The following is a 142,335-nucleotide window of genomic DNA, read 5'->3' as shown; positions in this document are numbered from 1 at the left end:
AGGTTCATTCAGAAGAGCAAGGCTCTTGTGGCATGACGACGACTAACAAAGGAAATAAAGCCTTGAAGGTAAGCAGGTGCATGTTTCAATTTTATTTTAGTTATATAGGGTAAATGGCCTGCATTTGTATAGCGATTTACTTAGTCCCTAAGGACCCCAAAGCGCTTTACACTACATTCAGTCATCCACCCATTCACACACACATTCACACACTGGTGATGGCAAGCTACATTGTAGCCACAGCTGCCCTGGGGCGCACTGACAGAGGCGAGGCTGCCGGACACTGGTGCCACCGGGCCCTCTGACCAGCTGTTGGGTAAGCTAAAAACCCTACAATATTCTAGAGAAATCAAACGATCAGATGGTTCACTAACAGCAGGACGTGGCATCTTTGGGAAGAGAGAACTCTCTTTTAACGGGAGACCTCTAGTAGAACCAGGCCCAGAAAGGAGTAGACATCTGCCCTTAAAGGTCGGAGAATGAGGGGAAAGAGAAGAGAAAAAAGAAAATGACGCAGAGCCCATAACAACAAACAGGAAAAACACAAAGTAGTAGATTAAAGATAATGATATGCAGCAGTGGCATATAAATGCATGGCAGTGGGAAGAAGTGCTCAGGTCATGGGAAGTCCCCAGCAGCCTGAACCTATGACGGCATAACTAAGGGATGCTGATACACCAGTAAATACTCATTTCAATTTTATTCACAATGCCATTTATATTGTAAGGGAAAAACCCCAAGATATTAGAGAGACAATCCCATATGAGCTGGTGATGGCAGGGAGGAAGAACTCCTTTTAACAGGATGTTTACTGTGGCAGAACAAAGCTCAAGGAGGGGCCGTTATCTCCTGAGATTGGGTGAGGGGAAAGCAGAGAAAAAAGGAAAGCATAGAGAGACCACAATCAAAAATGATACCCCCTATCCCTAATGGACAATTTTGTCTTCTTATGCTTCTCCTTTAGTGATTACCTACCCCAAAATCAGTACAGTTTGAGGTCAAAGATCAAATGAGAAAAGAAAACTTTCTCAGAGGACCATGCAATTAAAAAAAAACAAAACACCCATCTGAAGCCAAAATGATGCTAGAAGGAAGGCACACCTCTGGGCCTTTTGAAATGCCTCTGGGCAGTCATTTTAAAGGAATATGTAAATGAACTTGAATTTAAATAAGCAGATGGGAAGGTGAGGAGGGAAAAGAAGAGTCAAAAAGAGAGCGCAGAGATATCACAGACAACAAGGAGAACAAAACACAAACTACAGGGTAGAGAAGAAAAACATCATTCACATGTTGTAGTGGGATAAACACACAAGGCATGAAAAGGATATGCTCAATGCTGGGAAGTCCCCCCAGCAGCCTGACTCTCACAGCATAACTAAGGGATGGTTCAGGGTCACCTGATCCAGTCCTGGGATCTGGGAGCTGGTTACATGGGAGAGGGACCTCCCACTCCACTTCTAAAACCTCTTCTTTGGATTTATCCAAAATAAAATTACTAAAATCATTGAACACAACCTGTGACAAAATAATTAAACATCTAAATGTAATTGAAAAAGGAGCTTGAAAAGAAACACACACACGTGTGGTATTCATATCTTGTGTGGACATCTAATTGACATATTGCTTTCCCTAGCCTCTTACCCTAACCCTAACCATCAAAAATTAATGCCTAACCCTAACCCTTACTAACTTTCACTAAAACCACATTTTGAGTCTGAAAAATGCCTTCAAACTTGTGGGGACCAGGATTTTGGTCCCCATAAGGGCTGTTGGTCCCACTAGTATAGTAAACCTCCAATTTTTGGTCCCCACAAAGATAGGAATACATGGACACACACACACACACACACACACACACACACACACACACACACACACACACACACACACACACACACACACAGTCCTCTGCTGCTTGTCCACGACATGGTGCAGAGGGTGATCCGGGTCCATTTATATCTGTTGCCATTCACCACAGTCATCTGCTGACCTTTGCATCATCATTATATCGAAGTTTAAACCTGAATTCATGCAGTAATGAAGTAATGAAGGGTTTTTTGTTTTTTAAATCTTTCCAGTGCTATATGTACTCATTTGTGTCTTTGTACAAGAAATATTTTCCCGTTTTAAAGCATGACAAAGTCTACATTTGCAGGCTTGAGGGTTTGGTGGTGGTGGTGGAGGGAATGACTTCACCTCTTAGCTCTCTGAGGCCTGAGTCATCATATGTGGTAACCCTAACCCAGTAGTTTGGAGAAAGCAAAACAGTGCATGGTAGGATGATTATTTTCTTTGTTCCCTGATTGTCAACACTTAGGATAACAATTTAATAAAAACTCCAAGGGCCTGAGTTTGTTGGGGTTAACCTTGGGTTCTTCAGGATTTAGAACTAGGTTAAACCACAAACCACTGTTTGAAATGTGGATGGTTAAATCATGTCACAGATTTAACACATGAATTAGTTTTTAATATGTTGTTAACCAAGCCACCTTTAATGGTAATTAAGTTTAGAGAACGGTCATGGTTTGGCCACTTCTTTTAAATCTCGGTTTTCTGGGTTGGCAGGGTGACACGTGACCACTAAAGAGTCTGACACAGGTCTGAATATTCAGGCCACATAAACATTTCCTGGCAGTAACAGATAATGAGGTCTTAAAGGTGTCAGTCGGGGCTTTTTACAGTCAACTCATTGCTGCTTTCTCTCTCTCGCTTCTTCTTTTTCCCGTGTCCTGCAGGTGAAGCGCGAGCCGGGCGAGAATGGCACCAGCCTCACAGACGAGGAGCTGGTGACCATGTCGGTGCGGGAGCTGAACCAGCACCTCCGAGGGCTCTCCAAAGAAGAGATCCTGCAACTGAAACAGCGGCGGCGCACCCTGAAGAATCGTGGCTACGCCGCCAGTTGCCGGGTGAAGCGTGTCACCCAGAAGGAGGAGTTGGAGAAGCAGAAGGCCCAGCTGCAGCAGGAGGTGGACAAACTGGCCAATGAGAATGCTTCGATGCGCGTTGAGCTGGACGCTCTGAGGTCTAAGTACGAGGCGTTACAGACCTTCGCCAGGACTGTGGCACGAAGCCCCACTGTCGGGGTCGGGGTCAGGGCTGGAGGGGGAGGGGGAGGGGTGGCGTCATCGGTCATCGGTCCGCTCATCCCAGGGAAGGTGGCGACGGCGACGAGCGTGATTACAATAGTGAAGTCAAAAACAGACGCACGGTCTTGAGGGAAGGGAAGGGAGATGAAGGTGCATCAGGATGGAGCTTAGCTGCATCTGAGTTGATCTTCCCGTCTGCCGGACTCCTCTTCTCCATCTGCACTGACGGACAAAAACCCGGGCGGCCTCGCTTGCATCGCCACGGCACGCTCCCGTCAAGTCATCACCTCTGATCAGTGCAGATGTAGGAAAGGATGGAAGCGGAGGAGGACTCTTGTACCAATGCAGGACAAATACACAGGGTTCTTATGGGCACTGAAGACCCGGAAATCCCAAATAATTTGAAAACTGTCTTATTCCTGATCAAGAAAATAATCTGACATTTGTAAATACTCAAAATGAGAAAATTCCAACAGTTTTTATTTGGTTTTCGGTGCTCAGTGCTGGTGAATCTCTTTTTAAGTAAGTACATAATAACCATGTCACGAATTTGCACACAGATTTGAAGAGGTGCCTGATCGAAATAAAATGTATAAAACGGAAATTTGGTACATCATCAAACAATCCTAAACACACATGAGAATCAGAGCATTTATTCTTGAATAGTTCTATGGAAATCATTGAATTTAATGTGACCTGCTGATTTGAGTGGCTGCAGAGAAGCCCCATCTTGTTCCACCTAGCCAAGAACTTTTTTCAGAAAAGTACTATAGAAGATATATATATTATACAATGGTGGTAACTGTATTTCTACTGTTTTGTACTGTGTTGTCATTCACATGAGGTCCAAGGTGTATTCTCTGTGTGTGAATTGTTATATATCAGGAATTCTGTGAAATTCTGTGGCGCGTGTTCGTTTTGGTATTGCTATATTTGGGTAGCTGTATTTTTAATTTTTTTTCTTATGGTCTTTTTACTTTCAAGTCAGACTCTCGCGTTCTCTTACCTACTCTTTTATCTGTCCTTCCATTTTTCAACTCCAACTGGCTTCCATTATTACATGCAGTACTTCCTGAGTTTTATGAAAGGAGGAGGGGAAAAGGAGGGGATAGGCAATTAATATTTACCAAAACATATTATAGGACAGGAGATGACGTTTTTTAATTCGCTGACCTTATTTTAGTGTGGGAATTTTCAGGGAAATGGTCATATGAAGATAAAAGCCTGTTTGAGTTTCGCTTCAAAGTTTATTATTCAAGACATTTGGAAGGGCAAGTGCCTTTTTCTCCTAATGATATGCATAGAGAAGAAGTCAAAAGGATAACTGATGAACAAATAACTTGTGGAAGGATGGTGGAGATTCAGTGTAGGTGTGTTGCGTATGCTTGTGCTTTATAGCATAAACTGACCAATCAGGAGTCAGCTAGTAACAGCATTTAACTCTCCCTGTACACTGTCATTTAAGCTGTGTAATAGCACGTAATGACGATGATGATTATTAACAGTTATGTACCTTGGCAAGTCATTTGTTTAAAGTGGACCTATTCTGCTTGTTTGCATCTCTATATTTTTATTCTTGGACTCTAGAGGAGCTTTGCATAATTCTCAGTGCAAAATGATATTTATTCAACACTAGTCCTTGATGCAGCCCTTCAGATCATTTCTGTGTCTGAAATGAGCTGCTTTAGCTCTTCACCCTTTTAAGGCAACCTTCTGGTAAGCAGAAGGATTGACAATAAGTTGAGAACATTCAAAACATGGTTTCATAGAGTGGCTTTGCATGATTCAAAGTTGTCTGTGAAGGTTCTCAGTCATCCAGGTCATCGTAGTCAAAGGAGTTTGCAAAGAAAAGCGTCTGGACTTCTTTAAGTTGCTTGAAGACGTTTCACCTCTCATCCGAGAAGCTTCTTCTCGGATGAGAGGTGAAACGTCTTCAAGCAACTTAAAGTCTTCAAGCAACTTAAAGAAGTCCAGACGCTTTTCTTTGCAAACTCCTTTGACCATGATTCAAAGTTGAAAATAATGCTTGTTTATCTGATACTGGTCCTTTATGCAGCCCCTCAGTTCAGTTATAGCTCCATTCCCTTTTCATTTAAGCTGTCTTCTGATTGGCTGCTCCTCCTAAATAGAAGATCTACATCTGTACTTACAGTCCAAACTATGTGCCTGACATGACCATTACCAGGGGGAATCTGCTGTCACTGACATCATACAGGGCCAGAAGTAGAAAAACTGAGCTTTCTCCCCTAAGCGTTTCACTCACAGGTTGTTTTTTTTCTATTTGTTTGTCCATGATAATGTATACATATTTAGAAAGTAAGGAAAAGCACAATAGGTCCTCTTTAAGTGAAATGAAAAAGGAAAATTAGCACAAAAAAACAAAAAAGAGCCTGAATTTTATTCTTGTTTTTGATTTGGGTTTTTTTTGCATAAAATACTTTTGTCTGTTATAAACAAAGTCTGCTGTAGGTTACAACACCTGCAGGAAAACCTTTGCCTCAAATCAGAGCAGTTTGGGTTGCACTTTTCTTTTCTTTTCTTGCTTTTACCCGCAAAACTTACAACTGCAAACTGCAACTGTGATTTCTGACAGTGCAGTCAGCGGGCATGGGTGACAAACATTTCTCTGAATTTCACATATTTCACGCGGGCTTTACCATAAAAAGTAGTCTTACGTGGTGTTCTATACTTAAAGAATCTTTGTCTATGTATGGTGGAGTCTGGATTTTTATAAAGACAATTATCTTTGCATCGTTTGTAATGACATGTATAAAAAAACAAAACAAAAAAAGGTATAACAAAATCTGTTTGATATACAGTATCTCTCTATTTTGCAATTGTACCAAAAGTGGCTTAACTACTGAATAGCTTTGTTTTTTCTCTAGCTACTAGGCACGTGTGTGTAGCCGTGAACTAGTGTGTGGTGTGCTGTGTAGGTATGTGACGAGGTAATATAACGTTCCCTATTTCATGGATATGACTTTGATACGTGTTTGATTTCAGGCTGAAGCGGGTGATGACACAGTGAGTAACTGCACTCTTTCTCAAATCGTAAAGTCTTTGTCCTCCCCGGCCCTCATTGTTCAGCTCCAGCCCTGCAGACGTCTTAGATCATTTGCTAAACTGCACTTTGGCAGAGTTCACGTTGGCGACGTATTTCTGAGCAGGCCTCTGTGTCTTTATTTTTGGTCTGTGCAGTCTGTTGCAGATAAAGTGACCAACGAGATGAGGAAGTTTTATGGTTAACCTCACACACTGCGTTGTGTTGTGTATTCAGGTCATCAGGCCGAAGTAGCAAATATGTGAAACTCTGCTGAAGGCCTTTGTGGCTGCATCACACCCACTCCTTCAATAACTTATTTTTATAGTCTGTGATTAAAAAAAATTTCGTTTTTGTTTTTTTGCTTCTGTATTTTACACGGTTATGTATATTTAACATCGTTCCAGTTGTATTTGTTTTTTGTTTTTTTTAAACTGTTCTTGAAGTGTCAGGGAAGTGAAATAACATTTGTTATATGGTGTTTTATGAAGTGAAAAAAAAATCTATTCTGCTATTTAATGGTTTGTCTGTCAAAGAGTGAGGTTTACCTTTGAGTACAATTGCCTCAAATATTTTTTAACCTGATTTTAAAGCTGAAAGAGAAGCAATTTACACAGATAAAAACATTACATACATGCAGCCTTTTACCTGAACCGCTACTTCTCCACTGTGAAGAAAAATGGGTTAGCTCGCCTACTGCTGTGCAGTTACTATGATAAGTAAGGAGTGTCTTCATCTGTACAGAAATAGAAGTCAAACTGGTGAACAGTGAAAAAGGCGCAGGAGGATAAATGGGTTTGTGATTGAAAATATTTTTCTCCGTAGTCTTTGAGCGGATAAACGGTCACACGTTCAGTCAGGTGTGAAACCAGAGAGCTTCAGATGTCAAATGAAAATCACTTATCACACCTAATGGTATTGAGCAACAAGCAAATTTCAGTATCTCATAGAGTATATTAACGTGTTTTCTCCATATTAAAGAAAATGCCCTGTTTTGTACGTCCTGAATGCCGTTATCTGAGTTTTTAAAATGTACTCTGTCCCTCTCCATCAGTCTGCTCCTTCCTGCCTGTCTCACTGATGTTTTTCACTGGCCAGCTGTGCGTGCGTGTGTGTGTGTGTGTGTGAGAGTGTATGAGACATCATATAAAACAAGAGGAAACTCAACTTGTGTTGAGACTGTAAGTTATGTCAAATTGTACGACTACGTGTGCTGCTGCTCTGTGTTTTTGTGCTCCTCTGGTTTCTTAAAAAAAAAAAAAAAAAAAGAAAAGGAAAGAAGCGTTCTGTGTAAACATTAACGTGTCAACATGTGGCTGCTGTTAAATAGACACATCTAATTATGCAAACTGGCAAAATCCAAACTCCTGCCTCACAGGAGCACTGACGCTATCGTAGTCGTTTGTCAAGTTGTCTGTTTTCCTGACTGTACAGTGTGATGTGACGAGGTTAAAGAGCTAATGTGCGGTGTTTAGCTTCTTCTTCTTCTTCTTCTTCTTCCTTTTTTTTTTTTTTTTTTTTTAAATATACCTGGTAAATTAAAATGTCAGCTTGCCTCTGTTTAAATCTGGCATATGTGGTGTGGCTTACCCACTTTCACTTAGCAGTTAACTGTGAAAACACAAAGTCTTCAAATTTATTTTATTTTAGATTTTTGTTTTTTGGGGGTTTTTTTTACAGGGATGCACCATTTTTATTGGCAGATATTGGCTTCAACTCCCGTCAGTTTATTCAGCAAATAAGACTGCATTCACAAACTGCAGCAGCTGATGTTTGTTGTGCCCCATCAGTTTGGTGTTCCTTTCTAGCTCAGAGTGGGTCTCTCACATCCAGTCAGGTGCATATGTGTCTGGACGACACTTGGATTACAATATTTTGTTTTCTGAAACTAATGATGGCTTCCTTCTCTTAGATTGACACGTCTGTTGACCTCATATTTAGATTTCAAGAGAACAGCAACCAAATCCAAATTCAACAAAACCACTTCAGACCTCAATGAGGCTTCATTACGAAAGAACTGGCCTCCCCTGGCCATGAAACTGTTCCTCGGTCGATAACAGTATTTGCCTGTTATTTTTGGCCATTTGATAAACAAAAGTATACTGTGTATTTTAGTAACTCAAACTCCTACTTTAGATGAGTAACGGACTTGTAAGCAGTTTATCTCTTATGTCATATGAAAAAGGTTGAAGTCTTTTACATCTGATATTCAGATATTTGTATTTGTAGAGAATTCACATTAACATTTCTTTTAAATTTTGTTTTGTTAATAAAAATATAAAGGACAGTAACTACAATGAGAGACAAACAAAAAAAAAAAAGAGTGAGAGGACTACAGAGTATAGTAGCGATGCAGTAATACAGTCACACACAAAAAAACAAAGCAAGATTTAATTAAATTCCATGAAGACCATCCAGCTCCTCTCAGGCTTGTAGAACTGCAGCAGCCTGTTCCTTTGATAAGCCCATAAAGTCCTCATACTGCTTCACCTTACTGGAACACGTTGTTGTTTAGAGCTTGTTAAAATGATTTCATTTGACTGTGCAATCATTTCAGAAGCAAAAATGTGTTTCAAAAACCTAATCTTAACCCTAGCTGAGTCACCAGTGAAGTTAAACATCAGTATCTGCTTAGAATTTCACAATTGGTGCATTCCTGTGTTTTTATTTATTTTATTTTTTTAAATCCATTTCTAACCGAGAATGATGTAGCCGTCATGCAAGGCCTCCTGCTGACCTGTAGAGTTCTTATTTTTGTCTTCCACACTTAAACTTTTTGTGGCGTTTCCAGTGAGAAACCATGTGCCAGATCTCTAAACAAACAAAAGGTTAAACATTACACAAGTTTAATCCAGATTTTCAATCAGCAGACACAGTCAGCTGACACCTCAGACCTCCTGTGATTATCAAGCAAGGCGGCGTGGTGCCATTTCATAGCAGAGTTTATGAGCTGTTTGACATGCTGACCTTATTTTCTGCAGGGGTCAAACCCTCGTCATAATGAAGCTTTTCATCACAAACCCTAAAACAACCACTCAGACTACATCTATAAATATTTTACAGAGAAAGAAAAGGAGTGGTGGAGATGCGTCTGATAAAGCTCTTAACCATTTACCACTCTACTTATTCTCTCCTGCTTTAGTTAACTCAGCAGCCTACCAATCCCTTCTTCAAAACCCACACTTCTTCCAGAAGATGCAAATCATTAACTCCTTATCTTGCTGCTTGGCCAATCAGTATGCAGGCATCCAGTGATTTTCCTGTCTAGTGAGTCACGCCACTGGACTCTAAAAGCCCTTTCACCCACCGCTGATCCTGATCGATAGGAGTAAATGAACCAAGGATTCCTTTGGTCATTTTGTTTGGTGTTTGCATCAATAATGTTGTTTGTTTTTTGCGTCCCAGGTTTATACCCAGCCTGCGTCAAATGTACAAATAAAAAAAATCGTACAGAGTTCAGGTATCAGTACATTTAAATTTGTATTTATTTATTTTTATTGTAGCAGTGTCCCCGTCAAATTTGACTCTTGATGCGAACATTCAGCCAGGTTCATCATTGGATTTTTTTAATTTATTTTTTTGTGAGTGTTTCTAAATCTTACACATGGAAACACAGTATAAATAATGGTCCGTTTAAAGCCTTTGAAAAGTAGTGAGTTTGTGTGAATATGGTGTAACCTAATCAGAAAAGCCCTTGTAATAGGAAATTATGTGTTTTGTAATATTTCTGTATGGGATGTAATAAATTATTCTACGGCAGTACTTTCTATGGGAAACTACTTAAAATGTGACAGTCTTTGTTAGTATTTATCTTCCAATTTAAATTATTGTCTTTTTTTTCTCTTTTTTTTTCGCAATTTGTAGATAGTGACGATGACAAGGTATGGGTAATCACGAAATTAACTGTTTCATCATCGGTCCGATGCATTGTTTAATTTATTGATGTATATAGTGTACGTTTGTTGATAAACAGCTTACTTTATTTTGTATATGACCAATAAACATGTTTTAAAATGGAACTGTCTGTGTGTTGGTCATTCATGAATCTTTAGTATTATTAGCAATTTTAAGCAAATATAGTGCATTTATTATATAAAAACACTGCGTACAGTGTCATCAGTTATGTTGAATATTGAATTATTCTGTTGCAATAGCTGCATTGATTAGTGAAAACAGTTATGTACAGGGTTTAATGAGATAAAGCAAGCTTCCTAGGCAAAGCCTTGTAGTACTGAAAAAATACAGTATAACCAATTAAAATAAAGTTTATACAAAAAAATTCCATATGTGGAAATACATAAATATATAAAAACATTTATGACATGTTTAACTATTTTCTGTACAGCAAATGAAGCAAAAAAGGAAGCAAAAAGTTTCATTTTTCACACTGTCTGTCTGTCTGTGTAAATGGGTCATGGTCAGGAATGGAATAATGAAGGAACAGCCCACTCCTGGCCATGAAACTGTGTGACAGTCAACTGTCCCATTACTTTTGAGCCTCTGTAAATGGATCACTGTACGAAAAAATGTTTGTAAACTTTAGTATCTAAAATAGAGCACCTGTTAACCTTCATGCACCTAAGCTGTGTACTTGATTACTTTATATATAAGATTATTTTACACTAGGACCATAACAAATATTTATTCTTTACTTCTTCTCAAATCATTGAGCACCACTGATATACAGGAAAACTGTTACACACATAAAATAATACTCAGTTAGTTTAACAGAACACACAGCTTTAATTATGTCCATCCATACACACTTGTTAATCCGATACTGCTGCTGCAGCTGTTTTGCTTTCAGTCTGCTGCTCTGCTGCCAGTAAACCCGTGTTTCTGTTTGGTCACATGCTGCTGACGCTGCTTTTTTCCCCCCAGGTGAACACCTGGATTGATATGGTTGAATTGCGGAGTTGATAACCACCTTCATGTTACAACTTAGCCTTATAAGAAAAGATAAACTTGCTTTTTAGGACAGGGCCCTGGAAGAACAACAAGTAAATTTAGATTTTTAAATTCTTTGGATTCCAATTTTAATCGTAAAAATATTTAACCAATAAATAAATAAATGTGAGCGTTGTATTCCCTTAATTCTCTTTCGTCTGACACCAAAGTATCTCCATACATTTCTGCATGTTTTTCTTTGGTCAGTCAGGCCTGTAGGGGGCAGTATCACGTTAGTCTGAGTTCAGTGAAAAGTAATTTCTTCTTATTATTTTTTTAAGTATTTCATTCACTTCTTATACTTTGTCCGACGTAATGTTGTAGCGGTTTTCTTCCTTTCCCGTGAAATGCTTTTGTGTTTTTAAAGGGGGTGTTTGTTGAACCCTGGTGTGAATCCACTCCGGGTTTTCGGCGCTCTGTAACCGTCACTGTCGTTCTTTACCCGGTTGTTGCCCCGGAGGAGAGGCGGTAAAAATGTAAACATTAATTCCCCCCCAGTCGACCTGGCCAGACTGTCTTTTGTGTTGCTTATAAGAGCACCAACAGTACAGCTGTAGCTTCTACCTTTGCTGAATTTAACCCCTTGTCTTAATTTTTTGGAAGTTTATGCGTCTACTTTTAAACGGTAACAAAAAGCAGCGAAAGCTAGCGTTATGTTAGCTAAGCTAGCTAGCAAACTAGCGTTAGCAAACGATAACTTGCTAGTAATTTTTTAGCAGTTAAACTGCCCAAAGTTACTCTCTACTGTGTTCCGATGAAGAGTAATGGAGAAATACGAAGAGTTTGTGCAGCATCTTCTTCCTCAGCTCAGGAGAAGAGAAGAGAAAGAGGAGGAAAACCACAGACCCTCATCTGCATCCTCTGTCATCCGCTTCTATGGACGATCCATCCTCCCTCCTCTGGTGCTGGATAAGTTTATGGCTGTCATCATGACTGATCATTTTAGCAAAAGGCTGAACTTCTTTGTTTTATAGATAGATGCACTCTTAGTTTGAAGGAAAAGGACGCATATTAATTCAGTCACTGAGACATGCTGCTTATCTCCCTTTAATGTAAATTATAGACATACATTAATAATGATAAAACAGAAGCAGACTTGTTTGAAATGAAACAGTATTAATTTCAGCCTGGTTGCGAGACATGCTTGATAACTCATGTCTGTTTTGTGATGACAACAGCTCTCAGAGAAACAGAGAGAGGAGATGCGTCGACTCAGAGATGAAGCTGCTGTCCACACAAAGTTCAGAGATGATCCCAGGATGGCCTACATCCAGACGATTCTGCACAGCGTTCAGGTAATTTAAGCTTTGTTTTGTTTGTAACCTATGCTGTTGGCTCCTTGTGTGAGAGCAGCTTCAGTTGAGAATGACAGAGTCCGGGCACAAAATACTGAAGGAATATTTTGATCTTCAATCGTTGTTTTCTTTTGTAGGGAGAGAGACATCTAACATATAAAAGTACATCAACATCACAGTTTGTATATATGATTTGTGGAGTCAAATGTAACAATACAGTTTAATATGACATAAGTAAATGTATAGCGCTTTCAAGTGCTATATGGCCAGCTGTGCCATTTAACGTGAGCATTTTATATGAAATGATTAAAAAACAAATTCTACTTGAATCTGGACTATCCACCTCCCAAGGCGCTGGTCACTTTATATAAATTTGTCCAATACAGATGGACACAAATACTGCAATTAATCAAGTATTCTTTGGCTGATAGCCTGTGCCAATACAAATAATTTGTTTTGTTTTAACTATCTTTATACATTTACCCAATCGACCGTTGATGCAGTAAAACACTTGCCTCAGCCATCAGTAAATGTCACTATACTGGCTCACAGGGTGGGCAATTAATTGGAATTAATGTAAGCTTTGGCTCTTGGCAGTTGTGCAAAAACTATCATTTTTATATTCAAACACGAGACAAATCTCTTATTTGTTTTGTGTTTTAAATCAATTGCACACCTTTCATTTAAATCTTTTTAAGCCCCTCTTTAAAAACCCAAATCACTAAAAGTTCAGCTTGAGTCAAGAACACAGAAAACATTTGAGAACTTTTGGGTAGCAAGGTCTGTCTGCTGCATTGCCCGTCTGTCACTGAGGGACTCCTACCTGGTTTGCTTTTAGTAGTGCATGACCGAGTTGAATATTAGGCTTTGGCTGTCCATGTCTCTTCCTGTAGATACTTTGCTGGTCTTCCAAGGCAGTCTGCTGCCACCTGGGCCGTTTTTAAGCTTCCATCTGCCAGTATGGACATCTTGCAGTGGAAGCTGTGATATATGAGATGTACATGGCCCTTGGCAGATGGACTTTATGGTCCAAAACACCCACTACTCTGGGCCTAGCTCTACCAGACAACGCACTGTACCCCACCTTGTACACCCTGCTTTTTAATAATTTATTTATTTGTTTTTCTGTTGAAATTATATTTAAAGTTCCAGGGTAATCCCCTGTAAAAAGATGTATTGAAAGTTCATTATATGCATAAGTGTTGAAAATTTAAATTACTGACTAAAATAGCTGTAATTACTTTTTTTGGCATAATCAGTGTTTAGCATTGTTGTATTGAACAGGGAAAAGCAAATTTTTAAAAATCTCATTGCATTATTTTTGTTTCTGCTCATGTTTTTCCAGCTGAGGAAGACACCAACACTCGAGGAGTTGCTTCAAGAGTCAGAAATTATCACACAATCTTCATATTTCCGTAAAACCACCGGTGGACTGGTGTGTCAGGATGATTTTTTTGTGGGAAGCAGTGATAATGTTTCGCTCCCAGCTGCAGCAAAAGGAAAAGTTAGTGTTTGTTCTCCTCCACTGACATCGACAACATATAGTGCCTTTTTCGCCTCTAACGTGACACCTCAGGAAAATTACCAGGAAGGACGCCTTACTGACCAAGTTAACAGCCAACAAGGATCGCAGCCAAATTTTTTACATAGTGCGAGCTGCCAGTCGCTCTCCTCAGGTTACGTCACGAACGAGAATGTAGAAAACTGTACTGCTATCTCTGAAAGGATTAATGCAGAAAACGAGAGCAATGGCTTCGACTGCTCAGAAGGATTTTATAACACAGTGGGCTTTTTTCTTCACAACACTTCAAATACAATCGCCAAGATGCCAGATATTATCAGCCACCCTCCCATAGATGGAGAGGAATTAGAGAGGAGTGGGCGGGAGTCATCTTTTTGTGATAACTTAACAGACTTGAGAGAAGTTTGTTGCACGTCATTTGAGGAGGATTCACTCTTGTGTGATCCTTTACCAACAGAAAAATCTAAAAATGGTCAACGAGACAGTGTGATGATTGATGATAACAATCCCTTTAGTTCAGTGCATGACCCTGACAAAGATGCACATTTAGACAAAAATGTGGAATCAGTTGCTTTTTTGGAAAAAAGCAGCTTTTCAGACAATCCGACACACACACAAAGCACTCGTCACCGTCTTACAGCAGAACTGTGTGTTCAGCGCAATCCCAGAGAGACTGAACTAGAGGACAACCAGGTAGATGAAGCAGACTCAAAGCTGTCTGAGGAGCCTTATCGTCTGAGCCTCCAGGCCTTGCTGAAGAAATCTCAGGAGTATCGACGGCGCCAGCGGATGCTTAGGAACCAAGCCAAAAACACTAAAATCCAAGAGAGAACCCAAGAACAGCCAAGAGCAAAGGCAGAGGAGCAGAGCAGCTCTGATAAGGAGAATGACGAGATCCCTTACAAGGACACTGTGACTGCAGAGGGGAAGAAGACTAAAGACAAGAGAAGCACTTTTATCTCGTCAGTGGAAACTTCGTTAAAGAAATCCTGTGAGAATGAGCGGATGATTGGAAGTGAACTCTCTGGGAAAAAGATGACACATTTAACAGGAGATGGAGATAATAAGGAAATGACTAGTGTTGATGAAGAAACAATCATCATAAGTAATAGGCTGAACAGTTCACAGGTCTTAATAAAGCCAAAACAATTCAGTGCCTTTATCCAGCAACAGCCATTAGAAACTTCCCTTGTTAAAGATCCTCCAGCTTTTTTTAAAGGACCAGGTAAATATCGCACAGTCCCAGCCCCTAACTTCTGCAGGAGCCCTGTTCACTACAAGAGAAAAAGTGGACAACAGGTTGATGCGGAGGAGACCTCGAAGGGGAAACTTGAGATTAGTACTGGTTTGAAAGACCATCACAATTCTGAAGAAGTTAATCCAGGTCATCAAAACAGTCATATAGTGGGTCCTCCCGCGGTGAATCTCGCAGTTGAAGGGGAAGTAACAAGCGTTTTAACCAAGAGTCCACAGCACATAGATCAGCTGGAGTCAGACCTGTCCAGTCTTAAGGTTCTGATCACAGATCTTGAGTCAACGGTGAAAGAAAACTTGAAAGAAGACAGTCACAGCCAAGCTGAGAGTAGCCCGCAAAGTGAGTTAAGTTTTAAAGGCATGACAAATGAGCAAATACAAAGTGATTATTGGGAGGACAGGCAGAGAGCTCATGGTGATAATAGCAGTGACGCAGAGTACAGGAAGTGGTCGAGCAGACAGTTATCTAACAATTACAGAAACATGCATGAAGACTCAGTTCCGGAAGCGACTGTCAGTGACACAGATGATGTTCCCCTCACAGTTAAGGAGAACAGGGATGAGCTCCGTGATTTTAGCGAGCGCAGATTGATCAAAACCTTATCTGCGGAGAGAGAAAGTAGGAAAAAAGTGAGCAAAGAAGCACTAACTGGGAGTTCTGCACAGCCTGGAGACTGCAGAAAGCAGCAGCCACCTGCTAAATGTATCTTTTCTGTGGATCAGCAGATGCGCATTCCTGATGTTTTCCGAAATGTTCCATCTGATCCTCCTTTTCGGAGTTACATCTCAGTGCCTTCAGATAACAGTAACCACCTTTTTGAAAGAATGAAAGAGCTGGCCCTAGAAGGTCACGACTCCACCCGCTCACCATCTCTAAATCAGTCATATGATGTGGACACACCGTCTGGCCTGTGGTTCACTGAAGGATCGGGGTCAAAAGGTCATCCTGAGCAAGAAAAGCATCTGACCCCACAGAATGGCAGTGACAATCAGGGAGGGGCGTCCAAGGTCAAACGGAGGCTGCTAATGCACACGATGGAGGAGACACAGGAAGGGAGTGCCAATATTAGTGGGGGAGCGGACTCCATCAGACCCAACTCCAGCACACCCAGAGGTAAGAGGAGAAAAGGAAGTGTTGTTTAAATAACCATATTAGGTATTAGATATTTATTCTCAGTGACATCATACAGAGCCAAGAGTAGAACAAACTGCCTGAAACACAGTGTTTAGAACAGTTTGAGGCGTGACAGTTTATACATGCACCAAAAATAGCCGGCGTCTTTGTGTTTTGTCTTGAGTTGGAGACACTTGATCTTTAATACAGGAGGGGATAATGTATCACGTGGAAATGATGAAGTAAAAAAACTTTTTGATCAAGTAGTGACACCTTTCTTTCCATCGTGCCTTGGGTGTCTCAACACTATAAATGGTAAGGTGTGCTGGTAATGTTGCAGCTCACCCAGACACTGACAGACACCTCGTTCATAATGATGTCTTTAGATTTTGGTTTAAGTGTAATATATGACAGAAAATAAAGGTAAAAAAAGATAACAGCTCTTCTTTAATCTTTGTACCACAAAAAGGGAAAAAGTAGAAAATATTTAGACTCAACCCCAGACTCTACATCACTAGAAAGCTAATTTTACAAATCGTATAAAGTGTAGTAACAGTTGTGCAAATGGCCTGTAGGCAAATGTAGTGGTCCAACAGTGATTTTCATATGTGACCACATGTTGTGTTTCCTGTCTGTAGCTGCAGGGCAGTGGTGTGAAGGTCTCGGCAGTCAGAAGGGTAAGCGAGAGGAGCTGAAAGAGATACACGCTGCTCAGGTCAGAGCGCTGCAAGAGGAGCACAGGAGACAGCAGGAGGAGTTACTACAGGTAAGACCTATATTATTATTTATTATATTGTACTATACATGTAACTGCTATTTTGTGTTTGGATTCATAAATTTCCTTTAGATGATAGATCTGAAACAATTTTTTTTTAAAGTGTGGAAATAGACAAATGTGAAGCAAAGAAAAAGAGTGGCAGAAGGTTTATTTGAGAGTCCAGCTATGTACAAATTACTCTGTATATTTCAGGTATTTCCTTCCCAAACTCAGTTGTTTAATACTTGCTCCACCTCTGATGGTTTATTGCCAATGTGGATCTAAATCTCCTGATAAAGTTTTAACTAATGGTACAGTGTAAGCACATATAACCCAAAGACTTTAGACTGATGTAAACACCCATTTTTCTGCTCTGTATGATGTCACTAAGAGTGGATATCCCTAATATGGTTACCTTCTGTTCAAACTGTTTGATAATGAGGGGCAGCCAATCAGAAGAAAGTTGGCTTAAATCATCTTGGTGGCGAGATAGGATGCTCTAAAGGGGCTACCCTACAGCCCAGTATGAAATAAATAAGGATTATTTTGAATTGTGACTCATACAAAAGTATTTTAGCAGAGTCCAAGAATAAATCTGTAGAACTGACAATGAGAATACTTTGGCACTTTAATAATAATGAGAATTATTTGCATATGTTTATTTGGTAATACCAGCTCATCGTTATTGTCTTAGTGAGGAGTGTTTGATGTACAGAAAAAAACTATCAAATTAACCAATAGTGCTAAAAAAGTAATGTTTTTGGATCTCAGGAAGTGCTATGGTTGGAAAAAGTTTAGGGACCACTGCTGCAGCTAATGGATTTAATCAGAACAGCTTTAAAATATCATGCATACAGAGCTGACATCAAAGATGTCGCCCAAGGTGTTTGCAGTTAAAGTATAAACACTCTTTTTATTTATTTATTTTTTGTGGTAATTTCACTCTACATCTCACTGAGATTTGTTTATTCACAAAAGATCTCAGAATATTAAGTTGTGCTAGATGATATTGATGATAATTACTTACAGTAAGTCACACAATAACAAACCAAAAATGCTAATAAAAAATGAAGAATGATAACAAAGAATTGAATTAAATGAAAAAAAAAATACAGGTGTAGGCTGGAGCTTATTACACCTGTCCTGTTTATTTATTAATTATTATTAATAATTTGTTCAAAATGAGTTGTAAGCTGGATAGCTTGATATAAAATAGATTGAAATAGACTGAAGACTTGAAATGTTATCCAGAAACTGCTGTATGCACAGAAATATTGCATTTTATACACTGAAAAAGATTTTTATACTTTTTTTTTTAGTCTGTTGCCAGAAATATTCACATGCACAAAGAAAGTTGAGAAGAAATACAGCATTTACTCATATCTGACTGGCATCTATTGAGTATAATATTTTAGCAGTTCTTTTAGCTTTTTTCTTCTTGTTTTTACACAGAGTATTCAGTCATGAGTTTAAATAAATAGGCCACAGATTAGAAAAGGAATTTGGATAGTTTGCTTCTGTTAATAGGTTTCTTCAACAATGATAGAGAAGAGATATAGAGCACTGTCAGGGTCATTCTGTCATTGTTTTATTTGATGCAATTTAAAGCTGTTTGTCAAATTACATCAAGAAAATGGAGAAAATAATCTGAAATTATATATTCCTGAGACCCCCGAACAACTGATCATTTATTCTAAGTCTAAATATGGTAAAAACGCAGTCAGTGATATTACCTCCCTCCCATTGGTCTGCTTCTTGCATTAGATTGCATCACGTATTGCTGTACAGATCTAGCACTGCGTAATTCCAGTACAGCAACCATAATTCACTCCGCCAAGGTTTCCGACTTCACCCAAAGTCACCTATGAGAAATAAAAACTGAGCTCCAGTTTTAATCTTTTAAAGAAGAGGAAAACAGGCTTTGTGAGTTTCTAGCCAATTTACTGAGCGGTAATACAACACTGACCCTAAATGTTTCTTTGAAACTAGAAGCAGGCATTTGAAAAAGACTCTGGCATTGCTCCACATGTGACCATGTGCACACAAACGCACACACACACTGTCACCCTACCTGTTAGAGTGAGCTTTTGGAGACCCGGGTCGTGGGCTGACTACAGACGTTTGCTCATTACAAGAGACCTTCAGACTCTCCCCAGTAAAAAAAAAAAAAAAAAAAAAAAATAGGGTTTCTACCATAAATGTTTCATTACATCCCTAAGAGGCGAGCTGGCACGGTCGCCTCTTTCTGTGTGTGTGTGTGTGTGTGTGTGTGTGTGTGTGTGTGTGTGTGTGTGTGTGTGTGTGTGTGTGTGTGTGTGTGTGTGTGTGTGTGTGTGTGTGTGTGTGTGTGTGTGTGTGTGTGTGTGTGTGTGTGTGTGTGTGTGCGCACATGCAAGACTTCAAGGACGCCTGCTGTTCTCTGGCAACCGGTTCCTGTTTCTTCAGCTTGTGTCTGTGTTTGTTCTTGGCCCGTGTCCTTGCCCTGTTAATCACAGGCTCTGTTTAATTTATGTATCCTTAACAACAATATAATTAACATAAGCTGTTTCATAAAAAGACTTCTTTTTGACTCCCCTCTGTCCTTCCATCATCTGCGCTGCGATGAGAGCGAGCTGTCTGCTGGACTCTCTGGTAGCGGGAGGAGGGGATCGAGGGAATTGACACAGAAAAGGAAAGGATAATTTGTTTAATTCATGAGCGTCTGTGGTTAAGTGCCAGATCGTCCCGCTGAGTGCCACCGCTAATGGTCCCTTTGCCTTCTCCTCCTCCTCCCTCCTTTTTTTTTTTTTTACCTCCTCTCTCCTCTGATCCCACTTTTTGTTTTGTTTTATACCTCCACCAACATTGTTTTACTCTCTGGCTGTATTAATTTCCTCCATCTCTCTCGTCTCATCATCCCGGTCATCCCTCTTCTCCTCTGCTCCGCTGCTCATCTCATCCCTCTTACCTCTGTGCCCCGTCTCTCCCCCTTCTGTCTCTTCCTCTCTACCCTCAATTAATTTCTTTCTCCTGCCTCATTTGCTGTCCTTTCCAATTCAATATTTTCCAACCTTGCCTGCTCCCAAATGTGCACACACATACACATGAACTTTTCCTCTTATTTCGTATGTGTCTCTCTGTCTCTCAGGCGCTGGCAGTCCGTTATCGTCTCCTTCAGAGCGTGTCCTTCCCCTGCTCCGTGTCAGGCTCACGTCTTGGGGACACGTTGACCTTTTCTACCCTCTCTCAGGTATTACCATAATATTTGTCCACTCATGTCAGTGATGCAGAAAGCTTGCCCTGCTCACCCTTTTATCTGCAGGATTTTTAGTCATCACCAGTTGGCTGACACGCTCATGTAAAACAGACACTCCACCCCCCACATGTCTTAATCCTCATCAGCATCCCTTTTTATCTGTTATTGTGCTTTTATACGTCTCCCAGCACAGCAGTTCAGCTTCAGTAGGACTGCATTTGTTCAACAAACATGTCTTTTTAATGCAACCGCTCTTGAATCAACAAGTGAGTGATGGCACATCAGCTGCTTATTATTCTGCTTATTATTCTCTATTATAATGATGAGCCACGAGTCCACTTGCGTTGATGCACTAAACAGATGCCAACCAAAAGACCTTGTGAAGCTGCGTGGGAAATTAATTGGTTGTCACTGATGGAATTAGCATTCTCCTCTCTCCTCCCCTCTGGTTCTCATTATTCACCCCTCTCTCATCACTCGTTCTCCCTTCTTTCTCCTCTTCCTCAGCCCTCCAGCTCGCAGCACTACCGCCCCCTGCTGGCAGCGGCTATGAAGGGTTTTCTAACTCGCAGGCTGCTGAGGACGGAGAGAGTGACACAGCTGGTGCGCACTGTCAGGGTGAGTGGAGACAGCAGCGACACGTCTGTTTCTTGCAGCACATGCTCTTATTGTCATTAAATGAGCTTTGCTTGTGTGCAGATGTGTACAGCTGTGCCTAATTTAATTTATTAGGATACCCTTTAGCTACAGCCATGCAGCTGCGATCCTTCCTGGAGTCCTTGACAGTGCAGCATACCGACTAAAACAGAGACTTCCTCAATCAGGGGTCCCAATAAACAAATATTTTCCATCACTGATTATGTTTTTGCGTTCGTTTGTTTTTTAACAGTGACAGAAGAATCTGATCATCTAGACAGGCTAAAACACTGATAGTGGGTTAAGCATAAGATTAAACAACACACATGAACACAGTGTTGCTGGCAACATCTTGTCTTTTATACCATAACAAAACGCGACCACCAGAAGTCCAGTCACAGCAACTGGATGGCTTTGAAAAGTGTGAATGTTGCAGTAAAGTCATCAATATCTTACATTTGTTTGTAAAAACAACCCTAAAATGACTGAGGGATTATTATACCATCCATGTTTTATATTTGAATAGAAGAAATTAAAATTTATCTTCAGCAGCTGAAGCAACTGTGTTCTTAATTTTGGTGAAATTTTACTTTTTACTAAGTAACATGTAAACCAGCAGCTGCTGGCAGCGTTTTTTGTTTTTGTTTTTTGTACTTTAATTTAATAGTAAATCCATGAATATTTTAAATATCTATTTGACAGATTTCACCATTCAGTTTGTCTCTGTGTAAAAATAATATTCATGATAAATATAACTAAATAACAGCGTAATGTTTGCTGTGTGTGTGCTTTTGCTCATTTAGGACACACAGCAGTTCCTGCAGGCCCTCCGGCAGCAGAGCACTCAGCTTTGCAACAAACAGGACCTCTTACTGCAGGAGAGAGTCACTCTGCAGGTATAAATGTTGTAAACACATCTGTTAACCTCTCTGCTCTCCTGCACACCGTCAACTCAACAATTACTCGCTCCATTAGCAGTTACCACAACAGTTACTGTGACTGCACGCATTCATTGAAGCCATCGTCAGCTCTGTAATTGTTTGCTCCTCCAGCTGCGCGCTGCACGTTATGAGGTCTACGACATATTCTTCAACCTGTCAGCCAGAGAGCGAATGCAGCTGATCAGCTGGGACAGAGAGCTCGCCAAGGAGAGAGAGCTCAGACGACAGGTAACCTTTTCAGGAGGATCATAAGCTGTGTTTACGCATGTGGTCAGTAGTCAGGTTTTCTTCTGGTTCTACAGTCAAGTGACCGTAAAGTGACCCTGGAGTACTTTAATGGCAGTCTTAATAAGAAATTTCACATTCTCTAAGTACTGTGGAAAAATGCTTCAGTGATTCCTTTATTACCACCTGTATTACTTCCTTTTGCAGAGGCTACACAGAATCTTTTGTAAAAGGAAAAGAGATAATGCACTCCTGCAATTCACAGAAACACCAAACAAACAGTCAACATGACTGAGGAGTGATGCAGGTCATTTAAATGTTAATTAACAGGATGTTTTCCATTTTGTGGCATAACCTTTATTATGGTTGAACCTTTAAACTGAAATGTGAACTCTGAATATACTACATTGCAATGGTAAAACTGAATGATATGATGTTGTTACATTGTTTGACAGACTTCGGGTGTGTGTGTATACATATTTATATATGTACACAAAATCATGAATTCATTTTAGTGCAGTCAGAGAAAGCTTTTACCAAATTAACACTGGATCATCTCTCCAGCAGGAAGAGAAAATATGAGTGGATGGGATGAGCAGCTAATCATATTTCACTTTATGTTCTCTATTCCTTTTACTTACCCAAAGTGTCCTTCATAACAGGTGATTAACCTTATGTTTAACTCCTGACATGCACAGGATATGCATATAGTTAGCTATAACTTATTACAATACAATACTACCCATGTTCCTGTGTACCACAGCAGAAGACTCATTAATTCATAAGTGTGTGATCATGTGACAGCAAGTCAAAAGGTTAAAGTAAGAAAGACACATACTGTTTTGGGTTTTTTACTCACTTTCACTGTAAAATTAGATCTCATGAGGATGTAAGAGTACACCAGCTGGGTCAAAAGAAGCATCACGCAAATGCAGTTGTGGTTAGAAGTTTGTATACACTCACTGTCGGCATGAATGTCACAGAAAGTTTGGTCTTTGTTTATTTTTAACTTCATTTTTCAGGGTGGAATGGTACATCGTACAGCATATACATCACACATCTTTAATGACTTTTAAAAAGTCACAAGATTTAATTTATTTTGGATTTTCTGCAACCCACACAGGGTCAAGTATACATACAAGCTCAAATATATCCATGCACCCCCACTAATAGTTGGTTAAATTTCTTGCAGCAAGTTCGACCTTGACCAGATCCTTTTTGTAGCCATTAACGAGCTTCTGGCATAGTTCTGGCAGGATATTTGACCATTCTTCTTTACAGAATTGATTCTGAGTTCATTTAAACTGGTTAGTTTCCTGTTATAGACCCAGCTGTATGGAGCCCCAGAGCATGATGATGCCACCACCATGCTTGACAGCTGGTCTAGTGTTTTTATATTTGAAAGTCTCACCTTTATTCCTCCAAACATAGCCCTTGTCATATTGGGCAAAGGGTTGAACCTCTGCCTCGTCTGACCATAAAACTGTTCTCCAGAAGGCAATTGGCTTGTCCATGTGGTTAGCTGCATATTTCAGTCTAGCTGGAGGTGTCGGTTTTGGAGCAAAGGCTTCTTTCTCTGCACCCTCTCAGTCCATTTTGAGTTTCAGCTCGCTTCACTGTGGATACTGATGCTGACATTCAGCAGTTTCCAGTTCATGGCAGTGTTGAGCCTTGGTGGTTGTTGTGTTGTTCCTGAACATCCAAACCAATTTTCTGTCATCTGAGTGTGACAGTTTGGGTCTTCTTTCAGACCCTGGCAAAGTGGTGACACATAAAAATAACATGTACTTTGATACAGTTGTTTGAACTGGAGATATTGGAATCTGTTTAGAAATAACTCCAAGAGACCTTCTTAACTCTGGTAAATCCACAGTTCTCCTTCTTAGATCTTCACTGAGTTCCTTGCACTTGACTTGACTTCATTGTTCTAATTATTGATCAATCCGATGAGTGCCATTAAACAAATTCTTCTAATGCTGGCAAAGAGAAATTATCAGCTGTAGTGTGTCTGTGTAGGTTCTCAGTCATCCAGGTCAGGAGCTTGGAAAGAAAAATTTCCTGACAACGTTTCACCTCTCATCCGAGGAGCTTTAGAGAAAATTCAAAATAAGTTCAAACGTATGTACCAAATTTTTGTTTGTTTGTTTTAAGATACATGCTGGTGACAATCATGTCACCGTGGAAAAAGAACTGTTTGAAGAAATCATTATAGGCCCAAAAATACCACGGCATTCATGCCCATGATGATTGTATGTAAACTGCTGGCCACAGCTGTATTTTTAATCATAGTGGTTATTTTATCACTTATATGTGATTCACATATAAATATGGTTGCTGTTATACTTAGAATACTTCCCGGTGATAACGCCAAACTATTTGAATTGTATTCATTCTCCTGTTCTGAGTTTCTAGGCTGAGAAGTAGAAATTCAAATATTACATGAACAGTGTATGGATTTGCTTTTGATACTGGTGGCTGCTGCAGAGACTGTGTTCTAAATATTGTGCATTTTTACGTGTGTGCGTGCTTGTGTGTGCGCGTGTGTGCGTGCTTGTGTGTGCGCGTGTGTGCGTGCTTGTGTGTTTAGGGTTCACAGACTGGCCGCCCGAGAGGAAAGAGCTTTCTGTCAGCTGCAACACAGAAGTCACTGGAGAGGAAAAGAGGAATGATGTGAGTTTTTCCTGCATCGTTGCTGTTTTTCTGTTTTCTTCACAAATGTGAACCGAACCCAGTCATTACAAGTTACATAAGAACCACTGGAGTGGGTTTTTATTGCAAGGTAAAAATGCAGCAGTTCCTTTAATTTTGTGATGATTTTCCTGCGCCACAGAAAGAAAAACTTTCTTCTTCATTTCTTTGTCAGCTCCTAAAACTTGTCTTGTCTTTGTTTCAGGATCCAAAGAAAGGCTGCAGGAAGGCACCGGGGGGTTATGACGAGGACAGCACAAAAGTCTGGATTCTCTGCTGAGCTCCTGCCAGAAACCAAACGAGGACATTTCAGAGCAAATCCTCAGAGGGTCCCCAAGAGCGCTTCCTCCTCTAGACCCCAATGACACCTTCCTAATTGGCCCCAGTGAGAACTCCTAACAAGCCCTCTAGTGATTACATGAATAGAGTATTACTAATCATCTGAGAGTTTCCAAATCCAAAAACCAAATTTGATTCAAATGGATGACTAATGTATATCATTGTATTTCATCTCGGGGGCTTTGAGAACATTTTTGACACCATGGTGTCTACAGAGGAGCGGCTATGTCACGTCTGCTTCCGGCATCTTTTAGTTATTTATTTATTTATCTTTTTTGCCATCTTCAGATTATTCATGTTGAAGATATTTGTGCGAAAATGTTGAGTTGACAGAAAAAATCGTTTGGCAGCAACTATAAAGGGTTGTTCACAGCACCTGAAAGATTTATAGACTCTCAGCAGATGTTCTGACAGCTACAGTGAACAGTATTGATCATCTCTCTGTTCATTTGGGTACTAGAGGAAGACAGCAGTTCATAAATTTGGGGTCAAATATTAGATTTGTGTTGGGAACAAATACTCTTTAGTAGGTTGTGCGTTGTAGTCTTCATATAGGCAATCGCTTTGTTTAAAGGTGACCTATTGTGCTTATTTCCAGCCTAATATTTTTATTCACGAACTCCACTAGAGTGGCTTTGCATGATTCATAGGTAACAGAAATCCTTATTTATCTTTTGCTGAGGCTTGGTGCAGCTTCTCAGTCCATCCACTGTCTGAAATAAGATACTTTAGCTCCTCTTTTGTTAACTTTGTGACCACTTTGACTGAAATTTCAGGACCACAGATCCTTAAACATAATCTTAAAGTGTGACTGTGGTCACATGCCTTAAAGTTGGCAAACTAATAGTTACACAGCACCTTGTTTCACGTTTGCTGACATTGGCAGGTCTTTGCCTGCATAAGCTTTATAAACATCTATGAAACAGAATAAAATATACTTAAATCTTACTCTCAGATTTGAAACATAGCTTGGAGCTTTGTTCTGCTTATTTCCAGCTCCATTTTTTGTTGTTTGACTCTACCAGCATGGCTTTGCATGATTAACAGTTAAAAGTTTTCCTTATTATCTGATACTACGCCTTGGCGTAGCACCTCGCTCCCGTTAACTAGCTGAAATGGGCTGTTTTAGTCAACTTTCTCCTGATTGGCTGCCCCTCATAAAACGGGTTTCAAGCAGGAAGTGGGTGGGACTTCTGTGCCTGATAAGACCATATTAGGGATATCCCCTTTCTTTTAAAGCCAAGCATAGATAAAACAGTTAGAGCAGTGTGAAGCCTTAACTTTTGTCTGTGCCACAGTATTTATGACAGAAAACAAGAAAAATTATTATAGATCCACTTGATGATGTTAGGAAGTAAACATGTGGTAGATAAGCCTTTTCAGAGCAGACACTTTGGAAAAGCACCCTTGTATGTGCTGTGCTGTATGGCTCACTGTTACATTTAATGGGAAATAAGCATTGCTTGTGTTTTTCCTGCTGCTGTTATAAATCTTTGTCTTTTGTGGAAAAAAACAGTATTTCCCCTTTTCCACAAACACATTGCTGGTGCCCAGTGTAGTGCAGACTAGTCCCAGGTGACAAAAGCTGAGGCCAGCACTACACTTCAGAGATCCCAGGCACGGTGATTTAGGCACTCAGGTCAGTGACCACGAGAAGAACTATCACAACAACCAGCAGAGGCAGTCCTCAGATTCTCTCTGTCATCATTTTTCTTGCCACAGTAGCTCTTAACTTCTCGCAACTCAGCATAATCACCACTAAAACCAGTTGAGGGGTGGGCCGGTTCTCTGGAAGCTCTCTGCGTGGGTGGAAAAGAGGTGCATTAGGACACCCAGCTGAAACACACCTGTTCATTCATCACCTTCATGATTCACCACCTCTTGTATTCACACATATTAAACCCTGCTTGTGTGATATGAGTAGTATTTTGTTCGTCTTCTGATACTTGACTTGAAGTGTTACTCTTCGTGTTGCCTTAAATATTTGTAGCTAAAACCTTTTGCAAATTTTGTATTGTTGTGGTTTTTTGATTTGTTTTAAATGTTATTTATTTGTTCGTGTTTGATAATAATAAACTTTTATTTACACTGAGTTGCTGATGTGACGTGTGAAACTGAGGGAAAATACAGACTCCCAGCAGCAGGGGGCGGTGTTCCCGGCTCTCACCCGGTTTCTTTTTTAACTTCCGCTTCCGGCTGTGTCTGGTGCTATGAGCTTTGTTTTGAATAGACGTCTTCTCGTCAGCTGATTGAAAACAGGATGGCGGAAGAGCAGGACGCCGGTGTTTCTTCCCGGGCGCAGAGGAAAGCTTTGAGCAAAGCTAAAATACTACAGCGAGAGAGCGAGAGGGAGGTCTTCAGACTGGTGAGAGGGGGAAAAACAGATGCACATTTACAGCTAGCAGGCTAGACTAGCTCATGTTTGCTGTGTGCATTGTGAGGCTTACCCGGTTCCTCTGTCCTCCTCCCGCAGGTCGGGCGGGTCCTGAAAAAACCGGAGTCTGAGCGGTCAGAGGAGGAGGCCGCTGCTCTGCTGCTCCACAGAGACACTGTGGAGGAGCTCTGCAAAAGACAAGTCCGCAGAAATGTGCTCAAGAGGAAGCAGGAAGAGGTGAGACTCCGGCCCAGAGAGGCTGGATCTGGCCTGCTAAGATTGGTTTGTCAGCTAGAGGGACAACTTGAGAACAGAAGTGGAGGCAGCAGGTTTCTGGGTTGATTGTGTGAAGACTCAGAGAGGTTGAATGGTAGTCCCTCTTTATGCACAAAGTCTAATAAATACAAAAGGACTAAACCCATTCTGTTAAATGCACTGGTACTTATACAGTGCTGTTCTGCTCTAAATGGGCACTAACAGCTTCATTCACCCAATCACACACATTCATTTCTTACACCTAAGCACCTTTTTAACATTCACACATGCACTCCCAGTCTGATGGATGCAGCAGGCTCAATTCGGGCTTCAGTGTCTTGCCTAAGGATAAGTCAAAATGCAGACTTGAGGAGCCAGAGTCAACCACTGGCCTCCTGAGCTACCAGTCCTCATGGACTGCTCATGGAGGAGCAGTATGAGGACTCAACATCTACCCATTTATTATCAATAAGAGTTAACACACCCACACATACAACCAGAAGCAGTATCTCTCAAAGAGCCCAGAATAAATGTTAGCTGCTGTTTTTGTTGGTTTTTAATCCTAGACTTAGCCAAAGTATGAACTGAGGAGCTGAACCAGGCGTGGTTTAACTCTTTTCCCCGTAAAGACGACATTTGACAAGCTCCCCTGTACCCTTAATGACATGTATTGACACCTCAGTACCAATATACTCTGATTTGAGTTTGATGACCACTAGAATAGTTTATGAAGGTCAGCTGCATAGAGAGACCACCCTCACGAATTTCTGATGGAAACCCAGTCATTTTGTTCTATAAGCAGGCCTAAAATATGGTAAAAACCACTCTGTTCAGAAAAGAGCTTCAAGGGTTATTCCTAGTAGGCTAAAACAGGGTGGGCGACATTACTTGTTAAAACATCCTGTGTTTTCTTCCTCTCTTAGAAGCATTTGTGGTGTTTAAAAAACTTTCATTAAAGATCATGGTTGGGTGACAGTGTCCTCCTGCTCTTTCTGCTGTGAGAGGGCAGCGAGGCTTCAGAGTGAAACGTACAGTAGTTTACTGCATGATTTTAAAAATTAAAACTGCTTCTTTTGCTTCGGACTTCCTCCCTTCAGTGATCATTTTACATTATTTTGTCATGGTTTAAAAAAATCAGATGCAAACCATCGTCACCGTCACTCCCTGACCCACCCTCCAGACAAACCCTCAATCTTTTTCTGATTATTTTTGAAGCTCTAATGGTCTTTAGTACATCCCTAATGTCTTTTTCAGGTATTTGATGGTGTTGATGAGCTGAAAAATAAAGTCAGGCAGCTCGCTGTGGCAGTCAAACAAGCCAGTCACCTGGTGGTTTACACTGGAGCTGGTATCAGCACGGTATGTTAAACTCTTCCTCTTCATTTTCGCCTTCCTTTTCCTTTTTAAACTTTCACAAAACTGACATCGTCTATAATTTCAGGCAGCTTCTATCCCTGACTACAGGGGCCCTAACGGGGTATGGACGCAGCTACAGAAGGGTCGGGCCATTAGGTGAGATACAGAGTGTTTACTGTGACATGAAATATATGTATTACTCTCCCCTAGTGCATTCTGTTTGATTTATCTCTGCGTTTCTTTACGAACAGCTCATCAGACCTGAGTAAAGCGGAGCCGACGCTCACGCACATGTGCATTAAGATGCTTCATAAGGAAAAGCTGGTATGTCACACCAAAGTCCTCCAGGAACATATTTTGAATTTGAATATTGAATATTTTCCATTTAAATGAGTGATTAGAGATTTGTAACTTCAGTTTCAATGGTTACTGCGACATTAAAAACAGCATCTAAAGACTCATCAGTTAAATCCAATAATTAAAAGAAAGCTTTAAGTTAAAAACGTTATTTACTTTTTCCAGTTATTCATTCAGACAGAAGCTTCATAATAACTTCCAAGATGTTCCAAAATCACAAGACTTACTTCTAGAAGGATTTTAATACGGTTAGCCAAGAAAAACAATAGCTACACTTACCAGAACTTTACTATGATAACAAGCATATGTGACACACACCTGAAACATGATTGGTTATTTGTGTTTCCTGCTCTGGCATTGATAAGGACAGGACAGCGTCCATCTTTAGCATTACAGAATATTACCTCGGTTTACCCCGGTGCTGCGTCTCCTCCTTGTAGCATCTGTGCTCACATCACATTTAAAGGCAGTGCTTCATGTTCTGTCTTTGTTTGCTCTGTGTAAAGGTTAAGCACGTTGTGTCTCAGAACTGCGATGGACTTCACCTGCGTAGCGGTCTGCCCAGACATGCCCTCTCTGAACTCCATGGAAACATGTTTATTGAGGTAAGAACCACGCATCCTCAGTCCTTAGACTTTGTAGAAAGCCTGGAAAGAATTTGCTGTGATGTTTCTAAAAACAGCATCTAAACCTAAACCCCTACAGATCCAGACGTGTTTGTTTCTCATCCAAAAATATTTCTCAGGTGCATCATGTCTTAAAAGCGCTGGAGGTTAATGTTGCTTTTTAACAGCCGTCACACACGCTGCTTAAATTGCTGCTCGACTCTGCACATAGGCCCGTTTAATGTCACTTGGGTGCTCCTATCACTGGCTGCCTCGTTATTTAGTGTCTGTGCAGTCCTGACCAAATATTTTTATGCAAATGGAGGGATTTGCGTGAGAATATTACAAGAGCTCAGGCTAAATGACTAACTGTTACAGGTGATCCAGATATTAAGTAAATATGTTTTTAAAAAGGATTGCAGACCAATGTGAGAGCGGCCAAAATTACTGTGAGATGTCGTCTTGATGTTATTGAGAAAGATATGGCAAACTAATCCCGATCCAGATATCTTTCCTGGATCCAGGGACTTGATTCATTCATGGTGTGGAGGGAATTTTCAGCCTCAGGCAAAGTTATGCAATCTCTGACTGCTCTTATCCTTTAAATTTTCCAGGCTTGGGATTAGTAAAGGTCTCTGAATTGAGTAATTGAATAAAGAAATTTGAAATGTAGAAGTGAATTGCATCAGCAGTGTAAGGCATGCATAGATGAGTGAACAGTGAAAGTTGAAATAGTAGAAGAAGAAGAAAGAGGTTGACATTATTACCTGCAGCCCTAACATTAGATGTGTGTGCAGCAGGATTAAATGTAAAACGTGATTTGGTAAACATTACAGTACATTCCTTACTGGCCTCAAACTCTTTATTCAGAGAATGTAAGCTGCTCTGAAACGCTGGGTTTCCTTTCTGTCGCTAGGTGTGCACGTCCTGCTCCCCGGTCAGGGAGTACGTGCGTTTATTTGATGTGACCGAGCGGACGTCACTACACCGCCATGGGACGGGACGGAAATGCAGCCACTGTGGCAGCGAACTGAGAGACACCATAGTGCACTTCGGGGAACGTGGGACCCTCGAGCAGCCTCTCAACTGGAGGGGAGCGACAGAAGCTGCCAAGATGGCGGATGTTATACTCTGTTTAGGCTCCAGTCTGAAGGTAGGATTTATAAAGCTGTCTGAGTCTGTACATGTAATCTGGGTTAGGTTGCATACATTGTACAGTTTTATACCAGTTAAACAGCATGTGCCCTCAAGAACAGACATCGAGATTGCGTAAAAACTGAGCTGTCCAAACACGATTTGAGCCCACAGTAAAGCGAAGACATACCCTAAGGCCTGATTTGGACTTCTGCAGGGAATCTTTGTAGAGCCTGCGACGTAACCTACGTATGCTGTGCCAGCCAATAGAAACAAATAAAATGCTGGGTCTATTTTCCCTCCTGGGTCTCCACTCTTTGTTGGTCAGTTTTTGTTGGACTAAAACAAAAAACTGTGGTGAAAAAAGGAGGGATTGACGGTAATGAACAGATCACAGTAGTTGCGAGCTGCATTGTCCAGACCTGTAGTTACATTTCGAGAAAGCTACATCATCAGGTTTACACTGTAGGGTTTCACAGGGGTTTGCAGTAATGGTGAATTGGTTCTTATATAGCGCTTTTCTACTCTATCACAGTACTCAAAGTGCTTTACACAACTTGTCATATTTACCCATTCACACCCATTCGCACAAGCAATTTTGTCTAAGCTTTTTCTCCGTAAGTGCTTTCTGTCTAACATTCACACGCATTCATACTCTGATGGATGCATCTTGCCAAAGGATACTTGGCATGCAGACTAGAGCAGAGCTGCGGTGTAGATTTCCCCAGTAACTCAGTCATGTGCACCTTTGGTGTCTCCTGGTTATTAATGATCCTAGAGCATTCAAAAGGTCACAGCCTCTGTTATTATTCAGTTAGTAGTTTTTTTTAATCATGTTATGATGCAAAGAAGGGTTCCCACACTCCCACAGGGCTCAAATCTGGGACTCTGAAGAAGCTTCTCGGATGAGAGGTGAAACGTCTTCAAGCAACTTAAAGAAGTCCAGATGCTTTTCTTTCCAAGCTCCTTAGACAAAGGGTTCCCCTTGTCCTGCCAACTCAATTTTCTTTTATTTCACTTGCAGGGTAATTCTTTACTTTATCCAACAGCTCTCATTAGCAGTTGTATTTCAGGTAAATGCAGATAAACCATATGAAGAACTTATCAGTTACCACGGCGAGTTAATTTAAACTACATTTGAGTTGTAATAATGGCAATATTGACTTCATGTTTAACAACACAGTACTTTAATTGTACTCTTTACATGGACAGCTAACTCCTGGTTCTGGTTTTCATGCAGTGGACCAGTAAATAAGTTAAAGTTTACCTTAAACATTATAATATCGTCTAAACATATGTACAATATAAAAAACCCAGATATTTATTGATGTAATTGCATTTGTGAAGAGGGATTCATTTTACTGTGTGAACGAAGCAGAAATCAAGTAGTAAGACAGTTAAATTCCAGCTATATGGCTTTAGTAACTTTTTAAAGGAACCTCTGTTTTGACAAGTGGTTTCCCTTTGTGCTCTGCGTCTCGTTTTTTCAGGTGCTGAAGAAATACACTAATCTGTGGTGCATGAACAGACCAGCAAGCAAAAGGCCCAAACTCTACATTGTCAACCTTCAGGTACATTTAATTTTTTCAGTATAGGTGAAGAACATGCAGATAAATAGATGAGTTGTGCGTAAAGTTCTGAATGCTCAGTGGCTCATTATGCGCTGGCGTTTTTGTTTCAGTGGACACCAAAAGATGATCTGGCTGTGCTGAAAATTCACGGCAAGTGTGACGACGTCATGAGACTCCTCATGGAGGAGCTGAACCTTCAGATTCCTGCATATAACAGGTAGGATGATAACGTCCATCCGACACAGATAATGTAAATAATATTGGCTTATTGATATAAAATCTGTAATTGAGATAGACAGATAGAAAATTACAAAGAAAACCATTTAGCCAAATTGTCCACTGCCCTGAGTTCCCCTCATTGTGTTTTATCAGGGGAGACGATCCCATCTTCGCTCTGGCTACCCCTCTGCAGCTTGAAGAGGTGCAAAGCCACTCTCGGGAGGTCATAGCGCCCCCCGATGATCAAAATGACGGCTCAGATGACCCCGAGGAGCAGAAACCCACATCTGTGCAGGGCGGCTGGTTCGGACGAGGGTACGGCAAAGGAAGGCAGAAGAAGAAGAAAAAAGTTGCGTGACTGACAGAAAATTGTGGACTTTTTGGTCACTGCCAGCGATTTATCCCATCAAGAGATTCAAGTTTCAGTCCTGTGATGATGGAAAGTTGGACTTGAAGCTTCTGAGGTGCTGTTTTGTAGGATTGTGTATTTGCCATTAGGAAAATGGCACATTGCACTGAACTGTCGTGTTGTACAGCGTACACTTAGAGTGATACCTGGGCTCACAGCAGGGTTTTGTTAAGCAGCTGCTGTTTGTTATGTTTCTGTGTTCATGGCAGCTAAGCCAGCTGGGTTAGATAGAGCCAAATTTTAGCTCAGTGTGGCTATGATGTAATTTTTTTTAATTTTTAATTTTTTTTTACAAAAACTGACAAGAAAGATCTTAAAATGTGTCAAAAAATGAGGTCCTGTAGGGGTTTGGTTTGCTTTGGTTTAGTTTTTTGTTTGGTTTTTTGGGAATAGATCACTTTTGACTCCATTTCAGGTGTTTTTACCAGACTGGTAACAGGTGCTTCTTAGAGCCTGACTGATATCACCAATATCAGTATCTGCATTTGCCACAAACACAGCCAGCTGATCTGGGTAAAGGTGGGGGGTAAACAAGTAATTCAAGGCTTACTGGAACAAAAAAGAATTATTTTTAAATATTATCCTAGTAAGACTTCATAAAGAATGGCAAATGTTAGGAAAGTCTTTGTTTTATGTGTCTGAAAGGGGAAATAATATCACCAAATATTGGTGTCGCTCGTATTCCTGTATCGGTTGGGCTCTACAGTGTCAAATTTACGCTCTGCTGGTGTAGTATGAGCATGATGTATTAAAACATGGATATCTGAGGGTAGAGTACTTCATAAATACTGTATCATCAGAAGAACATGAGTGGCAGATAACAACAGCAGCTTAAGCAAAAGTCCATTTTGAATTATGCTTTTCTACCTTTTACACATGTACTGATTATAGTAGAATATATTTTTGTAGTATTTGTTTTTCATATGTTCAGGACTTCCCTTTTTTTAAAAACATGGCATCTTTGTGTTGATGTTTATTTTAAAGGTTTATGTTGGCCTTACTTAATTATTGTGTGCTGCCCTTGACTTTGCTGTAATCCTTCCTCAGGAATGCAGGCTGGTTAGTACAGCCGCTACTGTATTACATTTGTTTACGTTTAAACTTTTGTGTGATTGTTTTTTGTTTTTTACAGCAGTGTAGGAAGGTAAGCTGAGTTTTGAGTTAAATTACTGTTTGCTTAAGTGATTGGAAACAGCAGCCAGAGTCATTGTGTCTGTTATTTTGTCTCAGGAAGGTCCTTTAGTGTCAAGTGTCTCATCATGTTTGGTATAGTGTTACACATTATTAAGGAAAAAAGTGCAGGCTGTCTTTGATAAGCTAGTATCGGCATTCCTAAAACTGAAACCAGTGCTAAACCTGAATGTGAAGCCTCATTGGTTTTTGCTGTATTTTTTTCTCTCTCACTCTCTCACACGCAAAGATGTATTTGTGAGAAAATAAATCACGATGCAATGAATTTTCTTTCTTCTACCATTTGTTTGATTAAAAACCAGATAATCAAGTTTTACTAACAGAGATTTCAGAAATACTCTGTTTTGTAGTTTTAAATTGATGGTATATGCTACCTCTTAGCTCAACACAACTTAGATAAGGCAAAACGAGAAGAATACAGTAATTGAAGTATGTTGAGTATATTCCAGCCAATATTTAAATGTATGTAATATAGCAGTTTACATTGAAATTTTGGATGGAATACATCATATCTGAGTTTTCCAACTAGAACACCATGTTAATTAAATGTGTATTATCACTTATCTAACGTGGGCGCCGTTGGCTTTTCACACAGCGGTACTTGTTACTGCCGACGGCAGAAAGGTATGCTGAACACGTGACCTGGCGCAATCAGCACGTCAGCGGTTCAATGTGACGTGGTGCTAGAGGCGTTGCCCGGCACCCGGTTCAGTGTGAGTCTGATTTAGAAAACTGGCGGCGCACAGGAGGACTTCATTTGAAGTGTTCTTTAACGATTCAGATACTCCTAAACTTAGGTCATCTCTCGTTTTTACTTGTTTGCCGCTGTGCTGTTTCCGCTGAGCCCACAGAGATGATCAGAAACGGTCACCACGCTACCAGCGAGCCCCGGGAAGAAGCCGACTGCACGAAACCGGGATCCTCGGCGTGCAGCCCGGAGAAAAGGAAGCGGGTGGTCCGGTTGTGGTGTGATGGCTGGTGAGTGTGTGTACCCGCTTCCATTTGTTATTCTTGGCGTCGACTCATTAAAATCTTCTCCACAGTTTATTGGTCTGATACGCCATTGTTATGCAATCAACAGCAGGGGAACAGGAGGCTTAGCATGCTATTGCTAACTAGCCGCTTAGCAGTTAGTAACTGAGCACCGGGGCTTATCTGTTACTACGATAACCAGCTTAAATAGCGTATTACTTATAGCCAACGTTACATGATGAAATGCGCAGTGTTTAAACTGCGCTAGAAGTTCAACAGAGGTGAATGTTGTGTTGTCAATAATGTTATTAAGCGTTTATTAAGGACCCCGTGTTTCACTGATAAGCTTGAGTTGTGTGGAGCTCCATTCAGCAAAGCTGGGCGGTGTTCGTGAGCGTTAGACCTTTGAGCCCACAGTTTTTCTTCTCCGGTGATAACACACATGCAGAATAGCTGTTAATCATTATGGAGATGTGGATTGTGTTGTAAAATGAAAAGTAGCCTCTATACTTAAAATATCTAACTTTAAAAAAAAAATAATAATTAGCAGTATTGTGTATAATTTAGTGTTGTTTCCTTCCTGTTGCTCTCCTCTGCTCGGACGGGATTTCTCGGTGCCTGTCTTTCTCATGATCTCCTTCTCTTCTTCTTTTCATAACACTACTGTATTTAACTCAACGCACGATTCTTTTATAGTAAAACTACATATTGCAATATACGTTCACATATATGATTCGGTCCTGGGAGTGTTGCTGGCGTATGCCTGCTGCTCTCTTACCTTTTCATAAGACACACATACCTTCATAAGTTTGGAACTCGAGCTGCGTTTAAGTTCACAGAAGAAGTATTTGTTTATGTATGGAAGTATAGGTAAAGTTTACAAGAGGGACACACACAATTTAAACACATAAATTTGTTGTACCCCAGTAAAAACGTACAAAGCCGATTGATTAATAAGTAAAAGCACTCAGAGCCTGTACAAAAGTTTAAAATGTTTCACCCAGTTTGAAACCTGAAAATCTTCTTCCTTCAATGACATCTCTGGTACTGATGTTGACTCGTGATTGTTACTAAAAGTTAATGACAGGATATCTTCCAAATCAAATGACGACAGTGGTTTTGTTTGATTGTTAATATTTAATCACAAGCAATTTATGATGATGTTAAACATGTTTATTTGCCCACCTGTAGTATATTCACTGACAATACTTTGATAATAACTGCACTAGGATATTATTTATTATGTCTTAGTTACAGCAGCAGTTATTGAGTTATTCTACTTTCTTTAAGTTGTCCTTTTAAAGGCATGTTTAATTGTTTGGATGCTGTGACACAGTGATTTCTCAACGTTTGGGATCAATAAAGCATCCATCCCATCCATATCTATCTGTCTGTCTGTCCTTCCTTCCTATATCTGGTTTTGGGTCATGGGGGAAGCAGCAGTCTCAGCAGAGATGTTCAGACCTCGCTCTCCCTGTCCATCTCCTCCAGCTCATCTGGGGACAAAGCGATGTACTACTGAGTCACCCGAGCGACATAATCTCTCCAGTGTGTCCCGGGACTGAGCTGGAGCTTTCCTTAGGCACGACATGCCCAGAGTACCCTGGATGTGTCCGGAAAGTATCCTGGTTAGATGCCTCAACCACCTGAACTTCTTTCACTGTGGATGATAAATAGTAATAAATAAGTATATCTTAGCTTATCTTAAATATGTAATGACTTAATTTAAAAAAGTCATTTTAAAAGCGGCTCAGTGTAACAGTGTAAAGTGTAGTGACCGAGGAAGCTTGAAATAAAGTGTTAAAAGTAGCAAACAGATGATTCTCTGCTCCACAGATGTGTTGCATTGTACAGAGATGTTGCACGAGGTGTGAAAGGTTTCCTGCATCTGTCCTTCTTGCAGCAGATCTGTATCTGTCTTAGAAAACGTTTCTTCACTGCCTTTCCAACAGTTTTTCATCACAGCTTCATTTGTGTCCAGTTTTCTGCCAGTCACAAAGTCCAGGGGTTTAAATAAAATAACTGGCTTTACCATTAGAATAAACAGGTGCCACGTTCATATTCAAAACCTACTGGTGCACACTTTCCTTACAGAAAATGTAAGTAAACCTACGCCCATATATTAAACTGCCTGGACAGAAGTGAAACTGATTATTTAAAGGTCAGAGGAACCTCAGACACAACACCTGTGAGGAGTTGTGTTGCCTGCACAGATGTTAAAATATCCCCTTTTTTTTCTTTTTTTTGCTGCTGTCCCAGTGAGCATTAGTCATCCTTCTTTTACACGTGCACCTTTATCCCATTAGGAATCCCGTCACGAGCACCTGCACGTCTGACAGAACTGTTTGTTCATTTTCTGATTCGATTGACTGAGTAACGGCGAGTGCTGCTTTGAACGTATATTTACTCAGGGACGCGTAGTTATTTACACTGCCGGCAACAGATGGGACTTATTTCTTAAAACAAACAAGCGTATCTCTGTCATTGTTGTGATTTCAAACTCTTCTGCCACAAGCGCATGCTGTGGGGAAAATGCCTGGATCCTTGCTGTGGCTGGACAGAGAGCTGAGTCCCCATTTGTGATGTGTAAATTCTCTCCTGGACTCACTCAGGCAGTCAGTCATGTGGTGGTTATAAATATCTAGTGTACACTTTGTTCGCTGTATTGCAAAAGAGGCGTGTTGGAGTGGTGTGCAGGGCCTGTGGATGTCCTGAGACACAAAAAATATGCAATGACAGGTGAAATATGAGAGAACAGGAGCTCAGGATTCAAATGTTGTCCATGTGTGTTGGCCCAGTGACGGACGGGCGGCCTGACCAGGGTTTACCCTGTCCTCTCACCTGATGACAGCTGGGTGGAGGCTCAGATTCAGTTGTCATTAAGTAAAAATGTTAGTTTAAATGGAAGCTGAAGAAGCATGCTGAGTAGCTTTTCCTTACAGTCTGTATTTTCATGTTAAAATGATAAAATGCCAACAGAAGTTCTTCATAAAACGCGTACTTTTAATACCTTTAGTCTTAGTTTTTAACTTTTAATCTTAGTCTGTACCTTAATGACGAGTTTTGACACCTCAGTATATATCAGTAAAGCTGTGTTTTGATGATCTCCATAGACACGATCTGATTCCACATCCACAGTCATTTTGTTCTATAAGCAGGCCAAAAATATGACATACAAAAGAGCGTCAAGGGTTACTCAAAGTATGCTTCTAAGGTGCAAAGAGTTAAAGGTGAAGCAAAGTGCTCTGTTGAAAGAGCTTCCATTCACCTGGAGTTTGTTTGCCACATTTAGGGCAAAACTGAATTAATAAGCAGCTGAAATGAAAGATCTCTGTGTGAAGACAATTTGTTTAGTTTGCCAGAATCCTACAACTGTCAAAATGATAAATCTGTCATATTTCTTGTAAACTTTGTAAAAAAGTTGACAGCAGCCACCCACCTCTTTTTTTTTCCCAGCAGTGATACCTGCAGCACGCAGGACTTTGTTTAAAAGCTTTAATGACCCTTTTTAGCCAGTTTAGTTTATTAATAAAGGGAGGAGGAAGAGAGGAAGATCACAGATGGATGTAGTGAAGAAAGACATGCTAAGAGTTGATGTGACTGAGGAGGATGCTGGGATAGGGTGAGATGGGGGCAAATGGACCACTTTGGAAAGATGAAATCTTTTTTTTGTGGGCCTGTTCAAGGTCATAAGTGGCATTTTGGGGAATACTGGAGTTTTAAAAATTTTTCAGCAGAGGATGAAAGAGTGTGACCTGGGGTTTTGATCTGTAGGGCAGCAGTCCCCAACCTTTTTTGCGCCACGGACCGGTTTATGTCCGACAATATTTGCACGGACCGGCCTTTAAGGTGTCGCGGATAAATACAACAAAATAAAACCAGTACCGGTATCAAAAAAAAAGAGGATTTATTCATAACACACGAGAAAAGACCCAGGGAAACCGAGTTAACGATAAAAACGCTAAAAAAAATAATGATTAAAACCCTGAAAACCATAAATTTCACAACCGAGCCTCAACTCTTGTGGACCGGGGGTTGGGGACCGCTGCTGTAGGGCATTAGAAGTCTGTGTACGTCCACTGAAACTGGACTGGTGTACTCTTTTAATGACAGCAGTGGCTGTTTTCATGATTTGTTTCATCAGTTTGAGTTATGATATACTGAGGATTTATTTATTTCTCCTGACCAAAAGTTAAAATATAACTACTAAAACATCATGGATGTTTGCTTTATAAACATAGTTATTGACTCTTTGTTTCACAATCTGGTTATGCCTTTCACTATCAGCAGAGACTTTGACTGTGGCGCAATAGAGAAAGAGGGCTCACATTTACTTCCTATTTAAAAGGCAAGTCTATACAGAACATTAACTGCACAAGTTGCCAAATAGTAGAAAGCAAATAAACACTGGAATATCGTAGACTTTGTGTCTGTAATCCTAACCTTTCTCCCGGTAACCTTTAGCATTTTTGCTCACCACGACTGTCCGTCAATTTGTTTTTAAATGGATATAGGCCATGTGATTTAAAGACACTGTCTGGACCCTGCTGTGCAAGGTCACCAAAATAAAACGAGAAGAAATGACAAGGTCGTGAAAGGTTGTTTTAAAAGACAATGATGCTGTGAGCCTGCAGGGCTTCAGGCGAAAAGCCTAAAGCTGCAGTGCGCTGGTTACCAAGGCCACACTTGCGCTTTTATTCATTTGTTTGAGCACTTAATGTATCCATTGTATTCCACTGTGATGACGTGTCGCCTCTTTCCATCTCCACAGTTATGACATGGTGCACTACGGTCACTCCAACCAGCTGCGGCAGGCCAAAGCCATGGGAGATTACCTCATAGTGGGCGTCCATACAGATGGTAAGACCACAAGTACAGACCCTTTTTTAACCCTGATACAGTGATTAAATATTAATTCCTGACTAAACGGTCGGTCATTCAATGGAAAAATTGTCATTCACTCAGCTGTATCATGGTTTGAATTGTTCGAATCTCATTTGATGTTATTATAATAATTTTAAAAAAAAGCAGAAGGAACCATGGCTGTAGGATGAGCCTGGTATCAAAATATATGTGAAAATTATATTACATGCTATTTTTATTATTTTGACCAGCCACCTATCCCACATGATCATATGACCCTTCAAACGTACCTAAAAGGCACTTTAAAAAATTTTTTGGATCTGGCAGTGAATTACCTGAAAACAGATCAAACATATGCCATGTCTCATGATAGTGATGCTCAAAGTTGATCACAGATATCATTTTTAACAAAAACAAGATTTTAGCTTTAGCTTACGACAGTTCGAGCTGGTGAAAAGGTATTTGAGCTTAAATATGTTTTCCAAGCCTGGAAATCTGATCCGGATAGCTCTACTGTTTAGGAAGTTATAAGGGATCTAAATGCTGGAAAAATAAGGCCGTTTTAAAGACTGTATAACTCGAATGATATTTGTATTTCAGAGCTTTGTCTAATAGCTGATTCTGAGGGCGTCAGGCGGGGCTGATTTTCTATGGAAAGACTTTAGTCTGTTCAGTCACATCCAGTAACACTTTATCTCTAAATTATAATCAATAAAATTTTATGGTAAAAGTAAATAAAAATGTTGCTCATTGATTAAACACTGAGCTAATCTTTGACAGATTTTTCCTGCTTTAGCTGTGAACATCAGAGGCAGACCTTTGATTAGTGGTAATCAGCTGTTTAATGTTGATGTTTAAGATTTCCTCACTGGAAAAGCGTTGGTTGAAATAAAATATAAATGTAACTTTGTGATCTACATTTTTCATTAATAACCATTTATTTACCTAAAACCCCATTTAAAGCTGAGATCTCCAAGCACAAGGGACCTCCAGTCTTCACTCAGGAGGAGCGCTACAAGATGGTGCGTGCAATCAAGTGGGTGGATGAGATAGTGGAAGGAGCACCATACGTCACCACCCTGGAGACTTTGGACAAATATAACTGTGACTTCTGTGTTCATGGAGGTGAGTCCGTTTAAATCTCACTGCCTAAAACTTTTGTTGTTACAAATTGTCGCTGGGAGTCCTCCTGAGTGACTGGGTCGTGCAGTGCAGGGTTAAGGCACTCGTGAAATCAGAGCTACACCATCTTTTATGTGCCATCTCCACCAGTTTGTTCATGTAGAGGCTGCAGGGCATCCTTAATGTGCTTGCTGCTTAAACTTTAGGTCGTCTTGCTGGTTTTGTCCATTTTTATCTCAAACAGATATGAGAACTGTTGCACTTTCACACCTCCACATATGTCGTTAGCTGATGGCTAATGGACTTATGATGGACATAAATTTTAGCATATCACTCAACCAGAGTACATGATGTGGGCAGGCTTCAGGATGTGATGTTTATGTTTATGTTTCCCAGATGACATCACGCTGACGGTAGACGGCAAGGACACATATGAAGAGGTGAAGCGAGCAGGCCGTTACCGGGAATGTAAGCGCACTCAGGGCGTCTCCACCACTGACCTTGTGGGTCGTATGCTTCTCATGACCAAAGCCCACCACAGCAACATAGTGAGTTTACGTTGTTCTCTTTGGTGTGTGGATAGCTGTTGTTTATTTTATTGTCAGCCTAATCTTTTCCTCTCTGCAGGATAACCCAGATTACCAGCAGCATACGGACAACTTTGGAAAGGTAAATGTCATTTACTTTTACTCTCAAGGGTTTGTGATATTTATTCAAAGGCTTAGCTCATCATCCTGACGATAGGAATGTGTCAGAGGAGTTCAGTGCTGTTTATATGTCATCTTTAAGGGTCCTAAAGGCCACAGTCCCTGGACAGGAGTTTCTCAGTTCCTGCAGACGTCCCAGAAAATCATCCAGTTCGCCTCAGGAAAGGAGCCTCAGCCCGAAGACACCATCATCTATGTGGCTGGAGCATTCGACCTCTTCCGTATCCTTATCACATGAAAAAACAAAAAAAACAAAACAGAGCTGAGTTATGAACAAAGAGATTTCTGTGGTGAACATGTTGTTGCAGCTATTACCTTGACAACAGCATCTCTGCAGACATTGGCCATGTTGACTTCTTAGAGATGGTCTATAAACAGGCAGAGCGGCCGTATGTCATCGTAGGTCTACACTTTGACCAGGTACATCTCAAGATTGAAAAATCCATTCCTCCCTGCTGCATCAGCAGCTTTCAGGAGAAACATTTGGAACAAGTTAAATTAAGAGCAGCTCACAATTAAATAGAAATAATGGAAACTAAAGTCCTTAATGACTGTAGTCAAACTTTTTGGGGGAATTGAAAGTGAAAATGAGCCTTGTAACTGTTGGCTGAGTCAGTTATATTAATAAGGGTTCTTATTTAAGACCAGGATTGACAAAAGTGCATTTTGATCCCTGGATTTTGGTAAAATTGGCGCAAAATAGAGGTGGCTGCTCATTTTCAGAGGGCCACTCTTTCCAAACATTTCATCCAATTTTGAAGAAATTGTGGTCGTATAAATAAATTGAATCATGAATAAATTTTTGCTGTAAAATTTCACATCTTATTATCTCTATTAGAACTTTTGACCTCTATTCTGACCTTGGATTTGACTTGTTTAGTAACTGGAAATCTGTAATCCTACAAAGTAAAGTCACTTTTTAAAAAGTATGCCACAAGTGATATTTTTCATTTTCCTACACAATATGTTGTTGACTGTGACCCATAGAAGTTGCACCAATGAAATGCATGTAACTTTGTATTTCACAGATTGGTGCCTTGCATTGTTGAATAAATTAATAAATGTTATGGAGACATCCACAGGCAGACAAGTATCAAGCAATGAAACTTGCATATCCACATGTCATAATATTCTCCAGATCACAATATCCCACCTCCCTGCTGGGCTTCAAATAGAATCAGTACAGTTTTTTTCTTTTTTTGTTTTGTTTTGTTGATCAAACTCGGGAACAGCAGTCAGCTCTTTTCATTGTTACATTTAGAGGCAGCATAAGAAATGTGTAAATGTGCAGTTTTGCTGGTATTGCTGCATTTCTAAGCTACTTGTCAAACTACTTTCACATCCGTATCTGAGATAAATATTTGAAAAGGAAGAACATCGAGGTAATCACTGATCTCGTCCTCTTCTTCAGGAAGTGAATCGCTACAAGGGGAAGAACTATCCGATCATGAACATCCACGAGAGGACCCTGAGCGTCCTCGCCTGCCGGGTGAGTTCACACAAGGGAAATGTTCATAACAGCGAGATGTTTTTTCTGCCCCGGATAATCACAGACTGAACTTGGCTAAGCGCTCTTCATTCCTCCTGATCAGCTATCAGTCAGGAACAATAAGTCTCTGTGCCCCTTCTGCATCATGTGTTTGTGTTACCTACGAGAACGTTACACAGTCTATAAAAGCATTAAGTCGCTCCGCTCTGTCATCAGTTTTTACCAGAGGTTGTTCACTGAGCTGTAGAAGCATGCTGACCTTTGAGGTCTCCTGTAAAAGGTCTTTGGTTAAACTGTGGCGTGTAAGCAGAAATGCACAGATGTGATACTGCCATTATAAGGTTAATAATTTAATAACTTTTCCTCTCCCTGGTCTCTGTGCGTCTGCAGTATGTGTCAGAGGTGGTGATTGGTGCTCCCTATGCAGTAGGCAAAGACCTGCTGGATCATTTTAAGGTGAGTTGTAAATGTGTGGCGCCCCCTGGTGGTCTGAGATGTGTTAAACATGCTGAAGTGGTTAACATTATCATTTCAAAAATGTGTATAGAAATCAGTTTGATAGCCTTGTATGTGATCACTGAGTTTCAGATAAATTTGATTTATATAGGAGCTGTTTATATACAAAAAAATAAGGAGGTAAAAGGATGTTTCTGTATTTTGTCATAGTTTAATCGAGTGTGTTTGAATGTGCAGGTGGACCTAGTGTGTCACGGGAAGACGGAGGTACTTCCAGACAAGGATGGGGTGGATCCCTACGCTGTGAGTACACTGTTAATAAACACTGTGGAGCTATTATGTCACAGATACACAAGGATTCACTGACAATCCAGTTACGTCCTTTTTTTAAGTGGTTTGGTGATAGCAGGCAGGCAGCCTGATGGGAAGTACTCTAGTTAAATCCAGAGTCTCCACAAAGCCTCCATCCCTTACGATTATTCTTTTTTCCTTTCTCACATTTTCTGGAAAAGCACATGTGGCAACAGACAGAAAAACAACAACAGAATTTGAGGTTAGTCATAGATAATCCTTGAGCAATATGGGCAGTGAGTATATCACAGAGACAAGCAGCAAAAATTCTTCTGCAGGGTGTCTCAGCTCTCCCTTAGAGCCAGGCTGAGTCACTCAGGAGGCACTTAGTAGAGCTGCTACCCCTCAACACTGAAAAGAGCTGAGATGGTTCAGACATCTGACCAGTAAGTGCTGGATACCTCTTAGGTGAGGTACACACCCAGAACATGATGGAGAGATTACAGTATGTCTCTCAGCTGAATTGGGAACACCTCTGTTCTCCCTGGAGAGCTGGAGGAAATGGCCGGGGAGAGGAAGGTCTTAGCACTTCTGCTTATACTGCTGCTGCCCAAATCCATTTAAGCAGGAGAAAGGGATTTGATCTATCCATCCATTAAGAGTTGTGTGCTCAAAGCTAAAGATGAGCATAAAAATCACTTTGTCTTGATCTGTTTTCACACGTCAACTACAGCCCTGGACTTTTATAGACGTCACCAAACAAAAGGTGCTTGTGGAAATGCAAATATCAGACACAGCCAGGTCAGACATTGAATGGACTTTAACCTTTGCAGCTATGAGCAAATACCACAGCAATTTGTGCGGTAGATTCCAGGCTTGTGAGTGTCATGTGCAGTGCACACCCTGCGCAGGCAGCTGCCTCATCTAAACCAAACACTTTTCCCATAAATCAATCTGAAGCTGGCTATTTCCTGCTGTGAGCTACATGTTAAGGAAGGAAAACTTTGGGAAAATATCCTGATCTGATTCACTTCTTCAAAGATGATCTATTCAGGACTTTCCATGGTCAAAGACACTCCCAGATCAAATCATGAGTCCGCCACAATCGTTAGATTCGATGAATGATAGGTGCTTCACTTTGGATTTAAACCATTAACTGGCCTGAAGTGGCCTTATGGAGCAAAATATCTGCTAGTTGCTTTATTCTGATCAGTTATGGGTTTTTTTTTTTCCCCTCAGGAACCAAAGAAGAGGGGGATATTCAGGGCTATTGATAGTGGGAACAATCTTACTACTGATGACATCGTCCAAAGGATCATTGAAAACAGGTCGGGGACTCGTTGCTTCTCTGAGTCTTCATTTTCTATATTTATAAATCTGTATCTTCATCCTTTGTTTACTAATCGGTCTTTTCTTGTTAACAGGCTGCAGTTTGAAGCCAGGAACCAGAAGAAAGAGGCCAAGGAGATGGCAGTGATTGAAGCAATGAAGAAGAGAGAGCAGAAGGAGCAGGGTGAAGCTCCAGCTCAGACTGCTCACTAATAAAACGGCAAACATGGCCCCAGAGTCTGTTTTACTCGTCCACGGACTCTCAGGTTTAAGAGCATGGACCCGGACAGAGTCCATACAGTTCTCAGCTGGGCCTGGCTCTTCGGTTTCTCTGCTAGTCCACTGAGTGCAAAATCCTGCTTTGAATATTTTGGTGAATCAGTGTGCTTATCAGTATGGACTGCTCCAGCTTAAAGGGTTTATTATAGATCCAAAAAGTCCAAAAACCCGCTAAGACCTTAATCTGCAGCATCCCTTTACTCTTCTTCCTCCACAGAGAACATTTATTTTCTGTTGTGCACTGTTTTTGTCCATGAGGTCACACACTACATGTCCCCGTATAGGTGTAGAAATGGTATGTTAATTTTGTAAGTATCCTTAACTTATTGACACAGTGTTGATGTCATTGTCGGTTATGTTTTTAGATTTTTAACCCGCTTAGTTTTAACGATCATTCTTAAAATTATCATCAGCACGGTTGAATGTACTTTGTTTTTAAGTAATTTTCATCCATTTAATTTGTAGAGCTCACTTTTTTAAAATCAGTCCTAAAAATATATCTTTTAAACGATCTGTGAAGTGGTCGAATAATTTTAACTACCTGAATTTGCACCAAGTGTGTGTGTGTGTGTGTGTCTGTGTGTGTCTGTGTGTGTGTCTGTGCGCGCGTGTGTGTGTGCATTGAGTGAGGTCACTGAAGGTGTGTTTGGTCTATACTAGAGTAGTGCCTCAAAAGCTATAACTAATGTAAGGGCTGTTAATTGTGTCAGTGTCTGATTCCACAAAGTCAAACTACAGCATATCTGCAGCTACTCCTGTTTCTGTTTATAAGGAATGTGTTGAAGGAGATGGGATTTTTTTTGTTTCCCTACTTCAGGAGACAATCCAAGAAGTCATGTGAACATAAAGTCCATTGCTTTTCCTGTCTTTGTATGGGGCGCATTAAAGGTGAATTGTTACAATTATTCACAATCTTTCAATCACTGTATGTGTTAAAATATTTGCTTTATTTAATAAATAACTATGTGGCAAAAGTGTGGTTTTTAATTTAATTTTATTAAGTTTTATTAAATAGTGCCTACTGATTTAAAAAACAAAGAAAAAATGTCCTTAACCACTCGTTTCATGATGCTTTACACAATCCAGATTCTGAAAAAGACGAAATTCAATGGAAAATATGGAAAAAAACAAAGAATGCAGTGATTTGAAAATTTCATAAAATCACAGTAAAAAACGATAAATGTTTAACCTGAGAAACACCATTTTAAGAAAAAATTTTCACACATATCCTCCCATGATTCTCCAAAATTTTCATTTGGTGAAAGATCTGGACTGTAGGCAGCGACTGGACTCTTCTACTGGGAGGCCATGCTGTTGTCATGAATGTATTTTAGCATTGTTGCTGAAATGTGAACGACCTTCCTTGAAGAAGGCGACCGGATGAAGGCATATGTTGCTCTAAAACTTGTATATCCCTTTCAGCAATGATGTCTTTCCAGAAGTAAAAGCTGCCAATTCCATAGACATTAATGCAAGCTGAAGGCAGCATCCATGTTTCTCAAAAGGAATTTCTCATTTTGATTTGTTGGATCACAGAACAGTTTTTCACTTCGCCTCAGCCCATTTTAAATGAGCTTTGGCTCAGAGATGACTGCAGTCTAAGGGATTGGCCACATGGGATGGGATGGGTCGAAGTAACCTTGCACTCTGAGAGTGAAGTTGGTAATGCACTATATGGATAAAAGTATTAAGTCATACCTCTTAATCATAGTTTTCTCAGGTTCGGTCTGGGCCTGTTAGATCCAATGAAAGGAAATCTTATTGCATGAGCTTAATTTTTTTGGTGATAATTATATGCTTTTAACTTTGTGGGAATACACTGTGGAAGCCCCTTTTCTGTTGCAGCATGACTGTGCCCCACTGCACAAAGCAAGGATCATAAAAGCAGGGCTGAATGAGCTTGGTGGAACTTGATTGGCCTGCATAGAGCCCTGACCTCAGCTCTATCACACACCTCTGGGATGAACTAGAACAGAGATGCTTGACCTTACACATTCTCTTCTGGATGAATATGCAAAACTTTCCACAGACACAATCTGAAATTATGTGGAAAGCCTTCCCAGAAGAGTGGAAACTGTCACAGCTGTAAACACGGGACTGATTTAGAATGGGATGTTATAAAAGCTCCTGTAGGTGGCCGTCTGTCTTTATTGTTAATCATACTATGAACACATTAAGATATGATGGTGCCTGAACATTCAGGCCTTTGTATCTATGATGAAGGATTTTAAATCCAATTCTGGATTTAAAGGTGAGCCAGTGAAGAGACATATGAGCTATGTGGTGTTTTGGATTAACTAAAGGCTTTTCAGGGAGCTTTTGGGACAGTCTAACGATAGTGAATTATGATAGTTTGGCCTCAAAGCAACAAATACATGAACTACTTTTTCAAGTTCACCCCGAAAGAGGATGTTTCTATTTTTGGCCATGTTGCACAGATGAAAGAAAGCAGCCCTACTTGTGCATTTGATGTCTGTATTACCGCTGCCACATAATGTGTGCTGCCTGATGACAGAGCATGGTCAGCACATAGTCACGGTTCACTGAGGCGGTGAAATGAGGCCACAGCCACTCAGAAACAAATAACTCACATGGATACCGTCCAGCCACTCTCAGATCTGACCAAAGACTGCAAACCTTCACTTCAGTATAAAAAAACAGTAAATCTTTAATCAGCAATCCTCAGTGTTCCCAAGGAGTTTGGGCATCACTCCGGACATCACACACATAGAAGCTCTGTTTGATCTAACTTTCAGAGCTCAGTACAGATGCTGAAGAAAACACATGGACTTTATTCCACATGTTGCGTTATTGAGGCACTCAACCAAGAGGAGATACACTTGGTTTGTGGAAATAATGCCAGTGGCTTTTCATCCATAAACATCTCACAAATTAGACATTCTGGAAGAAATTGTTTTTATGCTTTAAGAGTGATACAAATAACATAAAATACTACTTACAATAAAGGAAACGTAAAAAATAAATCAAACTAATCAATATTTTAGTGTATTTCAGTCACTAGGCTCACTTCAGACTTTGACTTACCTTCATTCGGCTTTTGATACTTTCCAACAAGCACCCTTTAATCACAGACTTGATTTAAATGCAGAAAAGAAGAATTATTGTATAAGTATAATTATGGTTTTCTCCACACTGACCATCCTGCAATTAAAACTTTAAATGGCATCAGCCTTATTCTTGCTGAGTCCAACAAAAACATGGAGCTTTGTATTAGTTCAGTCAGGCCGTGAAGTCGGTGCCAGCCCACATCAGTCAGTGGCTCAGCTGATACCTTTCTACACATCTCACTGGCAAATCTGAAATAGGGTGTGCTATTTAGATTGTTTCTTGCACATGGTTACGGTGTATCTGCAAGCTACTTTGCAACCCACACTTCCATTTCCTCCTTTCATGGCTGTATCTGACTGAATCAGTGTTCTGTCTTCTGTGTTCTGCACTGGCTCTCACTGTGGCTTTCCATGCCAAATATAAATCACTGCAGACACACATAGCAATCTTTTGTCTACTCCTTGGCTAAAGGAGGAATTTAGCTCAGGAGCTACAACAGCAGACTTTCATTTGAGATTTATATCCAACATCTGGTTGAGAAAATTAAAAATTAAACTTCTTGCATTGAATAAAAGGATGTCTGTCTTCTCCAACCTTTCAAGGTATTGTTAAGTCAGCCTTCATGTCTCTCCTCAACTATAAAGATATTCTGTATGGTCATGCAGCCTAAACAAGACTCCAGCACCCAACCCCTCCATGCCGTAGTCCACTACACTTAACGACCTAAGAGAAATTCCTTACTCATTATATATAAAAGGTTTATGACTACTTTACAGCCAATAAAAAAGAAGTCATGTCATTCGTTTATAAAGCTCTGTTGTTTACCATGAAAGCTCTCATTTAAGCCTTCCAGTAAACAATCCAGTAAATATACATTTACTGTTGTGAAACTGGACTCCATCATTCCTTTAGAGAGCTTAAAACTTTTATGGAATCCTGTGACGTTTGTAATAATGTATTGTTTATGCTGTTTTTCAGGTATAAGTAGGGTGACCATATCCCAACAAACTAAATGTGGGGCAAGCACTATGTTTGTGTGAGACAAGATGGGACACATCAACAATCCTAAGAGATATGAAATAAAAATTCAGAATGTTTGGATTTTATTTCACAGTTATTTCCTCTGCTCTTCTGTCTGGTAGCAGGCTTTTGTTTTAACTTTCAGTTTGCATGAATCCATAGATTGGCATACCTTTTTTATTTGAACAATATCTGCTCATTTTAGCAGTTTTTTTTAATCCAAATATGACCCATATACTGTGTCACTACACACTGCACTTTCGTCCTGTGCAAAATTAAAAAATGACTCTAGCAAAAAAAAGGAGAAAAAACTCTATTTCTCAGCATATACCATTACTTTTTTCATTTGTGTGAGCTTTCATCATATTCAGCAATAACAATATGTTTTATTCAACTCTGCAGAGGTTTTGACTTTTTGGTCCCTTTAACATTCCCTGATGATGAGTATGCCATTAGACAGGCTGACCTTCTTCTGACTAGAATAAAAAGCCTTTCTTTCATATAGAGTGGGTAAAAGCCAGGCGTCAGGAATGTGCATGTCCTGCAGAATCAGTCGAAAATGTGCAACATTGACTCAAAATGTGGGACAAACGCAGTCTCTCACAAAGAGGGATATTTGATCAGCCTAGGTACAAGTTGTCTCAATGAGATCGTCTGATTAAATGAAATTTGAACTAATACAAAAGCAAGGTATTCAATTAAAATATCTTCATATTGAAAAGCTAAGGAGGACGACCTGTTTAAGGCTTTTTTTAAATGGAAAATAATCATTTTAAATTCATACAAGGCTTTTTTTATTTAGAAATCACTCCTTATTTCTAAATGCTCCAAACACTCCCGCTAACACTGATATGAAATAGTTAGCATTTCACAATAGAAGTGTTTTTATGGTTACAAACACCCTTTTGTTTTCTTGCACAACCTGTTAAACCAGGTATCTGTATCTCTCTTTTTTAGGAGGCGGATTTTGACGAGCTGATAAACTGTAAATCCCAGCATGCTTTTGAACAACCTGTGTGGACGTCATCATAATAACTGAAAATACCTGAAACGTCCTACCTGTGCGTCATCGCGACGTTACGCAAGCCGAGCGTGTTTTTGTAGGCTACAATTAAAGTAAGTGTTAACAGCTGAAAAGTAAAGAGTAATTAAGTGTATAATGTAGTAAGTGAAGTTATTTAATTACATCACGCCTATTTTGTTTTTCATGAACAGGTGAAATACACAGAGTAGCAGCAGCACTTCAGCACGTCACTTCCCAGGAAGTCCAAAGGATTTCCATCTGGGCTGCGGGCAGCAGGGGGCGGAGGTAGTGGTTGTTTTTTTTTTTTTTTTGGGATGAGTTGGGGTCTTTGCCAAGGCGGCAGGACAGAGTTTGAACTGCTGCGGCGGAAAGCGGCCGAGCAGATTTGCGGTTTCTCTCTTTTTGTTTCTTAACGCCCAGGACAGGCGCTGAAAACTGACGCTAACTCTGGGGAAAAGCGCTTGGGGCTGTGCGTAAAATCAGTTTTGTCTCGAAAGTTTGAAATAACTCTTGGAAGTTTGAAGAAGGTTGTTTTGGCAATGGCCTGGACTTTTTTCTTTGCCGAGGTAACTCCTCTTTTCGCTCTGCCGGTTTAGTTTTGGAGTAGAGGCAGAGCTCGGACTCGGAATATGCAGCTTGTAGAAAGAAAGTCGGACTGATCCAGCAGGATTGCCCTGCTTTTGTTTTCTCTCTGGCCGGGCTCGGGGAGGAGATGCGCGCTCAGGATGGGACTGTGCCTCGGTACCGAAGTTACAGAAGAGCAGAAGAAGGCGAGGATACACAGCGCCAAGATAGACAGAGAACTTTACGAATCTGCCAAGCGGGAGATGAACGTGGTTAAAATACTCATTCTAGGTGAGACTGACAGCCTTATATGAACCCAGCTGTTGATGATTTTAGTTTAAAATAACTCAAATAATCCGTGTAAACTTTCATTTTTGAAGCACAAATCCAACTTTGACACCACACTTTGATTTTATAGATAACTTTTACAAATAAAGCCCGATCACAGGTGAACAGACAGTAAAACAAGTTTTAAAAGGCACTTAAAAAACTATCTCACGTTCTCCTACAGGTGCAGCAGAGAGCGGCAAAAGCACTTTGGTGAAACAGATGAAAATCATCCACAGTAATGGCTTCACCAAGCAAGAGCTGTGCACCTTCAAGGTGAGAAACGCTCTCACGCTCACGCTGCCTGTGTTTTTATCAGTTTATTAGCATATAGTGCTTCCACTGAGCTCTTGTAGAGGATCTAAACAAATGGATGACTTCAAAAGATCAGTATCACATGTGGGTTTAGAGCACGGGTGTCATCTATAAGGCCCGAGGACCAGAACTGGAACGGCAAAAACTCAAATCCGGCCCGCTGGACAGTTTTGCAAACATGATAGAGGGCATAAAATGTAAGTTTTACAGCTTTTCCTGCTGATAAAGACCCACAGCCATTCATACCACAGCACAGAGGTTAAGAGAATAGAGAAATGATTAAATGGCAGAAAAGTTCCCTTTTTTCCCTTTCTACTATAGAAATCTTGGTTAAAAAAAATTACATCAATCATGAAAAACTTTGTTTTATACACACAGGCCACTATGGGTGGTGAGCTACCAAAACCTTTTCTGTAATTTTATGCATTTATCATCTAGAAAAAATGAGATGTACTTCCATATTAATTAATTAATTAATTAATTAAAAAAGACATTGCACTTCCTTATTTTATATTAAAATATCTCAGGAATTAAGTATGTAGTTAAACATCTCTGCACTGACAGAAAGGGGAGTTTTATTCGTCCAGCCCGCTTAACATGAAAGTGGTCTGTATGTGTCCCTCAATGTAAAATGAGTTTTTCATCCCTGGTTTGGAGTCTAGTTTCCTTTCAGGTAATAATAACATGACTTCGGCAAAGAGCTGAGATTATGCTGCAGACACAGGAATGCATTTCAGGTTTTTTTTTTTAATGATTAGATAAGAGATGGTTAGACACTGAAGAGATAGAGATGAGATGGAAAATGAAAGCAAAGCCTGTTTTTCCTGCATTGGGGGGGGGATAGATTTCTCATGATACCCAGGATCAGGCACAAGTTGGTATGCAGTGATTTGGCTCACATCTGCTCTTCCTTCTGTTTGTGTGAGAGTGACTGAAAGCCAAATTCCTCTGTTGTACTAGAGGTTGGGATGGGGAGGGGAGAATGGAAACGGTTCAACACACACACACACAGTTTTTTCTCCCATTAGCTTGTTTTTAATGAGGGCTTATCCTCTTTGACCTCTTCTCTTATTGTTTTTCCTGATTTTTACTTTGCTGTACTTTTTGCCCATCTTGTTCTCTTGCTTCTCCTTGCTGTGTTTAATGATGTGATGACAGGAAGTGTCTTCAGGAAGGGTCTTCATCATGCTTCAGTTACCTGCTCTCTCTCCCAGCAATAACAGCCCCGTCAGTGGAAAAGTCTGACAGTCAAACCTCTTTTTAGATTGTGAAACAGACCACGAAGCTGAAAAGAAACTCAGAAGTTAGGAGGCTGGAGTTTTTCTTGAACCAGTGCTGACAATAGTATTTATTTAAAATAAGTTAACTGGATGTCTGGATAGAAGTAAGTGTGTGCGTGCGTGTGTTGGAGAGGGGAGGGGCGTCCCCTGATTTGCAATAACTTCGACAGCAGTTAATTGGCCAGGATCAGCTACTGTCCACTAATGTTTTATGGCCACAGACTGTTTATAAAGATGGGCATGGCTAGTTTTTTTTTCTTTTCCTTTTTTGGCTCAGAAGTGACCGTGTCTTAGCTATAGAGAAATGTGTCTTCATGCTAGCTTGTAAACTTGCTTTGTAATGCTGTAAAGTTGGGCATTTTTAATATGGGAGTCTTTGATTTGGGAATTTAGCTCAAGTGGCCACTAGAGGAACTGCAGTTTTTGGGGGTTTTTAAATTTTACTTTTACCAAAACACAGGAAGGAAAAGAGAGTCAAGAAACTGACTGTGAGTCTGCAGAGCTAGTGTCTGCTTGGCAGGGCTTTGTATGTTTACACAGACAGAATACCAACAGTAGAGTTGGTTTAATGTAGGTATTATCCTCAGGCTAATCCATATACTGTTTCATTCAATTTTTTTTTATTTTTGGCAGGTGCGATCTTCCATAGAAGATTTTTTGTTTCATAAATACATATTTGTGATTTCACCGTTACTTTGCATACATGCTTCAACATATTTTGAGTTCCAGTTGCACCTCTCTTTTGTCATCGCCGGTGACAGTTGGGTTTGGTTTTGTTCTCAGGTGACGCCCTTATTTTTAAGTGGAAAAATGACACCAACCCACAATCCTGCTCTTCCGTTCCCCTCCCTTCCCCTGTCGTCCCAGCCGCCCACAGCAAACAAAAACACGCCCTCTTCTCTCTCACACACACACACACACACACACACACACACACACACACACACACACACACACAGATGAGCTCATCGCTCTTTCACCTATTGTTTCACATGTGTTTGTGTTTATCTCTGACACATAAGAGTCTGTGCTTCCATCAGTACAGTAGTAAACACCTCAACCCTGCCTTGACCTGAACAGATTATCCCTGCTCCACTTTGTTTTTTCTCTGATGAAATATCACCTGAAGCAAAAGCCAGAAAAGTATTAAGAAAACATTCCTACATTTCTCTGCGTGGCTCTTAGGTTTGGATTGTGTTAGGACCATGACAGGACAGCCTGTTTAGAAGTAATAAGTGGAGGAAAGGTTGGACGTGAGCTCCTCTTTGTTTCATCCCTCTTTTATTTGCAGCCCGAGGCCGTGGTGTGGCTTTTACTTTGGACATGCCGATGGGCAGAAATTTTTTCCTTTTGTTCCCTTCCAACGCACACAGCTGTGTGTGTGTGTGTGTGTGTGTGTGTGTGTGTGTGTGTGTGTGTGTGTGTGTGTGTGTGTGTGTGTGTGTGCACTGTTGATGTAGTAGTTTTTATCAACTGAATTCGTATTTCTGAGCCTGTAATCTCGTCTGTTGACTCAGGTGTTTCACTAAGAATCTTTGTCAAGGACAAGTTTCTGGAGAAATGCAATAAATCTTTGAGCTTTTTCCCCAAACATGACTACAAAGCCTGCAAACAGGCTCATGCTACACTCTTATACTTAGTTACTCATTGTTAGAAGAAAAGTTGGTAGTTAATGATTAAATATCAGGCTGCTGCCAGTTAAGTCACATTCTTTGTTGTGGTTTGCTCCGACACGAGACATGTGCTAATGGCTGTTAATTTTCTGTGCTCAGTGAGCTGATCCAAACGGCGAGCTGGACCAGGACAATAGTTCAGTGTAACTGGACGGATTTAGCGATTATGCTGTTGTAATGGGACTCATAATGTCTTTGCTGACGCACAGTGCAACACAAAGTTTCCGCAATACTTTGAACTGCTGAATCTAGCTGGAAACGGAGGTTCAAAAGGTGTAACGGGCTCTATGGATTTCTATCTGGTGGACTTCCTTTCTAAAGGACACACAGACACACACACACTGGTAAAAACAAGGTGTCACTTTACTGCTTGAGAGGTGAGGTAAAGCTGATAATGAGTTCAGATTACCATACAGTGACTCCTGTAGGCTGCAGGGTATGTGCTCTGTACTGATTGGTCAAATGCTCTGAAATGGTTAACAGTTAAAAGACAATGAGATATAGTGATATCTGCACACAAAGCACAGATGTCTCCCGAGGTGTTCATCACTATCGCTGGTGATGCATCTCTGTATATTGGCATGATCAAAGAGAGACCCAGATAATGCATGAAAACAAGTTACCAGAGGCAAATCTGCAGATGCCTGCAAAGTGGTGAAATTTGCTTGTAGAAGGAAGCCACCGCCTGGATTTAACCAAGCAAATGGGGATGAGCCTTGAACTGTATAAAAACTGTAGACACTGGTATGTTTAAGTTGGTGACAGGTTATTTAACCCAAACTGATGCAGTGAGTGGCTTCTCGTTTCCTAAACTAAAGGCATCCACAACATGTAGGAAGACGAGCCTTTTCTCTTTCAGAAGGGTTAAATAATTGGCATCAAGCAAAGAACTGTGGAAGTGACTCAGAATTCTTTATTTGGGTTAACATCCGTCCCTCCATCCATCATCCATCCATGTATGTCATCGGGGCAGCAGTCAGAGCAGAGAACACTCCAAAAAACATTTGTGAAAAGCTACTTTTCACAAGTGTGATCAGTTTTACCCTTGTGAAAAATGTAATTTGTGGTCTGTTTGGCCTGTGAACGTTGAGGGGTTTTCACCCACAAAATCCCTTCTTAGCTTTTCTTCCAAAATCCCAACTGCATGTTCTTAGACTTGCATAATCTATGTCCTCATCGAATACTGATTAGTTGACAAGTGGAGCAAGATATGGAACTAAATGGGAGAAGTGTGAAAAAGATCATCAAAGATGAACAACACAGCATGAAAAGCAGAAGCAGTGAAGACTTTTGTTTTTAACACCTGGTTTCACTTCAGCTGCTTGTCTAATAACTTCGCTTTTCCCCGCAGCTTGCTGACCAGAAACCGCACCAACAACAGCACAAGCACGAGTAGCCCATAGACCGGTTGTACCACATAATTTATACACTGCCTCTATCAACAACAAATACTCTCCACAGATAGACGGGCGGTCCGTGGGTGCCTTAGCGCTACCTGTGCTCAAGCATAAAGCAACCAAAATAGTGACTTCATGGAGCACACTGACCGCCCGTCTTATCTGCGGAGAGTCCAGACCACCACAGAGTCCAGACCCCACTGAGAATCTTTTCCAACCCAAAGATTCTCAGTGGGGTCTGGACTCTGTGGTGGCCCATCCATGTGTGAAAAGACTTAACACAGCGGACTGACTCTCCCATCATCAATACAAGAGTCTTGGTGAAAAAATTGTGCAACTTTGGGTGGAACTAAATGCTGTCACATTGCATAAGATCACTAAAAGGATGCCACAGTGAGCATCCTGCTACTCTTCTTCTCCTCTGTAAATGCTAAACTAGAATAAGCTGAGTCAGGGAGGAGGAACTGGGAAACAATTGATAAACACAACAAAGGTGGAGGGAGTGAAGGGAGGAAGCACAACTGAATCAGTATCCTGAGACGAGCTGCATAGATGGAAGCATGAACTGTGACGCTTCTATAGTAAATGCTTCCATTGTCTTTATAAAGCTTTGATCACTTTAATTCATTTTTAAATGTGAGAGTCCACCTTCCTCACTAAGCTGCATGTGTGTGTACTCTTGAACTTTTAAAAATATGTCGATTGTGTTGCATTTATTTGTTCTTCAAACTAAGATCACCGATATTTGGAGTCCTGTGTTATTTGCATTCATATTTACTTGCTAGTGGCTCTTTTTCTCTGCTTACTTCAGTTCATTCTCAGCATAAAAATGTGACTCGCTCAGCACACGTGCTGTGCGTTTTCATGCACATGTGATAAAAGGGATCCAAGTGATGAACATCCTCAGTGCTCAGATAAAAACTCTGCACCTTTTATTTGCTGTTGTTCGTTTGGGGGAATTTAGCATAACTTCAGTCGGTGTAGATCAGTCACAGGTGTTTGATTTGGTTTGTTAGGCTGGTGCAGAGAGAGTGTAGGTGCTGCTGACTGAATCGAGAAGTATTTCAAAATCAGATCTGAATAAACATTTTTATATTTTTAGTGAAACTCCACAAAACATAAAAGCATAATTCTCACAAACATAACTGTATGTCTTGTATCTTTATGACCACATGTGTTGTGCAACTGTTTTTATTCTGAAAGCATCTACACACCCACACACATGCTTTCACTTACGTTACCTGGTTAAACCCAATCCTAGCTGGAGTCACTTGTGAGGTCAGATGCGAGAGTAAAGGCATGTTATCGATGAACAGATTCAATCTGTTTTTGCTGTTTTTAAATCTAAATAATTTAAAACAAAATGAAACTTCGTCCGTCTTTTAACCAGTAACCCTGCTAAAAATCTGGTGAAAATCATCAAATACAAGTATAAGCAATATGTCTGAGAGCTTTTTAAAGCCAATTATCTGCCAGATTTATGACTTCCATTTGTTTTTGTGGCCTTCATCCGTTGCTTTGATGAAGCCCACAATGCTGAAACAATAACATGTTTGTTCTCATGGGAAAGTAAACTAGTGTAACTGAGATTTGTCAACTATTTCCCTGAAGTTTCATGTTAGTGCTACATTTTACCTTTGAGCTACTCCATCTCTGAGAACCTGAGAACTCTCTGCTTCAGCTCTGTGTTTGCTCCGGGCTGAAACTAAGTCCTGGTTGCTACTTTGTGTATGTTGCAAAATGCTGAAAGTGGTAAACATTGAAGATGATCTCCAGCTTTGACAGTAAATATACCTGTGAAAAATGGGCCCTATCTGAAAATGCCAATAAAGACATCTATTGTCTTTATTGTGCTGTGAAAATTATTTGCCCCATCCCAATTTCTTATTTTCTCGCATACTTGCTACATATTTAAACATATTTCTCCTATTCTGACACTGCCTACCTTTCCTAACGCCTGCCAGAAATGTTACAGCTTTATCCCCCTTGTCACACATTGACTTCTACTGCCGATCAGTCCTCTGAATCTCCCTTCCCCTCAGCTTCTCTCTTTAGCCTCTTCATGTTAGTTTCAATCATTATCAGTGTCCTTTTATTAACAGTACTGGTTGTTATCTTTAATTATTCATATTTATGTTTTAATTTTCTTTTAATTTACTCTATTTTTCAAACTATGTCCTTGTTTTGTTTTAATTTTCCCAGTTATTTTATTGATTGTCGTGCATCGCTTTGCTCAGTGTTTGTTGTGCTTAAATCCACCTACACTGCTGTGAAAAAGTATTTGCGTCTTTGCTGATTTCTTATGTTTTGCAAATTTGTCACACCTATAGGTACTAGTGAAAAAGGGCTATAAGTGAGACCCGGACCATCACACTACTGCCACCATATTTGGCTGTTGATTTGATTTTCTTTTTATGAAATGCTGTTAGTTTTATGTCAGATACAATAGGATCCAAACTTGCCAAAAATGTCAGCTTTTTGGGGAAATATTCATTAGTCCACAGAATATGTCCACAAAAGGTTTTGTGAATCATCAGGATGTTTTCTGTGAGATGAGACTTTGTCCTTTTTGGAGCTCTCCCATTGATGCCGTTTTTGCCCAGCCACTTTCTTATTGTCGAAACATTTATTCTGACCTTGAGTGAGGAAAGTCAAGCTGGGTTTTTTTGTAACTTCCTGGATGAGTTGTCGACGTGCTCTTGGAGTAATTTTAGTTGGATGCCCACCCCCCGGAAGGTTTTCCCAGACTGACTTCTTGAGTTTCTTTAGATACATGATGTTTTTCTTTTTGAGATATTTTAGCCTACTTCACTTTATCAGACAGGTTATATTTAAGTGATTTCTTGATCCACACGTCTGGTGACAAACATTACTTTTATTTATTTATTGTTTTGTTTTGTTTTTTTTAATGGACACTTTTGGCTGCTCCCTTGTCACAAGGGGTCGCCACAACCGGTAGCAGGTGTCTCTAGTTGGAATTGAACCAGTGACCTTTCACTTGGCAAGTGAACGCAATGTGAAATGTGTGAACCCTTGCCTTTAATAAGCATTAATAACCTCGATATTTACCCCCACGTCCAGTTTTCACTCTAAACTAAAGATATCCGGCTCCTATGTCATCTTTTCAATAGGGACACAAGACATTGTACCAATGGGACAACCAGTTATTTTTCTTCTTTTTACAGATTTAACAAACAAGCTTGATGAGTTTTAAGATTTCTTGTGAAACCGTGCCGTATTACACATCACTGTTACCGCCTGGTTTAAACAACCCCTCGACTCCGGGTATGGAATATCGCGATGAAGCCTTGTTGTCTTCTTGTTTGCTTGTGTGCTGCTGTTATCTGTATCTGGATAGAAACAGAAGATGTGCTGTTCAGACAGGTTAACTCAAACTCAGCACACGACATAAAAAACCCCTAAAAACTGTAGTTATTGCAGCCGAGGCTAACGAGCGTAGAAAGTGTATCATGTTGTCATTTGAAGATTTTATCACTTGAAGCTCAGCAAGCTCCCTTGTACCATACGGGCCATAGAAAAAGGTCATGGTTTGGCTTAAAATACAACAGCTGCCACTTCTTTTAAAGCTCAGTTTTCTTGGTTGCCAGGGTTACACATCTCCACTGAAGAGTCTGAATAACATACGTCCTGCAGTTTCATGTTTGGGTATTTCAGATTTTGGTCTGATACAGGGTTGAATACACAGGCCACAGAAAAGTTGTTTGGCAATAAAGGATAACTGAGGTTTCTCATGTGAAATCATGTGCACGTTACTCAAGAGTTGTCTATCATATTGGACGTGATGCAAGCGCTCGTTGCTACAGAAAAACATGTATTTCCTGACTGGTTGGCAGTGGTTTCTGGAGGTTGGTGGCTTCCGAGGGGTGAAATGGTTGCATAGAAGGTGATTGCTTTGGTTACTAGCAGATTGCCACGGCTGCCTGTAGTTTTTTATGATTGTGTGCAAATACTTTGTAACTACTAGCCAAGCAGAAGTAAAACTTGGAAATGGAGAAGAGTTGTGCCCTTTGAAATATTTGAAATATTTTGGCTGCAGGGCGGAGGCACAACTTTCACTTTGAAGGCGAACCTTCTCCACTTCTCGTTTGCGTCACGCTTTTCACAGTTTCACTAGAGCTCGGAAAGAAGCTGGACAGTGTTTGCAGACGAGTCTTTCACTTCCACTACAGCACTGTGCCAGCGACCAAAGCAATCCCATAGTGGTTTTTACCAGCTGGCGGGGGAATAGTGGTTGCTGTGACTGACCGGTCTCTAGGCCTGTGTGACTGAGGCATTATTTACTTGATCCTACATTGTTACCACAGTTGTCACACCTCCAAAATAGCGTACCACTTAATGTCACATAGTTAGTGGTCACCTGTCTATAAAACCTCAATCTCTTAAAGTGCACATGTATCCATATGTAGGGCACATATAGACACTATTTGTACACTGCTCTGCCCAATGCAGGCGTGAATTCCAACTTTGAATGACCCCCATGAGCCAATAAATCTCAAAAGACTCATAAATATTAAAATTATGCTAATTATTGCAAATATAATCACATTTATATAAACTCTGTTAAACTTGTTGAGCTTTGGACAAACATCAGCATATTGTGCCATACAAGTTTGAAATCAGATGTGACAGCAGATAAAGTATATATTCACATATAAACATGTGATGTTGTTTTAATTGAAATTTCTTCTTCATAAACATTTCTTTTCTGAATAATATAAGCTGTGTATAATTTAAATCAGCTGCCACTCTCAGTCTTCTCCGACATCTCTGACATGCTGACATATCTACAGCCAACAGCTGTTGATCAGCAGGATGTTGGGAAACTGTTTCCTATATTACATTTGTGCACAGCATGCACACAAAGGCCTGTTTATTAAAACGCTGCTTCACAGCACCGCCGCTGGTAGAAAAATACAACAGAAAGAAAAAATTAAATATGTGAAGTCGTCAATCTGTCTGAAACAAGTTTCCTTATACAAAACATGTTGTAAAACAAGTGGACTGGGCTGTTGTGCTTAAAGCTGGAGTGTTGTCCCTGAGGGGACCATCCATAGTAAGCACTCTCAGTGACATCATGCGGATCGAAGACTAGAAAAAAAAAGGTGGGAAACTTGAGTGTTTAGTGCAGTCTGAAGGCTGAGCTTGAGGCTCACAGGGATTGTTTGCATACATGCTGAGGTCATTGTGTGGAAAGTTGAGCGTTAACCGTTAGAGCAGTTTGTGTAAAACAAATAAATAAGGACTAGCATAATAAGAGTTTCTCTGTTTTCCTCTATTTTCACTAAGTGACCTAACATGCCTGAGCAGCTCCAGGTGGATTTCTTTTTTTCTTATATTATTTGTTGCACATCTCAAACCCCGTCCCTTTACCAGCAGCGTTCTGATTTTTAGTGAAATTCACGGTCATAAAGCAAGAAAAAATGAACACATTATTTGGTTTTTAAGACTCAAAGTGACAAAGTTATTGTGATATTAAGTTGCCAATCTCTGGGTGACTTTTATTGTGAGCCAGAGGGAGAAAAAACACAAAAAGCAACTTATTTATGATACCAATCAATGCTGGGCTGTCTGCAAAGTTTTTAGCTCAACTCTTCTGGTGAGGTGAAGCCTTGTCACCTCACTCACGCACGCACACATGCACACACACAAAGAGGAGAGCGACCAGACTGTGATAGAATTGTGATGGAATGTGAAGCTTATCTTTAGTTGGTAGCAGATAAACAGAGACAAAAACTCATACGTGTGCGCGTGCACATGCACACACGCGCACACGCACACACACACACACACACACACACACACACACACACACACACACACACACACACACACACACACACACACACACACACACAGAGTCAACCTGAGTTAGTTCAAATCTCCAGGTGTGTAAGCATGACTACAGAGTTTTGAAATTAGTTTAATTTATGTTGTTCAGGTGTATTTAGGATCTTATGCGTGCAAATGATCACATTCTTTCTGTGTTAGAGGACTGGACATGCTTTGGTGGGCTAGTAGTAGTAGTAGATTTATTTATATAGCAGACAGCACAACCACTTAATCAAGAGGATACAATTGAAACAAGTTTATAACATTCAGTAGAATCAAAGGAGAATCCTCTAAATGTCCAACAGTGGAACATCCAACAGACGGGGATCCCAGCTACACTCAGATACACTGACTGGACTCAACTAAGTTCCTACTAAGTCAGGAAGGAGATGAGTCAGGTCTCAGAAGTCCACAAACCTTAACTGGCAAAGTATACTATCAGGGGTTAACCACTCAGGGGCAGTGTTTGCCAGGGTTGTAACTGAGGAAAACTGGGTGGTTTTTGGTAGAAGCTGCTTTTTGCAAATGAAGATGTGATTAGTGAAAGTGAGTTACAATACAAGATCAGAGAAGAGGCTTCAAACAGCTCGATAGTGCCTTTTATCCTGTGGCTGAACTTGACCTCTGCTTTGTGCTCTTTGGCAGCCGGCAGTGCTCGATAACCTCCTGACTTCCATGAAGTTTGTCCTCCATGGCATGGGCACCCTCCGCATCAACCTGGCTAACAGCAGAAACAAGGTACTCATGTCAGACTTCTCTCACCTTAAATTTTGGTCTTTTATTTTTTGTCGTTGTCACCCTGCTCCTGCCCTCTTAGAGTTTTGTGCTTCTTGTGTCTCTGCACATCACCTGGATCACCATTAGAGGGCAGCATCTTAGCACTATAGCTACACAGCTTTCATTGAAGGAGAGCACAGAGTTAGGCCACTGGTGGGTGGTTTGCTTGTGAGGTTTAATTTCATTTGAACTTTACTGTCAAAGTTATCAGAGTGCATGTGTTTTCCACCTACACAGCACATCCTGCTGGGCAATGATGACCAAAGTATTTCCTCTATTAGATGTCATCAGAATGTGTGTGAGCATCTCTTTCCATATATTTTTTTCTTTGTGTGTGTGTGTGTGTGTGATTAACAAGTCTGGAGAGTGGAGACAGACTCATAAACTTTTCTATCATTTAGGCTTCCTTCTATCTTTTTTCCATCTGCCCCATCGCTCCTCCCTGATCATTAATCTGCATTTCTGTCTCCCTGTTGTCTTCTGGCAGGTTCACGCCCATTCCGTGCTGTCGTGTGGGCGTTGTTTTGACGAAGACCAGGTGCTCTTTCCTTTCCTGAGCCATGCCCTGTCCTGCCTGTGGGCCGACCAGGGAGTGAGGGCCGCGGCCGCCCGGGGATACGAGTACGAGCTCAATGACTCGGCGCTGTAGTGAGTACTCCTCGAGAACAGACTCACGCTGTGCTGAAGAGATGCAGGGGACTAATTAGCTGGACTTAGCAGCTGATGCTCAGCCATCTGCTTACTGTCACTGGGAGTTAACGTCTGGAGAAAGGAAAGGAAAGAGTGCAGGAAGATAGACCACAGTTTGGAATCACATATACTTCCACAAGTGTTTTATCTTAAAATAAAAGCCATTAAATACATACATAAACCAGATATTATTTTAGTTTTGGATGCGTGTATGAAGGAGCAAAGACATTAATAAAAATATCAGAATGGGGAAAAAATTGTGATTAGACACAAAAGTGATGACACCATAGTGAAAGCAAAGAATTGAGGCTGAAGCCTGAAAATAAGAAAGTAGAGTGTGTGAAGCAGAAATAAGACGGAGCTCTGACCCACCAGGAGGCCGTCTGGTCTCATCCTCTGCCCCAGTGAGAGGCCTCGCTTTGGGGTTATCTACACCGACAGGACCCTTGGTTCCTACTGAGAACCACCATTCATCACCATCTCGCAAACACACACGCACACACACACTGTGCTTCTATAGTACTTATGAGGACTCTTATTGACACAGTGCATATATTACTCTTTGATCTTAATTTGTGTTTTCTTAAACACAAATTAAGATATTTGTTGTCTGCTGTCATTTGCTGTGATTGCATTCACTAAGTTTGCTGCTGAAAACTGGAAATGCAGAAACTTGAAAATGAGGACAAACTAAAGACGTCACAATAAGTGTGCACTGACCATAAACATGATATTTAAAAATGAAAACACAGGTTGCTACAGTGGGCAGCTCGGCACCGGGTGCCCTTCCTGACGCAACCACAAATGGATTGAATCGCAACAATGCCACACACAATACATCTTATAATTGAATTTGACTGATGCCATTACTGTTGTTATGATTATTATTGTTAAGTCAAACCATGTAAAAATACTGCTGTTCTGTTGATTCAATCAAAGCTCTTTCACTGATTTCCAATAAAAAGGCCTGTTAGACATTTCAGGTGTTTCCAACTGTTAACTGTGATAAACTGGCAACAGTTGCAAATCTGTTGCCATCTGTTAACTGCTTATACACAGAGTCCAGCCAGAATGTCAGAGATTTAAAACAGAAATTCCTCCACAAATAGTGACGAAATTTCTGCAGGATGGCGAATTAACCGGAAAATAATATAGGTGCTCAGCAACCTCGCTTTTACATTTGAATAAAACCAGAACACAAACAGCTGGCAAGCGGCTGAGTCGAGTCATCGTCTGCAAAGAGACGCTTTGCAGATCACTTGCAGTGCAAAAATCTGCATTAATACAGTATTTTGAAGAATTGCAAACAGATTTTTTTTTAAATTGCTAGGTTTGTAAAATGACCACTAAAGCTCAAAGTTGTCCTCACAACGACAGAAGTACCAAACAGGCTCTTGCATGTTGTTTGCTCTGTGTAACATCTTTTTTTTAGCAGCAGGATGTGTGTCGCTGTCCAAGAAACTAATTCAGGATGACGGGTAGAGAATGTCACAGTCAGTTCACATAGGTGGAGATGCCACCGTGTGAATGTGTGTGTTTGTGTGTAAAAAGATCACATTTTACTGACGGCATACACAAATACACACACACACACACACGATACAGTTGATTACACTAGCTGTGTAAATAGCTAATCTGTGTTTAGAAGCTGTGCCTGAGTGTGTTATTATGGTAAACCACAGTGTGAATATTCATCGTGATCAACCGCTGCGGCCCCTGGGGCTTCAGCCTTATCGCTGCACACCCAACACACACACTCAGCCACACCAAACACACAATGTGTTAGCCTCCACTCCCGTAAGTGATACCTGATTTTTCTTTTGATCTCAAGTTTGTTTTCAAGTTATTAATTTCCCTGCCGCTCTCTTTCTTCTTCCCCTTGTTTCTCCTGGCTCTTTAACCTTTTTGCACCCTTCCCACTTCCTCTGTCTTCTTCTCCTTCCTCCTCCTTTCCCAGTTTCTTTGAGAACATGAGCCGCATCATGTCTCCTGAGTACGTGCCCACAGAGACAGACGTCCTTCGAGTACGACTGAGGACGACAGGCGTGATAGAGACCCAGTTCAAAGTCAACCACCTTATTTTCAGGTAGTCACTTTTCTTTTTATTAAGGTGAAGGATGATTCTGCATACAAGCACTGAGTCACTCAGAGCTGCTGTTGTCAGGTCTGCTTTTGACTTCTGCAGGGAGCGCCTGTCGTACCGACTTACTTCACTTCTTTAGCTGCGACTCTCTTATCTCAGTCTACAGCCATATGATAGTCCTGAGATATAAGATGGAGATGGGCGGCTTCATTCAATACGTCAATACGACACCTATCAGTTGGCTTTACACTCATCTACAAACACACACACACATATACAGAAGCATCAGTGGCTCGGTCTTATCAGTGGAGCAGCAGAGGGCAGGTATCTGAGCTCAGGAGACTGCTGTCAGATGACCATATTCATCTATGATCAATGGGCCGTTGTCACATAATACCACCTTCTTTATCATCTTCCTATGGCTGAACTCATTTCCTGAAGCCACTGACAGTCACGACAGGGCAATAGGTACTAATGAACTTGATTTTCTCTGCAGTGTGACTAATGCAGAATAAATGTCACTAAAGGAAAAAATATAGTCATTTTTATTTCATATCGATGGAGTTTTATTAAATATTGAACGCCTTACTTAAACGGTGCCTCATTTGATTAGTGACACATTTTTTAAATATCTAATATCAGATTTTTTGATAAATACTCTTACATTTGTCGTATGACTGTTACATGCTCTGCAGCCCCAACTGTCCTTGCAGTTGAAATTCAAGATTCTTTAGGGGGGTTAATAAATTGTGTGGCACTAGTTTTTGGTTGCCCTCATCATGCTGTCATGGCTATTTTTATTTTTCTTAGATTATAAGTAGTGCTGTCCACGTTAATCTTGTTAAAATGACGTTAACACCATAACCGCATTAACGTGGCAAATCTCCGATCGCCCCGTGTGTGGGGCTGGACGGTGCTAACGTGTTAACGAGCTAGCCGCGCTAACGCATTGACACTGTGCAGCTCCACGCATGGGTTGATCCGCATTAACTCGCTAACAGAGATTTGCCGCGTTAATGCGGTTATGGCGTTAACGTCATTTTAACAAGATTAACGCTGACAGCACTAATTATAATTAATTTAAAGTAAAACCAATATTTCCAAAAATTCTGGTGTCCGTCTGTGCTACATAAATGGGGGCTCGTCCGGGATCCTTTGAGCTAGATGGCTGTGCTGTCCTTATCTTGAAGCATATCTTTTTTAGTATTTTTTTTCTTTGCTGATTTAGCTCATCGTGCTTGTTGGTTATTCTGGGTGGGAATCCGCCTCATTCCTGGAACAGTACTGCAGATGGGTATGGTTGGTTATGCTAATTTGAAAAGCGTTTGGTTACAGCCTTGTGTGAACATGGCTGTGTTCATCTACATCACTGTTTATGGGTGACTTTTGAATAATGATGCAGTTCTTTTGTAGTGTGACTTTTAGAGTTGCGGCCCACTTTTGTTGAATAACTTGTAAATGTGGTTAACTGAAAAAAGTAACTTTGTGTGTTGCTTTGCCACACTATTTGTGATCCCTGTGTGGGTGTGACTCTTTATTTGCAGATTGACACTTGTGTTTATCTTGCTGAATTTTATGGCTGTGGAAACTTGTAGTCATATCAGACCACTTGTTTTGTGGAGACAACAGATCACTTCTTGTTGGGATTATTTGTTACTGTTTTTGGTTGATGTTTTGTAGTAACTTAAATAAGACTTGTGGTCTGTAGCTGTTCTCCTGGTGGAACCTTTATGAGCAGAGGTGTTACATCTGTCTACAACCCAGACTGTCCTTATACAGGTAGCACAAGAGACTTTGGGAGTTGATTGGGTTTAATTGCTAATTATTTAAAGATGATGAGGTGTGGATAAAGGAATTCCCAAGGTTGGCTTGGGAGTGACGCAATTTTTTTGCTAATCCTTACTCCCTTAGCTGTTGCTTTCAGCTTAGATTTTTGAGTAATTTAAAGAAAAAACAGTAAAACTTTCTTGATCAAATGCACCTGTGTTTGGGTATTTTAAGTTAAGCAGTAAAGTGCTGAAAGTCTCGTACGGATGATCTGATATCGTCGTGTTGGTGTTGTTCCCAGATCATCATGAAAATGTTGTTCCAGGTTCAACATTGCAAGTGACCAATCACATTGTTGTGACGTTATTCTTTTGCGCGCCAAGCCATTCGCGCATTTATGAAATTCAATCAATTCTGCTTAGCATTTATTAAAGGGTTAGGGTTAGGATTAGGGTCAGGGTCCGTTGATCGGTGGACAGAGGCGGTTTCTCGCAGCTTAAGTACAGTTTTTTGTTTTACGGTCACTTGCAATGTTGATCCTGGAACAACATTTAGTATGATGATCTGGGAACAACACCAACACGACGATATCAGATCGTGCGTCTCGTACAGGTGGCAGACAAGACACAAATACTTTAGGAGGAAGTTTAGGTTTCCGTTCAAGTGAAAGCATCAAAGTACTTTATAATTCATCTGAAGTGCTGCCAGGAGTTTAAGATTGAGTAAAAATGTGAGCTGAACTGTATGTGATTGATACGAACCGTCACTTTTAAGTGCTTTTACTGGCAAAACAAGTTGAATTGTTGGCTGAGATCTAAACACCTGAATCAGTAAACTGTTTGAACAGCAGTACGTTTGGGAGTGAGAAGAGTTAGGGCAGATAGAATGAAATGCAGCATAGAAAGCACAGAAAATTATGTGTCAATTAAATCTGCCGGAACATTCGCTGTGAGCCTAACAGTTGCATTGGTTGTCTTTGACAGTTTTCATTTCCTGCTGTTAAAATGAAATGTTCAGCTGTAATGGAAATCAGGGGTTCCATTACCTCCTTTGTATTTTTATTAATTCATTGACTGATTGGGAATTAAAAACAACATAATAAAGAAAACACACATTAGTTCTTATGAATTCTTTATTAAGTTTATTTGATGTAGGTAGGATTAAATTGACAGCTTGTAAAGGTGAAGAGACAAGGGGACTGGCCATCCTACCTGTGTCAGAAAAGAGCCAAAGTTAGAGCTGTTTACATTTAATAATTTGCCAGTAACCTAAACATATGTGCAGAAAGAGAATCTGTAACAGTACTCACCTGTCCTGGTTGCTTCTTGCAGGATGTGGAGCAAAAGAGTAAAAGCAGCTCAATCACCTGCTTAAGAGCTCCTGGAGCAGACCAGTGTGCCAGGTTAGGGGAGTGTGGTTAGGAAGGGTTTTAATTTAGATAGTAATGGTTGAAGCTTATGTTATTGATTTATTTATAGTACGTGTTGGAAATATGTATATGTTTGTTATGGGTTCTAATGTTTGTTTGTGTGGAGGGTTATGTTTTCATTTTGATTAGTTAACCCCCATACATATTTTACTCTAGTCTCGCGTCATATTATTGGAAGGGACCTATGACCACCGGCCAAAACTGACATCAGCTTTTTATCTTTTATTTTTACGGAGAGATAAAAATATAAAATGTTTATATGTAAAACACACACACACTTTATAACTCTGTGTTTGGGTGCGTTAATCTGCGTTAATCTGTTAGAGATCAGATGTTATTCTGTGATGGATGATAATGTAAGACGTGACATTTGAAGGATTTTTAGGTTGAAGTTAAAGTACTGTCTAAAGCTACAGGTACATAAACTGACTGACCTGCCTATAAGGTGTAATTATATTCACTGCAACTAAAAGATGGATGTAGTCACCTTGATTGTCATTCATTGGTTTGCAGACACTGTTTTTGAAGCGATTTCAGCCTTTTAGCCATCAACATTTATTGGGATTTTTTGTTTTTTAAATAACATTTTTAATCAGAGAGGTGGAATGCAGGCCTGGAGAAAGCTCACCTGGTGGTCCCATGTCATGTAAATTTTGTCATCTGACTGGAGACACAGCAATCCAATGCACCAATGTGTGCCGCCTTTTGGCTGACTTTGAACAGAAGTCAAAGAATGTGATATGTGATCTCCGCAATCCCAACTTTAGTCTAACATTTGTCCCTAAAGTGGCCCCGCCCTTAATCTTGCATACCTTAAAATCTTAATATTACCGAAAGCCAGTCTGTTACATAAGAATGCATCCTCTGCATAAATGTAATTGAAAGAGAAAATTATTTACAAAGACCAAAAAAGATATTTTTGTGTCAGGCCGTAAACAAGTTTACTTCTGTGTTTACTTCTGAATTATACAGCCTCTAGTGGTCGCTCCAGGAACTGCAGTTTTGTTTTTGTTTTTGTTTTTGTTTTTGTTTTTTTAATCTATGTAGTGACTTTATTTTTCAGTCTACTGGAGATTTCAAGTTGGGTGACATAGGTCAGCGGTCCCCAGCCCCCGGGCCACATGAGTCGTTTGGTACCGGGCCACGAGAGTTGAGGCTCGGGCGTGAAATGTATGGTTTTCAGGGTTTTTATCGTTAACTCGGTTGCCTCTGGGTCTTTTTTCCGTGTTGTATTTGTGTGTCTTATTTTGAAAGAAATACTTACGTGTTACCATGGCGACCAGAGAGCATTAAGGGGCAGAGAGGAGGATGTTACTCTCAATGTTGTTGGCTCATTTCAGGAGGACGCTGCTAATAAAGTTACACAATTACACAGTTAATTTGCGTTTATTATTATATTTACAAAATACCCCAGTTCTTGTCTTGGTCATGTCATTTTATTTTATTGTATTTATCCGCGACACTTTAAAGGCCGGTGCATGAAAATATTGTCTGACATTAAACCGGTCCGTAGCGCAAAAAAGGTTGGGGACCACTATAGGTGTTTTTTCTGAAAATGAATTTGACTTAAATAATATCCATAAAAGCTGCTAATCTAACTTTACTGTGTCGAACATGCTTACTATGTTCAGCTTGGTTTAGACTTGAACTGATCGAGGCAAATATTATAGCTGAATATGTGAGAATGTGTTGGAGCCAGAGGCAAAGTCACTGCACCACAAAAATATAAAGTCCTTGAAAATAAGTGTTAATTTACACGGCAGTTCACTGCAGAGAGGTAATATCTGTGTGATTCTGGTCTGTATATTAAATCCTGCTGTTTGTGTAGGTGAAAATCATGTAAATCTTAATTGAATGTTAAATTTATGTTGTGTCTGTTATGTCCAGGCCGTTATGGAGATACCAAAGCTAACACAGTTGTTTCTTATGTAAAATTTACCGTCAAAGTCATTTTCTTGTAGAAATGAATGAAACATAATCCTGACTTGATAGGGAAAAAAATGTCAGAGTTGGGATGAAATGATTTACTCCAGAGCAGTAAGTTCTTATTGAACTTTAGCGACTGACCTCTATGGACCATAAAATTTAATAGTTGGTTTTGCGGTTCCATTTACCGGTGTGATTTTTATGGCACGGGCAACACAGTTTGCATTCTTTCTTACTGTGTGTGTGGGTTTGTGTCTGGAGAGGATGTATCTGTCATCATATTCCAGAAAATCAGATTATTTTGCACCTCTTTGTCAGTAATATCCACCAAAGGAGCGCTCCATCCCCCTTTTCCCTCCACAATATCAACCTGTCCTTCATCCCAGCTCGACGTTACATCTCATATGGAATTATAATAATAAAACACATTACCTCAGCGCTTCATATGATCTCTGTTTAGCATATAAACATTGTAGAGAGTCAGTTTGTCAGCACACGGCTGCCATCTGGGATATTGGCGTGACATTTAAATGCTTCTACTATGTCTCTGGATGCCCCAGACGTGACATGTTTGACTTGATTTGACAAAAGTAAGTTTTTTTAACTTCAGGAAACATTTCACCGCATTGAGATCCTTTGATCGTGACCGAATCTTTTGTCCTGTGCTGATAAATGCTGCTTTTTCCTCATGGTCTTATTAATTGCGTCATCAGTTTCTGCTTTTTTTAAAAAATATGTCTGGGCCTTTTTTTTCCGTTTTTCTGTGAAACACTAAGAAGCTGACGTCACCACCAAGTGACTGTGTCAGATCAGAGCTGGGGGAGCGGAGTCCCAGGTGGTGCTGCAGGAAGGAGCCCAGCGTCTCACGCAGCCTCTTTCTAATCTGAATTCTTGAGAAGATAAATAATTGGCTTTAGTTAATTGACACTCTGCACCATCAGTGTGTGTGCGTGTGTGTGCGTGTGTGTGTGTGTGTGTGTGTGTGTGTGTGTGTGGATTTCCTTCTGTGACTTGAAAAGATTAAACCCAGAGGGTTGATGAAGAGCTTAGCATAAGTTAATGTAATTATTTCATACTTGGCCATAAAGTGGGTATTACAGGGATTTGGAGAAGTAGATGGTTTGTCTTTGTCAGAAGGGGAGAGAGGGTGAGTTTTTCCTTTCAGACATAGGAAGTGTGCAGTTTTTTAACCTACTGTTAAACAAAGACTTTTGATTTCACATTTAAAATATTACTTTCCAGCATTTGTGTCAGTAACCTGCTGAGATTTCAGAAAGTGGAAGAGACAGCAGCGTTATTACAGAGGCGAGTTTTGCACTCTGGCTTGGTGTCATTTTGTCACCGTTCAGGCCGCACTCGGCGCTAACACAATGTGAAACCGTCTCCCTCTCTTCAGTGATTGTCTCGCTTGTTCGTTCATACGGTTTCTCATCAGTGGCCACATCTGCGCCCTGCACTCCTTCCCTCTATTACTTAAGAACCGCTTTAGGTCTCACTGTAAGTGCTATTAGGCCTGTGTCTGTTTTCATTCTGACTCATTTAGTGTGATTGCACGATGCGTTTTATAAGGTGCTAAATCATCAGATTTTAAGTCACAAATCAAAGTTTAAAAATGAAGCTTCTATGAGTTTACAAAAACTGTTTAAAGTATATGAGTAATATGAGCTAAAGCACAGACATTTGGCTTTATTTGAGTGCTATTTCCATCCAGATTGGAGGAAAGATTTAGGAATTACAGGTTTTTTGGGCAATTTCTTTTAAATTATTTATTCATCTGTTAGGTAGGAAAAAGATTCCAAGTATAAACATTTTCTGTGTGAACACAACATATAGTTGAATGACCTCTCAAAGCAAGTGAAAAAGAACAACATGCACCTGCCTTAAAAATAGAAAGACTAGACCAGTACAGGGGACCTCTCTTCAGAGCCACATGTGCTTCTTGTGTTCATCTTCACTGGCTATAAAAGTTATCCTGTTACTTTTGCAGAACCTCACATGGATGTAGAAGTACAAATGGCTCATCTTTATCGTTCACATGGATTGGAAATTTAAAAAAAGAGAGGTCATTTAGAAAAACAAGGAATTTAAGTGTTCATGGAAAAATTTAATGTGATTTCATTACCAACACTACTGGCTTGCAGGTATACTTGATCCACTGGTGGAATTGTTTTTTTTTCTTTAACAGGATGATTTATACATTAAATAGCTTGTATCGGGATAAGACATTTATTATCCTAAAGTTTAGACATTGTTTTATAGCAGCAGATATTAAAAAAAATTAAGTTGCACACCACAAACATGTAATAAATACCATTTAAAAAAACCCCACTTTAGACTCATATGCTTTGGAGCGCCAGGTAGTATTTTCTTTCAAGAATTACTTAAAAATAGCTTTTGGTTGCTTTGTTTTTTGACCCCTGGAATGGCAGACGAGAAGGGATGGATGGACAGATGGACCTCTGAACTATAACAATAACAGCTTTCCCTAAACGGACTTCTTTGGACAGGAATCTAAGACCGGATATGCCAGAATGACTGCTCACGATCCGGAGCACCTGTAAAACATTTTAGATGCTCTCATTGGCACTGGGTTACTGGTTGATTGATTATGTGACAGAAGACAGAAGCAGCTGGATAAATTCTGGAGTTTATATAGGACGAAGGTGAAAATGTGGATTTGGGGTTGTTGTACTTAACTAAACTAAATGGAAAACTAAAAATATACATGAAAAAACAAAACTAACGAACTGACCTTTGTGAAAAGGAGCTACAGTACAATAAAAAATATGGAGGGAAATATCTTTAGTTTTAGTATCTGTTTGGTTTGATGAGGCATTAATGGGACTCTGAACGTCTACGAGACTGTGAGTGCTTTAAAAGTTCTCCGTTTTTATGGTAATGCCTATCATGCCTCTGACATATAGCTTCCAAACAAAGACTGACACTAATTAAGACTAAACTAAAACAATTTCAAACAATAAAAAGTAAAGTGAAATAAGAAAACTCACCCTGGAAACTAAACTGAATTAAAAGCAAAAAGTCAGAATGAAAGAAAATTAAAATTAATTAGAAAATACAACACTATAATAACATTTGCATGGAATGGTGTGCAATGAGCCAGTCAAATGTCCGCCCGATGAAGCTGCACTTTACCTATTCAACAAGTAATCTTTTAACTGCATTTAGGTTAACATTTGCATCAATGGTGGTGGCATACAAATGCAACATTTTTAAAAACTGTATAAAGTATATTCAACCAATTTAACTGTGAAAAATCTAATCAACCATAAAGTATTGTCAAATAAAAATACCGCAATTTCGTACAGGTTTAACTAGCTTCAGTTTTTGGGACATACCAAAGAATTTAGTATTTTAAATGAATCAGCAGGCGAGCTGAACATGGAGAAATCTGAAATCAATCTACAGGTAGACCCCCAATCCAACGTGCATAGAGTATAAACTTTTCAAAAGAAAAAAAATTAAATATATTGATGTTTGCAAATTTGTTCTCCAAACAAAATCACTTTTTCTGAGAAACTTAAATGCATTTTATGAGAATTTTATGAAACAACTGATAGCAGTGTTTCAAAAATTAATAGACCAATAAGAGCTTATTTCTGGTTTAGTACATATTCTGTGTGTCTGCTGGTAAATAAAAACAGTGTCTTTTAACCTAGTTTTATAATCGAGGACGAACCCTTTCAGGAGTTTTATTCTCGTCTTATGTTCTCGTTAAAAAATTCTTCAGGCAGTAAATCAGAAGTATAAAATTCTCCAAACCTGTCATTAGTTATGTTTGTACAGCTGCGTTCAATTTCTGCTTCACATTATCTTTGTTACAGGAGATTTACTGAAAACCGAAAACATTGTGGGGACTCGTCCATGTAGAAGTAAACATGTAGTAAAATATAAATACATTAACCAGTGTGTAACATATAACTTTGTTTTCTATATTATAGAGGCTCTGAATAATGAACATGACCAAATGTTCATTTTTTAAGTAATTCAATACCTTTTACTGATCTCACACTACAATGGTGTGCTGGAAGTCTGTACAAAAATAGTCTGCCTGCTTTCCACCACCCACACTTCCCACAGCTGTAGTAGACCTTATCGACCCACTTTTGTTTAGTTATCTCAAATCACATTTGACTCTCTTGATTTCTGAAAAAGCCGCAGAGCGCTAGATGAGTTTCTTTAATTAGTTAAAATATGTAACAGGAGACACCTGAGGCGCACAGGATTACACTTTATTAAGTTGAAAATGTTGCAAGTGTGAGCTTTTGGTGTTGTTGGATTCAAAACAAATAATTCAAAAGAACAGTTTACCATTTTATCAAATTTGCAAGTTAACATTGCTAAGACTGAGAGGATTGAGACCGTGTGTGTGTGTGGGGGGGGCAAACGGCAACTAGTTTTTGTTAGTATAAAGACAGAATAGTTAATTTACTATATAGAACTACTTTTAAAACTATATATTGCTTTTACATTTTTCTTAGTGTACAGATTTGATAAATAACAGTCACACCCCTTTTATTACACCTGCTTTAATTTCCATTAATACAAGTATTTGTTCAGCTTATTTAGGCATGTAGACGCGGTCGAGATGCTCAAAGTTCAAACTGAGCATCAGAATCTGGGAGAAAGGTGATTTAAGTGACTTAAGTGACACAGACTGGTGGGGTATTTCAGAAGCTGCTGATCTGCTGGGATTTTCCCAAACAATCATCTCTATGGTTTACAGAGACCGTGGGAAAAAATATCCACTGATTTTCTCTTGGAGAAAATCCCTTGTTGATGTCAAAGGTGAATGGGTAAACTGCTACAACCTGAAAGGACAGTAACAGTAGCCACTTGTTAAAACCAAGCAATGCAGAAAAGCAAAAGTTCAAACAGTATGTCACAGTTTGAAGCAGGTGGGCTACAGCAGTGGCAGACCACACCTGGGTGCCTCTCCTGTCAGCTTGGAGCAGGAAACTGAAGCTACAGTTCATATGGGCTCACTGAAAAAATGGACAGGAAAAGCATTGCCTGATCTGATGACTGTTGATTTCTGCTGAAACATTCAGATGGTGGAGTCAGAATTTGGATTAAATAACATGATAACACTTGTTACCATTTTGGGTCCTTTAGTACCAACTGAGCATCATTTTAACACTACAGCCTACCTGAGTATTTTTTCTTATGTTTATAACCACGGTGCACCCGGATGCCAGTCTAATAGAGCATGTTTGGGTAGAAGAAGAGATTCAGATCATGGATATGAAACAAATGCCATGAAGCACTGAGGCAGTTCGGAAGGAAAAGCCATCGTTTACATGTGTCATGGCTTACAACATTAAGTGTAACTTGTATTATATACCTCAAAAATATATAATAAACTAACAGCACTGCACTTATCTTGAATCCTTATTCAGACACTTTTGATGAAGTGTGTGTGTGTGTGTGTGTGTGTGTGTGTGTGTGTGTGTGTGTGTGTGTGTGTGTGTGTGTGTGTGTGTGTGTGTGTGTGTGTGTGTGTGTGTGTGTGTGTGTGTGTGTGTGTGTGTGTGTGTGTGTGTGTGTGTGTGTGTGTGTGTGTGTGTGTGTGTGTACAGTCTCGCAATTTTACGCCCAGACACAGCCTAGTTAGCATACAGAGGTCCTGTTTGAACTTTGACCTCTCTGTGTAATAAGGTTCTGAGTCTTTTCCTGGATCATTAACATCAACTGCTCTGGTAATTACAATTACAACACTGCAGATGAGGGTGAACATCAAGGGGCAGAAGCAGCGGGAGGGGTGAGAGGAGGGAAGAATGACGTAAACCGAGATGTCTTATAGAAAGAAATGTTTCTTTATGCAGGCGAGGTCGGCGTTTGGATTTCACCATGCTGGGAGTTTCATCACTTTTCATTTTGAGAATATTACAAACGCAATAGAGCCGCACGAGGAGCTTTCCGTCAAACTAAATGCTACAGCATACACCGATGAGCCACGGCATTAAAAGATAATGGCAGGTGTCCTGATATTCACATGGATGTACTACACACCTGAACACTGTTGCCACCATTGCAACAGCCAAACAATGTACCTCATGGTACCCAAGGGTTTCGCTGCCAGTGTACTGGTTTTTATCAGCACAGGTGTCTGTGTCCTGATGGGTCAGAGCTGTTTTTACTGGCACAAGGAGGACACACACAGTATTAAGCAGATGGTTTTAATGCTGTGGCTGATAGATGAATATTTCCCTGGTCCATTTAACTCAAATTGCACCCTCCAGCTTTTTATTGAGCACTGGTGCTGAAGGTGGTAGGTCAAGTAAAATTGATAAGTTATGCCAGGGGGACGTGATAAACGCTAAATAAAACTTACTGAGAACCACTGATCTACTGAGAGGATCTAATAGCACATTTCAATGTGCCAACTTTTAGAGGCCACATGCCATAAAAAACACAAGAAAACAAACATACAGAAATAGAAATACATCAAAAACATGTTTAGGAGAAAAGAGTATTTAGTTAGCAAATAAATAACTAAATGACAATCTTAATATAAGATGAATTATGTGATTTATTATTTTATCATTTTTTTTAATAAACAGTAAGTTCATGGATGACAACTATAATTATATTTTAGCATTGTAAATATCATTTTAAGTAAAGAGCTTACAGATCTCGGTGGACTAACTGTTACAGCAACATAATAAACGATAGAGGCTCTCAGTGACATCATCCAGAGCCCAGATTAGAAAAAAATGATCATTTTGAGCAGTTTGAAGCCTGAGCGTTTTACTCAGAATATGTCAGCGATGTTGTTTTGGTTAAGCTGGACTTTTATGTATCTTGACAGATTTATTAGCCTACAGAAATTTTATTTTACTTTCCAGACAGATAAAGGGATTTTTAACCGCCTTTCCAAACATCTTAGTTTTATTTTGGATGCTTGCATTATTTTAGTTTGCAAATGGAAATAAAAGGATTTTCCAAAAACTACCAGGGAAAAGTTATTAGCCCTGTTGAGGCGATAGTGTATGCTTTTTCCTGGATAACAGCTGACAGTCATTTGTTTTTGGTCTCACAAACGTCTCCTGTGCAATCTCAGCCCATTCTTCTTTGTCAGATCCCTCAAGCTCCTCTACATTTTATGGTCTTCTGGCATGGACCTTGGTCCTCAGTTCAGCCCAGAGATTTTAAATGGGATTCCATTGCACAGTCCATTCCTGTGCAGGGTTCTAGAGATTGTTTTCTTTGAGACTACAATTCCTGACTTGGTTAAATTATTTACTAGTGTCTCAGCAGTTGTTGTGCGGTCTAGGCACACATCTCACCTACCTCTGCCAGGCTTGTTCTATACTGTGTGGCTCTCTTGAAGTACTTGATGTGATACCTCTCGCTCTGGTTATTGACCCTTGGAAACGCTGTGATAACTTTTTCCAAAGTCTAAACTTTGGAAAAAAGTGAAAGTTCAATCCTTGGTAAAGTTTTTGTGCTGTGTGTAAATTGGAAGATTACGCTCAGTTTTACCTTGATTTCACAAGCTTTAAGCACTAAAAGTGAAACACATCATCACACAGCAGTGGTTTGTGCTAGGGCTAATTAACAAATAAAATACTAACAAATGTCAGTATTTTAGGGGGTTAAAAATCTGTTAAGTGCAAATAGAAGATAGTTTTGCTTCCTGAAGAAAACTAGCATGTTTAGAAATGCTCTGCTGAAAATCCTTTGCTCTCTTTTTAGGGGCGCTAGCAATTTTGTCCTCATCCCTAATTTGGTTTATACTTCTGTTCAAGAACACGTACCTGCCAAATTATGACTACCATAAACCTCTATTTTAATTTTAGCGCTAATGAGCAAATATTACCGTGGTTACACATTTAACTGGCAAACCATCAATATGCTAGCAGTAGTAATTAGCTAAAAACGTCACTCTGCTGGAAGGCAATCCACTGGATGCTAACTACATTAAATATAATACGGAAATTAACAGTTAAACTCAGTATGTGTGCACATCAGAAATCACAGCTATTACATTTATTTGTAATACAGGTGGCATTATGCACGTGGCTTATTAGTAGGTTTGTATAATGAACTTTAGCTTCAATGACAGCTCCTGTGTCTGGAAACAGTTCCACTGAATATTTCCAGCATAAATCTCATCTTTCTGTTGCAGTCTTTCCTGTTTGTTTCCCCTGTGTGTCTGTGTCTCCACGTGTTCATTTCCCCTCTTAATAAAGAGCTGCACTAACTCAACAGATGCTCAAAGGAAGGTGGCACATCTGGCTTTGAAAAATGGGTGAAGTGGCAGAAACTGATCTGTGGTGCTCTCTGTGTTCCTCGGCTCTTATTCCTGTTGTGTTTGTCTTTCTATCATCTTTCTGGAGAACATTGACCTTTACGCGTTTTGTGTGCCACGGTGTGATTATCTCTGGAAAAACTGAAAAAGTAAGGGGGGGGTCTGCAGAAATGTGCGGCACGAGGCTCCTTGTTTGTGTGTGTGTAAGTGTAAATAGCATTTTTCAAAAATATGACCTTATCCAAAACCAATACAATCTGTCATTGATGAGAGGCATCCTGAGGCACTTCAGCAGGCTTCACCATCCATATGGGAGGTCATGAACACGCTGACGGCACAATCTCAGGTCATACACTTAACTGCAAACACAGACATGTCATCTATAAACACTTGAATGAAAATGAGCAGGCTTTCTATCATTTTGCTAAAATAACAGACAAGAGATTATGTGTTTTGGATCTGGATTATACGTTTTATGCTAACTGTAATAATAATATGTTGCTTACAGTAAAGATAATACAATGTTTGGGTGAATAATCACTGTTTGTAATGTGTGTTTAGCTCCTTGAGCACTCCTGATTAAGTGTGTTGATCTGCCGAATCAGAAGCACAGATCTATAGTTTGTCATTTGCTTCTATTTCATGATAGATTTTGTGAAAAATGTGTTCTACCGAAACAAAGACTTTCAGTGCAGATATTATGGCATATTGAGAGACTTCACAGGGTTAATGTAAGAATATTCTAAATTCCTAAATTCCTTTTTTTTTTTCTCAAAAAGAGTGAGGTGAAGGTGGCTCCTCATTACTGATAATGACTTTCTGGGATCTCACAGAATGACATGTGTTTATTGTATTCATCAGCAAGTTACTACCAACCAGGATTTTTAGTGTTTTTGAGGTTTTCTAAACCACTCTTACGGTTTTAACAGCCATGCAACGGTAAAAACAGTAACACTTTTGGAAACGTTTGTTTTATCTCTTTAGATGTTTTCTGTCTAAACGGTCTCGTTCTCTCCTTTCGTCTGTGTGTAGGATGTACGATGTTGGAGGTCAGAGAACGGAGCGGAGGAAGTGGATTGGCTGTTTCGAGGACGTCAGGGCGGTGCTATTCGTGGTATCGCTCAGCGGATACGACATGACCCTGGTGGAAGACCCTTCTGTGGTACAGCATGCACAGAATCACTCATTCAGAAATGTTTGTTTTGTTAAGTGAACAAAAGTAGAAGTCTTTTTTTAATTTATTCATTTATTGATTTATTTTGTAGGTCAGACTACTATTAAAGAGAGCGTTTAAAGTGACAGTGTGTCTTCTGTTCTCTCTGCAGCTGCTTGATGGTTGTAATATTTTCTCTCTGCAGAATCGTCTTCAAGAGAGCATGAAGCTCTTCTCCTCCATCTGCAATAATATCTACTTCCGCAGCACATCCATGGTGAGAAACTCATCCCTCTCTCACATCTATCCTCCTGAGGTCAAAGATATAGGAAAGTCCACAGAGCACCATCATAGGAAGGAGACGTCTTTTATTCAAAGACTAACTTTTTAATTGTTGCCTTTTTTAATCAGAAATATGTTGTGAAACTGCATAAGTGATGTTTCTGTGCTTATGTGGGCTGGTTTTATTCATTATCATCTTATCAGACTGGTAATTTATACAAAACAAATTCAGTTCGAGGTACTCGGCCGTAGTGGTTCTCTTAATGAGGACTGACAGTAGTTCCCAACAGTTTTTGGCTTAAGGGGAAAAGTTTAAGGGATCGCAAAAAATGATCGTATCCATCAGGAAAACTTAATAGCAATAACTGCTGAGATATTTCAGTCTGACCACTATTGGTGTTACATTTCAGTCTCATTTTATCAGGCAGCTGTGGCTCAGGTGCTAAAGAGGGTAAGCTACTATCCACATAAAGTAAGATGAGATACTTTATTTAGCCCAGAAGCTGGAAAATTACATGGAAAACAACTTTCCTCAATGAAACTGATATATTAACACAAGATCAAATGGATCGAAGAGGGAAAGAAATACACAAAAGAAGGGGCTCAGAGGATTTTTTTTTTTTTAAGTGAAGTGCTCAGTAGATCAAAATTTAATTGTAATATGATAAAGAGTTTAATAAGTAAAATCTGATGAATGAATGCGGATGTAGTGATACTGTGATTCCTGTGGGAATGGGAGCAGTGCTGAGCAAGTGGCTAGGAAGCAGTCTCATGTTACAGAAAAGGTTTCAGCTGAGTTAAATCTTCAGCTGAATATTGATGAAGTTGATAACAATGCACTTTATAACAAAATACCAGCAGAAACCATTTCCAAACTTTTTTTTTCATCATCACATAATAAACAATGTTGAAGAAGTCAAATATTTATTTTAATTCCTTCACTTGGCTTTTAAAAACACAAAAGAAGACGTGCAAGTTATGGAAATATAGCAAAGCTACTTTTCTGCAAATTTGAAGGAAACTACTGCAGCTGCTCGTGTTGCAACATTATAACCAATCCCTTAAAAATCAAGTCCTACATAGCAAAGTGTTACAGTTTCATCTTTATAACACTCGTAGAGAATATAACATTTCAAGTTCTGCCTATTTACCTCTATATTCAGGTATGCATCTCATTTTAAAAACTGTTGTTTGTCCTAAAACATTTAAGGACAGAGCTCAGAGCAGCTCGAGCGGACTCTAAAGCCCCTACGAGAAGCTGTGCTTTCTCTCAATGCGCCACTAAAGAAAGGAATAAACTTCCTGTGAACATGAATCCCTTAATAGCTGTAGTGTTTAAGTTCCTTTTAAAGATTAATGCTATATAAGTTTGATGGTTGTGATTTTTATCAGACTTGGGTTTGTTTTGTGATTCTGTATCAGCTGGCGTGTTTCAGTTTGTTAGGCTGGGAATCTCAGTTACATTTTAATAAGTCTTGTTTGTTTTTTGTGTATTTTATTCCTGTTTGACTTGCTCGGGAACTGCAGATGGAAATTAGCTAGTAGCTAAATCCGGTACAATGCATCTCTTCTCTTGGGAGAGTGATGTTCTTGTACAAAGTCCCTGACAAATAAATACAAACAGAAAAAGATGTCCTTGAGTGTCTAATGTAATATACTCCTTCCTATCTTGTTAACCCTCCTGTAACACCATGTTGCTCCGAGCCTTATGTTGGAAACCACTTTATTATATTTTTACAAGGTTAAAGCGTAAAGCGATGGAAAGGAAAATGTTAAACGTGTCTTTCTCTGAGACGGGAGAGAGACTTTGCCTTTGTTTTCAAGTCAAAAGACAAAAAGGGCCCGTCCAGAAAAGGTGGGAACCTCGGTTCAGTTTGACACCTCGGCTCAGGTGGGCGGAGCTCGCCGATGAATCGAGGAGAAATTAGTTAAAACTTTGTCGCTCTCCAATTGTTCCCTATGACACCATGAGACGAGCATAAAGCTAATGTGTCTGGTAAATGTTGTTTCCACACACGGATCGCTGTCTCTGCCTTTTGTCTCTGAGCGCGCTGTCACTTGCAATTAAACAGCGAGTTGTAATTAGGATGATCTTTGGCTCTCTGTTTTTCCATTCCCATTTCTGGTGGACGATCACAGTAAAACAACCGTGTAATGAACTTGTTTAGTTTATTCCACCTAACTTAAAATACAAGTTGTTGCACATAGTGATGCAAAGGCTGCGACCTCTTTTGAACACTTTTGATTAACCTTTGGAGAAAGGAAACTCCAATCTCTGAGAAAACAAAGGCCTTTGTTTGCTTTAACTTAAAGTTTTAAGTTGTGTGTGCATTATAGAAAATCTCTTCATGTGATTGTTTCTGTATTGCACCAAATCCTCTTTTCTAGTAGGTTATTCATTTTTACACTATAAAAAAACGTATTTAAGGCTTCATTAGAACCAAATAGGCAATTAAGTATCTTCGTGTGACGTGTTTATGTGCAGGGTTGTGTGTGGACCTGCATGTTAACATGGCCAACAGGCTCATTAAACAAAAGTGTTTAATGATACCTTTTTTTTTTATGTGGGAGGGAAATTTGTGACCTCCACCTCAATTAACTTTTCACTGTGGCTGGTCAGTAATAATTGCACACCTAGGTGTCGCTCCGTTTCTTGTTCATTGAAAATGTGCACAACCTTTCCCCTCTGTTGTTATTATCAGGGGGGGGTTTGCAAGTGTTTGTGTGTGTGTCCGTCTTTTTTGTGATCAGACAGGCCAGAAAGAGAGAACCTGGTCTGAGTTTTAATTGGTACACTACAAAGCCAAAAGTAGTGGTGCAGTTTAGTTGCAGTCAGGCTGAGGAAGTAAACAAAGAGACAGATTTACGAAAGGAGTCGCTGAGGTTGTTGAACTCGTCCGCAGGAAAGTGCGCGACAGATTATTGAACACTGATGTGTGGAGCGAAGCCATTGATCCACCATCAACATACCATGTTTGTGTCAACACAGCTATTGATTTTTGCATTTCATGTGAATATTTGTGATTTATTCCAGTGGATTTAATGTTTTTTCACAGTTACTGCAGAGTTTTAGTTGCAAACGTAATCTTTCTCAGGTGTTCCTTCACACTGATTTTCCTCTTGTTATGAACTCCTCTCAGCTCATTGTTTCTCTCTCTCTTTGCAGATTTTATTCATGAACAAGATAGACCTTTTTCAAGACAAGATCTTGCACTTTGGGCGACATCTGCGGTTGTATTTACCGCAATTTAAAGGTAGGATTGATATTCATTAGGCATGTTATTACCACGGTCAGCATAATAGCATGCAAAAGCCAATGGCTGTGTCCAGAATCACTCAGTAGACAGTAAGTTCACCATCTTGCAGTGCTGTATGAATACACAGTGCATTTAGAGCCGCATAGAAAGTACTGCACAATTTACGGTAACTACCCAAGCATTGAATACCATCGTCAAAAACAGCAGACAGATGCATCACGTCCTGAATTTGTCTTTAGATGCTCGGTATCATTTGTGTTTATAATAAAAATTCATGTTGGTATTTTTCTGTTTGGCCAACACTGAGCTGCCAGGTTTTAGTGTTAAAAAATCATCAATACTATGTCAAAACTTTTTAAACTATCAAGAGTTAAATGAAGCTCACACGTTTTACAAATATAAATATTTGCCGTCATAAAAGCCTAAATTTAGTCCATAATGCACAGCTTCACCTAGGGGATTTAAACACGTACATTGAATGATGAGCTCTTAGCCTCCTGCAAACTGTGATATTTTTGGGGGATTTCTGCATCTGCTCAGCATTTCACTTCTCGTGTCTCAGTGGGCTCAACAGGGGCCGTGTCCCCTCTGCTCGCATGCAAATGTCAATAAAAATGCTAAAACACTTGGGATTGGGGTCAGCCTGCAGAGCAAGAGTCTATTTCACACTGACCTCAGATGTGATGATGAGTAATACAGCGGCTCCCGGCGTTTTTATATGTGTAGGCTGTGTTTTTGTTTGCTTGGAGCTGACAGAAGTTGGATGGCTGGACTGTTGATTCATTATTCTCTAGTTTAGCTTCTCTGCTTGGTTAGTATCAGTCGTGGAAATGGACTGAGTGCATTTATTCAAGTGCTGTTATTAAGTCCAATTTTGAAGCAAGCTGCAGCGCACAGACGCACAAATTTGCTGATTACTGCTAAGTAACAGACTAATGAAACACTAGAATTTCACTTATTAAAACTGAAGCGCAAACTTCAAGCTGTTATTTGTCAGTTAATGCCATTTAATGCTTCAAAAAGTACCAACAGCACAAACACAGATGAGAGGTCCAGTTAGGTAAGTCGGCTCGGTGGACAGCTGTCTGCTCCAGCTGCCCTGTGTGGGTACACCTGTCAATCAAAGTGGCCACACCTTTAATTTAAAGCCTGTGACCTCATAGTTTTCTCTTGGATCAATAAAGTATTCTGATTCTGACTCAAAATATCCAAACAGTAGTTATTTAAAAAAAAGGTCATTCTACTTCATCCCAGTATTTATTCTTATCTAGTATAAAATGTTACTAAAACTTGCTTTTTATTCCTTTCCTCTCTCATAAATCATCTCACGACTTCTTAAATGGGACCAACTCCACATTTTTATTTTTAGACTCTACTACAGAAGATTCACAGTTCAAAATAATCATTATTTATTGTAAACTGCACCTTGGTTTGACCTCTGAATTCGTCCTCTGGCTGAAATAAGCTGTTTAACTCCTCTCCCTTTAAACCACTTTTCCTCAGAATGGTTGCGCCTCGCAAACAAAAGGTTTGAACATCAAGCAGGTGGAGCTGCTCGGATATCTGCTCCTTGACATCACAGAGAACAAAAAACTGAAAAGCAAATCGTTTAAAACTGAGTGTTGAAAGCAGTCTGAACTTCTGCCTCACAGGGATTACTCATGTATGCCTAAATTTAATGATTCAAAAATGCTGGTCGTGATTAAAATTCTTGGATGCCAAGATAAGTTCACTGGAGTGTAAATGTTAGATAGAAAACACTTAGAAAAAAGTACTGATATGAACGGGTGAATAACACGTTTTATAAAGCTCAAGTAGAGTAAAAAAAGTGCTATATAAGAACCTGTCCATCTATTTAAGAAAGCCTCACAAAAGAAACTGAAGGTGGCTGCATCAAAAGCCTAAAGGAGCAAAATCTCAAGGTAGGAAATGCAGCATGTGGTGATGTCCATGGGTCGTGACTTGGTTCAGACATTTATTTTTTGGCTTAAAATTGAAAAACGAATTCTTATATTTCAAATCATGTTAGTTTGTCCAATTAATTATGATCCTCTGAATGTGGGGGACTGAGTATAAACATGGCTGCAACAAAACTAAAGCTGAAAGTTTGCACTTTATTGCTTGATTTAAAATTACTGTGGTGGTGGAGGTGCAAAGCTACTTTGTCCAACAAATTTATGGACCAAACTGTAAATCACCCACAAGCAGCTAAAGCAGTAAAATGCTGCTTACACACACCGCACCAGTTTTAACTCAAATCAAGTGGCAGAAAATGTGCTTAAATATCTGCACCTCGAACTTTTTTGCCTTTATTAGATAATTTGCAATTGTTTTGTCTTATCTCCACTTTCTTATTGTCAGTGAAAACTTGAATAGTAAAGCTGTTTTTGTAATATAATATAAAAGTAGAAGCTTTCACTGCCTCAGTGGGCCGGTTGCCACTGGTGTCACATCTCCTCCTAAATGCAAATACATAATTCAGAATTTCATTTTTTTCAACATTAACTAAGCAACTCTGGGAGTTTTTGCAAACACATCTGATCTCTCCTCCATCATCTTCGGCAGGTGCAGACTGTGACGTGGATTCGGCCGCCCGCTTTATCGCCACCACCTTCATCTCACTAAACAAAACGCCCAGCAAACTCATCTATCACCACTTCACTACGGCCACCGACACCTCCAACATCCAGATAGTCTTCCAGGTGGTTATGGAGACAATAATCAAAGAGAACCTGGAGGCCGTGTCGCTCCTGTGACTGGCAGCGTGACAACTTTAGATGTCACATTTTAAATACTGAAATACGGAGATCATGTCACACAAACATGATGCCTGCTCTCCCTAATGTGAGGAGAACCCTGCGAGCTCTGCTGCTCTTCTTCGGTTTCACATGTAGCTTCTGAAAAACTGTTTCAAAGCAGAATGAAGTGGAGGACCACTTGGTTCATACTTTGCTTTGTGTTGGTCCCTGAAATGTTGACTTTTGAAACCTTTAATTGAAAGTAAAGGGCATTAATGTTTTATACTGTAGTTTTATACTGAAGTCAAACTATGAAAAGTGACGCTGATTTTATTTTGAAGACTGGATATAGATACATGTGGCATTTATTTGTGTCCTCCTCTGTGAACGTGGGGCCAGCATGGAGCGTGGGTGAGGGTTTACTGTTTGTTCAGTAACTTCGGTGGAGCAGCATTCACTCACGCATACCATCATGTGTTCCCCGCTCATCCATTACTTTGTCTCTGCTGTGCGTCATGCTTGTTTTTTTTAATGAGGCGGTAATCACTTTAAAAACACACCAGTGTGTGTTGACTTGACATCCTGAGCTAAAAACACCCACATTTTAATCCGTGCACATCCCCTCTGTCTTCTGATTCCTACCAGTCACACTGATATGGGGAAACTTATTAGAATTTAGTGAAAAGTGAAAAGTCTGAAAAAAAAGTCATCCCATCACCAATGAGAATTATCGTTCCAGTATTACACACGAACCCAGTTTTGTTGTGTTTTTCAGCCAGGATGAAGCCTCCTATATGTGATTTGTTTGCAATTAGCTGAGCTGGAGTTTGTTTCCAGGGCTCCCCTGTGCTACTGACTCCAGTAATAAACAAGATATGGTAATGACTGATGCAGTTTGATATGGATACTAAAAAAGAAAAACGGTGAGAAAAAACACCCCCAAGTGCCTGATGAAGTTGTTTTGCTGTGCTGTAATATAAATGCTTCATACGCATGTATGAGATGTGTTTTTCATTCTTTGTTTCTTTTTCTGAATTATTTTTCATGTTTTCAGTTCATTAAGTGTTACGTCCTGAGACTTACTTTATGGTTTGTACTGAATCTGGAGTATAAAATAAATGTTATGCTGCCAACTCAAAGGAAATCATGCAAATGGATAAGATTCAAATAATCCCGTGCTGGATCACTTATGTGTCCCCTGTGCAGTTGAAGATTTAATGACACAGTTAGACCACACAGCAGGTTACCAGTGTTTGTTCATTTTAATAGATAAAATAAATAAAAGTACTTTACAGTAAATCTGCTCTGCAGTGGACTTCTCGTATATTTAATACAGTTTGGCAACATAGGTAAATGTCAGGGTTCAAACACTTAAGATGAGAAATCATTTGGGAAGAAAATGGCTTCAGCTAACATCTCCCACACAGATTTATTTCTTGTTTTTTCTTTTACACACATGTCTACGCAACCAAAGCAAAACTGAACAGTGTTGGGGGGTTAAATTAGAGAACATTCAGAGTCTGCAGCGGTCCGTGATTGACAATTTGTGCGTCTTTCCCGGGAGTTGCCACCAAACCCTCACACTCATGCATCCTCGTTACTTCTTTCCTTTTTTCCGGTTTCCACAGCAGTGCTCCCGGGAGTCTGCGGAGGACGAGTCCGATCGAGACTCACGCGGACAGGCAGTCCAGGGAGTCCAGGGTGAGGAAGACGTCCGCCTTGCACTGGAAGGTGCCCGTCCCGTCCCGCATCAGCTCGCAGCTCTTCAGGTTTGGAGAGATGTCCTTCACGCAGATGGCCTGCATGAGGCGAAAATCAATCACAGATGAGAGAATTTAAAGGGAAAAGACGAGTCCTGTTTAACCAGCCTGAAAACCTGAAAACCAACATTTCACTGATTTACACCGATTACATAAAATCATGCAGACTAAAATAATTAATCCTGGAGTTATGGATGTAATCAGTTTACATTTAGTTAAATATGCGATAGCTGTTTTATTAAAGCTGACCTTCAGCGCCCAATCCTTTGATTTTTCTGTTTTCTTTTGTTGTTGTTTTTGTCTTTATGATATATATATAAAAAAAATCAGGAGTATTAATTCAATCTCATCCTGATTTTTTTGTTTGTTTGTTTGTTTGTTTTGTTTAAAGATGTCAAACTTTAAGCACTAATTAATCGCCAGTGTGGGTCTTAGAGCTGAATGGAAAGCAAACTTTACGCGCACACCTTCTTCATTTTACTCTGAATGGTCACGTTTTAAAGCGCTTCCTAACAAGAATAACGTTTGTAGTATGTTCTTTTTTTGGCACTCACCATGCTTTTGAGGATGGAGATCTGCCTGGAACTATCCGGGATTACGTTGTTACCGACTGTCTCTCCGCTCTCCATCAGCGTCTCCTCGGAGTCGGATCTCCGGACGTACGGTGACCTCCTGATACCGGACAGCAAACCCGAGGCGCGACCAACCGAGTAGTAACTGGGACCGGTGGTCTGCTTGTACCAGGCTTCGACTGAATAGCAGGAGATGAGCAGAGACACTCCAACGCACACCACAGCGAACCTGACTGACTTCTCCATGTCTGGAACCGTCTTGGCACGTTTTACGCAGGACTTTTCTCGTCAGCGGTGCGTTTGTTTTGCTTGGTGTTCAGGAAACTTTCTGCTGCTTATATAGGCTGACTGGGCGACGTTATCGTGACCCAGGTCGTTCGTCAAATCAGAGTTATGAGGTGGGCGGATGATGATCCATCTTCAAAAGGAAAAAAAAAAAAACATCCGAATTGATCCGTTCTTGATGGTTTGATGGCGCCACTGGAATGTGTTTGTGTGTGTATGTGGTAAGTGATAGTTGGAGGGTCATCGGACGTCAGCAAATCTCTGACCTTTGAAGAGGTCAGAGCGAAATTGATTAACATCAGTCGACCGTGACAGACACGGACACTGTAGTCAAAACACAATAGACACCGGATATCGACAAATTAAAGGAAGACACCTTGTATTTCACTGATTCATTCCTAAAAGAACTCTAAATGAGCGACAGGTGACTTTCTTTTTTCCTCTTTCCAAAAGATATTCCCTGATTTGTCGTTTTGTTGATGGTTGTAGAGATGCTGCTTAAGAAGTTGGTTGAAAATCCCTCAAATGTTCAGTTAGAATCAAAATTGGTAAGTGTGAAGGTCTCAGCATATGATTCACATCATTCTCATTCTCATGAAACTATTAAGTGAGTCAGTGCCCCCTTTGGATGAGGAGCTTTGTCATCTTGGAAGAAGCAGTCATCTAAGGGAATAAGTGGAGTGAAACCATGCCAGCAAAATGCCACCCACAGCATAACAGAATTACTGAATAACCTCACTTGAGGGGTAAAGGGTTCCAATTTTTCCTTTAATAAATCACCCAGTAATAGCTTATGAGACTGCGTGTGTGTCCTAACTGCACGTATTTATTAAATCTCAATGTAAAATAATCAGACTGGTCAATTTTCAGAATTTCTTGGTTGAGTTTTCACATCAGTGAAAAGTTACGATTCATTACTTCATTCATAGAAATCAGCTCGATCAAGCAAAATCAGAGCAAAGGGCTTCAAAATCTTGAATTTGAAGTCAGATAGATCAGGAATGAAAAGATGAGCCGATCGATGAGTGAACGAGTTTTAACAGCTTCCTACAAGGATTTAACGAACCACTCTGACTTCAAAGTGGAGCTCAGAGGAAAAACGGTCCTATTTCAGCAGAACCCATTTCGAGATTGATCCGCTGACATCACCAGTCATGCGTCATGAACTCCACCACGTCTTCAATTATCAGATCAACCTATCAACAATAACAAAAACAGTTAAATGGTGTTTAAATATGTTGCCTTTCTATAACTCAGGGCTATGTTCGGAGAGTGGATAAAGTGAAAATGAACCTTAAATGTACAGAGACGGAGAAAAACGATGAGCAATTAAATTATGCAGTAAAATAAAGCGGACGGTACAAATTAAAGCAACTAAAATTGTTTATTTTAAGCATTAAAAGCATCGCTGACATACAAAATTAGAAATTACAATAAACATCTTGTATTTTACAAAATAAATGCCCTCATCCATAGAGCTTTATCAGTCAAGATGACTGAAGGTACCATTAGGGTCCCTCATAATCCATTGTAAAGTGGTCTGCAGTGCGGCTCCAGTTTGTCCTCCAGGACATAGTCTGGTCCACAGACCCAGGGATCGCCAGTCCTCCACTGCCACTTCTGCAGATCCTGCCTCAGGCTCTCCAGCACGCCGCTGTAGGACGGGTCTGACACCAGGTTCTTCGTTTCCAGTGGGTCTGTCCTGTGTTAGTGATGCAATTATTAATATTTAAACATTTTAGAAAGACTGAGCTCATAAGCCACAATTACTCACTGCAAATCCCTCCATCTAATGCAAAAATAATGAGTTTTATTTACTAAAATGACTCTTCAACTATAGCTTCTGTTAGTTTGATTAAAATTAGTCACTTTTTCAAGGAAATATGTTGGCGTTAAACTGTTGAACCGTCCAGGGTTTAACATGAATCTCACCCCATGACACATGCGAAAGGCTACAGCTTCTCCACAACCCTAAACTCAATAAGAAAATGGGTGGATGGAGTTTTGCCTCCATTCCCAGTGAAAATAATAAGCATTTAATTGGCTAATATATTATCTGACTGGTGTTTTTTCCCCCACACATTACATTTAAAAGTACTAAATATGGCCTAAGAATGAAACCGACTTAACTCTTAATTTGCTTTAAAAAGCTTAATATTACCATCAAATACTTTTTTAAAATGCACTACATACCTAAGTTTAAATAAGGCATTTATGTTGGTTTATTATTCATTAATTAAAACCTTTAGGTCACCAGTCATTAGCACAGCAGGAAAGAAGAGTAAGAAATGAATGGTGAAATAAATTATGACAAGTAATAATCCATTAAAATGTTCTTATACAAGTGTATGCCTTCATTATAGTGTGTTATAAGTCATTCATTAAATGTTTTTATACTGTGCATTCAATCAGGTTGTTGAAAATATGTTTTAAATTAAGCTAAACGTGGTTTTCAAAGCCAATCCGTGGTGTAGTTTTAGTTTTCAACTATCAATAGTGTTCATTATTGGAAAAACTGAGAAAAAAGAAACTTGATTACGTTTGTGCTTGTTCCCTCTTCAGCTAACTGTCATCTTCATCCGTTGTTATGAATGTCATCTTTAAAAAAGCTTTACACTCTAAGGAACTGAGGGAACAGTCTGTTAACGGTCTGATATAAGATGTGAATGATGTGTCTGCAGATGTGGTGGACTCAACTAGTGGACCATCTACGTTTTCTACTCACAACTGATTAACCTCAGTGTAAAAGTCACAGCAAAGGCGGTGCTGCTGATTTTTAGTGTGAAAGACGGCATAGCTCGTTATCAACATCCTCCTCAGTTTTTCACTTGTTTCTGCTGCAGTGAACAATTACGGACACACAAACCGTGAAATAAAAAGCTTTAAATGGAAACAGCCTGCTATTTATGTATAGCATTTTTTTAGTGACCACTCAAAGTGCTTCAAAAGACGAGTTGCATTTAACCAGTACATGTTTCTTCTGTACTCTTTAAGCACTTTATCCTTCTCACATCCATAGCAGATTGAGAATCACCAATTAACCTAACATGCATGTCTCTTTCTGTGTTGTTGAATATGTGGGTGGAGGGCAGGAGATTCATACCAGGAATCTTTACCATCAAATGCAACAGTGTTTGAAAAAAAAAAAAAAAAGAGTTTTAAATACTGATTCATCACAAAAACAAAAATCTGAACAATCATGGCAAATAAAATTTGCTCAACATGTGATTCTTTTTCTGTTTTTGACCTCTGCTCTTTGTTTTCTGAGACAAAGTTGTTACCTTGTCACTAAATCAGCTGTTTTAGGTTTATCTCACTGGACTCGGTGGATGCCCCTGTCATCCACTGATCAAGGTCAAGTATTGTGATCCACTTTTCCGTGAAGACCTTTTAACTCCCGTCCTTTGCGGGGACTGATACTTATCAGGAATAAGGTCCTGTTTGCTTCTCTGGATCAGCTCTAACAAAGTGAGCGACAGCAGCTGTTACAGACCTGGTGTCGTACAGCTCCCAGCGAGCTCTGTAGTAGTACTGCTCCAGGCTTTTAAACCAGTGTGTCGGCTGACTCAGCGTGGTGCGGTTCAGCAGGTCCTGAAAGGTGGGCGACACGTACAGATCTTGGTCGATAGGGAAGGGCATACGGTAGTGCAGGTTGTGCAGAAGGTGGTACGGCCCCTGCTGAATAGAGCGAATCGGGTAGTACATGGTGACCTGAAATCAAAGCAAAAGTTTTAGTTAAAGACATTTTATTCTCTCATTAAAGTGGTGCTGTCATGTTTTTCTTGATTTTCTGTCTTATTAACACTTTTGCAACAGCGAATTTAAAATAAAGATGTCAGTGTACGTGCAATTAATCCTTCTGAGCCAAAAGCTTCACAGTACTCTAAGCACTTGGTTTTAGACTTCTTTCCCTACTCTTGGCTCAGTGTGACTCCAGTGAAAGCAAATATTCTTATACGGTTGTGTCAGGCATACAACTTTGGCTGTAAGCACAGCAGCCCACTGCTGTTCAAACCTTTTGCTTGTAAGGGTCAGCCAATCAGAAAAAAGTTGGCTTCAAGAAAGAGGAGCGAAAATAGCTCATCATCATAAGGAATATTTTAAACTAAGACTCAAGCAAGTCTACCACAGTCGAGTCCAAAATTAAGCTAAAGTAGTGGTGATGTCCTGACCTCGTGCAGGGACTGGCTGGAGTAGACTGTGTGCCAGCTGGTGGGCTCAGTTACCAAAGCAGGGAGTAACGAGCGGCCAGTGAGGTGGACCTGGGAGGCAGGGGTGCCAGGTAGGCTGTAGGATGGGTAAGGAACAGAGAACCAGTCGAGGATGGTGGGAGTGATGTCTGCAAAAATAAAAGGAAAAGAAAAGATAGTAAAAACAAACAAACAAAAAAATGACAGATGTTCAAGTACATTTTAAACTAAGGGATACCTTCATATTTATACAACACCGTCAAAAGAAAGAAAAAGAAAGCCACATATCTCTGTATTTTTGTTAGTATTTGTTGATAGGTTGAGAAAATACTTCTACCCCTACTTGTACAGTCTATTAATCTATTAATTTTTTTATCCTTCTATCAATATTTCATGCTCTGTTGTTAAGTCTCCATCTAGTGGCTGCTTCAGATCAACACACTGACTCTTCTGCTCTGTCACTCTTTACTTTACTGGCTCGTAATTGTTAGAATTTTTTTATTGTTTGTTATTCACAATCAAGAAAGGTTTAGGAATGAGTGGTATAAGTATTTAACATTAACCTGCAGCTCACTCTGTGCTCACAATGGATAGCGGCTTAATTTTAAGGCCTATAATACTGAGAAAAGGTCCATTTGCATCGTTCCTTGTATCTTCAGTTTTCTTACCCAGCAGGCTGACGTAGGCCTCGCTGGTGTCTCCCCATCGCTCCCTGTGCTCCGGAGAGGACACCAGCATCGGCTCTGCCGTTCCAGAGTGATACAGGTTGGTTCTGCCATTCGGGAAGGGGATACCGTTGTCTGAGCTGTAGATGATCAGAGTGTCGTTCTCATAACCGGCTTCTCTGAGCTCCTGAAGAACTAAACCGATACCTGCAGGGGATATGCGCAGCCTCGTAGTTTAGTGTTTTACAAGCTTCTTTTTCTATGTTATAAAACTGTTACGCACCCTGATCCAGCCGGCTCACTGTGGTGTACAGTGCAGCCAAGTCAGCTCGTGATGCAGGTGTATCCGGCACAAAAGGAGGAACCTAAAGTGCACAAGATGAGGAAATTCTGCATTATCATGTGTTAAAGTTCTGTAGCTTTAATTCAACCATCATGATAACTTGAAAAGTAAAAAAAGAAAAAAGAAAAAAAGTAAAGACTAATCATATGACGAGGGTTGAATCAGAAACACAAACTGGGATACGAGAAAAAGCTGTGGAAAATTTTGGCATTTGGAAATTTCTGTTAATTTCAACTGCAGGCTGTGCATGCTGTAATGCAAAGCAGCAATGAGCTCAAGATCAAACACTAAAGAAACACTTTTTAACCAGAGTATAGCATCAAGTTAACTTAACCTCGGGGATATTGATCTGGAGCCCTACAGCAGGCCACTGGTGTGAATGTCTCAAACTTCATGACGGTGCACTGAGGGCTCATTGTACTCAAGTTGTTCCTGTGCTCACTGCCCGGCACCGTGGAGCCTGACTGTCATTTACTATAAAATGCCAGAATTTGTAAGTCCACCACTGTCACCCTGTAATTTTCATAGATGAGAGCAGGCTCATCCTGAGCACATGTGACAGTCTGGAGAAGTCTGGAGAAGTTGCAGAGAATGTAATGCTGCCTGGAATGTTGTTCAGCATGACCAGTTTGGTGATGGTTCTGTGATGGACTGGGGAAGCATATTTATGCAGGATGCAGAGACTTCTACAGGCTAGGCAACGGCACACGCAGTTCAATGGCACAGTGGTTCCTGGGTTTCTCCAGTTGCACGACAAAGCCTGGCTTCATGTGGCGAGAGTATGCATGCACTTCCTGAAGTAACTGATGCCACCGACTGGGCCCCTTGTTTGCCTGACCTAAATCCAATAGAACAACTCTGGTATGTTATGTTTTAAGCTATCTGATGCTGCCAGGTTACACCTCAGACTATCTATGAGCTCAGTGATGTCCGGGTCCAGATCTGGAGATCAGGAAATTCCCCATGATACCATCTATCATCTCAGTAGGAGCATGCCCCGACACTGTCAGGCATGTATACAACAATGTCAGCCGCTGCAATGAAATTTCAGCAAAATGGACTAGCCTGCTTTGATTTTTATAGCCTTTTTCTTTTTAAAACAGTAAAATAATGACATAAAACAGATATTAAAGTAGAAACTGGGATTTCTCTGACCTTTACTTGGTCTGGTGTGTAATACTGTGGTGTCCAGTCAGGGATTCTACCCATCTCCTTTTCACCATTCCCAAACTTCTCACAGAAAGCTCCGTATTGGGGCTGCGAGTGTCCACATCGATGAGTATCATGGAAGGCAACATAAAGGAAAAATGGCCTCTCTTCACTCTTTATATTCTCCCGGTTACTTTCTTCTGCTTTTTCCCCGTTCTTTCGTTGAAAGGCTTCCTCTTTGTGAGTCTGGAAAAACTTGCGGACCAGGAGTTTAATGCGAGTGATGTTCCTCCCCACCTGGAGGACAGAGCTGTTTTCCTCTGTGTAGGCAAAGTCAAAGGGGTAAACAGATCCAGGGCCAACATGCTTCTTTCCAATTATACCTGTGAAGAAAGAATCAGTGAATTTAAAAAGTAAAAAATAAGAAAGATTTATTTATAGACATGAGAAAAACGGGTCATTTTGTTATCTACCTGTGTGTACGTTGGTTTGTTTGAGAAGCAGCGGCAGACTTTGTACTTCATCAAAAGAATTAAAGTGATGGACTCCTTGATGAAGTCCATAAATGCCATTCTGATGCTGGAAACCACAAGAGAAACACACCTCAATAATTCACATCGCTTTAATGAGAGGCATTCACAGGTGTGTGTGTGTCTCACCTGTGGCAGGCCGGTGAGGATGGCGGAGCGGCTGGGTGAACAGCTGCTGACAGATGTGAAGGCGTTCTTGAACACCACGCTGCGCTGAGCCAGAGAGCGCAGGTGAGGCGTGTGGACCACAGAGTTGTTATAAACCTCTGTCTCGAAACCTGCATCATCAGCTGTGAGGAGGAGGAAAAGACAGAAACTGATGCGGGAGCTCAAACAAAATGCCCATAACTGACTTTTAATCATCTCTAAAATCTTTGGCATCTACATACTGCTTTGCAAAGTCAGTAGGGTAATGAAACCTGGCTTTAAGTCACAATTCCAGTTCTTCTCAGAAGTACAGGATGGGTTTAAGGTTGGGGTTTAGTGCAGAGGATTTAAGTAGGAAAAGTGTTTCTTGATGGATCAGGCTTCATGTAAAGAGACACTGACATTTTTCTTTTTCCCGGAGTATAGTTTTAATTTTTTTTCCAATTCTCTGGCATTTTCTGACAGATCATTTTAGATTAGTTTTACTTTAAACATATTCCTTTATAGAATATTTGTACGATAATAAAAATCTACTTGCATGAAGGTTAAAACATTCAGAAAAACATCCGGCTCAAGATTGTAACACACAAACCGACTTCTGCCTCATATTTAGTTTGTTTGGATTTGGTCAACTTAATTATTTTATGTTATGGAGAGAGGTTCTACTAATAAACAAAATAAAAGCAACTGCCTAAAACAGTTATAACCTCTATCATGCACTTTCAGTACTGTGCAAATCTTGTGCCTCTACTTATTTCTTTATACAGAGTTTATACAATCCAAAAAGTCAATATTTGGTATGACTATCCTTTTTCTTCAACACAGCCTGAACTGTCTTGGGCAAGCTTTCTTGTAATTCTTTTTGAGCAGTCTTCAGGAATCGTTCTCCAGGCTTCTTGAAGGACATTCAAAGCTGTTCTTTTGCACTGTTCCCTATCACTATAATGATAAAGTCTCTGGGGAGGCCAATCCATGACTGATGGTACTCCAGTATGTGTTTTTCTATCCAGGCATGCTTTCACTGCATTGTCAGTGCATTTGGGATCATTTGATCATCCTGAAATATTAAAGCTGTTTTTAGTAAGATGCTTTCTGCATCCATCTCTGTGTCCATCAGTTTTTATGATCCCCAGCTGCAGCCCCAAACCATGACAGAGCCTGCCCTGATACAGATAGCTGTAGACACTCGCTGTTGTACCTCTCTCCTGATCTTCTCTTTACATACTAACAATGATTTGAACCAACAATCTCAAATTTGGATTCATATGTGGATTCAATATGGAGAAAATACTGTTACTGCTGATTTTCAGTTCAATTCTTGTGTAATTTGGTGTACCTTAGCCTTTTCCCCATTTCGCTTTCATTAATCATTAATGCTGAAGATAGTTTTTTTTTTTTTAAGCCTGCCACTTTTGAGTGGATTGAAAATGAGTGAACAAGCAGCCAATGTCCAATGAAAATCTTCGGGAACTATTGAACCTCAGTTATATAACGAATTAAAGGGTGGCTCGAGATTTTTGCACAGAATTGTAATGGCAACAGGAGGGTATATTTCAGCATTTTAAATTTCCAGCCATATAACAGAAAGGATTTATAGTTTCTCCAGGAGCACAAAAACGTGAACTCACCAATTATTAGAAGCACATTTCTTGTTTTGGACTCTCCGATGCAACATGATGCTAAAAAAATAAGACAGACAACCCGAGGGAGCATGTTGACCTCTTCCTCTATTTCTCCACAGAAAAATAAACTTTAAATATGAAAATAAAACTCGCTAAAGTTAGCACTTAAAGGCACCGTTGGAACGCCGTGAAACATGCTTCCTCAAACAACTCAAACCCCGCCCACTTGGAGTCACATGACACAAGTCACGTGAGGAGAAAAAGAAACAACAGGAAACGACTTGTCTCGCGCCTAGTCAGCGAAATGTTTTTGGGGAAGTGGGTTTAGCAGAAGGAACAGTAGAGAAAGACGTGAAAAATCACAGCCCAGCCAAGAGAAAGCATCACGCTGTGTAAGAATTTATGTTTTATTCTATTTTATTTAGTCTTTTCTACTTTATTTTGGTCTGTTCTGGTCTATTTTAGTCTATTTTGGTTCAGTTCGGTTAAACACTGTGGAGTTATTTTATATTATATGGTCAAATTTGTATTTTATTCTGTTTTGTTTCCATTCTGTAGTATACGAATTCAGTCTCTTTTGTGCATTCTTCTCTCTTGCACTCAAACACATCACTGTTTTTAGTTTGTTATCATTATTTTTTGATAATTACAAGGTTGTTATAGTCTGGGTAACATAGACTCATAATCAGACACAGTGGGAGATAAAGTATCAGTCTGAGGTCACGTAAGACTGTGGGCCTGTTGGACTTTCCTGATGAGGAAGTTTATAGTTTGAAGGTAAAGGTGACTTCATGAAAAAAAACATGTCCTGACTGTTCAGATACAGATATGCAAAGCACCCAGCTGTCATATGATCGTCATATGATTGTAAATGACACACAGTGAGCTTGTGAATGGTTTTTTTTTTTTTTGTGGCATGCAGATCACAGCATGCACCTGAAGATATGTCCTCGGCTTGAAGAAATGCAAACAAACAGGTCGACACCTGCTTGCATGAGCAGCATCTTTGTGGCGTTTTCCTGAATGCTGCATATCTCAGCAGGAGGTAGGAAATAAAAGGAAAAAACAGGAACCTGAGCAGCACCCAGCAAAGCTGAGGGGAGAACTCACGCTTTGTGTGAGTGGCTTTTGTTTTGTTCATTTTTATTTTTTTCTGCTACAGATGTCTCTTTGCTGAATTCCTCTCCCGCCGGTCTCAACCTCTAAGTGTGATGGAGCGGCGTCTCATGAGAAGACAGTCAGCCCGGCGCTGCTGTTCCTACAACACCTTGAAGGCCTGGTTGCCCATCCTCTCATGGCTGCCAAAGTACAACCTGAAGTGGCTAAAGATGGACGTCCTCGCGGGTCTCACTGTTGGATTGACGACTGTACCACAAGCGCTGGCTTATGCTGAAGTGGCCGGCCTTCCTGTGCAGGCGAGTCTTAGGCTTTCCTTTAGGGTTCACCTCCTTCTCGATAACTAATTTGGCTTTCCTCTTTTCCTGAGACATGAGCTTTAAGATGAAAAAAATAATTAGCTGCATAATTAGTTCAGACTTTATTTTCTTTTCTGTCCACAGTTCGGACTTTATTCGGCCTTCATGGGGGGGTTCATCTACACCTTTCTGGGAACCTCCAAGGATGTGACCCTGGGCCCCACGGCCATCATGTCCCTCTTATGCTCCTCTGTGGTGGGAGGGGAGCCTCACCGAGCCGTGCTGCTCAGCCTCCTCTGTGGACTCATCCAAGCTGTGATGGCGTTACTGAGATTAGGTGAAATGAGTGCTCCCGAGGTCATGTGGAAAGCTTGCGATTTCAGTTTTGGCTTTTCCTGAATTTATTCAAAAACTTGTGAACCACTGAAAGCAAAACAAAATATTTTTTCACAATAACACACATTTTTGTGTGAGTCTGAGAGCACTGGTAGTTTATCACATTCTCCAGTGTGTAAAATTTAAGGTGAAGTCCAAAAGTAAAAACAACATCACAAAAATCGAGCAACTATCATGTAGGAACTTAAATTTTAGAGGCAGACAGTCTACTATAAAATCTGTGGATCCTAAATAGTCATCTGTTCATCCATTTTATTAACCACATATCCAGTTCAGGGAGCTGGAGCCCCCTCACCGCTTTCATATGACATGACGCAGGATACACCCTGGACAGGGCTGACACACAGAGATAGTTAGCCATTCATGGTCACATTCACATCTAGGGCTACGTTCACACTGCAGGTCTTAATGCTCAATTCCGATTTTTTGATCAAATCCGATTTTTTTGTCTGCTTGTTCACACTACACATAAAATGCGACATCAAACGCTCTCTAGTGTGAACGCTCAAAGCGGCCCGCATGCGCAAAAGATGTCACACACAACTCGCTCTGTTTAGACCCAGAGCAAACAATATTGTTTGACTGATGGCCCTTAATATAAAGACTTCCGACTTTATGTTTCCAGATTTTTGCTTTAAGTTATTTTGTTATTTACATAATAATGTAGATAACCTAATAATGATCCTTTTTGCTGTTTTAGAGGAGCAGTGCTTCAAAGGATAGTTGCAGATTTCTGTCAGAATCTGCAGAAAATACAGTAAAAATAAAATGTTCACATTTCTCCAACATTGTCTTCCCAACAGTTTCACCGGATGGTAGGAAATCGTTCGCGATGTCCTATCGGGCGCTTCTCTATGGAGTTGATAATTGCCGTCTGTCTTGTGTCAGTGACGTAAAAGACGGATTTAATGCGACTTGACCGTTCACACAGCAGTCGCTTTCTAAAACATCGGATATGTATCGGATTCAGTACCACATATGAAAGTGACCCAGATCGGATTTGAAAATATCGGATTTGTGCCGTTCACTCTGTCATACCAAGATCGGATACGGGTCGCATAGGGGCGAAAAAATCGGATTTGATGCGCTTTCGCCTGCAGTGTGAACGTAGCCTAGGTTAGGTTTGCCATTACCCGACCAAGCATGTCTTTGGACTGTGGGAGGAAGCTATAGTACCTGGAGCAAACTCCACAGGCACAAGGAGAACATGAGACAAGGTTCATGTTCTCCTTGGCCAGGACCCGATCCAAACTTAATTGTGCTGTGCTTATTTTTGAATGACTTACTAGTCTTGTGTCATTTTACGGTAAAACGGCAATGAATGGGCAGCCTACGAACATGAAAATAAGCTCCTTATCGAATAAGAATTTATATTTTTTTTCTTAAAGAGTTACTGTAATATTTGAAATCTGGAAGGTTATATAATGTCTTGGTCCTATAAATCATCCACTACTTTGCTTCTCTTCTGCAGGTTTCCTTCTGGACTTCATCTCTTTTCCTGTAATAAAAGGCTTCACATGTGCTGCTGCAGTAACTATTGGATTTGGCCAAGTCAAAGTAAGAGTGAAAACATGCACACACAGCAAAAACTAACACACATACATAGTTATCTCAGCATATACAACATATCAAACTGTATGCCTCAGTAGGGAAAAAGTCTTTAAAAGAATGAAAAGCTAAAAAGTGAGTCTTTATTAAAACAAAGCAGAAAGGAAAATATTATAGAAATAAACAGAAGCCAGGATGGAGATGAGACCAGAGAAAACAGGAAGGCATAACAGATGACATAACAAAGAGCAAGGGCCAAACTGAGGGTATAACTGCACCAAGGCAGATTAGGGGAATGTAGAACAGCTGGGCCAAATAAACACAGGTGTAAATAATTGACACAATGAGGCAGGGGAGAAAGTAAGACTAAACACAATGTAAAGGAGACAAAATGGTATCAAAATAAAACAGGAAGAGAGGCACAATAACTAAAAGGGAACTGCAGACAGAACTAGCCTAAACGTAGGGGAACTGGCATAGAAGGAAAAGGTAGGAAACAGTAATTTGAACTAAATGCTCAAGACTGAAATGCTAAGGAGTACACAAGGGTGAAAGTCTAAACCAAAACCAGCAAACTAAAGATAATGAAAAATAAACAGAATTCGAAAAGACCACAAAACACAAAACACTGGGTAAAAGACTCAGAAGCAGTGCAGAAAAATACATTGGAAGCACACAGAATTAAAAAAAAAAATCTCTAGAATGATCACAACTAGCTTATTGGCATCTAAGAAAATAGAAAAGTCACCAGAAAGCACCACAATAATGATTTGAGCATTGGGTGGACCAGTGGTTAGTACTGTGCCTCTAAGCTAGAAGGTTGAGTGTTTGAATCCACCTGCTGGGTCCTTTCTGTGTGCAGTTTGCATGTTCTCCTTCTGCCTGCAAAACTCCTTATTGGTGTGTTTTTTACTAGCACAGGCTCTGATGTACATTCCCGCTCTGCTTCAGTCAGGTTCTTGTACTTCTCTGCGGTTTAGTCTCTTAATAAACACTTAAACACAGCAGTCTGCTCTCTACAAACTAAGCACATGGCTTTAATAAATATTTGAAAAGTCCTTGTTAAAACTCTATATTCTGCATCAGTGTTTTTTTATTAATGCAAGTTGAAATCTTTCAGGGCTCACAAACTCATACCTCTCATAAATGTCTGTTTATGTGAAAGCTGCACTTGCTTGCACAAGCATACATAAAATACAATAAAATTGATAGTTGCCTTCAAAATAAGGAAAAAAGTTGTGTTGTGGTTTCCCACAAAATCACACAAACACTAAGACACCCTATCAATCTCCCATTGACCTCATGCAGACAGGTCAAAGATGTGGCCAATGAGCACTATAATCTGTGTTGAGCTTTTACTGGTGGATTTGCATCATTCATTGCTTGTTGGTGAACTGATTAACAATAAATGTTTAGGTTATACTCAAAATTGTATTTTGAGTATAACCTAAACTTGACTGAGTGTGTAAACTCCAAAGAGAGAACTGCTCTTGCCCGCTCCTTTTCCATTCATAAAGTCAGTGGTTTTACCCGCTCTTTCTTTTTTTCTAGAATATTCTGGGAATCCAGGGTGTCCCTCAGCAGTTTTTCCTGGAGGTTTACTACACCTTCCACAAGATCCCTGAGGCCAGGATCGGTGATGTGGTTCTTGGTCTGATTTGTCTCGCTCTGCTGGTCACGTTGATGTTCATGAAGTCGAGTCTAACCTCTGACAGTGACTCCACCTGCTCCATGTATGCCAGGAAAGTAGTGTGGGCTGTAGCTACCAGTGAGTACCTTTGTGTTTGAGTAAACGTGTCTCTCTTTTACAAAAATAACAGTATTCTGTACATTACATTTTTATTGTATTTCTTTATATAATCAGTGCGTAACGCTGCAGTGGTCATCGCTGCATCCCTCATAGCATTTTCCTGGGAGACGTATGGTAATCACGTTTTCACAATCACTGGAAAAACTACCCGCGGACTGCCACCATTCAGGCCTCCACCCACCTCTGACACTACAGCCAACGGCACCGTCATTTCCTTTGGAGAGATTGTGGAGGTAAGGAGGAAACAGCCAGTAACCCGATGAAGACACTGGATCTTTTCGATAAATGATTGAGCTGAAAGTTTCACTTCCAGAATCCCTCTGCTCTCAGAAAGAGCAGCTGACTGTCTCGTCTTCCTCTCTGTGTGTTTTAAAGGACTTTGGAGGAGGGCTAGCGGTGATCCCCTTCATGGGCCTGTTGGAGAGCATTGCTATTGCGAAAGCATTTGGTAAGTAATGTTAGTCATATGAATGATTTCCTGTTATTGGTTTCAGAGGATAATCATAATGATGGTGGTAATTCCATGACGTTTCCACTTTTTCAATGAGATTCTTCAAACAGAATTAAATGATAGACATAAAATATGACTCAGATATTCACACTTCTTACCAGATTAATAAACATTAGTATTTCCAAAACTAATAGCTGACAGTCCCATCATTTAACATGTTAAACTAACACTGTAAACATATAAAACTCCAATAGCAATGATAATATTTATCATGTATTTAGCTTGTAAGTGCAACATGGCTGTCAATTTAAGGCTTCATCATGAAGATAAAATTAATAAAGATCAATACTTTATACATTTTTAAAAACGTAACATGTTTCAAAAGCATTTTTCTACTCATTAAATAGTTATTAGATAATAAAGGCAGCTAAAGAATGTTTTTTTTCATCACACTAGTGGCTGATTTTAACTTAATGTTTCTCCTCAGCCAGTCAGAACGACTACAGGATCGATGCCAACCAGGAGCTGCTGGCAATCGGAGTGACCAACATCATGGGCTCCTTTGTGTCAGCCTACCCTGTCACAGGCAGCTTTGGGAGGTTTGTGTGTCTGTGTGTTATTTTCATAGTTATAATAACAGTTATGTTTATACTGACATATTTTCTTTCACATCCAGGACAGCTGTGAACTCCCAGACTGGAGTTTGCACTCCAGCTGGAGGGGTTGTCACCAGTAAGTTGTGACACTTTCAGCTTTTACGTTTTCCTCTTCTGCCCCCTTGTGGCCATTTATGTTGTCATACAGCAAATTATCCTCACCTCACATTTCTTTAGTTTCTTTTTTCCTTATTGGTGAAATTAAAAGGCTTATCATGCAGGTTGGAGACACTGCAAGAACAATGTTTGTACAAGAATGCAAAAGTTTGTCTTTCAGTCTATCATAGCATCCTTCTTATTAAAAAATAATAAAAATGCACCTTGAAGTCAAAACCAAAATAACAATCACATATTTTTTTGCTATTTTGGTGCAAATAAATATCATATTTTATGTTGTTTATACTGTTTTTAAATGTTTCATGATTTTCTTTCTCCTTATTCTTGCAGGTGTAATAGTGTTGCTCTCCTTGGCCTTCCTCATGCCGGCCTTTTATTACATCCCCAAAGCTTCTCTAGCTGCTGTCATCATCTGTGCGGTGGCTCCCATGGTGGATTACCGTGTGGTGGCTAAGATGTGGAGGATACGAAGTGAGTGTCATCTTGCTATTTTAATTAGTCAAGTCACTTTTATTTATGTAAGATATTTAAATTAAAAACAAAGTTTACCTAAAGTTCTTTGTATTTGACTATACAGAGTAGCCAAAATATATAGAAAAGATGTGGAAAAAAATGATTGAACTGAATTCAATTTGTCAACTGTTGTAAATGACTTTATTTGGGAGGGAGAATTGTGGAGTCTGGAGCCAGACTCAGTCACCGTCTTAGTCCCCCATTTTTAGGCAAGAACATAATATATAACATGTGTAACGTCTAGTATCCATGGAGGATGTAAAAGGCACTTAAACGTTAATGATGTTGATTTATCCCCCATAGAGCTGGACCTTCTCCCCTTTTTTGTGACGTTCCTGATGAGTTTCTGGGAGGTGCAGTACGGCATCGTAGGAGGTATAGCTGTGTCTGGAGCCCTGCTGCTCTACAGCATGGCCAGACCCCAGATAGAGGTGCGTTATCTTTTTATGTCTGTGTGCAAGCAGTGTATGAAACTAGTCATGTGAAGTCAGTTTGTTTGAGTCAATGTCACGGGTAAAGGGTTAAAGGGGTTCACAGGCATAAAACAGGAGAAAAAAAACAATTAAGAAGGTCACAAATACTAAGTCATAAAATGGTCTTAAAAGTCATAAAATACTAATCCGTAAAGTACTAAAAAAATACATGAAAAGAGAAAGAGGGGAGGGATGAAGAAAGCAAACTTGATATTAAAATGAGAAGAAGATATGATCTTGATGAAGAGGATAATGATTAAGGATGATTTGACTGTGTCAATGTCTTAAAAGCGGCACATAAGATTTATTTTTTTTTGTTAGTATTTGCCTGGGTTAAACATTTGATTTTTGTAGGCACATGAATCAAAGCTGGATCCATCCTTATCCACCCAGAGAAAAGTCATCATAGAGTTAAACTGTGATGTTTTGCTGCTTCTTCCTGTCACACCAGTGTGTGATGACTGGCCCAGCTTCCAGCAGCTTAACTCTCAGACTGCATCTTATATCAGGACCAAACTAGAACCCAGATGCAGGAGACACTGTGTTGTTTCGTAGTGGGGTATTCACCATTTCAGTTTATCTTAGAGCCAGTTACAGTGGTGGGAAAAAGTGTAAATACAAAATGCAGAATGTCCGACCGTCTGTTCATGACCTCTGCTGAAGCGCACTTGGGTTCTGCAGCAGGACAAAAGACACCAACGGATCCACCTCTGAGTAGCATAAGAAAAACAAAATGAAGAACTGGAATGCCAACTTTCTATGAACTTCGTAAATCTTGCCCTGCCAATACTTAATAATGAATAAGCTAAAAATAAAAGTAGTAAAAACTAAAACTAAAATTTTTTCATAACTTTGATGAGGACACATTTGAAATATGTGCTGTCAAACAAGACTAATGCTGTAATATTGCATTTCTGCGTTGCAGGTGACTGATCACGGCGTGTTGGTGATGGAGTTGAGCAGTGGCCTCACTTTTCCTGCCACCGAGTATCTCAGCCACACCATACACACTCGGGCTCTGCAGGGTAATGAAATGCTTGATAGTCTGTGTGGGCACATTTCAGTGTTTCCTGCTGTTTACTTGCTCGTCTTTCCCCAGTGTCTCCGCCGCGGTCTGTGGTGCTGGACTGCTCTCACGTCAGCGTCATCGATTACACAGTGATCAGTGAGCTCAGGGACCTGCTGAGGCAGTTCAAGCTCCGAGAAGTGCATCTGATATTTGCCGGATTGCAGGTACACGCTTCAGTCCTTAAAATCCTTACTGAATGAGTTCACACTCATCATCTTTTGCTTTCCCCTGCCTGTGTCTTCCTCCCTCCTTCAGCCCTCTATTCTGAAGGTTCTCCTGGCAGCTGATCTGGAGGGCCTCAGGCACAATCACAGCGTGGACGAGGCACTGCAGATGGAGTCGAGGAACCTTCTTGATGACTAACACAAAAACTATCCAGTTACAGCCTGGAGAGGAGAGATGCCCCTAATCTGGAATTATAAGGCTCTTAAGACCTCAAAAACTCTATAAACTACCTCCAGCGAGTAATTTCTCAGCAGTTTGCAGCGATTGCCACTGACCAAGTGAAGAAATAGGGAAATCTGTTAAGTTTACAAACACTGTCCACTGCACAACAACTTTGGAGCACAAGTTTAATATAATGTCTGTAAATGTAAATAATATAATCTATTAATATCTGGACTGTGTAAGTAATAGTGGATGTATGTGGTATAATTTTGCTAATAGATGTCTGTGTGGTGTTTTAAGGTTGAAAGTCCAGAGTGGGACCAAATATGTTCTTAAAAATAAGAAGTTACTGATTAATGAACTGAGCAAAGTCAAGTGCCATCTATCGTTTTATTTATTTATATGTGTAAAATGTACTGTAAGGCAATAGTCTCTTATTTTATGTTGACAAAGAAATGCTTCTAGGTGGGAAAAAGGCAAAACTTTAAAAACTTTTCTCTTTATAAATAAATTATTCCAGTGTTGCGAGAGACCTGGTGCACATAGCCTCCCAGCCAATGACAGCTGGGACAGGATCTCTGGTTCAGTCGTTAAAAAAATGTTGAAGATGAGTGAATTATATTTTTAACCCAAATCATCACATTTATACAAAGATTTTTCCTGAATAAATCATTACAAGTTATTTGTGTTTCTGTGTACATGCAGAATTTTTTATAGTTCTTATCATTTATTTTTCTATTTAATGATCATTAGTTATCATCACTTGTCATGGGCATGATCCTTGGGATGACCATGCAACGGTGCTGCAACTGAAAAGCTGGTTCAGGGTTCTTTTCCATTTCTATTAGTTTTATTTCTGCTAGTTTTCCTTCCAGTTTGCTGCCACATCTTTTCATGGTCGGTTCATAACTCTCCCCAGAATGCAGTCGTTTAAAAAAGTACACCATCTTTCTGCGCTAGTTTTACACACCAGGACACAAGTTAAAAAGTCATCTAGTCTTCACCAGATTTTGAAACAATTTAAATAAAACCTCAGATGAAAAAGCAACACATGACATGTTACACTGTGTTGTTATCTCTTTGACAAAAACTAAACTAAAATGCAAGCAGTGTGTAAAAAAAAAAAAAAAGTGCACTCTATGATGCAGTAGGTTTTAAAACTACTTTTAACAGGAATAACTTAAGTAGTAAGAACAACAATTAAGTAATTGTAATCACCGTTTGGACTGTTTTTTAAACGAGTCAAAACATTTTTGAGGTATTTCAAGCAGATTTTAAAGCACTTCACAGCAAAGAGTCTGCACTTTGAGAGTATTTAATGATATCTTACTAACTGCTGACTCTGGGAATTCTGTCTTATTTGTGCTTTTGGATCTCACAGCAGCTTTTGATACAGTAGATCACAACATTTTAATTTCTCACCTAGAACATCATGTCGGAATTAGAGGCACTGCCTTGGAGTGGTTCAAGTCATACCTGTCTGACAGAAGTTTCTTTGCCTCACTTGGGAAATTTTATTCATTCTCCCCCCCCCCCCCCTCCCATGTGGTGTACCTCAAGGATCCATCCTCAGGCCCCTTCCTTTTTTTCATTTATTTACTTCCCTTTGGCCATATTAGTCTCATTTCATTTTTATGCAGACGACAGTCAAATCTACCCATGAAACACAATGACCCTAACCCCCTCAGGCCTATTTAAGAATGTCTTAAGGATATCAGAGCATAGCTGGCTCTGATTTTTTTTTTATTTTAATGAAAAGAAGACTGGGGTCATTATATTTGGGCTGAGTGGCCCTGGTGTCCCACCATCTGACTTGGGTCCTCTCACATCCTGTGTCACACCAGTTGTCACCAGCCTTGGAATAAAAATCGATACAGCTCTTAAAATGCTCTTAAAACAGGTAAATACAGCTGTGAGCTTTTTTTCAGCTGAGGCAGCTTTCTAAAGTCAAACCTTTTTTTTCTTTTAGTGACTTGGAGAGAGTTTTATATGCATTTGTGACCACTCGCCTTGATTATCGTTGTTAAGAGAAAACTCAGGAGGCAAGAAACACAGACTCAGCGCTTTTTACATGTACATGGGCGATGCCCCGACACAGTCTCCACACAGCAACGTGTACAAGACGTGTCACGGAGGATCCGCGCCGGGACATCTGTGTGTTCTTTATTATATAGGCAAAAAGCTTGTATCATATTCTTAGGCGGAGCATACAAAGTATGAAAAACAACTCCCTATATGGAGACTTAAGATATGGAGACTGAAGATACGTGAGTTCAGTGAGTTCATTGGCCATATCTATATGTGGCCTTGAACATTTCTACTTTCATTTGTGCAGCTTCCTCCCTATGGTTTCAATCATACTCCTCATGTCATACACACACACTAAGTTTAAATGAAGCTAAACACTGTGAGAGTACAGACAGTAATAGAAGAATACAAGTTTCCTTTAACAATCGTAATGGACTTTATGTTGGTATTGATCCGGCCTCACTAACATGCTTGCAAATGGCCCGGAACGCTGCTGCTCACCTGCTGACAGAGACACGCAAACGTGAGCACATTACCCCTGTTTTCTCTTTACACTGGTTGCCTGTCCATTTTAGAATTCATTTTAAAATCTTATTGTTTGCTTTTAAAGTTTTAAATGGCCTGGGTCCTTCTTACCTGTCAGACCTTCTACACCGATACACTCCACGAAGGTCTCTCAGATCAACTGACCAGTCACTCCTTGCTGTCCTCATGTCGAGACTGAAACACCGGGGGACCGAGCGTTCGCTGTTGTGGCCCACAAATTATGGAATAAGCTGACCCTCCATATTAGGCTGGCCCCAACACTTGAAATGTTCAAATCATTTTAAAAACACACCTTTTTTCCAAGGCTTTTTAGGAATAGTACCAGAGTCAGCTTGTAGTCAGTTTTAGTCAGTAACTGGCCGCTCTTAATCCTTTTATTTTATTCATTGTATATTTTATTGTTTATTTTACTCATGTCTTAATATTTAAGATATACTCATTTATTTTTTCTTCTTTTTTCATTTATATATTTATTTTATTTTTATTTATATATATTTCTTTGGCTGTTTAATGTATGGTTTTTTTAACTGTTATCTCTGTTTTTTATTATTAGAAAGCCCTTTGGTCAACTATGTTGTTTTAAAGTGCTGTATAAATAAAGTTGGATTGGATTGGACATTCCGCACTGTGTGGGGATTCTGGGGAGGAATCACCACTGGGACAACAGTGCCTGGGAATGTACATAGTTGTTGTTTCACCGTTCACTGTTAATAAAACTCGCTGTTCATCTGCATCAGAGTCCTGCGTTTGGGTCCTACTTTCCCACAACACCACGGTCTGCCACTGCTGTCTGTGACACCACAACTGAGAATCCACTGCCTTTTGGTCGGTGCCTCAGGTCAGTCACACCTCCAGAGTCACAAACAGCTTCTATCAGAGATATTGAGATAACAGTGACAACTTGAGTTGGCGGAATTATTTGGGCAGGTGTGGTGATTACTGATAGGAAAGAAGTGAGGTAATTACTGGTGTTCCAGTCAGAAAAATGGAACACCAGCCACACCCCTGGAACAAACACACACGCAAAGATAAGTTGTGAAATTCAGAATGTTAACCTACATTCTGAAGGTTAACATTCCAACAACACAAATGATAGTCTGTGTTGGTGTTGACTGAAATAAATTTCACTTTCACTTCACTTCACTATGGCTTGGTGTTGCTCTCAGGCACATTTTTGGTGATTACTGTTTCCTGATTACACTGTATTAATAATTTTTATTTATTTATCTTTCCATTTTTCCAGCTGAGACCAGTATTTTTCGGGTGCACGCACCTGCCTTCCTGTGATGGGAATTTGACATGGAACAGTAGCTTACAGCGGCACCGATAGGCACCGGGCCAAAGCAAATGATGACTTATGAACCTTTCTGAAAAAGATGAGTCACACATGCCAAAATTCAGAATTCTGGGCTGTCTTAATAGTTCATGGACCCTATTCTCGATTCGTACTAGGGTAGCCGGCCTCTAGCAGGCTCAACTGCTCCTTACCTCTACCTCTACCTATCCTTTGGCCTCCCTGGTCTTGCTGCAGCTTCCCACCTTCATTTTCAAGTAAATTGGTGACAAACACACAAACATTCTCACACTAACTCTCTTTCTCTCACTCTATAAAAGAATTGTTAATTTATGCATCTTTGTATTTTCTAATTATTGTGTTTGTCTGTATGTTTTTTTTTTAACTATAACACATATAATGTAATGACTGAAATAATACAAATAGAAATGAATAAATAAACAGATAAAAGATTCACATGACCAAGAGGAGCCTATAGATATAGCTGTTCTTGCAACAGTCAAATGTGTTTTAAAACCACAATGCAGAAACACTGGAAAAAAATTTTTTATTATGACACCTATTTTGCTTCAGTGACCAGAGCAGTCAACAAAAATCATGTAAAGACAGATCTATTAATGATGAAGATCAAGAGCAGCTCACTTTTTCTGTGGCCCCACAACAAGGATGACAGTTGTGATTCATACCATCCTGTCAGATCACAGAGAACCAACCGGCTGGATGTTGCCCACACTTTCGGTTACAAAGGTCAGCTCTGCACTAAAATTTGAATTCTGGCAAAACAAATTTTCTGTTGTTGGACAACAAAGACAAAAAATCTTAAAACTTGATGTGGGTGTGAATCAAAAGTTTCAAAAGAGTATACGGACAACCTATTTCAAATTAACACATTTTTAGAATATTTTCATCTTTTTTATGCAAAAGTTTAAAAATAAACAATGAGAGCTGTGAAATTTTAGCTTCATGTATCAAATACTTCTCAACCCAGTTTTTGTGTTTATGATTTTCTTAGTCTGCCAATCAATCAATCAATCAATCAATCAATCAATCAATCAATGCTTTATTTGCCACGTGCAGGTTGCCCTGCAGTGAAATGCAGGGGCGGATCTAGAAGGGTGACATGGGGTGGCAAGTGCCACCCTAAAATGATCCCTTGCCACCCCAAGTGCCACCCCAGATTTGCATATGACAGTGTTGTTTATTAAAATAAGATAGAATTAACAGTTTGAGCGTAGTTACAGTCAATAGTGAATATAAAAAGCGATGCTTATGATTGTGCCAGAGCACATTTTGAACAACACCATGGGAATTTCGGATTTTACACAGGTGGTTGGATGTTACACTCTGGATATGGAAGGAAGGTGAGTGTTATTAACCCTCTGTGGTCCACCTACACGCTGCACCTCTAAATCACATGACTATTTTAAGCTGACACAGCAACAAGCTGCAGCCACGCTGAGTCTCTATTTCAGACCACACTGAAAGTTCGGACTTCAAAGTTTTTTAATTGTAATTACAGGCCAGTAAATCCAGAGTTATGATAATATATATAAGCCACGCTTTGTTCTAAATACTGTTGTCACGTTTTTGTGTGTGTGTTTTAAGCATTTTCTAAGGACAGCGCGAAAACAGTAAAGAAAGGAAAAAAAGCCACCTCTTTCCTATCGGTGGAAAAATGCACCATGTCGACCAATTTAAAAAAAATAAACATGTGGGATTTGGTTGTTTAGGAAGAGGGAAAAGTTTTGGGAGTGACGGTAACGGCAGCGAGACAGAGCGAGCAAGCGAGAGAGAGTTTTTAGACGTGGGAGATTTGTGATGTTTAGTGTGGAGTGTATACTTAGTGTGTTGTGTTGTCTTGTGTAGCTGTTCTGTTGTGTAGTCGTTGTTTTGTCTTGTGTGTCAGTGAGGGCACTAATGAATGTCACTAAGGCACATTTACAATGTAAACACTGTCACTAAGTAGAAAACCAGCGGAGTGATACACCTCCTGTTGTCAGGCCTGCAGGTTTATCCCTGTGCTGTTCTGTCTTTTGGTGGATAAACTTTTTTTTTACTGGCACACACCATTTGTGGGGCATCTTATTGCAACACCTGATTGTTCTCTCATTTTAGTTTTAGTAATATTTTTAAATGGTTGTAGAAAATGGGGAAAAAAACCCAACCAGCAGGTGTATTGGCTGCATTTTTAGATAAATAGTTGTATATGTTTACAAAATGTACAATTTATATTTGCATTTCAAATTATCAAAATTTACTCAACATGTCTGTGGGTTTTTTTTTACAGTAAAAAAATACTACTAGGATTTTAAGTTCTTTGTGTGATTTCAGATCAGTAATAGTACTATTAATAGTAATAGTAGTAATAATGCAGTATGTCAGTGAACAAAAATAAATAAATTCAGTTGAGCTGAAAAGATACCAAACAAGCCAAGGGGGGAAAAAATAAAATGAAACAATCTGAGGGTGAAATACAAACGTAAACTCAAAAGGAGTCAAAAATGGCCGGTTGTATTTCAGACCTCAGTGGGTTAATCCAACAAATCATGAAAAATTAGGTTTAAATTTTTGTTCATGACAGTGCAGATTTCTGACATTTTGTGTAATTTAAGCTGTAACAATGTGATTGTTTTCTAACAAAAAACAGTGTGAAACGTAAGTTTATACTTATTGGGCTACATATTTATTTATTATACAGGCTATACAGTACATAACATCAAAACTCACATGTTTTATGTAACTAAAGTGTGTAATTATGTGGGCTACAGACAATAATTAAGTTATAGACTACATTTATATGAAAAACGTGTATACTTACTGCATTTGAATCATTTTAACCATATGTAACCACCTGCATATGTGTTTGGGGGGGGGGGAGGCTTTGATTTTGCCACCCCATTTGACTTCTTTGCCACCCTCATGCCACCCTAAGAATGCAGCCTTGTGGGGGTTTGAACAGCCGGTTCCGCTTTCTTAATTCTTCGATAAGTCAGGGCCAAGCCAGCTCCGATCAGCGAGAACCCTGTTATCATGGTTCCGAATAGGTAGATATCTTCAGCACTCAGGCTCACCCAAGCTCAAACTTGTCGTCGAGAAAGGGGTTTCAATTGCATTTAGGGACCAGTTGATCCAATCCATAATTCCTCTTTTAGGTTTTAGAAAACAGACTGGGACAGAGTGTTCCAGGGAAAAATACAAAAAACACGAGACTAGACAAGGACACAAGAGGCTAAGCAGGGAAGCTAAGGGAGAGGAGGAGAGGAGAAAAGTGCGACTGCCCAGTGTTTGTACTTCCTGTTTTACTTTGATAGTCTTCTGTTTAATGCGCATTATGTTCAGTTTTGCTTCCCATGTCTTGTCAGTCAGATTAGTGTCAGCTGTGTTTCCACCTGTGGACGTTGTGCTTTTTGCACATTTTTCATCTGCTTTTAATTGTATTCAGCCCCATATTTTAGCAAGACATCTCACCAGTACACTCAATCTTAATTCTGGCTTGATTTCTTGGCTTACTGACTTTTAAACTGATAGACCTCAGAAAGTGAGCGTCAACAATATCTTATCAGATGTGCTTTTATCTTCCATCGGATCCTCTCAAAGTTGTGTCCTTTTACCACTTTTATTTATTATTATACAAATAAATGTCAGAGCTTCTACCAGGGCAGAAATATAATCAAGTTTGCAGATGTGATTGTCTCTCTCATACGGAGCCCCGCAGGGGACATGGGAGAAAAAAAAAATTAAGACGGACTTTTGCGAGATCTCGCAAAACAAACTCGGGATCTCGCAAAAGTTTTGCAAGATCTCGCAAAAGTTTTAGCCGCATTCTTTGGAGGCCGCCAGCTCGAAGCCAACCGGGAGGTCGAGGCACGATGTGCCGGGAGAGCGGTGTTCCTCCCGGCTGTAGTAGGTCTCGACCTCCCGTTAGCTTCGAGATGGTGGGTGTCAGATCTCCGAAAACGTCGGAGCACTTTTGCAAATATGTGATGTCTTCTAAACCGAGCAGATATTTGACGTTTACACAGCTACATTCACGCCTCAAAATATCTTAAAAGTTTATTTTGTGACCCAGAAAGAGTAATATTACAACTAAGTAGCTGCCGCCATTGTTGGAATTCAACTTTTGCGAGATCTCGCAAAAGTTTTGCGAGATCCCGAGTTTGTTTTGCGAGATCTCGCAAAACTTTTGCGAGATCCCGAGTTAGTTTTGCGAGATCTCGCAAAAGTCCGTCTTAATTTTTTTTTTTCTCCCATGTCCCCTGCGGGGCTCCGTACTCTCAGGACGTCATCTAACAGGGAAACAAAACAGAACATGCTGCACACAACCAGTGTTGGTCAAGTACCGGTAACTAGTTACTAATGACTTCTCCAAAAAAGTAATCCAGTTACTTTACTGATTGCTTATTTTCAAAAGTAATTCAAAAACATGATAAACCTGAATACGTAATAATGCAATAGACCTTTCAGCCCAATTCTATATTTTATGCATCATATAAAATTGAATCAAATGGAAAGCCTCTTTTAAAAAATTGTTTTATTAGTTTTAATCTTTTAATTTTATGCACATTGCATTAAGCAAAAATGAAATCATAATATATTACTGAAATAATCAGTGTCAACATTTCTGCCAGTTTCACAGTTTTAAAAAGAAAGACTGGAGTGGTGTGCTACAGGCACATAATGTGAAAGAGAAAATGTATATAGCCTGACCTTTTAGCTTAAACAGGTTCAGTTATGAAATAAAATGTTACAGTAAAGCAAGTCATGTAAAAGGAATCTATTAATGATAAAGCGCAAAATGTTTATTGCAGTGTCACTCTCACATCTATGTTTTGTGATGTATAGTGCTTTATGTTTTGCTTTGTTCTCCACAGTCAATGTTAAATACATCCTGAGAGGAAGACAAATATGTGCTTTCTTAATAACGTTCCTTCCTGAAGGGCTGAAAGTTTAGTTTCTATTTGGAACATCTTTGGTGCTCTTTGGTACTTACAATCACAAAGTGCTGTAAAAATCTTACTATCAAACTTTTCTTGTAATTGAATAAAGAACAAGTCAATCATTAATCAAAGAGGAACAAGGAATTCTCTGAATAAATATTGTGTAATGGTGTTTATTCCACTAAGTAATGATAAGAAGTGACATGCCAGTATAATAAAAGTAAAATAAATTGAACTCGAAAATGAGAACAGTCAGTCAAATAGAGGTCAAAGTGAGCCACTCCTGTTTTCAAAGAAGGCAATTTGATTTATTGAAACCACTTTTTTAAAGCCAGTCAGATAAATATAGAGAATAACATATAAAAGAACAAACGTGATATACAGTGTGGTCTATATGCTTTTTTAAAAAGGGCACTTTTTTGTGTGTATTTTTCCATCTGTACAGATGATTTTAATGATAAACACAAAGAAGGGATTGAAGCGCAGACCTTTAGCTTTAGTTCAAGGAGTTCAACATATATATACATACAGTATATGTGTGTTTGTAGATAGATACAGTAGATAGATAGAATATGAACTTGCATTTGAACTTGGTAGCTGTTCACTGAAACTCTCAATACTGAAGTTCAAAAAAGATGTTAATGCAAGTGAAGGAAGGTGAAAAAATAATATAAAGCTATCATTGAGATATCAAAATTTTTAGGAGTGGCAAATCAACAATCTGGTACATTCTGGTCAGCTGAGCAACAACAAAACACCTGACGGAGCTCAGAAGATGAAAAACGATGATCACAGAATTCTTTCCTTGGTTAAGAAAAATTACTTCATAACATCTAACCAAGTCAAGAACACGTTTGAGGAGGTAGGTGTATGACTGTCAGTTTACAATAAAGAGATGTCTTTAAGAATAATAGATGGATTATATGCATGCCTCTGTTCAGATAATGATCAAAACCTCCAAAAGCAACTCCCAAATTTCTCAGAACAAAGGAAAGGAATAATCTTCAATGGCCAAGTCAGTCAGACTGTTGAGCTGCCGATTTCAATCCAACAGAGCAACTTTTCAGATGCTAAATACAAACCTGAAGGCAAAGAAACACATGCACAAGCAGCTGTAAGTTCTAAACCAATAAAGCAAAAATGTTTGTAAAGCCCCTCATATTAAAGATGAAAGCCTTTCACAACATCAGTGTTTGATCAAACTTACAACAACAACAAGTCTTTATCCAAAACCTTTTGGGTCTAACTGTAAAAGTACTTAAATGTGCTGGGGCATTTTGATTCATGCATGATTATCAGCAGGGTTCACCTGATTTGATAAGAAATATTGAATAGTTGAAAGTTTGGATGCCAACAGGAACTTGAGATAAGATTATTGGATCAAACAACATTTCTGAATGTCCAGAAGATAGCTTCATTGCACAAAACTTAGTGTGATCTTTATCTTCTGAGATGGTTATAAATGAGCAGTTTGTGGCAAAATGCTGGATGAATTTATGACTGATTGTTGTACCATAAAAATGACTAACTCGGGCTTTGTGGATGTGCCCTTTCATTGTGAACGTGACTCTTTTTCTTTCTTTAGATTAATGAGTAACTCCGTTGATGTCATATGAATAAGTTCTTTGTCTTACCCACTTATATATTTCCCCATAAATCACTTCAATTTGTCCTTTGCACACAGAAACAGGCCTATAAATTCTCATCCTCAGAGTCTCTGTGAGCTTAAGAGCTGGATTCTCAGAGTCTCTCCAGGGTAAGTACAGACACATCAGAAGTTATAGATTTAATACAGAATAAGATGGCATAATGTAAAAATGCAGTTTTAAAACATCTCCTTTGTCTTTTTCACGCAGTTTGAGTCGTGGATGTGATCAATAATGGGAACGCCCTCTGGACTGTTTTCACTCATACTTGTGCATATTTTCACAGGAACTTCTTCAGGTAAATCATCTCTAGTTAGACATAAATTCACTTTCTAAATGGACTAATGTAATTATTATAATGGTACTTTTTCCTTCGTCAATTATTGTGCCTCTAATTAAGACACTAATTAAATATTTGCTCCAGACAAACTATAATGAATTTTCTAATTTTACATTTTCACAATTCTCCTTTAGAAATGTTTTAGGTAAGGTATGTTATTAAAATATCAGTTTGAAAGTAGACAAATATTTACCTCATATTCAGTAAGAGTATTCAACAGTGACGTGAAATGCCTCCAAAGACTTATTTTGATGAATTATCTAAATTACAACAAATTACTCAAATCTGTCTTGTTTTTAAACTCTTTTATTTTACACTGTGGTAACACTTCAAAAGATTTTTCAAAATGATTATGAATCAAAAAGTCTTACTTGTATTTAAGTGCTGTGACTGCTGAAATGCTGTGACTATTTTGTCTGCAGGGACTCCTGTGACCAGCTGTGATTCATGTCATGGCAAAGCCACCTGCTTGGAGTCACAAGAAAGAGGTGACACCTTCACCGGCCACGCCCTCTCATGTATCTGTACAGATGGCTTTGTAGGTGATGGCCTCACCTGCTATGACCCAAAACTCTGCAGTGACTCTTCTTGCTGTGACCGAGGTTACCACTGGTCCTCAGAGAAGGGCTGTGTGGACATTGATGAGTGTTCCCTCCCAAACTCACCATGCACACCACCTCAGATTTGCCACAACACGCCAGGCTCATACGAATGTCCGGAGCCTTCCTCCAAGAACAGAGCAGCTGCCTCTTCCCAATCTGTCCAGTTCTACTGTGGGAACACAGTTTGTCCTTCAGGCATGGACTGCATCAATTCCCAATGTGTGGACCCTTGTCAGAACTACGCAACATTGAATGATGACTGGCGTTCAACAAATAACACAAATACTGAGGTCCGACACTGTGATCAATATATAAACTGGCAAGGCTGGTATCGCCTGTTTTTGAATCAAACCAGTGCTCGTATTCCAGAGTGGTGTGTCGAATCAAACAGGTGTGGAACTGATGCGCCTTTGTGGATAACACAACCTCATCCCACATGGTCAGGTGAAATTGTGAATCGCACTGTGTGCAATGTTTGGGAAGGCAGCTGCTGCTACTTTCAGTCACACACCATCCATGTTAAACTTTGCCATGCAAACTACTATGTCTACAAACTTGTGAAGCCATATACATGCAGCCTTGCATACTGTGCAGGTAATGTTACGCTTTAAATATGATTAACTTGTAGATGATTCAGTTGGTTCAATGGTTTCTGAGTGCATGATTATTATTATTTTAAACAGAGGTGAACACAACTACACCTGTTTTACCTACCACAACACCAAGGCCACAGAACTTCACCACCACACATGTGCCTGCTAACATCACTACTACAACACCAGTGGGCAACAGCACAGCAGTTGAAGGGGAAGTCCGCCTGGTTAATGGAAACAGCTCCTGCTCTGGCAGGGTGGAGATCTTCCACAGTGGACAGTGGGGGACGGTGTGTGACGATAACTGGGGCCTGGTGGATGCTCAGGTGGTGTGTAGACAGCTGGGCTGTGGCAGGGTCTTCTCAGCACCAACAAACGCGCGATTTGGACCGGGCAACGGACCCATCTGGTTGGACGATGTTGCATGCACAGGCAGCGAATCAAAGCTCTCTGCGTGTCAACATAGAGGGTTCGGATCTCATGACTGTGGTCACTCTGAGGATGCTGGTGTCGTCTGTGAAGGTAAATATGAACATGTGGAGCTTTAAAGAGTGAAATCCAACTTTGTGTGTGTGTGAATTTGGGATAAAACAGAGCTGAGATGATTTATAGTTACATACTACTACAGGTTTTTATCCACACAACAATTTTTTCTTTTAGTCTTGAATTATGAGAAATTTTTCAATTAAAGATAAACTTAATATGAAGATATTTCCATGAATCCACAGACACTGCCCCCAAGAACGATCAAGTTACTAACAAATTCAAAATAAATTCAAAATAACATGTTGTCAGCTGTAAGCCGAAGTAAAATAAATAGTAGAAAGATGATTATGTTATATTATTATATATTATATATATTATTATATTGTTATATTATTCTAACAAGTCCACCTTTCCTCTGAAGTACTCCCATAGACAGTGTTCCTTCTTTTGGTTTTCTATTAGCTGCTTCATCAGTGAGGCTGGTCAATGGTCAGAACCGCTGCTCTGGCAGAGTGGAGATCTTCAATGATGGACAGTGGGGCACAGTGTGTGATGATTCCTGGGACCTAAATGATGCCAACGTGGTGTGCAGACAGCTGGGCTGTGGGAGCGCTCGTTCAGCACTACAAAGTGCAGCTTTTGGACAGGGTAGTGGACCCATCTGGTTGGACGATGTATACTGTGTTGGAAATGAACCATCAATAACTAACTGCAGACACAACGGCCTTGGAGTCCACAACTGTGGTCATAATGAAGATGCCAGCATCATCTGTGATGGTAAATTTTATGCATATTTCAGGTACCCTCCCTTTCTTACTGCTGACATCTAACTGATGAGAAAAATATTCTCATTTGTTGTTTTAATTTGCAATTTAAATATAAAGTTGTTATGCAGCACATGGAGTCAAATGCAAAGTAAACAAGGAGTTTGTGAGAAAACAATAATGTTGAGATGTACTAATGAGAGCTTATCCTCATTAATGTAGAAGAACTACAGACTGAGTTTGTCCTTTGAGTTGAAAGACACTTTTCTTTCAGTCCAACCAGGAATCAACAGCACTGTTTTTCCAACAACACCAAGGCCGCAGAACTTCACCACCACACATGTGCCTGCTAATATCACTACCACAACACCAGTGGGCAACAGCACAGCAGTCGAGGGCGAGGTCCGCCTGGTTAATGGAAACAGCTCCTGCTCTGGCAGGGTGGAGATCTTCCACAGTGGACAGTGGGGGACGGTGTGTGACGATGCCTGGGGCCTGGTGGATGCTCAAGTGGTGTGTAGACAGCTGGGCTGTGGCAGGGTGTTCTCAGCACCAACAAACGCGCGATTTGGACAGGGCAACGGACCCATCTGGTTGGATGATGTTGCATGCACAGGCAACGAATCAAAGCTTTCCGAGTGTCCCCACAGAGGGTTTGGATCTCATGACTGTGGTCACTCTGAGGATGCTGGTGTCGTCTGTGAAGGTAAATATGAACATGTGGAGCTATAAAGAGTGGAATCCAATTTTTTATACGTCTGCCTTGGAGATAAAACAGAAACCTCCTGGTGCACAGTTTTGTGCAGCTGTTAATGCCAGAGGAGGTCTGGAGCACTGCAATTATTGAGTGAGCTGAGTGTTGGACACTTTAACATGCTGTGTGCCTCACAGAGACACTTCTCCATAACTTTACATAGAATGATTCTTTGTGACGGAGCTGCTGTGATTCCAAAGAGTTTCCACTTTGCAGTAATATCACTTACAGTTGATCCTGGAATATCTAAGAAGCAAGAAATGTCATGGGCTGACATGTTGTAGTGGTGGCATCTTTTACAGCGCCACTAGAGGTAGCAGAGTACAGAAAATCTGTCCTTAAGTAGAAGTACAGATACTACTATTGAAATACTCCAGTAAAATTCACAGTGTTCCTTCTTTTGGTTTTCTATTAGCTGCTTCATCAGTGAGGCTGGTCAACGGTCAGAACCGCTGCTCTGGCAGAGTGGAGATCTTCAATGATGGACAGTGGGGCACAGTGTGTGATGATTTGTGGGACCTGAATGATGCCAGCGTGGTGTGCAGACAGCTGGGCTGTGGAAGCGCTGCTCAGCACTACAAAGTGCAGCTTTTGGAGAGGGCAGCGGACCCATCTGGTTGGACAACGTAGACTGTGTTGGAAATGAATCATCAATAACTGACTGCAGACACAACGGGCTTGGAGTCCACAACTGTGGTCATAATGAAGATGCCAGCATCATCTGTGAAGGTAAATTTTATTCATATTTCAGGTACCCTCCATTTCCTACTGCTGACACCTAACTGATGAGAAAAAATATTCTCATTTGTTGTTTTAATTTACAATTTAAATATAAAGTTGTTGTGCAGCACATGGAGTCAAATGCAAAGTAAACAATGAGTTTGTGAGAAAACAATTATGTTTAGATGTACTAATGAGAGCTTATCCTTATTAATTTAGAAGGAAGTGCAAACTGAGTTTGTCCTTTTAGTTGAAAGACACTTTTCTTTCAGTCCAACCAGGAATCAACAGCACTGTTTTCCCAACAACACCAAGGCCGCAGAACTTCACCACCACACATGTGCCCGCTAACATCTCTACCACAACACCAGTGGGCAACAGCACAGCAGTCGAGGGCGAGGTCCGCCTGGTTAATGGAAACAGCTCCTGCTCTGGCAGGGTGGAGATCTTCCACAGTGGACAGTGGGGGACGGTGTGTGACGATAACTGGGGCCTGGTGGATGCTCAGGTGGTGTGTAGACAGCTGGGCTGTGGCAGGGTCTTCTCAGCACCAACAAACGCGCGATTTGGACCGGGCAACGGACCCATCTGGTTGGATGATGTTGCATGCACAGGCAGCGAATCAAAGCTCTCTGCGTGTCAACATAGAGGGTTCGGATCTCATAACTGTGGTCACTCTGAGGATGCTGGTGTCGTCTGTGAAGGTAAATATGAACATGTGGAGCTTTAAAGAGTGAAATCCAACTTTGTTCGTGTGTGCACTTGGGATAAAACAGAGCTGAGATGATTTATAGTTACATACTACTACAGGTTTTTATCCACACAACAATTTTTTCTTTTAGTCTTGAATTATGAGAAATTTTTCAATTAAAGATAAACTTAATATGAAGATATTTCCATGAATCCACAGACACTGCCCCCAAGAACGATCAAGTTACTAACAAATTCAAAATAAATTCAAAATAACATGTTGTCAGCTGTAAGTCAAGTAAAATAAATAGTAGAAAGATGATTATGTTATATTATTATATATTATATATATTATTATATTGTTATATTATTCTAACAAGTCCACCTTTCCTCTGAAGTACTCCCATAGACAGTGTTCCTTCTTTTGGTTTTCTATTAGCTGCTTCATCAGTGAGGCTGGTCAATGGTCAGAACCGCTGCTCTGGCAGAGTGGAGATCTTCAATGATGGACAGTGGGGCACAGTGTGTGATGATTCCTGGGACCTAAATGATGCCAACGTGGTGTGCAGACAGCTGGGCTGTGGGAGCGCTCGTTCAGCACTACAAAGTGCAGCTTTTGGAGAGGGCAGTGGACCCATCTGGTTGGACGATGTATACTGTGTTGGAAATGAACGATCAATAATTAACTGCAGACACAACGGCCTTGGAGTCCACGACTGTGGACATTATGAAGATGCCAGCATCATCTGTGATGGTAAATTTTATGCATATTTCAGGTACCCTCCCTTTCTTACTGCTGACATCTAACTGATGAGAAAAATATTCTCATTTGTTGTTTTAATTTGCAATTTAAATATAAAGTTGTTATGCAGCACATGGAGTCAAATGCAAAGTAAACAAGGAGTTTGTGAGAAAACAATAATGTTGAGATGTACTAATGAGAGCTTATCCTCATTAATGTAGAAGAACTACAGACTGAGTTTGTCCTTTGAGTTCAAAGACACTTTTCTTTCAGTCCAACCAGGAATCAACAGCACTGTTTTCCCAACAACACCAAGGCCGCAGAACTTCACCACCACACATGTGCCCGCTAACATCACTACCACAACACCAGTGGGCAACAGCACAGCAGTTGAAGGGGAGGTCCGCCTGGTTAATGGAAACAGCTCCTGCTCTGGCAGGGTGGAGATCTTCCACAGTGGACAGTGGGGGACGGTGTGTGACGATGCCTGGGGCCTGGTGGATGCTCAAGTGGTGTGTAGACAGCTGGGCTGTGGCAGGGTCTTCTCAGCACCAACAAACGCGCGATTTGGACCGGGCAACGGACCCATCTGGTTGGATGATGTTGCATGCACAGGCAGCGAATCAAAGCTCTCTGCGTGTCAACATAGAGGGTTTGGATCTCATGACTGTGGTCACTCTGAGGATGCTGGTGTCGTCTGTGAAGGTAAATATGAACATGTGGAGCTATAAAGAGTGAAATCCAACTTTGTTCGTGTGTGCATTTGGGATAAAACAGAGCTGAGATGTTTTATAGTTACATACTACTACAGGTTTTTATCCACACAACAATTTTTTTCTTTTAGTCTTGGATTATGAGAAATTTTTTAATTAAAGATAAACTCAATATGAAGATATTTCCATGAATCCACAGACACTGCCCCCAAGAACGATCAAGTTACCAACAAATTCAAAATAAATTCAAAATAACATGTTGTCAGCTGTGTCAAGTAAAATAAATAGTAGAAAGATGATTATGTTATATTATTATATATTATATATATTATTATATTGTTATATTATTCTAACAAGTCCACCTTTCCTCTGAAGTACTCCCATAGACAGTGTTCCTTCTTTTGGTTTTCTATTAGCTGCTTCATCAGTGAGGCTGGTCAATGGTCAGAACCGCTGCTCTGGCAGAGTGGAGATCTTCAATGATGGACAGTGGGGCACAGTGTGTGATGATTCCTGGGACCTAAATGATGCCAGCGTGGTGTGCAGACAGCTGGGCTGTGGGAGCGCTCGTTCAGCACTACAAAGTGCAGCTTTTGGACAGGGTAGCGGACCCATCTGGTTGGACGATGTATACTGTGTTGGAAATGAACCATCAATAACTAACTGCAGACACAACGGCCTTGGAGTCCACAACTGTGGTCACCATGAAGATGCCAGCATCATCTGTGATGGTAAATTTTATTCATATTTCAGGTACCCTCCCTTTCTTACTGCTGACATCTAACTGATGAGAAAACTATTCTCATTTGTTGTTTTTATTCAACTTTCAAATATAAAGTTGTTGTGCAGCACATGAAGTCAAATTCAAATTAAACAAGGAGTTTGTGAGAAAACAATAATGTTGAGATGTACTAATGAGAGCTTATCCTCATTAATGTAGAAGAACTACAGACTGAGTTTGTCCTTTGAGTTCAAAGACACTTTTCTTTCAGTCCAACCAGGAATCAACAGCACTGTTTTTCCAACAACACCAAGGCCGCAGAACTTCACCACCACACATGTGCCCGCTAACATCTCTACCACAACACCAGTGGGCAACAGCACAGTAGTCGAGGGTGAGGTCCGCCTGGTTAATGGAAACAGCTCCTGCTCTGGCAGGGTGGAGATCTTCCACAGTGGACAGTGGGGGACGGTGTGTGACGATAACTGGGGCCTGGTGGATGCTCAGGTAGTGTGTAGACAGCTGGGCTGTGGCAGGGTCTTCTCAGCACCAACAAACGCGCGATTTGGACCGGGCAACGGACCCATCTGGTTGGATGATGTTGCATGCACAGGCAGCGAATCAAAGCTCTCTGCGTGTCAACATAGAGGGTTCGGATCTCATGACTGTGGTCACTCTGAGGATGCTGGTGTCGTCTGTGAAGGTAAATATGAACATGTGGAGCTTTAAAGAGAGTGAAATCCAATTTTTTATACGTCTGCCTTGGAGATAAAACAGAAACCTCCTGGTGCACAGTTTTGTGCAGCTGTTAATGCCAGAGGAGGTCTGGAGCACTGCAATTATTGAGTGAGCTGAGTGTTGGACACTTTAACATGCTGTGTGCCTCACAGAGACACTTCTCCATAACTTTACATAGAATGATTCTTTGTGACGGAGCTGCTTTTATTCCAAAGAGTTTCCACTTTGCAGTAATATCACTTACAGGTGATCCTGGAATATCTAAGAAGCAAGAAATGTCATGGGCTGACATGTTGTAGTGGTGGCATCTTTTACAGCGCCACTAGAGGTAGCAGAGTACAGAAAATCTGTCCTTAAGTAGAAGTACAGATACTACTATTGAAATACTCCAGTAAAATTCACAGTGTTCCTTCTTTTGGTTTTCTATTAGCTGCTTCATCAGTGAGGCTGGTCAACGGTCAGAACCGCTGCTCTGGCAGAGTGGAGATCTTCAATGATGGACAGTGGGGCACAGTGTGTGATGATTTGTGGGACCTGAATGATGCCAGCGTGGTGTGCAGACAGCTGGGCTGTGGAAGCGCTCGTTCAGCACTACAAAGTGCAGCTTTTGGAGAGGGCAGCGGACCCATCTGGTTGGACAACGTAGACTGTGTTGGAAATGAATCATCAATAACTGACTGCAGACACAACGGGCTTGGAGTCCACAACTGTGGTCATAATGAAGATGCCAGCATCATCTGTGAAGGTAAATTTTATTCATATTTCAGGTATCCTCCATTTCCTACTGCTGACATCTAACTGATGAGAAAAAATATTCTCATTTGTTGTTTTAATTTACCATTTAAATATAAAGTTGTTGTGCAGCACATGGAGTCAAATGCAAAGTAAACAATGAGTTTGTGAGAAAACAATTATGTTGAGATGTACTAATGAGAGCTTATCCTTATTAATTTAGAAGGAAGTGCAAACTGAGTTTGTCCTTTTAGTTGAAAGACACTTTTCTTTCAGTCCAACCAGGAATCAACAGCACTGTTTTCCCAACAACACCGAGGCCGCAGAACTTCACCACCACACATGTGCCCGCTAACATCTCTACCACAACACCAGTGGGCAACAGCACAGCAGTCGAGGGCGAGGTCCGCCTGGTTAATGGAAACAGCTCCTGCTCTGGCAGGGTGGAGATCTTCCACAGTGGACAGTGGGGGACGGTGTGTGATGATGCCTGGGGCCTGGTGGATGCTCAAGTGGTGTGTAGACAGCTGGGCTGTGGCAGGGTCATCTCAGCACCAACAAATGCACAATTTGGACCGGGCAGCGGACCCATCTGGTTGGACGACGTAGACTGTGTTGGAAATGAATCATCAATAACTGACTGCAGACACAACGGTCTTGGAGTCCACGACTGTGGTCATTATGAAGATGCCAGCGTCGTATGTGAATGTAAGTTAAAGTTCTTATATACTGAAAAACTGAAATAATGCTCTTCAAATCTTATATTATGATGATGCTTTATGGAAGTACTCATGTTAGCCTCATTTGGTATTTCCTTTTTCAACTGTTTTCATTTTTTATTAGTGACCTCATGTCTTTTTCTTTAGTCCAGCAGCCTCCACTCCAGACTTCACAGTTAATTTGTGGCCGTGATAAAATCCAAGTAGGTCTGCATATGGGCAGCATGTCATCCTCTGGTTTGAACCCCTTCTCGGGCAACCTGGCTTCCAGCAACTGTTCCTGGGTCAGAGTCCGTGATGATTACGTTTGGTATGAAATGGAGGTTCGGGCAGGTGTCTGTGGAAATGTGCTGAGGGTAAACACTTTTTTCTTTTCTCTGTTGTTTAACTGTCCCATTAAAAAACACTACTGCTCAATTAATGTGTGATAATTTGGAACAAATAGTGAATGTCTTTAAGTGGAGCAGAAGGATCTGTACCTGCCATCTCCTGCATCTTATCATCTTATCAGTGGCAGCACGTGCTCCTCCATCTCGTCTTTAGGGCTAATTTTCTATGTAGACTCCATAGCATCAAATTGATGTGCCACTGTGCCTTTTTGAATCTGTTCATAACTGCTGTTCTTAAAAACGCAAAAAGTTGATTCTGTTCATCTGGACATAGTATTTTCAGTTGGAGAAATGTTTTGTCACTCATTGAACACCGGTTTGAGCAGGGAGTCAAGGACGGCAGCAGGGCTGGACTGGGACAAAAAATCGGCCCGGGCATTTTGACTAGAGACCGGCCCACCAGGATAGAGATTGAAAATGTGACGTCATTCAGGGTAAAACCGCAAAGGATTCTGGGAACTTGAGGCAAGAGGTACTAGCAACGCAGTCTTTCAATTGAACTCAGTTACACAGCGATAAAAAGAAACCCAAAAATGGCAAGAAGCTGTTGTATTATTAACTGCAATTCCGGTCGCATGACAGCCACGGGAAGCCGACGGGTAAAGATTCGGGTTTTTTGTTTTCGGATTATGTCGTTGAAGAGAAATTTTTTTGTGCAGCCATGTTTCCAAATAAGAGCCAACGGATGGTCTAGATATACCAAATATAACGTCTCAGAACACTCCAGCTCACATGTTAGTCTGCTCCAAGCATTCCCACAAAGGTCAGTGTTTTGTAGTACTGAATACGTCATTTTTCTTTCTTAACATAATTGGTGATATAGGTTACAAGCAAGTCTGGCGCTGAACAGAAATTGTCACGCTATGCTTCTTTATTTATTGTATATAATATTGCGTTTCGCTTCTGTTATTACCAGGGTACATTGACAAAAACATATACTTTTATTCACAGGATAAAACAGTTGTTTTGTATCACTAATTGTCCAGTGCGATTACAACATACAATATTATTGTCACCAGAAATTATTTCCACTACTAATTAATTACCGTTGAGCTCAAAGGTTATATTAATAAACGGTTAACGATTGTGTATTTATGAAGACGATTTGTGAGACTGGTAAACTTACCTTTGTTTGTACATGGTCTTTCGTTCTACACGGTGCATTTCAAGGTCCTGTACCCATCCGTCGGGTAAACTGTACCGGGCTTGTTGCAGTGACCTGAAGTTACTAAAAACTTCATGAGTGTATGCACTCACTCCAAGATCCATATAATTATAAATCTGAGCGTGGTGAAAGTTGGGCAGCACGCTAACGTCTTTTGTCCACTTTGTGTGCTCGTAAGGGTCTGACCCTCTCACTCCTTTGATTTTTTCCTCGTATCTTTTCTTTGCCTTTTCGTCGAGTCTGTCTTTGTATGGTCCGGCATTGTTCTCCTTAGTTTTGTACATTCCTTTTTGTGCGGCAAAGAAAATGATGAAGGTATTGGAACCGGAGAATGAACGTTTTGGTTGCGGTGCTGCAAATGCTTGCATTTGATGCGGTATTTGGATTGTTTTGCCACGAGTTCCTGGCATGCAATGCGCGAAAGTCACGTCATCTGTCAATCGCTATAGGAAAAACCATAAAGCCTTTGCATGAAAACAACTGCTTTGATGTACACTGCCTTGTTGGTATATATGTATCAATCTAATAAACTTAAACCTACACCATCCTCCCTATTCTGGATTTTAAACAGTACATAGCGGAAACAAAAAGACTGCTTGGTCGAGTTAACCTCCTGAACTATCTACAACACATGGTAGAAACCTTAAATTAAGACCAAGAACACTAGAGGTGAGACATGATCATTAATTAATATTAAAATTAATAAATGACAGATTTAGTGATATTTTCATAAACACCTCCTTTCCTTTTTTCTCCTCCATCTTCTTTAGTTCGTCTATAAGATTGCTGAACAAGGGGAGGGTGCATTCGGCCTCCTCGGCTGTAATTGGTCCAGCCCAGAGTCGATCATGACCAATTGGCCAATCCAACACCTTTCATTATATATACCTTCTAAAAAAAAAAAAAAAAAAAAAATCCATCGGCCCATAAAACAAATAGTATTTTCCACCGGGAAATGCCCGGTATCACCATTGAACATGGGTTTCCAGCTATGGAGTCAAGGCAGTCATGTGAAAAGGGAAAGACCATCTCTGAACCGAGGAGGGATCTTAAGGGTATATCTTTCACCATATTACAGTGCTGCAATTGCAGCCATTCCCTTACTCTCTGTAAATGGTACTCATGGTCATGACAGTGATTGTGACAATTTGCATATCAATGGTCATGAAACTGACCTCACAGCCCATTGTTAGTCAGTGGTGCTAGTGTTAGTCATTATGCAAATTGACTTTTTATAAGGTTGGGGAAACCTGCAGTCAGCTGAGACTGAAGAAGTCACTTAGACGAGTGATGAAACATTTCTCCCGCTGAAAATGCTACATCCAGATGAACAGAATCAACTTTTTGGAATTTCCTCACCTGGATGATTGAGCATGGATCAAGAAATGCTGTACTTGAGACTGTGTTTTGGCATCGAATGACTTTTTTTTTTTTTAATCAGTTAGAGACTAAGAATTCACTGTATTAACCCGTGTGGACGGTGATTATATTTTCTCTAGGTCACATGATTTCTGAACTGACTGAAAATGTCATCATTTGTCTTTCAGACCAACAGCACACATATCATCTACTTCAACAGTTTGTTCATCTACCCTCTGGCTAATTTGTCCTTCGCTCTTCCTGTGAGTCTTCCCTTCTCCTGTGCTTATCCCCTGGACACAGACGCCAGCCTGAATGTAGCTATCAGGCCAGACCTGTAAGTTCATTGAATTTAACTGCAGCATCACTTAGTATATGTAGCTCTAAAATTCAGGGCTCTCATGTGCATAATTGTATAGCTATTACCCCACTTTTTTCAATTATTCTGTTAAAAACTGCAATAATTAAGATGAATCTTGTTTACTTTGTGTGTTTCTTTTAACCATTTATGAGAGAGTAAGCATGCTTTACTGTGGGCTGTTTGTAATTTAACATGACCACTGAAAGTCATTTTCAGATCCTTCACGCATAGGTTTGGAACATAGCCTCACAGCTAAAAACGTTATTGTTTTAGCTGTGAGGCTACGTTCCAAACAACGTTACAGTTTGTTTAGAAAGCTCCACATTAAGTCGTTTACTCAATCCAGTTAACAGTTTGCTGCCTAGTTGTAGTTTAAATATATGTTTTGTACCACCAGGAGGCAGCGTTTTACCAGTGTGAATGTCGTTTTAGTCCCACAATTTCCTCAAGAGACTTTGCCTTTTGCTCAAAATAAATATATATCTAGGACTTTATACAATAAAGTTTATAAAATCTTCTTTCCAGTCAGAAAGGGAGATTTGTCAGTTAACATAACAAAAACCTGGTTACTGGATTAAAACTCTAGCGTAAAATTTAAATCAGCAATATAATCTGTTATTTAGACAGTGCTTTTTCACTAATATTAAACACACAAAGTGCTTTTACACTACAAGCCAAATTCACCTGTTCAACTACTTGATTCTATGCACTTGAAGGACTTTTTATCTGCACATGCTCACATACTGATGGATGCATGTTTAGCACCATCTCCAAAGACATTTCCAGCATATGGTCTGGAGGAGCTGGGAATCGAACCATCAGACTTTTGAAGAAAACAAATCCAAAGCTGTCTTCTTGCACAAACCAGGAAAAAGACAGAATAGCAGCAAGTAGTGTCTGAGAGATCACTGCATTATAAAATTTTCTTTCCCTTTGTCAGGTTCACTGGAGGCATTTCAGGTTCGGGTCCAAAAGCTAGAGCCTCCATGTCTCTGTTCCGCAACTCCGACTACACGGAGTCTTATCCACCAGGCCAGGTGTACCTCCCAGTGGGTTCACCTCTGTATGTGGGCGTCTCTGTGGAGCACACAGATCCAGTTTTGGCAGCTGTTCTGGAGGACTGCTACGCCACTCACTCACCAAACCCTGATGATCCCACACAATATCCTCTCATCCAGAACAAGTATGTGCATCTCTCCAACCTAACTAATGCTTTGTGAGATACAATGAAGTGTATGGACCCTGCTGATCTCCTCCCTCCTCTCTCACAGGTGTCCCACTGACCGCCAAAAGGTGTCAATAGTTGAGAGTGGCTCATCCCTCCGAGCTCGTTTCTCTGCTCTGCTCTTCCTGCTCCAGGGTCAATACAGAGACATTTATCTTCACTGCAGCCTCAGCCTGTGCAACCAGAGGAACTACAACTGTGTACCAGTGAGTTCCACATTTCACTTTAGCACTACTCCATAATCCTGAATGGTTTCTCTGGTTTAAATCCTATATCTCTTTTCTCATCCTTTTGCCCTTTGTAGTCGTGCACAAGTAGGACACATCGCTCTGTTTCCAACTCAGCTTTTATGAATCCTGTCACCATTGGACCAATTACTTGTGAGTATGAATTAAAACCTGGATTCAGAGCTCATGTCTTGACATAGTGATTTATATTAAACTAATAACCTCCATATCAACTTTTTCTTCTTCTTTATTTTTAGTGGACAAGCCAGCTGAGTGATCTGGAACATCCAAAAACATTCTGTAGTGTGATATTAACTGCCAGTACTCTGTTTTCAGTAGAGAGATGATTTAAATATACTATTCACAAATATTTTACACATATTTTTTGATATTATGTTCCATTTGAGCATTTTTTCATTGTATGACTGCAAACTGTCCAAATAAGGTATGCATCCTATTTGTCAAAACTGTACCTTGATGCTGGAATGTGAAACCAACTGGGTGATAAACTGCAAAGCCACCAGGTATCACAGTTCACACAGTCTAATCATACCTGTGGTAGGACTTGACTTAAGCGGTCAAGGAAGTGCAGGAGACTGATGCTGTCCAGTGTAGCAAGTGATTTATTCACCATTGTGTGACCCAAACAATATTTACAAAGAAACAAATAAGAAACTCAACTCTATAAATAACTCCGTTCAAATAAACATAACTGAACTTAAATCAGCGGAAATTAAGGTCAAACTAAACACAGCTACACTGACCTGAACCTTTCTTCTCATACACCTGAGTTCTTCTGTTTAAATAGTCCACTTAACCAAACAATTTCTCCTCTGGACTATTCCATTCCGTAGGTAGGTAAGATAAACATGATTATATTTAAACCTCTACTACTCTTTACTGGCAACATAAACTCTATGGTGTAATCAATACATACTACAACAATAAATCTATTTCTTCATAAACCCTCTAAAATCAAGTTTATTAAATTACAAGCGTTCTTCCCCTCCTGCACTTGGTCTCTTCCTGTGACCTCAGATGAACCCAGAAGCTATAAAGCAGGAAGTAAAACTACATTTCCTCCTTTTGTTGCTAGAAGACAGGTAGGTAAAGTAAGTTCTAAACAATACAAATTAACAGTTGAAATAAAGAACATGTTAACTTAACAAACTTGTAGGAATTGATTTAAACCAAGATGTTATATTATATAATCTGTAAAAGTGCAAAACATAAACAAACCCAGGATAGTAGATGTTTGCCTATTGCAGATTACATGTGAAATATGATGAAATCAAAACAACAATGTTAACTAAGAATATGAACAAATGGTGTTCTCACCCACTTTGTCACAATACCCATTAGATTTCATTGCATCGTGTGAAAATTGCAGAGAAGGTATTAATTCAATTCAATGCAATTTTATTTATATAGTGCCAAATCAGAACAACTGTTTCCTCAAGGTGCTTTATATTGTAAGGTATAGACCCTACAATAATACAAAGAAAACAGAGAAAACGCCAACAAACATATGACCTCTATGGCCAAGCGCTTTGGTGACAGTGGGAAGGAAAAACACACTTTTAACAGGAAGAAACCTCCAGCAGAACCAGGCTCCTGGAGGGGCGGCCATCTGCCACGACAGGTTTGGGTGAGGGCAGGAAGACAGAATAAAGACACGCCGTGGAAGAGAGCCAGAGATGAATAATTTCTAATAATTGAATTCAGAGAGGTCTATAAACACAAGGTGAGTGGAAAAAGGTGACTGAAGAAAGAAACTAAATGTATCATGGGAATCCCCCAGCAGCCTAAACCTAATGCAGCATAACTCTAAGGATTCTGGGTCACCCTATCCAGCCCTAACTATTTGCGTCATTAAAAAAGACAGTTTTAAGCCTAATCTTGAAAATACAGAGGGTTTTTTTCTCTCGAGTCCAAACTGGAAGTTTGTTCCACAGCAGAAGGGCCTGAAAGCTGAAGGCTCTGCCTGCCATTCTACTTTTAAATACTCTAGGAACCACAATAAAGCCTGTAGTCTGAGAGTGAAGCGCTTTAATAGGGTGATTCAATACTATAAAATCATTATAATAAGATGGGGCCCGATTATTCTAGTGTGTATTACTATTATTATTCTTGTGTGTAAGGAGGAGGATTTTAAATCTGATCCTGGATTTAACAGGAAGCCAGTGAAGAGAAACAAATATCGGAGAAATCTACTCTTTTTCTAGTCTGTGTCATTACTCTTACTGCAGTATTTTCGATCAGCTGAAGGTTTTTCAGGGAATTTTTAGGACTTCCTGATAATGAATTATAGTAGTCCAGCCTAGAAGTAATAAATGCCACGATTTCTTCCTTTTGTTTTGGGGGATAATCAGCTCGGTGAGCTTGTGACATCCTATAATATCAGAAAGACATTCTATGATGTAATTAAATCCTTTTTTCAAATTCATTCTATATGATTTAATCAAACTGATGTTACATTGTACAATTTAATATGTTATGTCATATGTTATATGCTAAGTACATTATGTCCAACCTTATTATTATATTCACAAAACATTTTCTTTATTACTAGAACTAATATAATCTTTTTCAAAGAACACTGGGTTCCTCTCTGGGTTGGTTTACTGATTTAACATATTTTGATAAACTGCCAATAAATTTGGAGTGGGTATCAAAAGTCAAAGGAGGAGGATTGAATGACTTTGGTTAACAGATAACTTTTCCTCTTGCGTCACCACGAGGTTGTCATTTGTATTACATGATGTAAAGCAGGTCTGTAAGTTTTTGGACAATGACTGTTTCTGTGATCTTTCCTCTGTACACTGCAACACTGAATTTTCTAGATGTGAGTGAAGTGCAGATTCCAGCTTGAATTCAAGAGGTTTTTACAAAAGTACTGCATAAACAGCTTAGCCAGGCCATCATTTGACTTAAAAACATATATACCTATGAGCAAGATAACGAAGAGTTCACGAGTGGTCAAATAACGAATGAGTATGATCCAGAGTATACCACATCACCAGGTAATGTCATGGCCTTAGCATGTATGGTTAAGAATATAAAACAAGTTAACTTTGTGTTTACTGATGATGTGACTCCTGGTGACGAGTACACCACTGTACTTTCTGCTCAGATTAAGCAAAATCCTGCAAGAATTTCTTAAGGCAACGAAATAGGATATTCTTCAATAGACACGTCAGTCACTGATCTGAACCCTAGTAGACCATGGTTTACAGTTACTGAAGAAAGCCTGAAGGCAGAAAGACCCACAAACACGTAACAACTGAAGATGGGCTCAATAAAAGCCTGTTAGATCATCTCAAAAGGAGGAACCACAGCATTTGGTGATGTTCACTCTTCCCAATTGCTGTCTTGGTAGCTGGGGATCGGTCTGCCAGGGCCTCCGCTCCTGGCTGCCGCCCGACACATGATGCACCCGACCCCTGTGATGCCTCCTGCGGGTGGTGGACCTGCAGGACGATGGGCCTATGTGCCTATGTTTTTCGGGCTATGCCCAGCTGGGCCCAATGGACTAAGGCCTGGCCACCAGACGCTCGCCCTTTTTTTTTTTTTGCTCAAATTATAATTCAAAGGGGAAAATAACTGAATTAAAGGACAAAAAGGAAAGCTCTGATAACAACCAGATCTATCAAATGTTAACAGGAATATAAACAGGAAATATCAGATGGGTTGGACTCAAGCACCGTTGAATAACTCCTACATAGCTTTACAGAATGCAGTTATAATGACAGTCACACATAAAAAATAAAAAAAACCCAAATTAAACAACAAATAAAGGAGAGTTTAACAGGTTAGTGAGCTGTGCTGAGCCTCAACTCAAGATTTCAGTGTGACAAAGGTGGCTTTCCTTTTTACCCATAAGATCACCATAGTAACTTAACACTGAGCACCTTTTATGTGACCTGAGTTATAGTTTAAAATTGTCAAGCAGTGAATAGATCCTCCGCTGAAGGAATGCTTTTTGTACATGTCACATCACCACAAACTGCATGCATTGCATTTCCGCCAGAATTTGCATGTATTCAGTTGGTGACTCCAAAAATGCATAAATGTGTTTCTATGTGTGGCCTTCCTGCAAAGTCTGTTTTACACTGCTTGACCTGAAGCTCACAGGCTAGAGCACCTTTTCAGTCAGTGAACTTAATTTAGCTTACAGAAGACTATAAAAGTAACTGAGGAAAATTTAAAATCAAATCTACATTTAACAGGCAGTAGTTGAAAAGATTCTTCAATTATGCTAGTTGATCAGATGGTTTGATAAAGGCTATGAAGGTTTTCATTGTATTTATACTAACAAGCTGATTGCCGTGTGTGTCAGAGAGGCTACTGCTTCATGCTAAATAAGACAGCATTGTCATCACTAGTGTTTTGTTTACAGGCTTTTAGTTGAGAAAAAGAGGCTACTTGGGCTGGTCGTATTATAAGTTTTTATACATTCATGTGTTTGACAGTCTAAATGCTTCTATTGTTAGTAAAAGTGAAATGAATTGATTGTGCTGTTGAGCCTCTTGTTTTGTTTTTTTTTCACTAACCTCAAACACTAGGCTTTTGTTCTTTTAATCTTAAAACAGACTATAGGCAGAAAAAAAGTTAGTTTGTCTTTACAGATAAATTCATGACTTTGAGGCAAATATTAAAGAATATGACCAGATCAAATAACATCAGTATTTCCCATTGGGTCTTATCATGTGCACTTTAGTTTTGGTCTAGATAATATGATTTCTTGTCTATGTAATATTTTGATCTAAATGGGTTATTTGTTTTAAAAAAAAAAGGGGGCCTAACGACATCTTCTGTAATGGCTCTAATTGTAAGAGTTGAGTGTTGTATGACACTACCTGCATAAAACAGAAAGGAATTTCTGGAGGTCAGATTATATCAAAGCCTATTCCTCATATCTTACAGTAAAAATCACGTGAGAGCAAATCTAAAACAAACATATCTTGATAAGATACCAAGATGTTCTCTTATCAAGATACAATACCAAGATATGGTATCTTATCAGTGCAATAGTTAGACCTGAATTGGTTAGATAGGTTATCTGTTTTCATTCTTCCTCTTCTGGCTGCTCCCTAGCATGCTCTCCACAGTGGATCACCTCCATCTCACCCTATCCCTCCTCTGTCACACCAACCCTCTGCATCTCCTCTTTCACCACATCCATGAATCTTCTATGTGGTCCAGCACCTGGAAGCTCCATAATCAACATCTTTGGTCAAATACATTAACTCTATATCTTCTCTGCAGATATCTAAACTATCTCAGCCACTCCCCTCTCTCTTAGGCAAGTCGATAAGTCTTTTCTCTTTGCTGTCTCTTTGCTCCCTCTCTCTTTTCTGTATGCCTAACCTCCCAGTGCTCTAGTCTACTTTCATCATGCCCTTCACTACCCCTCTTTTTCTTCGCTGATCTCTTTGGTTTGTTTTGAACACTTGTACTTCCTGTACTTCCTCATTCCACCACCAGTTCCACAGTCCAGAGGATACAACACCTTCTTGGGAGTTTCCCGAATCACTTTAGCTGTACTTTCCAAGTCATCTGGCAACTCCTTCCCTACTACCCAGAGGCCATGTCCACATAATACGTTTTCGTTTGAAAACGCATCTTTTTCTCTCCGTTTTGGCCTTCGGGCCACACCAAGACGGCGTTTTTGGTCAAGGAAAACTGAGCTTTTTGAAAACGCTCTCCAAAGCGGATACATTTGAAAACGCCGTTTTCGCATCACAGTGTGGACTGCAAATCCGGAGCCTTTTCGAAAACGATGACGCATTTTAGTCATATGATGCAGTCATGTGACCAATTAAACTAAGATAGCGGAGGGCATTATACAGCAGTTGTTTTGTTTGCTCTCAATTTTGACAGCCCTATTAAAGATTAATATCAGTTTGTACATGCCAGATAGCTTTTCTTCAAATTGTTTAATTCTCCCTCGCTTTTACTGAATTGGAGACTCGGCTTCGCACCCTTCATTCACCCGTAGCTAGCCAGGCCCCTGTAGCTGGTGCAGCCGAAGATAGCGTAGGCCCCGCTAGCTGTTCCCCGGCAGACCCCAAGCAGCTGGGGAAAGAGGGCGGCTGGGTGACGGTGAGGAGGAAGCATAGTCTTAAACTGAAGCCCCAGGTACACCACCAACCTGTTCATGTGTCTAACCGTTTTTCCCCACTCGGCGACACACCCGCCGGGGGTCAAACTCTGGTAATTGGTGATTCTGTTCTCAGACATGTGAAGCTAGAGACACCGGCAACCATAGTCAATTGTCTTCCAGGGGCCAGAGCAGGCGACATTGAAGGAAATTTAAAACTGCTGGCTAAGGGTAAACGTAAATACAGTAAGATCATAATTCACGTCGGCAGTAATGACACCCGGTTACGCCAATCGGAGGTCACTAAAATCAATATTGAATCGGTGTGTAACTTTGCCAAAACAATGTCGGACTCTGTAGTTTTCTCTGGTCCCCTCCCCAATCAGACCAGGAGTGACATGTTTAGCCGCATGTTCTCCTTAAATTGCTGGCTGTCTGAGTGGTGTCCCAGAAACGATGTGGGCTTCATAGATAATTGGCAAACCTTCTGGAGGAAACCTGGTCTTGTTAGGAGAGACGGCATCCATCCCACTTTGGATGGAGCAGCTCTCATTTCTAGAAATATGGACAAATTTATTAAACCCCCCAAAATATGACTATCCAGAGTTGGGACCAGGAAGCAGAGTTGCAGTCTTACACGCCTCTCTGCAGCTTCTCTCCTCCTGCTACCCCCCCAAAAACCCATCTCCATTGAGACTGTGTCAGCTCCCAAAAGACAAAAAACAAACCAAAAACCAGCAATAAACAACTTAAACATAAAAAATCACAAAGAAAGAACAATACAGTATCCACATCTGAACCAAAGAGTAAAACAGTGAAATGTGGATTATTAAATATTAGGTCTCTCTCCTCCAAGTCTCTGTTAGTACATGACTTAATAATTGATCAACAAATCGATTTACTCTGCCTTACAGAAACCTGGTTGCAGCCGGATGATTATGTTAGTTTAAATGAATCAACACCCCCGAGTCATTCTAACTACCAGAAATCTCGAAGCACAGGCCGAGGGGGCGGTGTGGCAGCAATTTTTCACACCAGCCTATTAATTAACGAAAGACCAAGACAGACTTTTAATTCATTTGAAAGCCTGATGCTTAACCTTGTCCACCCCAGCTGTAAAACTCAGAAACCAGTCTTACTTGTTATCATCTATCGTCCACCTGGGCCTTACACAGAGTTTCTCTCTGATTTCTCAGACTTTTTATCTGATTTAGTGCTCAGCTCAGATAAAATAATTATTGTGGGTGATTTTAACATCCATGTAGATGCTAAAAATGACAGCCTCAACATGGCATTTAATCTGTTATTAGACTCAATTGGCTTCTCTCAAAATGTAAAAGAACCCACCCACCACTTTAATCACACTCTAGATCTTGTTTTAACATATGGCATAGAAACTGAACATTTAACAGTGTTTCCTGAAAACCCTCTGCTGTCTGATCATTTCCTGATAACATTTACATTTACAATAATTGATTACACAGCAGCGGAGAGTAGACTTTATCAAAGTAGATGTCTTTCTGAAAGTGCTGTAACTAAGTTTAAGAATATAATCCACCCACTGTTATCATCTTCAATGCCCTGTACCAACATAGAGCAGAGCAGCTATCTGAACGCTACTCCAACAGAGGTCGATTATCTTGTTAATAATTTTACCTCCTCACTACGTACGACTCTGGATACTGTAGCTCCTGTGAAAACTAAGGCCTCAAATCCAAAGTCCCTGACTCCGTGGTATAATTCTCAAACACGTAGCCTAAAGCAGATAACTCGTAAGCTGGAGAGGAAATGGCGTGTCACAAATTTAGAGGATCATCATTTAGCCTGGAGAAATAGTTTGCTGCTTTATAAGAAAGCCCTCTGCAAAGCCAGAACATCTTACTATTCGTCACTGATTGAAGAAAATAAGAACAACCCCAGGTTTCTCTTCAGCACTGTAGCCAGGCTGACAAAAGTCAGAGCTCTACTGAGCCAACCATCCCTTTAACGTTAACTAGTAATGACTTCATGAACTTCTTCACAAATAAAATTTTTATCATTAGAGAAAAAATTACCAATAATCATCCCACAGATGTAATATCATCTACAGCTACTCTTAGTACCATCAATGTTAAGTTAGACTCTTTTCTCCAATTGATCTTTCTGAGTTAACTTCAATAATTAATTCCTCCAAACCATCAACGTGTCTTTTAGACCCCATTCCTACAAAACTGCTCAAAGAAGTCCTGCCATTAATTAATGCTTCAATCTTAAATATGATCAACCTATCTCTAATAATCGGCTATGTACCACAGGCCTTCAAGGTGGCTGTAGTTAAACCTTTACTCAAAAAGCCATCTCTAGACCCAGCTGTCTTAGCTAATTATAGGCCAATCTCCAACCTTCCTTTCATATCAAAAATCCTTGAAAGAGTAGTTGTCAAACAGCTAACTGATCATCTGCAGAGGAATGGCTTATTTGAAGCGTTTCAGTCAGGTTTCAGAGCTCAGCACAGCACAGAAACAGCTTTAGTGAAGGTTACAAATGATCTTCTTATGGCCTCTGACAGTGGACTCATCTCTGTGCTTGTCCTGCTAGACCTCAGTGCTGCATTCGATACTGTTGACCATAATATCCTATTAGAGCGATTAGAACATGCTGTAGGTATTACAGGTACTGCACTGCAGTGGTTTGTATCATATCTATCTAATAGACTCCAATTTGTACATGTAAATGGAGAGTCCTCTTCAGACACTAAGGTCAATTATGGTGTTCCACAGGGTTCAGTGCTAGGACCAATTCTTTTACATTATACATGCTTCCCCTAGGCAACATCATTAGAAGACATAGCATAAATTTTCACTGCTATGCAGATGACACGCAGCTCTATCTATCCATGAAGCCAGGTAACACACACCAATTAGTTAAACTGCAGGAATGTCTTAAAGACATAAAGACCTGGATGGCCGCTAACTTTCTGCTTCTTAATTCAGATAAAACTGAGGTTATTGTACTCGGCCCTGAAAATCTTAGAAATATGGTATCTAAGCAGATTCTTACTCTGGATGGCATTACCTTGGCCTCCAGTAACACTGTGAGAAACCTTGAGTCATTTTTGACCAGGACATGTCCTTCAACGCACATATTAAACAAATATGTAAGACTGCTTTCTTCCATTTGCGCAACATCTCTAAAATTAGAAATATCCTGTCTCAGAGTGATGCTGAAAAACTAGTTCATGCATTTATTACTTCCAGGCTGGACTACTGTAATTCACTATTATCAGGATGTCCTAAAAACTCGCTGAAAAGCCTTCAGCTGATCCAAAATGCTGCAGCAAGAGTCCTGACAGGGACTAGAAAGAGAGAGCATATTTCTCCTGTTTTGGCTTCCCTTCATTGGCTTCCTGTTAAATCCAGAATTGAATTCAAAATCCTGCTCCTCACATACAAGGTCTTAAATAATCAGGCCCCATCTTATCTTAATGACCTTGTAGTACCATATCACCCTATTAGAGCACTTCGCTCTTGCACTGCAGGCCTACTTGTTGTTCCTAGAGTATTTAAAAGTAGAATGGGAGGCAGAGCCTTCAGTTTTCAGGCCCCTCTTCTGTGGAACCAACTTCCAGTTTGGATTCGGAGACAGACACTATCTCTACTTTCAAGATTAGGCTTAAAACTTTCCTTTTGCTAAAGCATATAGTTAGGGCTGGACCAGGTGACCCTGAATCCTCCCTTAGTTATGCTGCAATAGACGTAGGCTGCCGGGGATTCCCATGATGCATTGAGTTTTTCCCTTCCAGTCACCTTTCTCACTCACTATGTGCTAATAGACCTCTCTGCATCGAATCATATCTGTTATTAATCTCTGTCTCTCTTCCACAGCATGTCTTTCATCCTGTTTTCCTTCTTTCACCCCAACCGGTCGCAGCAGATGGCCGCCCTCCCTGAGCCTGGTTCTGCCGGAGGTTTCTTCCTGTTAAAGGGAGTTTTTCCTTCCCACTGTCGCCAAAGTGCTTGCTCATAGGGGGTCATATGATTGTTGGGTTTTTCTCTGTATTTATTATTGTGCTATCTACTGTACAATATAAAGCGCCTTGAGGCGACTTTTGTTGTGATTTGGCGCTATATAAATAAAATTGAATTGAATTGAATTTTGCTACTTTGTACTTTTGTGTTACTTGCAGCAAGAACTCCACCTCATTGTCAGTCCATTTAAAAAACTCGGTGCTTTTTCTCAACATTTTGCCGCAATGTTTCAAAGAGCCGGTAAGTAAATAAACAGCAGGCAGAAATTACGCGGGTCGAATCGTTTTCGTTTCACACATGCGCAATACAGGAACAAGCGCTTTCAGTCGTTTCAGTGTGGATGAACAACTGTTAGGAAACGATTGAAAACGACAGTGTGGACGCGGAGCGTTTTTAGACAAAAATGTCTTTTTCAAATTTATCCGGATTAGTGTAGACGTAGCCAGAGCCTGTATCAGCTTCTCCTTGAAGTCTGTCTCTTATCTCTTATAGATTGCACAGGAGACAACAGAGGGTGAAAATAAAGTAGGAAGTAACAAACACGGCGAGAGACAAAGTGTTAACAAGATACAAAAGGACACTGGGGATGTTATGCTGAAATATAAACCAATGCTCAAAATGCAAACAGAGCCAGAGTACAAAAGTAACAAGAAGTACAGACTGAAATATCCAAAAGAATAAACTA

General features: G+C 40.1%; 9 protein-coding genes and 1 long non-coding RNA gene across 13 annotated transcripts in view; 7 read left to right on the top strand and 3 right to left on the bottom strand.

Annotated features, from left to right (window-relative positions):
- The window catches only part of mafgb (v-maf avian musculoaponeurotic fibrosarcoma oncogene homolog Gb), a 21,282-nt gene extending 16,342 nt beyond the window's left edge, over window positions 1-4,940 (top strand). For all 3 annotated transcript variants that reach the window (XM_039612964.1, XM_031752715.2, XM_039612963.1), the window contains 2 exons: window positions 3-68; window positions 2,736-4,940. In XM_039612964.1, coding sequence (XP_039468898.1) covers window positions 33-68; window positions 2,736-3,215 — 516 coding nt within the window. In that variant the 5' untranslated portion in view covers window positions 3-32 and the 3' untranslated portion in view covers window positions 3,216-4,940. The remainder of the gene's footprint in view (window positions 1-2; window positions 69-2,735) is intronic.
- Window positions 4,941-11,288: 6,348 nt separating this feature from the next.
- On the top strand, window positions 11,289-27,096 carry si:ch73-100l22.3. The gene is made up of 10 exons (XM_031753276.2): window positions 11,289-11,975; window positions 12,252-12,368; window positions 13,714-16,258; window positions 16,897-17,024; window positions 20,143-20,244; window positions 20,758-20,868; window positions 21,690-21,782; window positions 21,939-22,055; window positions 24,640-24,722; window positions 24,946-27,096. The coding sequence occupies exons 1-10, from the start codon at window positions 11,838-11,840 to the stop codon at window positions 25,103-25,105; spliced, it is 3,594 nt and encodes a 1,197-aa protein (XP_031609136.1). The 5' UTR covers window positions 11,289-11,837; the 3' UTR covers window positions 25,106-27,096.
- A 136-nt stretch (window positions 27,097-27,232) lies between these two features.
- On the top strand, window positions 27,233-34,815 carry sirt7 (sirtuin 7). The gene is made up of 10 exons (XM_031752703.2): window positions 27,233-27,444; window positions 27,553-27,690; window positions 28,963-29,067; window positions 29,150-29,220; window positions 29,316-29,388; window positions 29,928-30,026; window positions 30,943-31,179; window positions 32,651-32,731; window positions 32,842-32,948; window positions 33,104-34,815. Exons 1-10 carry the CDS (start codon window positions 27,340-27,342, stop codon window positions 33,306-33,308), a joined length of 1,221 nt encoding a protein of 406 aa, XP_031608563.1. The 5' UTR covers window positions 27,233-27,339; the 3' UTR covers window positions 33,309-34,815.
- On the bottom strand, window positions 27,305-29,916 carry LOC120440594. Its single transcript, XR_005613364.1, has 3 exons — window positions 29,826-29,916; window positions 27,527-27,641; window positions 27,305-27,441 (listed from the first exon to the last, which is right to left on the bottom strand). It is a non-coding gene; the product is annotated as an uncharacterized LOC120440594 (long non-coding RNA).
- A 417-nt stretch (window positions 34,816-35,232) lies between the features above and the next one.
- pcyt2 (phosphate cytidylyltransferase 2, ethanolamine) lies at window positions 35,233-47,032 on the top strand. The gene is made up of 12 exons (XM_031753265.2): window positions 35,233-35,528; window positions 40,294-40,382; window positions 41,349-41,510; window positions 41,904-42,055; window positions 42,135-42,176; window positions 42,297-42,435; window positions 42,552-42,634; window positions 43,626-43,703; window positions 44,094-44,159; window positions 44,397-44,462; window positions 45,690-45,778; window positions 45,875-47,032. Exons 1-12 carry the CDS (start codon window positions 35,404-35,406, stop codon window positions 45,990-45,992), a joined length of 1,209 nt encoding a protein of 402 aa, XP_031609125.1. The 5' UTR covers window positions 35,233-35,403; the 3' UTR covers window positions 45,993-47,032.
- Window positions 47,033-51,444: 4,412 nt separating this feature from the next.
- Window positions 51,445-87,949, top strand: gnav1 (guanine nucleotide binding protein (G protein) alpha v1). Its single transcript, XM_031753254.2, has 9 exons — window positions 51,445-52,026; window positions 52,247-52,338; window positions 63,223-63,315; window positions 63,842-64,002; window positions 66,002-66,130; window positions 80,554-80,683; window positions 80,880-80,951; window positions 84,123-84,210; window positions 86,779-87,949. Exons 1-9 carry the CDS (start codon window positions 51,897-51,899, stop codon window positions 86,967-86,969), a joined length of 1,086 nt encoding a protein of 361 aa, XP_031609114.1. The 5' UTR covers window positions 51,445-51,896; the 3' UTR covers window positions 86,970-87,949.
- On the bottom strand, window positions 87,452-89,649 carry npb (neuropeptide B). The gene is made up of 2 exons (XM_031752691.2): window positions 89,266-89,649; window positions 87,452-88,750 (listed from the first exon to the last, which is right to left on the bottom strand). The coding sequence occupies exons 1-2, from the start codon at window positions 89,527-89,529 to the stop codon at window positions 88,622-88,624; spliced, it is 393 nt and encodes a 130-aa protein (XP_031608551.1). The 5' UTR covers window positions 89,530-89,649; the 3' UTR covers window positions 87,452-88,621.
- A 1,284-nt stretch (window positions 89,650-90,933) lies between these two features.
- Window positions 90,934-98,432, bottom strand: sgsh (N-sulfoglucosamine sulfohydrolase (sulfamidase)). The gene is made up of 9 exons (XM_031753243.2): window positions 98,221-98,432; window positions 96,575-96,735; window positions 96,389-96,494; window positions 95,922-96,298; window positions 94,707-94,788; window positions 94,427-94,630; window positions 93,741-93,907; window positions 93,062-93,279; window positions 90,934-91,270 (listed from the first exon to the last, which is right to left on the bottom strand). Exons 1-9 carry the CDS (start codon window positions 98,303-98,305, stop codon window positions 91,087-91,089), a joined length of 1,584 nt encoding a protein of 527 aa, XP_031609103.1. The 5' UTR covers window positions 98,306-98,432; the 3' UTR covers window positions 90,934-91,086.
- Window positions 98,433-98,454: 22 nt separating this feature from the next.
- slc26a11 (solute carrier family 26 member 11) lies at window positions 98,455-107,731 on the top strand. Of its 2 annotated transcripts, none has more exons than XM_039613758.1 (15): window positions 98,455-98,606; window positions 99,137-99,259; window positions 99,377-99,629; window positions 99,774-99,966; window positions 101,497-101,582; window positions 103,125-103,341; window positions 103,477-103,616; window positions 103,759-103,831; window positions 104,322-104,433; window positions 104,511-104,566; window positions 104,938-105,078; window positions 105,424-105,551; window positions 106,519-106,618; window positions 106,693-106,826; window positions 106,918-107,731. In XM_039613758.1, exons 3-15 carry the CDS (start codon window positions 99,426-99,428, stop codon window positions 107,023-107,025), a joined length of 1,692 nt encoding a protein of 563 aa, XP_039469692.1. In that variant the 5' UTR covers window positions 98,455-98,606; window positions 99,137-99,259; window positions 99,377-99,425; the 3' UTR covers window positions 107,026-107,731. The 2 variants fall into 2 exon arrangements, with proteins under 2 accessions (XP_039469692.1, XP_031609083.1); XM_031753223.2 differs by having other exon boundaries at window positions 103,438-103,616.
- A 9,789-nt stretch (window positions 107,732-117,520) lies between these two features.
- LOC120440607 (deleted in malignant brain tumors 1 protein-like) lies at window positions 117,521-136,053 on the top strand. The gene is given in 21 exon segments (XM_039613370.1): window positions 117,521-117,610; window positions 117,711-117,798; window positions 118,263-119,036; window positions 119,126-119,557; window positions 119,984-120,298; window positions 120,560-120,991; window positions 121,455-121,604; window positions 121,607-121,768; window positions 122,032-122,463; window positions 122,889-123,203; window positions 123,465-123,896; window positions 124,321-124,635; window positions 124,897-125,328; window positions 125,794-126,108; window positions 126,372-126,803; window positions 126,962-127,170; window positions 129,916-130,064; window positions 131,029-131,271; window positions 131,360-131,519; window positions 131,618-131,693; window positions 131,798-136,053. Coding segments are annotated over 20 exon segments (5,859 nt in total). The 5' UTR covers window positions 117,521-117,610; window positions 117,711-117,734; the 3' UTR covers window positions 131,818-136,053.
- The last annotated feature ends 6,282 nt before the right edge of the window (window positions 136,054-142,335 follow it).

The sequence above is a fragment of the Oreochromis aureus genome, linkage group 6, assembly GCF_013358895.1.
Source record: "Oreochromis aureus strain Israel breed Guangdong linkage group 6, ZZ_aureus, whole genome shotgun sequence".
Classification (NCBI taxonomy): Eukaryota; Metazoa; Chordata; class Actinopteri; order Cichliformes; family Cichlidae; genus Oreochromis; species Oreochromis aureus.
The sequence above is the reverse complement of the archived record's forward strand: the minus strand, read 5'-3'. Positions and strand labels throughout refer to the sequence as shown.

Excerpts from the sequence above, each read along its gene's own strand:
- pcyt2 (XM_031753265.2), top strand. The coding sequence starts at position 35,404 with ATGATCAGAAACGGTCACCACGCTACCAGCGAGCCCCGGGAAGAAGCC. Across the intron at positions 42,177-42,296 it reads ATACGGACAACTTTGGAAAG|GGTCCTAAAGGCCACAGTCC; the intron begins GTAAATGTCATT and ends GTCATCTTTAAG. Across the intron at positions 45,779-45,874 it reads CAAAGGATCATTGAAAACAG|GCTGCAGTTTGAAGCCAGGA; the intron begins GTCGGGGACTCG and ends TCTTGTTAACAG.
- sirt7 (XM_031752703.2), top strand. The coding sequence starts at position 27,340 with ATGGCGGAAGAGCAGGACGCCGGTGTTTCTTCCCGGGCGCAGAGGAAA. Across the intron at positions 29,221-29,315 it reads CAGAAGGGTCGGGCCATTAG|CTCATCAGACCTGAGTAAAG; the intron begins GTGAGATACAGA and ends CTTTACGAACAG. Across the intron at positions 32,732-32,841 it reads TCTACATTGTCAACCTTCAG|TGGACACCAAAAGATGATCT; the intron begins GTACATTTAATT and ends TTTTTGTTTCAG.
- sgsh (XM_031753243.2), bottom strand. The coding sequence starts at position 98,305 with ATGCTCCCTCGGGTTGTCTGTCTTATTTTTTTAGCATCATGTTGCATC. Across the intron at positions 93,908-94,426 it reads GGCCTACGTCAGCCTGCTGG|ACATCACTCCCACCATCCTC; the intron begins GTAAGAAAACTG and ends TTATTTTTGCAG. Across the intron at positions 91,271-93,061 it reads TGGGAGCTGTACGACACCAG|GACAGACCCACTGGAAACGA; the intron begins GTCTGTAACAGC and ends TCACTAACACAG.
- npb (XM_031752691.2), bottom strand. The coding sequence starts at position 89,529 with ATGGAGAAGTCAGTCAGGTTCGCTGTGGTGTGCGTTGGAGTGTCTCTG. Across the intron at positions 88,751-89,265 it reads TCTCCATCCTCAAAAGCATG|GCCATCTGCGTGAAGGACAT; the intron begins GTGAGTGCCAAA and ends CGCCTCATGCAG.
- gnav1 (XM_031753254.2), top strand. The coding sequence starts at position 51,897 with ATGGGACTGTGCCTCGGTACCGAAGTTACAGAAGAGCAGAAGAAGGCG. Across the intron at positions 52,339-63,222 it reads AAGAGCTGTGCACCTTCAAG|CCGGCAGTGCTCGATAACCT; the intron begins GTGAGAAACGCT and ends GCTCTTTGGCAG. Across the intron at positions 64,003-66,001 it reads CTCAATGACTCGGCGCTGTA|TTTCTTTGAGAACATGAGCC; the intron begins GTGAGTACTCCT and ends CTCCTTTCCCAG.
- slc26a11 (XM_031753223.2), top strand. The coding sequence starts at position 99,426 with ATGGAGCGGCGTCTCATGAGAAGACAGTCAGCCCGGCGCTGCTGTTCC. Across the intron at positions 99,967-101,496 it reads GATGGCGTTACTGAGATTAG|GTTTCCTTCTGGACTTCATC; the intron begins GTGAAATGAGTG and ends TCTCTTCTGCAG. Across the intron at positions 103,832-104,321 it reads TGCTATTGCGAAAGCATTTG|CCAGTCAGAACGACTACAGG; the intron begins GTAAGTAATGTT and ends GTTTCTCCTCAG.
- si:ch73-100l22.3 (XM_031753276.2), top strand. The coding sequence starts at position 11,838 with ATGGAGAAATACGAAGAGTTTGTGCAGCATCTTCTTCCTCAGCTCAGG. Across the intron at positions 11,976-12,251 it reads GATCCATCCTCCCTCCTCTG|CTCTCAGAGAAACAGAGAGA; the intron begins GTGCTGGATAAG and ends TGATGACAACAG. Across the intron at positions 24,723-24,945 it reads GAGAGGAAAAGAGGAATGAT|GATCCAAAGAAAGGCTGCAG; the intron begins GTGAGTTTTTCC and ends TCTTTGTTTCAG.